We start from the raw sequence: 136,429 nt of genomic DNA, 5'->3' as shown, positions 1-136,429 counted from the left end.
TGACTTGCTCATCTCTAAGTTTTGTATCTCTGCACCTGTAAATGACACATCTCATGGCTTTTCTCAAAATGATTGGTTTTTCTCAAAGAGATTAGGAGTGATGTTGAACTGGGCACCAGTGGCTCCTGCTTGTAATCCTAGTGATGCAGGAGGCTATCTGAGGATCATGATTCGGTGTCAGTCTGAACAGAAAAGTCTCTAAGATTCTTACTTCTAATCAGTGAAAAACCAGGCCAGAGGTTTGGCTTATGTGGTAGAGCATCAGCTATAGGCAGAAAAAGCTGAGCAAGTGAGGCCCTGAGTTTAAGTTCCCAAACTATTCCAACCCCCCACTACACACACACACAAAAAGATGCTGAGCTACACATGGCTAGAGTGGAACCCCTTTAGAATGCAGGGGAAAGTTCCCTCTGTTGCTTGTTATCTGATAACCTCATCTTCAGGCGTACACAGAGTTCAGCTGCTTAACAGATCACCTTACCTACTCTAGTGCTCTCCATCTTGTTCATGCAGATTCCTCAGAATCACATTGCTGACTTCCCTTACAGACATGTTAGAGCACTGGGTTTCCCGAGACTGCCCTGCTTCCGCTATGCGATAGGAAGTTAGCTGGATATCACTCCTTGCAGAAGTGCTCGTCATAGAGAGCCCTCTTCCTAAAGTCAGCATTCATAGACAAGCTCTTTCATAGTAATATGTGTGTACTATCTTTATGTGCTGAACCCTCCTCCACACTAGCTCCTTACCACCATCCTGTGAGTTCATTCTTCCAGAGTTTTGGCTAGAGTCCACTGCAAGCTAACAATAAGTGGTTTTTCTTTTTTCTTTTTTTTCAAGTGGTTTTTCTTTACCCTGCTGTTTATCCTCTCCTCTTGTGTGTGATTACTACGAGGCCACTTCTCAGAGAAGTTGACTTTGTTCACGCAGGTGGATGGGGTTGGTGAGGTTCTAGGTAGCAGAAGAAACATTACATACAGATGTGAGTTCCATGAGACTTTTATCTCCACTTAACTACCAAAAAATCTTGAAATACAGGGGGTAGGAAGGTGGCTTGCCTTGCATGCATGAGGCTCTAGGTTTGATTCCTCAGCACCACATAAGCAGAAAAAGCCAGAAGAGGTGCTGTGGCTCAAGTGGTAGAGTGCTAGCCTTGAGGAGAAGAGCTGAGGGACAGTGCCCAGGCCCAGACTTCAAGCCCCACGACTGACAAAAAATAAACAAAAGTACATTTGGCTTGAAGTACATTTGTGTCTGGGCAGGAAAGTCCATGAGACTCTTATCTCCAATAAACCACCAGAAAACCAGAAGTGGCACAGTGGCTCAAGTGGTAGAGCACTAGCCTTGAGCTGAAGAGCTGAGGGACAGTGCCCAAGCCCAGAGTTCAAGTCCCATGATTGACAGAAAAAAAAAAAAAAGCTTAGGAACTATGCCCAAGCCCTGAGTTTAAGCCCTAGGACTGGCACAAAAAAAGTTTGCTACATTTTCTGGTCATAATTAAAAACTGTAGCACAAAGGACAGAATAAACAAAAGCGAGAAACAGAGGAAGACTAACATATTAAAACAACATTTTAGAATCTAGAACGTATGTATTTTCTACAAATGAATAAGGGAAAAGACAACACAAATGGGGCAAAAGATCTCATGAACTGATTTATGGGGATGAAAATTGAATGGCACGTTACCTAGACATGACCTTACTAGTAAAAGTATTATTGGAAGAATGACAGTTCCAGACACATGATTCCAAGCATCTATGAGAGCCAAGAATAAGAATAGAGGAATCAAGAAAGAGGAGTTCAACTTGTTATCTAACTCCTAGTCTTTAAATTAAAAAACAACAAAGCAGCTATTTGCCGGTGGCTCACACCTGAAATCCTAGCTGATCAGGAGGCTGAGATATAAGGATTGTGGTTCAAAGCTAGCCTAGGCAGGAAAGTCTGTGAGACTCTTATCTCCAATTAACCACCAGAAAACTAGAAGTGGTGTGTGGTTCAAGTGGTAGAGCGCTAGCCTTGAGCTTAAGAGCTGAGGACAGTGCCCAGGCCCAGAGTTCAAGCCCCATGATCGACAAAACAACAACAACAACAACAGCAAAATAACGAAGGAACAAATCCAAACACAAAAATTTCTTAGGATCTGGATGTCAGTAGTTCACGCCTGTAATCCTAGCAACTGCGGAGCTTGAGATCTGAGGATTGAGGTTGGAAGCCAGCCTGGGTAGGAAAGTCTGTGAGACTTTTATCTCCAATTAACCAGTAAAAAGAGCCAAAGTGGAGCTGTGGCTCATGTGGTAGAGTGCCTTCTTTGATCAAGAAAGCTAAGGGACAGCACCCAAACTGTTCAAGCCTCAGTCCTGGCACACAAAAACACAAAGCCACTCATAAGACTTTCCTCAATGCTGCTCACATTGTTTTAGATGCAGCGCACTGATATCACCATCCCAGAGCCAGAGAGAGGAAGGGACCAGCTGAAGTAATGGAGAACTTCCTTCCCTGATGGCTTTACCCAGATCACTGCTGAGGAAAGCAGGACCCCTGCATATGCAGAAGCGCCCTGGGAGTTCTTCTAGGCCGTTTCCCAAGTTGACAGGCAAGGGACCTTGTGTTTACCTTTCAGCAGGATTTCTGCTTATTCCCTGATCTCATCCAGAACTTCTGCTACTCTGGCTACTATAGGCATACTGGCTACAGGACTCAATTCCTCCTTTCTTGGCAAGATGGGATAGGAATTTGGATCAAAGGGCCTGGTGGTGCCCATGTATCTATAGGTTGGCACATACAATAACAATTGCTTCAGTAAGTGAAAGAAACATCTGAACAATGTCCTTGTAATTCCTATCCTTCCCTCCCTCCCTCCCTCCCTCCCTCCCTCCCTCCTCCTTCCCTCCCTCCCTTCCCTCCCTCCCTTCCTCCCTCCCTCCCTTCCTCCCTCTTCCTCTTTCTCCTTTTTTCTCTTTCTCTCCTTCCCCTCTACCCTCTCTCAATACTGGAGCTGGAACTGAGGCCTGGGTGCACTCCATTAGCTTTTTCACTCAAGGTTGATGCTCTACCACTTGGGCCACAGCTCCACCTTTGTTTGGGCAGTCCTAGAGCTTGAACCTCAGGGCTTGGGCACTCTCCCTGAACTTCTTTTGCTCAAGGCTAGCACTATCATAACCTACTAGGGAGCCATAACTCTACTTCTGGCTTTTTCTGTATATGTGGTACTGAGGTATCAAACCCAGGGCTTCATGCATGCTAGGCAGCCACTCTACCACTGAGCCACCTTCCCAGCCTTGGCTTTTTGCTGGTTAATTGGAGATAAGAGTCTCATGGACTTTTCTACCTGAGCTCACTTTGAACCGCAATCCTCAGAGGTCAGCCTCCTGAGTAGCTACAATTACAGGCATGAGCCACCAGCCCTGCTCTAACAGTGTTAAAAAATGGGTTTTCAAGATTTCTCTACAAAAGAGCATGTCATTTGCAGAGCAAATGTAACTCCCTTTTCAATTTCAATGCCTTTAATTTCTTTTTCTTGACTAATTGCACTGGCTAGTACTATCAGTATTATATGGAACTAAAGTGGTAAAACTGCACCTGTTTGACTTGTTTCTTAGAGGAAGAATTTTCAATTTTTCATCATTGAGCATAATGTTAGTTGTGGAGTTATTCATTTATTTATTTTTGGTCTGGTCGTGGGGCCTGAACTCTGGGCCTGGGCGCTGTCCCTCAGCTCTTCAGCTCAAGGCTAGCATGCTACCACTTGGGCCACAGCACCACTTCCGGCTTTTTTCTTTTGTTTATGTGGTGCTGAGGAATCGAACCCAGGGCCTCTGGCATGCAAGGCAAGTACTCTACCACTGAGCCACCTTCCCAGCCCCAAGTTGTGGAGTTATTTATGTATAATCTTTATTATAATGTGGAATATTCCTTCTGTACTTTTGTCAAGAATTTTTTTTTGTCATGGTAAGATGTTGAAATTAAAAAAAAATATTGCTGGGTACTGGTGGCTCAAGTCTGTAATCCTAGCTACTCAGGAGGCTGAGATCTGAGGATCCAATGAGGTTCAAAGGCAGCTGGTGTAGAAAAGTCCTATGAGATTCTTTTTTTTTTTTTAATCAATAATTATTTTATTCTTTTTTTTTAATTTAATTTAATTTTATTTGTGAACATACTGTACAGAGGAGTTACAGTTACATTGGGCAGGATAATGCGTACATTTCTTACCAAGCATTGCAGCCTCCTCCTTTGTTTACCCTTCACATCCCTTCCCAGCCTCCCCCCTCCCCCCAATCCCAATCCTTCTCCTCCCCCCCCCCCCCCCCCCCCCCCCCCCGCACCAACGTTGTAAAGCTCGTTTTGGACATGACAACTTGTACTTCTCATTGTTGCAACAGGTCCACCTGTATCCTTAAACAACTGGTTTTTCCCCATCTCCTCCACAAGTTATACTGACATCAAATATAGTGAAAGCAGGGGTTATACTGTGGGGGAGGGACATACAAAGCAACAAAGAGATAATCTTATAAATGTGTTAGAAAACACATGCATAAAAGAAAAAAACATTAAAATACACATCTAAGGGTTCATTTTCCTGATATCACATTATCTGACCTTTTCCGCTTGACTCATACATATACTAGATATTGCAAATAAGGGAAACCCATGGGACCTACGTTTCTTTGGGCCTGGCTTACTTCACTTAATATAATTTTTTTCCAAGTTTTTTTATGAGATTCTTATAGCCAATTAAGTATCCAAAAAAAAAAAAAAAAAAGTGGGAAGTGACGCAAGTGGTAGAGTTCAAGCCCCAGGTACGGCCAATATATATTTATTTATTTGTGTCAGTACTGGGGCTTGAACTCAGGGCCCAGCTGTGCTTTCTCTCAGTTCTTTTGCTAAAGGCTGGGGCTCTACCTCCTGAGCCACAACTCTACTTCTGGATTTACTGATTTGCTTATGTTGATCCATTCTTGCATTTCAATATTAAATTCTATCCTCCTCCTCCTCCTCCTCCTCCTCCTCCTCCTCCTTCAGTTGGTTGTGGGTCTTGAACTTTGGGACCTGGGTGCTGTCCCTCAGCTCTTCAGCTCAAGGCTAGCGCTCTACCACTTGAGCCACAGCACCACTTCCAGTTTTCTGAGTGGTTTATTGCAGATAAGAGTTTCACGGTCTTATTCCTGCACAGGCTGGCTTTGAACCATGATCCTCAGATCTCAGCCTCCTGAGTGGCTAAGATTACAGGCGTGAGCCACCAGCACATGGCATGGCACAAGATTTTTATTAAGGTGTAATTGAATTTAGTTAGCTAGATATTTTTAAAAATTTGGGTCCATTCTGGGGATTGAACTGATGGTCTTGGCACTGTCCTTGATTTTTTTTTTTCTGAAGGTTGGCGCTCTACCACTTGAGCCACAACTTGTTACTGGTTAATTGGTGATGAAAGTTTCACAGCCTTTCTTGCCTGGGCTGTCTTTGAAGCACAAGCCTCAAATCTCAGCCTCCTGAGTAGCTAGGGTGATAAGCATGGGCCACGGATGGCCAGCCTATTCTTGAAATTCTTTTTTTTTTTTGGTCAGTCGTGGGCTTGAACTCAGGGCCTGGGTGCCGTCCCTCAGCTCTTCAGCTCAAGGCAAGCACTCTACCACTTGAGCTACAGTACCACTTCCCAGCCTATACCTTTATCCTTTATTTTTTATTTTTATTTTTTGCTGGTCCTGGGGCTTGAACTCAGGATTTGGGTGCTGTCCCTGCACCTGTTTGAGCTCAAGGCTAGTGCTCCACAACTTGAGCCACAGTGCCACTTCCAGCTTTTTCTGAGGAGCTTATTAGAGATGAGCGTCTCAACGGACTTTCCTGCCCAGGCTGCTTCAAACTTCAATCTTCATATCTAAGCTCCTGAGTAGCTAGGATTACAGGCTTATATAATTATTATTGTTTTCTGAATGAAGGGTGCCCTGAAACCTGGTCCTCTTGGGAAGCCCTGCATTTGGGTTCACAGGGCTGGGCCTTGACTTGAAGTCTGGTGCCAGGCTCATCTTGAGGTTTATGGATGGATCTGTTGGGGTAAGGCTGGTTTGTACTGTGGGTGTGTAGACAGGGCAAGTGTGGAGCCATAGAAATGGCCCAGACTGGGGTTTACTGGCATGGGTGTGATGCTGAGCGCTGTGGCAAAGATGGTTCTCACTTCCTTCTCCTCCCTCCACCTAGCCACCTGTCTATCCTGGGCTGAGGTTTTGGGGATGGATATTTGAGTAGTATGAGTTTGTACTTTCCTTTTCCTTCAATATGCCTTTTTTTTCTCTCATGTTTTAGCGTGTGCCAGTACTAGGGCTTGAAACTGAGGGTCTTGCACTTTTTTATTATTATTATTTTTTTTTAGTTGTTGGTTGTGGGGCTGAACTCTGGGCCTGGGCACTGTCCCTCAGCTTTTCAGCTCAGGCTAGTACCACTTGAGCCACAGCGCCACTTCTGTTTTTCCTAGTTGCCACGCCACCTCCTGCGGAGTCTGTGTGAGAGATCGCGTTAGACAAAGAGCTTCAAGGAAGCATGCCTGCAGGAAGGGGGTGTTGGTTCAAGGCTTCCCATACACTTGGCTGCACCTTTATAGCCTCTACCTTTATTCTTACTATATTCTTCTTGGCTGTATATTCGTTGCCTTTATTCTCGTTTTGGCTATTTTTCTATTGATCCTCGAACAGAGCATGTTGTATTTTTCCAGTCCAATAGAGATGGCTTCTCTAAGTAATAAAGACTAAGACCAAAGATTAAATGTGGGCAATGCCCCAATCAATCTATCATCTGATGTGAAGCTGCCTCCAGAAACTCCTACAACTTCACAAGCGGTTTTGCGGCTCACGCATAGTAAATATAGAGACTTAAAATTTCCAGATATGTCCCAACAGACAAAATCAATGAATCAAACTAAGTTAGAAAGAGTTATCCCAGGGGCTGGGAAGGTGGCTCAATGGTAGAGCGCTTGCCTTGCATGCCTGAGACCCTGGGTTCGATTCCTCAGCACCACATAAGCAGAAAAAAAAAAGCCAGAAGTGGTGCTATGGCTCAAGTGGTAGAGCGCTAGCCTTGAGCTGAAGAGCTGAGGGACAGTGCCTAGGCCCAGACTTTAGGCCCACGGCTGGCCCCCTCCCCCCCAAAAAAGAAAGAGTTATCCCAGTAGTTCAGAGAATTCTAAAAAAAAAAAAAAGGGAACTCTGATTATAAAAGAAAAAGAAAGATTCTCCCAACAGTTATGATTAAGTTTAGTCCAACTTACGTTATAGGGAATAGATGGTGGTTTCACACAAAATATAAAGTTAGTAGCATCATATTTCCTGAACCAACCGATGAACCATTTCCTTATACAGGAGCTTATAAAGATGAAAATAGATGAATTAATGTAAAAGGAAAAAGAGTATTTTGAAACTCATTAGATTTTGTACAAAGATTAGGTAAATCTAGATTATTATGGTGTTTATTATTTAAACAACAATAAGATAGTTTAAAACAACAATTAAAAATTTATGTGTATGAATATTGGGATTAAAATCATAGGAAATAAAAAATGCATGACTTAACCTGAAAGTGATTTTTAGGATGGTTTCAAAGGGACTTGAAAATATATGAAAAAATAAAAAGAGTACAATATAAGTACAGCCCTGTTAGGTTTAATTATTAAACATAAAAAGGCTGAATAGATGACGCATTCTATTAAACAATATGCTAGACTTGTTTCGCACCACTTAACTCAAACAGTTGGTGGGATAGTCATCAATTTTTATGTAATTCATCAATGCTTTGCCTTTAAAAAAATTGATTACGTGCTTAAATAAACAAAGAATCTATGTCACAATCACACACTGTATAAAAATGTTAATTCTCCTCAATAAAGATACACTCAGCTGCAACTCTTTTGAGTCTGTGTCTGTTTGTCACTTTGCCGACTCCTTGCCCATCTATCCCGAGATCCCTGTCCTGTCCGTCTCAGTGCTCCGGCTGAGCTGGTCCGTCGCACCTAGTGGTTAGTTGGAGATGAGTCTCATGGACTTTCCTGCAAGGGCTGGCTTTGAACCATGATCCTTAGATCTCAGCCTCCTGAGTAGCTAGGATTACAGGCATGAGCCACTGGTGCCTGGGGAGCTTGCACTCTTGCCTAGCTTTTCCCCTCAAAGTTGGTGCTGTACCATACATACCTCTAATGTCTATGGTGTTATAATCTTTCATCTGAATTCATTGGCTCTTGGTGAAAATACTCTCAGGAGCAGATGGTGATTTAAATAGATATTTCTGAAAAATAATGAGCACTTTAAACTCCTATCCTATCTTGCTAATATTCTTTGTTTCTCCTTTTCTCCCCTCCCTCCCTCCCCTGCTTCCCTCCATCTCTTTGTGCCAGTCCTATGGCTTGAAGTTAGGGCCTAGGCTCTGTCCCTGAGCTTTTTTGCTCAAGGCTATGGCTTTACCACTTGAACCATAGCTATATTTTCAGGTTTTTTTTGGTGCTTAATTGAAAAGTCTCATGTATGTCATCTGTATATCACCTTTATAATAACAATAAAAAAACCAAATAAATGGGCTGGGAAGATGGCTCAGTGGTAGAATGTTTGCCTTGCATGCATGAGGCCCTGGGTTTGATTCCTCAGTACCACATAAGCAGAAAAAGCTGGAAGTGGTGCTGTGGCTCAAGTGGTAGAGCACTAGCCTTGAACTGAAGAGCTGAGGGACAGTGCCCAGCCTGAGTTCAGGCCCACAACCAACCAAAAAAAAAAAATAATAACAAAAAAAATCAAATAAAAAAAGCGTCTCATGGACTTTCCTGCCTGGGCTGGCTTCAAACCTTGATCCTCAGATCTCAACCTCCCGAGTAGCTAGGACTACAGGTGTGCACCACTGGTATTGGGGTTGATTTTTAAGCCTAAGCATTCATAGCTACAAACTCCCTTCTTAGAACTGGCTTTGCCATATCTCAAAGGTTCTTTATTATTTTGGGAATTAAAAAATTCCTTCCTTGGTATCTTTAATGACCCATTGATGATTCCAAAGTGCACTTTTTTTTTTTTTTTTCGGTTGTGGGGCCTGAACTCTGGGCCTGGGCACTGTTCCTGAGCTCTTCAGCTCAAGGCCAGCACTCTATCACTTGAGCCACAGTGCCACTTCCAGCTTTTTCGTCTTATGTGGTGCTGAGGAATCGAACCAAGGGCCTCATGCATGCAAGGCAAGCATTCTACCACTGAGCCACCTTCCCAGCCCCAGAAGTGCACTTTTAAAATCTCCATTTATATACATTCTGTAGTCTCTCATTTATTGATTTCTAATTTTATTCCATAATGAGCTGATTAGATATAAGAAACTATTTCAATTTTTTTTGTTAAGACTTTTTTTTTCTTCCAGTCCTGGGGCTTGAACTCAGGGCCTGGGCACTGTCCCTGAGCTTCTTTTGCTCAAGGCTAGCAGTCTACATTTGAGCCAGAGCATTACTTCCAGATTTTTCGGTGTACGTGGTAATGAAGAATCGAACCTGGGGCTTCATGCATGCTAGGCAATTACTCTACCACTAAGCCACATTCCCAGCCCATTAAGACTTTCTTTATGGCCTAAAATGTGATGTATTTTGGATAAAGTTTCATGAGCCAATGAGAAAAATTACTATTTTTTGGTGGTTGAATAAAATATTTTGAAGATACCTGAGTCTTGTTTTTTTTTTTTTTTTTTTTTTTTTTGTGGTCGTGGGGCTTGGACTCTGGGCCTGAATGCTGTCCCTGCGCTCTTCAGCTCAAGGCTAGCACTCCAACACTTGAGCCACAGTGTCACTTCTGGTTTTCTGGTGGTTTATTGGAGATAAGAGTTTCACAGACTTTCCTTCCTGGGCTGGCTTTGAACTGTGATCCTCAGATCTCAGCCTCCTGAGTAGCTAGGATTACAAGTATGAGTGCCTGACTTGTTGAGTCCTTTTGATCTATGGTACTTTAAAAAATGATCATCTTATCTCTGAAGTTTCTTTATTGATAAATTTATTTTTTTGTCTGATGACCTATTGATAAGAGTAGGATCTAGACCTAGACCTATGTGTCCAATAAGATTCTCTCTTTCTTTCTCTCTCTTTCCTTCTCTCTTTCTTTCTTTCTTTCTCTCTCTTTCTTTCTCTCTCTCTCTCTCTTTCTTTCTTTCTTTCCCCCACCAGTCCTAGGGTTTGAACTCAGGGCCTTAATGCTGTCCCTGAGCTTCTTTTGCTCAAGTCTAGCACTCTACTACTTGAGCCACAGTGCCACTTCCAGCTTTATCTGTGTATGTGGTACTGAGGAATTGAAACCAGGGCTTCATGCACGATAGGCAAGCACTCTACCATTAAGCCACATTCCCAGCCCAGTTCAGGGTGCTTTCTTTCTTTCTTTCTTTCTTCCTTCTTTCCTTTCCCTCCCTCTCTCCCCCTACCTCCCTCCCCCTCCCCCCTCCTCCTCCTCCTTCTCCTTCTTCTTCTTCTTCTTCTTCTCCTCCCCCCCCCCCCCTTTCTGATGATTACTTGGAGATTAGAGACTCTGGACTTATCTGCCTGGGCTGGCTTCAAACCACAGTCCTCAGATCTCAGTCTCCCGAGTATTGGGCATGATAGGTGTGAGCCATCAGCATATTTATTTGTTCTTCTTTGCTGTCTGAAGGAAATATTTGCATGTTCTCAATATTCTTTCTCCTGATTGATCTAGTCTATTGATGATGTTTTCTGTTCTGTTAATTAATTTTTTATTGGATTTTTAATTTCTAATATTTCTTGTGTTGATCCTTTCAATTTTCTTATCCATGTTGCTGCTTTTTTTTTTTTGTCTAGGTTATGAATTGACTTCCTTAATTTATCCATCTATCAGTGAATGTTTTTTGAGGCCACTGATAACTTTTAGAACTAGATTGAAACTGGACACTGGTGGCTCATGCCTATAATCCTAGCTACTCAGGAGGCTGAGATCTGAGGATTGTGGTTCAAAGCCAGCCCTGGCAAGAAAGTCCAGGAGACTCTAATAAACTAACCCCCAAATTTCTGGAAGTGGAGCTGTGGCTCAAGTGGTAGAGTGCTAGCTTTGAATAAAAGAAGCTCAGAGACAGTGCCAAGTCCTGAGTTCAAGCCCAGGACTGAGGTGTGTGTGTGTGTGTACGTGTATATGCACACACATGTGCATACAACTATGTGCACCTCCTTCCCCCCCCAAAAAAAAACTAGATTAAAAATTTTTCTCTCTGGCATTCTGTATTTTTTTAAAAAATTTGATTACTGAGTTTTGTAAGCTTTTGGATGAGACAACATTGTTTTGTTTTTTATGTTCCTTGTGTTTCTATATTGCAGTCTGTTGGTATGAATATCTCCTTCAGATGCTTAAAAAAATAAACTCAGTGCTGGGTGCCAGTGGCTTACACCTGTAATCCTGACTACTCAGGTGGCTGAGATATGAGGATCATGGTTCAAAGTCAGCCTGGGCAGGAAAGTCTGTGAAACACTTATCTCCTGTAAACTACCAGGAAACTGGAAGTGGCTTTGTGGCTCAAGTGGAAGAGCGCTTGCCTTAAGCTAGAGAGCTGAGGGACAGTGCTCAGTCCCAGAGTTCAAGCCCCATGGCCAACACACACACACACACACACACAAAAGAAAGGAAAAGAAAAAGAAATGTACTCTCCCCCACCCTCTCTTTTGCTAGTCGTGGGGCTTGAACTCAGAGGGACACTGTCCCTGTGCTTCTCTTGCTCAAGGTTAGCACTCTACCACTTGAGACACAGAACCACAGTGCCACTTCTGGCTTTTTCTGTGTATGTGGTACTGAAGGAAGCAAACCCCAGGCTTCAGGCAAGCACTCTACCACTAAGTCACATTCTCAGCCCAAGAAATGTACTCTCGACTTGACTGTTGCCCTCTGTATAACAGAAAAAAAGGCCTTATTTTTTCCCCAGAGTTATCTTTTTTGACATTTCCTTCTTCATTGCCCTCTGGGATTATATATAACTTTTCCTTTTCTTTGCTTTATTTCTGTGGTTCGCTTAATAGATACTTCTAAAGTAATAACTTCAACCACTTCTTTTCCTTCTTTGGCAGTACTAGTGTTTGAACTCAAGGCCCCATGTTTGCTACATACGTGTTCTACCACCAGAGCCATGCCTCCAGTGCCCTGAAGTAAATTCTTAGGAAGAATTTGTGGAAGGCAAAGTTTCTGACCCATTCCATTTCTAAAGGAAAAAAAACTATCTCCTCTCTCTGTCTCTGTCTCTGTCTCTGTCTCTCTGTCTCTCTCTCTCTGTGTGACATATCCTATCTTTACATGGTGGGGGGAGGGATTGAACTCAGTGCCTGGGATCCATCCCTCAGCTTTTTGTTTTCTCTTTTCTTTTTGCAGATTGTGGGGCTTGAACTCAGGATCTAGTCCCTGAGCTTTTCTGCTCAAGGCTAGAACTATCACTTTAAGCCACAGAGCCACTTCTGGTTTTCTGGTGGTTAATTTGAGAGAAAAGTCTCACAGACTTTCCTGCCTGGGCTGGCTTTGAACCACCATCTTCAGATCTCAGCCTCGTGAGTAGCTAAGATTACAGATGTGAGCCACCTGTGCCCAGCTTAGCTTTTTGCTTGTGGTTAGGGCTTTTTAGTGATTAACTGGAGATGGGTCTCCTGGACTTTCCTACCCAGGCTGGCTTCAAACCTTGATTCTCAATTCTCAGCCTCCTGTGTAGCTTGGATTACAGGTATGGGCCACTTTTTTGCTTACAGCTGGCCTCCTACCACTTGAAACATGCCTTCACTTCTGGTGTTTTGCTATTTAACTGAAGATAAGAGTCTTTCAGGCTTATCTTCCTAGGATGGCTTCAAACCCAAGATCCTCAGATCTCCCTCTCCTGAGGAGCTAGGACTGAGGAGTCAGTCACCAGTGCCTGGCGATTATACCATCTTGACTGCCAAGGGGTTGCCACTACTCAATGGAGATAGGAGTATTTCTGGAACATAGAGGTGACACTGGGGCATTTCTTGGCACTCTTAGGTCCTTTGATTAAAACCAGTGGAAAACAACAATAGAAAGAGAATTGCAAACGGCCCAGACTCTCAGGAATATGGATATGGACCATCGACAGGGCAAAAACCATGAACAGCCTTGGTCCTTACTGAGGGCCAAGAAATGGGGAGTGGAAGAAGTCATGTGATCACAGAGGTGATCAGCTGACTAACAATTTCAGAAAGCAGAACTACATGATAATCTGCATTTTCTTATTTTAATAAAAAATAAATTGGTGTATGCATTAAGTATTTTTTCCTTTTCTCTTTCATTCCCTTTTCATTTACTAGGAATTGCTAGTACTTAACTTTAGCATTTGAGGAGTCCCAGAATATGATTTAGCTAGAAGAAGAGTGCCCATATCCATGGATGTTGTGAGCTCCTTTGGCAAGGATTATGGTGTCTTTGTTTATAGAATAGTTGTATCATGTTAGGTGAAAGCACCCATGCAAAACCAAATGCCTGACTTTAACTTTTTCAACAACAGCCCTGCCCCAGTGGCTCATGCCTGGAATCCTAACTACTTGGGAGGCTGAGATCTGAGGATTGAGGTGTTGAAGGTAGCCCTGGCAGACAAATCAGTGAATGTCATAAGAGATTCATAACTCCAGTTAATCACCAAAAAGCTGGAAGTGGAGGTTTGGCTCAAATGGTGCTGTACCAGCTTGGAGCACAAAAGCCAAGAGGGAGTTTGAGGTCCCCAGTTCAAGCCCCTATTCTGACAAACACCAAAATATCAACAAATGTATATTATGAGAAAGAAAGCTTCTTAAACAGGAGGTTTTATCAACTTAAAATCTGCACAGAACTAATCTTTAAAAAAAAGTGGCTCTAAGTCTTTTTGGAATGCAACATTATCAATTAATCTCTCTTTATTTTTCTCTCTCTTTGATTTGAACTCAGAGCCTGGGTACTATGCTAGCACTCTACCACAGGAGCCACTGCTCTTCTTGTAGTTTTTTTTTTTTTGGGGGGGGGGTGGATAATTGGAGATAAGAGTCTCACCAATGCGGCGCGCGCCGGTGCCTCACGCCTGTAATCCTAGCTACTCAGGAGGCTGAGATCTGAGGATCGCGATTCAAAACCAGCCCCGGGAGGAAAACCCGTGAGACTCATATCTCCAATAAAAACCACTAGAAAACCGGAAGTGGCGCTGTGGCTCAAGCGGTAAAGTGTTTTCCTTGAGCTGAAATGCTGAGTGACAGTGCCCAAGCCTAGAGTTCAAGCCCCACGACCGACCAAAAAAAAAAAAGTCTCACAAACTTTCCTGTCCCATCTGGCTTCAAACTGTGATCCTCAGATCTCTGCCTCCCTTATAAGTATGAGCCACGGGGAGCTGGCCATTAGTTTCTTTTTAATTTACTTGTCTGAATGATCCCTTTTAATTTACTTGTTTGAAAGTGTCCACTGCTATGAAATGAAAGAGATCGTTAAGTTTTTTTTTCACCTTCTTATCTCAATGCTTTCCTCTCCACTTCCCTTCCTTGTAGACCTTCTGTGGTCCACTGTCGGCTGAAAATCAATCTTCCCCCCCACCCCCGCCCTCCGCCCCCTCCACTGCTGACTGAGCACCAGCGTGTTGATGGGATTCTCATACCCATTACTGTATGAGAAGTATCTGCTTTGGATCTTGCTTGGCCCTTTGCAGGTTCTTGAACTCATCCTCCTCTCTGAACAGCAGTGGTGAGGAAGAGCAGCCCTTTAGTAACAGCTGTGCCAGGAACTGCCTCCGCCCAGGCACTTCTCACCAAACCCAAGTCCTGGATGCCACAGGAAGAGGGTCACTAAACATAGGCTGCGCCTAAGAAAAGACACGAGAGCTGTCTGCAGGCTTTTTCGGCGGGTGCAGGAGGGTGGAACAGGAAAGGGAGGAAAGCAAGTTCCTGGATTCCAGAAACCACAGCTCATCTAGGTGCTACTTTCTCCCCAATTTAGCACCACGCTGGGCATCTCCTTACCGACCTCCCTACCCCTCTCCTTCTGCCTTCTATAAAAATGTCACCATCTCCAAACATCTCCAGGAATTAACTATTCCGAGCCGGCAGGCATTGCATGCGCCTGTTTTCCAACCGGGTGTGTTTTCTGATGTAGTCATGGTGAAACCTGACTCATCTGAAATGCGGGTGGTGCCGGGGAGGGCGGTGGGGGAAGGATCGGGCCGGGCGGGCGGTGGCCCGGAGCGGAGCCGGGGACGGCTGGGCGCTAACCGCTGCCCACCGACCCACGGCCCATGGCGTCCGCGGGCGCCCCTGGGTAGGGCTCCCCAGACTCTCCCTGTGTCCAGGGCAGTGGTTCGAAGCGGTGCAATTCTACAGATCACTTTCTGCAAGTGACTGTGTTTACAAAAGCATCTTCCCGGTGGTTCTTCCGAGCTCGAACCTGCCGGGATCTTTGCTCTCCTCCTCCTCCGTCCTCGCTCCCGCCCGGTGTCCCCTGCCCTCCGCCCGCCACATCTGCCCCGAGAGCGAGCGCTGTATTGAATATACTTTATATGAAGGGGGTTTGCTTCCCCTCCTTCCCTCTCTTACTCTCTGCTCCCGTCCACACACAGCACATGGTAACCCCAACGCACTCCCTGGTGCGGGGTGTGCTTGTCGTTTCTGTACGTTCTGACTCCCCTTCCCATCCCAGATCGGAACGTCTCCGCACTGGGGTGGGCCTGTCTCTTCCCCGGGCGGGGCGCGTGTGTGCAGGGCCCTGGGGCGCCGTGGTCGGGGGGTGGGGTGGGGTGGATGGAGGGGCGGGGAAGGCGGGGCCGGGGCGGGGGGCCGAGCCGGTTCGGGGCCCGTGCGCTCTCTCACTCCCCCTGGGTTGGAGAAGGTGGCCAGAGGAGCGCAGAGCGCCATTGTGCGGCGCGAGGGAGAGGGCGGAGCCGCGGGGCCCGGGCTCAATTTAGATCTCCCCTCGCGTCGGGGCGCGCCCAGTACCCATCGCCAAACCCCAGTTCCCGGGCGAGAAAACCCGGGCGGAGGCGCGCGCGCGCGGCCACACCCGTAGCACCCGCGGACGTGCCCCGCAGCGGAGCGGTCGGAGCCCCGCAGCTGATCCGCCGACATGGGGGGTCCGTGGCTTCTGCCCGCCGCCCACTTTCTCTGCGTGTGCGCGATCGCGGGGGCCGCCGCCACCAGGTAGGAGCGCAGGGCGCGCGGGGCGGGCGGGGCGGGCGCGCGGGGCGGGCGGGGCGGGCGCGCGGGACCCCGCCTCGGCCCCGGCAGCGTGGAGGCGCGGCGGCCAGGGGGACCCCCGTCCCGGGCGCATCGGTGGCTTCAGCGTGGCTGTCCACAGGGCAATGACTGTGTCCACCCGAAAAGTTGTTTTAAGTTATTATTATTGTTGTTGTTGTTGTTTACTGGCCATAACTTTCTAAAGCAAGTCATTTTATTTTGCTTTTTAGTTCCACACTGCCTCCGCCTTTCCTTTCTTGACTTTATTTTTCTTCTTCTCCTTAAATAAAGGCCTTCAGCCTTCTCCTCCCAAAGGCACGCTGCATACTTTCTTCCGAACAGGATGTGTCATCTGGGCACGGCCGAAGTGAGACTGGGAAGTGTGGGTTCCAGCGCCAATGCCATAGGGAGAGAACCAAACAAGAACATCTAGATAATAGAAGGTGCTCAGCAGGGAAAGTGGGCCCAGATCCTGTCCCTTTGCTTTTTCACTCAAGACTAGTGCTCTACCACTTGAACCACAGCTTCACTTCTGGCTTTTTTGCTGGTTAACTGGAGCTAAGAGTCTCATGGACTTTCCTGCCTGTGCTGGCTTTGAACCTCAGCTCTCAGCCTCTTGAATAGCTAGGATTACAGGCATGAGCCACCAGTACCTGGTCAATGTGCTTTTTAAAAATTTAAGTAATTTCTTTTATGGTCTGTTATATCTGAAAATTTCACCACTGGTAGCTTATTTTAAGATGATATCATGATATTTTTCAATTAATGGAATCAGGTGATCCATCTCCCCTCCCTTGTCAGTGCTCAAATATAGAGACTCTAATAGGAAACAGGCCAAATCCTAGTGTGTCTCTATCTCTGTCTCTGTTTCTGTCTGTCTCTCTGTCTCTGTCTCTATGTCTCTTGCTTGCTTGTTCTCGCTCTCTTTTCATGGATGCTGTTCTTGAGCTTTTGTCTACCACTTTGAGCCATAGCTCCACTTCTGGTTTTCTAGTGGTTAATTGGAGGTAGGAGTCTTGTGGACTTTTCTGCCCAGGATGACCTTGAACCCCCATCCTCAGATCTCAGCATTCTGAGTAGCTAGGATTACAAGCATGAAACACCAGAACCCAGCTGAAACTACTTTAAAAAATTGTGTGTGTGTGTGTGTGGGGCTGGGAAGGTGGCTCAGTGGTAGAGCACTTGCCTTGCATGCCTGAGGCCCTGGGTTCAATTCCTCAGCACCACATAAGCAAAAAGAAAAAAGCCGGAAGTGGTGCTGTGGCTCAAGTGGTAGAGCGCTAGCCTTGAGCTAAAGAGCTGAGGGACAGCGCCCAGGCCCAGAGTTCAGGCTCCACGACTGGACCCCCCCCAAAAAAAATTGTGTGTGTGTGTGTGTGTGTGTGTGTGTGTGTGTGTGTGTGTGTGTGTATGTGTGCTGGAACTGGGGCTTAAACTCAGAGCTCCATGCTCTTGCTTTTTTTTTTTCCTTACAAGACTGGTGCTCTACCACTTGAACCACACCTTCACTTTTGGCTTTTTGCTGGTTAGCTGGAGAACAGAGCCTCTTGGTTTGTCTGCCTGGGCTGACTTTGAACTGTAGTCATCAGATTTCATTCTCCTGAGTAGTTATGATTACAGATGTAAAGCCACTGGATCCCAACTAGAAAGTCTCTTTTCTTCTGGTTGTGAACTATTTAGGCCCCGCTTTCTGGTGACTGCCCCTGGAATCATCAGGCCTGGAGGAAGAGTCACCGTTGGGGTAGAGCTCCTGGAACACAGCCCTGCAGTGGTCACTGTGAAGGCCGAGGTGCTTAAGACATCATCGAATCTGACAGTGTCTGTCCTGGAAGCAGAAGGAGTCTTTGAAAAAGGTAAGATAATCTGCCTAGCTTTACCCTTCCCTACTATGACTGGAACATGTTAGAGTCATGCATTAGGTGTGTAACAGAGGAACCCTTATTCTCAATGACTTAGAATACTTGTGTAATTTACACTTGTGTGAAATCTGACACAGGGTTTCCAGGGGTTTTTCAAGTGAAGATTCTGGAGAGCCAGTGGCTTCATCATCACCCACCACAAGCATGGCTGTCCAGACTGTAGGGCAGGAGCAGGGAAGTTTCATGGTGGAGGCTAGAAATGGTCCCAACACAACAGCTCCCATGCAAGAGGCTAGGGAATAAGCTGCCCAGAGGAGGAACTGAGTGGACCTAGAAGTCTCTGATGCATGTTTATTAGATGAAAGGAAGTTTATTGAGTAAATAAGATTGTAAGAAGAGCTCCACAATAGTCCAAGGCCAAGTTTTATAATATTTAGAGTATTTGTGAAAGTTTAAAACAATAGAAAAAAACATGAAAGTGAAAGCCATTTGTAAAAAGAGCCAACATTTCTTTAAAAAAACTTATTTTGTTATTTTATTATAAAGGTGAGGCATAGAGGGGTTACAGGAATGTAAGTCATATAACGAGTACATTTCTTTTTGGACAGTGTCACCCTTCCCTTCCTCTCTCTCAGTTTTACCCTAACATCACCTCCCATAAGTTGTATAGTTCTCCTCTCTCCCCCCCCCCCCCTCTTTCGTCAGTTGTGGGGCCTGAACTCTGGATCTGCTGTCCCTCAGCTCTTCAGCTTAAGGCTAGTGCTCTACCACATGAGCCACCTTCCTAGCCCTGTATAGTTCATTTTCAACAGGGTCTAGTGAATTCTGATGCTTCATTGGATCATCCTTTGTCCCTTCTAAAGGCAGATAACTGAACAAACAAGGCAAACAGAAAAGAAAAGAACCACAAAGAGAAAAAAAAAAAAACAACTTTTTTCCGTTTCCTGGAGTTCATTTTGAAGATTTCATTTTATATGATCAGATACACATAGGTATTGCATGTTTGTGTTCCTCCCCTAAGATTATCCTCCTTTGGTCTCACTATGTGTGAATGAACCAACATTTCTTGTTTCTGGTTCAGGTTTGAGTTCTAATATGCTTTAGGATTATATTGGGTCAGTAAAGGATATGTGTGTGTGTGTGTGTGTGTGTGTGTGTGTGTGTGTATGTGTGTGTGTGTGTGTGCGCACGAGCGCTCATGTGTGCCTCAGTCCTGGGGCTTAATTCAGGGCCTGGGCTCTGTCCCTTGGCCTTTTCACTTTAGGCTGACACTCTACCACTTGAACCACAGCTCTATGTCCAGTTTTTTGATATTAAGTTGGAGATAAGAATCTCATAGACATTTCTGCCTTGGCTGACTTCAAACCACAATCCTCAGATTTCAGCTTCCTGAATACTAGGATCACAGGTGTGAGTTACTTGTGCCTTAAATATAAAGGGAAAAATAATTTTAGAGGTCAACACTTAAACACTCAATTTTTTCCAATAAAATGAACAATTATTGTATTTTCCTTTCTAGTTGACAGAGTAATATGCACTCAGGGCTTCCAATTTGATAAATTGGATAAACTCTGAAATAAAAGAAAAAATTCACTCCCCATACCCCCAAATCCTGGTAAACACTGTTAACTAGAAGAATGTTTAGGTATTTGTTAAAGGCCTGAAATGGGAGTCCAGTGAAATTACTCATTTCTGAAAATGAATGAGTCTTTGTCTTATGACTGTAGCTAAAGGAAATATTGATGCATTGCATCACAGGAGATAATATTTAAGGTGGTTCCAGATTTAGAGTTTATAATTTTGGCTGAGTGCTAATGGCTCATGCCTGAAATCCTAGCTATTCAGGAGGCTCAGATCTGAGGATCATGGTTCAAAGCCAGCCCTGGCAGACAAACCTGAAAGACTCTTAGCTCCAATTAATCAGCCATAAGCCTTGAGTGAAAAAGCTAACGGACAGTGCCTAGGTTCTAAGTTCAAGCCCCAGTATTGGCGCAAATTTCTTTTTAAATAATTTTTGCTTGAGGAGTAAGGCTGTTAAACTGCAATGCAAGAAGTTCAGAATGACAGGATGATTTTGGCTAATACTGGCGTTTTTTTTGGTTGTGGGGCTTGAACTGTGGGCTTGGGTGCGGTCCCTGTGCTCTTCAGCTCAAGGCGAGCACTGTACTGCTTGAGTCATAGCACCACTTCTGGTTTTCTGGTGGTTTATTGGAGAAAAGAGTCTCACGGACTGTGATCTTCAGATCTCAGCCTCCTGAGTAGCTAGGATTACATGCCTGAGCCACCTGTGTCTGGCTTGGTTTTTATTTTTATTTTATTTTATTTTTTCTGTTGGTCGTGAGGCTCAGGGCCTGGGTGCTAACTCTGAGCTCTTGAGCTCAAGGCTAATGCTCTACCACTTTGAGCCACAGCTCCTTTTCCAGTTTTCTGTTGGTTAATTGGAGAGAAGAATCTCATGGACTTTCCTGCCTAGCCTAATTTGGAACCATGATTCTCAGATCTCAGTAGCTAGGATTATAGGCATGAGCCACTGACACCTGGCTTGGTTTTAATTTTATCTTTAGGCTTTTGTTTTGGGAGGAGGATCCCTCAGTTGCTCAAGGTTGGATTAGAAAACCTTGACCAGGCTGCAAAATGAATCTCGGAAAAAGAAAGCGGGAAAATACTGCTTTTCCCATTGGGTGGTTTTATATTCTGGACATACAGGGCCCCTGGGAATCTGCCATTGTCTCTTTTAAAGGAGAATGTTACTGTATTATCAGAGGCTATATTGTTCTTAGAGCAGATGCTTCCTGTATTTTAACACTTAAGAATCAAGACATCTCTCCTCCTGGTCCTCACATTCTTTATCTGACTTCTCCAGTTGTAACAGACGTAGATAATTAAAGACTTCTGAATCTGGGAGGGCATGGATCTTCATAGAATTCCCCATTTTGTTTTGTATTTCTTTCCCGTCATGTAAAATACATTTTGGATCTGATTGTTTCATTAATTGCTCATGAGAACTCCCAAGAAAAGGCTAGATTTTAATAAACCTTGATCTTGTAGTAGAGTTGCACAGGGACTTGCTTAAAAACATTGTTTTTTTTTTTTTTAACCTCTTTCAACATAATTTATTGAAAAATATTTTCTTTTTTCTTACCTTGTGAAATATTACTTACATACATATACTGAATATACATATCTGTTTCAAACATTGTTTCTATGAATGTCACTGCTTTTTCATATGTAGTTTTATGATAGCACCATCATTTGTTATGAATTTAAATTTTACCACATTAAATTTTCCCAAGAAAATGTGGTATATATACACAATGGAATTTTATGCTTCCATCAGAAAGAATGACATTGTTCCATTCATAAGGAAATGGAAAGACTTGAAAAAAATTATATTAAGTGATATAAGCCAGACCCAAAGAAACATAAGCTTCATGGTTTTCCTCATTTGTAATAATTAGTATATGTCTAGGATACTTCTAGCAGAAGATCACCATAGCTATGTACATATGACCATATAAAATGATTCTAATTGAAATGAATTTCAAGAAATGGAAACAAGAGGTTTTTTTTATGCACTGTGTGAAGTTACTTTTTTTCTTTTTTTCCCCCTTTGGTTTATCCCTTGTTGTATACATTTATCTGAGTTGGGGAAGGGAAGGGGAATCACAAAATGGTGAGACAAAGGACAGAGGGTGAACCAGTGCAACAGCCAGACTCACAAGACACTCTGTTGGAAATGAACTGTACAACTTGAGTGGGAGGGGTAGGCGACGGTAAAGTGGGAGACATTGAGGGAGGGGGTAACAATGTGACAAGAAATATGCTCATTTCCTTACTTATTTAACTGTAATCCCTCTGTACATTACCTTTACAGTAAAATAAAAATTGTAAATATAATTGTATTGTTATTGACAAGGTGTTGTACAGAGAGCTTATCCTTTCGTAAATCATGAGTACATTCATGAGTACATTTATTTTTATTTTTATTTTAATTTTTTTGGGGGTTGGTTGTGGGGCTTAAACTCTGGGCCTGGATGCTGTCCCTGATCTTTTTTGCTCAAGACTGGCACTCGACCACTTGAGCTACAATGCCATTTCTGTTTTTCTAGTGGTTCATTGGAGATAAGATAAGGCTGGGAAGGTGGCTCAGTGGTAGAGCGCTTTCCTTGCATGCCTGAGGCTCTGGGTTCGATTCCCCAGCACCACATAAGAAAAAAAGCTGGAAGTGTCGCTATGGCTCAAGTGGTAGAGCGCTAGCCTTGAGCTGAAGAGTTCAGGCCCCACGACTGGACCCAAAAAAAAAAAAAAAAAAAAAGAGTTTCTTGGGCTTTTCTGCCTGGGCTGGTTTTGAACTGCGATCCTCAGTTCTCAGCCTCCTAAGTAGCTAGGATTACAGGCATGAACCACTAGTGCAAGTCCCTTTCTGGGACTTGCTTTTGAATTATTCTTTTCTTCAGAAGTTCTGGACTTGTTAGAAATATCTAGGATTGGGCTGGGAAGGTGGCTCAGTGGTAGAGCGCTTGCCTTGCATGCATGAGGCCCTGGGTTCGATTCCTCAGCACCACATAAGCAGAAAAAGCTGGAAGTGGCGCTGTGGCTCAAGAGGTAGAGTGCTAGCCTTGAGCTGAAGAGCTGAGGGACAGCGCCCAGGCCCAGAGTTCAGGCCCCACGACAGGCCAAAAAAAAAAAGAAATCTCTAGGGTGAGGTGAGAGTGTGACACCATAAGTAAAATGTATTTGGAACTTAAATTAAGAGCTAAAGGATTCAGCTTGCAGAAGGTACTGTAATATAGGTAGAAAAGCATGGCTTTCGATTAGGGAGCTGTTCATTCATTTGGTTGACAGATGGGGGAAATTTTATTAATAATTTCATGCTGGAGGCCTGGGCATTGGTTGTATTGCAGTTATTACAGTACATTTATATGGCCAGGCTTGATGCCGTGCTCAGGTGGCAGAGACAGAAGGATCATAGGTTCAAGACCAGCCTGAGGAACATTGGGTTTCAAGCTGGCCTGGGATATATACTGAGAGGCTATTTCAGAGCAAACAAAAATCAACCAATCAACCTGGTGCTGTACTCCTAACTGCTAACGAGGCTGAAATCTATGATTGCTATTAGAAGCCAGTCATGGCAGATGAATTCATGAGACTTTTTATTTTTGCCAATCCTGGGGCTTGCACTCAGGGTCTGGGTGCTGTTCTTGAGCCTCTCTGTGCTCAAGGCTAGCACTCTATCACTTGAGCCACAGGATCACGTCTAGCTTTTTCTGTTTATGTGGCACTGAGGAATCAAACCCCGGGCTTCATGTGTGCTAGGCAAAAGCACTCTACCACTAAGCCACATTCCCAGCCAATGAGACTCTTGTTTCCAGTTAATCAATAAAAAGCTGGAATTGGAGGTGTATAGTGCTTGCCTTGAGTGAAAATGCCAGGCAAGAGCACAAGGTCCTGAGTTCAGGCCTCAGTAGAGGCACAAAACAAAACTAAACAACAACAATAAACCCCAAACTAACTAACCAGTCAACTGCCAACAAACCACCGCCACTACCACCAAAAAACAAAACAAAGACAAACCCCCAAACGAGATGGAGGAGGGTTTCTGTGTGGTTTGTCCTCCCCAACCCCTGTTCTTTCCCTTCACCCCCAACTAGTACCCACACCCCAGACAGGACATGTTTTGTCTTCCTGTTATTCTTTTTTTTTTAATGTATGTTAATTGTCCAAAAGGACTTTAGCTCGTGTCAAGTGTCTCACACATGTATACACTGCACCTTAATCAGATCGAGTCCATGTCCCTTCTGTTTTCCCCAATCTCCACCTGCCCCCCCATACACACTTCTTCAGTGGGGAGGTTCCGGTTCTCAGGTGTATTTGTTATCACCTGCTATCACCTCTTCTCTATGGTCAATCCAATATTTCATAACTTGATCTTCCTGTATAGGAATATACAAGTTTAATGGACATAATTGAGCCAGTAACTGGTAGCTCAATGCCTAAAATCCCAGCTACTCAGGAGGCTGAGAACTGAGGATTAGAGTTCAAAGCCAGCCTGGGCAGGAAAGTCTGTGAGAGACTCTCATCTTTAGTTAAGCATCAAAAAGACAGAAGTGGAGCTGTGGCCCAAGTGATAGAAGCACTAGCCTTGAGAGAAAAAGCCAAGTAAGAGGGAGAGGCCTTCAGCCTCAGAACAGGTACAGACACGCCTGTGTGTGTGCACACACACATGCACATGCACATGCACACACATGATACAATTGGCAAACTACTGTGGAATAAATACCAAAGGAAGCTGGGCACCAATGGCTCATGCCTGTAATCCTAGCTACTCAGGAGGCTGAGATCTGTTCAAAGCCAGCTCAGGCAAGGAAAGTCTGTGAGACTCTTATCTCCAATTAACCACCAGAAAACCGGAAATGGTACTGTGGCTCAAGTGGTAGAGCACTAGCCTTGAGCTGAAGAGCTTGGGGACAGTGCCCAGGCCCAGAGTTCAAGCCCTGAGACTGGAAACACACACACACACACACACACACACACACACACACACACACACACACACAACACGCACAAACACACACACACACACACATACACACACACAGAGGAAGGAAGATGGAATAGCCATTAGCTTGTAATCCAGCTACAAAGAGGGAGACTGACTCCTCTCTCCTCTTGCCTCAGTAACCATCTCTTTCTTACTTCTGTTTTGTCTTGGAGTCTAAGCCAAATCAAGAATGGAAGTGAAAGAATAAAACACCTATGTTTTAAATGAGAGCCATCTTCTCCTCGGTGAAGGCACAGGAAAGATTTGAAATATTTTGTGTCTTGATATCATCATCTCCATTTTATTTTCCTGCTTGTCTCTCGTCATGTGAAACTTGCACTATTTTTCCTGCATGAGATTAACGTTGGGCTGGGCTGGTGGCTCACACCTGCACTCCTAGCTACTCAGGAAGCTGAGATCTGAGGATCACAATTTGAAGTCAGTCCAGGCAGTAAAGTCTGTGAAACTCTTATCTCCAATAAACTACTCAGAAAAAGCCAGAAGTGGTGCTGTGGTTCAAGTGGTAGAGTGCTAGCCTTGAATGCTAGCCTTGAACACAAAGAGGCTCAAGGACAGCACGGGGGCCCCTGAGTTCAAGCCTAAGGGACTGGCAAAAAAAAAGTCTCATAGCCTTTTCTGCCCTGGCTTGCTTCAAACTGCAATACTCAGATCTCAGCCTTCTGAGTAACTTGGATTACAGGCATGAACACCAGGCTAACGGTTTCTTTCTTTCCTTTAATCCCAAAGTTCTGGGGAGTTAATAGAGTGTATTCATATACTTTTTTTAAATTTTAATGTGGTGCTGGGATTTGAACTCTGAGCCTCCAGCTAGCTAGGCAGGCACTCTTACCACTGAGCGAGGCCTTTCAGCCTTTTGCTAGAAACAATGCTCTTCAACCTGCCTTTTGTGCTGCCTAGATCAAAATCAGTGCTGTGGTTTTCATGAAGGTCCATTAATTAGTGTAATGTGGGCAGGTCTCCTGGGGCAGGTTCTACAAGCAGGTTCTGCCCATGGATCTCTGTCTGAACTTGTAGTTAGGTGAGAATTATTCTTAAAGTCTGTGGGCTCTTCATTCACAGCGTTGTGCTACTGGGTGGGATATATGTTAATAAGTGGGTGGCGCCTGAGGATAAAGAAACAGTGTTGTAGATGTGATTGGCTTATGAGCAGTTTACCTAGATGCAGGAACTAAGGGAAGTTATGATCTCACCAAGCTTCCACATTTCTTTTTTTTTTTTTTTTTGGGGGTCCAGTCGTGGGGCCTGAACTCTGGGCTTGAGCGCTGTCCCTCAGCTCTTCAGCTCAAGGCTAACACTCTACCACTTGAGCCACAGCGCCACTTCCGGCTTTTTTCTTTTTGCTTATGTGGTGCTGAGGAATCGAACCCAGGGCCTCAGGCATGCAAGGCAAGCGCTCTACCACTGAGCCACCTTCCCAGCCCTCCACATTTCTTTTCTTGTTGTTTGTGCTGGTCCTGGGCTTGAACTCAGGACCAAGGCACTGACCCTTAGGTTTTTGCTCAAAGACTGCTGTTCTACCACTTGAGCCAAAGCCCTACTTCTGGCTTTTTGTTGGTTAATTGGAGATTAATTAGAGTCTCATGAGCTTTGAACTATGATCCTCAGATCTCAGCCTCCCGAGTAGCTATGATTACAGGCATGAGTCACTGGCTCCTGGCTCACCGATTATTTTTTAAGGTATGGTTGCACTTTTTGCCCAGGTGATTACCTGAGCTTTGATTCACCTACTTTGGGCTTCCTGTTTGTTATGGCTGAGATCACAGGCACAGACCACCACATCAGCATCCTTTCTCAGTGGATGAAGTATCCAGGACTGGTCTGATACCATGATCCTCTGGATCTCAGTTTCCCATGTGACCTGGAATGACGTGTGCACTGCTGTCCCCAATCATGAATAGAGAAGGGAATATTTCACACTTTTATGCCTGGTCTGGCCCCAAACTGTGATCTTCTGATCTTAGCCTTCCAAGTAGCTAGGATTGTGGATTGAGCCACTAGCATCCAGCTCAGGCTTTGGTTTAATCATCTGAGAAATAGTGATTTCTGCCTTATTCAATTATTTGTTTATTGTGCAGATTAAATAGGGCAACATGCTTAAAACACTCAAAGTATAGGACTTGTTTGAGAAAATGGTAACTACGGTTATTGGAATAGAATAGCAATAATTCCTATCAAAGGCAGTTATTGCCAAGCACTGGGATTCACATCTCTGATCCCAGCTACTTAGGAGACTGAGATATGAGGATTGCAATTCAAAGCCAACCCAGGCAAGAAAGCCTGTGAGACTCTTATTTCCAATTAACCACTAGAAAACTGAAAGTGGCACTGTAGCTCAAAGCCTTGAACAAAAGAGTTCAGGGACAGTGCCCAGGCCCTGAGTTCAAACCCCATGACTGACAAAAAGAAAAAAAAAACCAGCTTGGGCAGAAAAGTTGGTGAGACTTTTTATCTTCAGTTAACCTGTAAGAAACTGGAAGTGGGGCTGGGAATATGGCTTAGTGGTAGAGTGCTTGCCTAGCATGCATGAAGCCCTGGGTTTGATTCCTTAGTACCACATAAGCAAAAGCTGGAAGTGGCACTGTGGTTCAAGTGGTGGAGCGCTAACCTTGAGTACAGAGAGGCTCAGGGACAGCGCTCAGGCCCTGAGTTCAAGCCCCAGGACTGGAAAAAAAGAAACTGGAAGTGGAGGTGTAGCTCAAGGGGTAGAGTGCCAGTCTTAAACAGAAAAAGCCATGCATGAGCACAAGGCACTGAGTTCAAGTTCTAGTACTAGCATGAGTGTGTGTGTGTACGCACACACACACACAAAGCAATTATAAATCATCTATTGGGATGATTATGAACTGGGAATGCTGCTCTGTGACTAAGAGGAAATGGGATTTAAAACATTAAACACTTAATTTCCTAATAGCACTGGGAACATTAATGTGCAATATTTAATTAATAGGATCCTATGAAGTTAGCACTATTATCTCCATTTTGGCAATGAGGAAAGTGAAGCTAAGAAAGAACAATTAATTTTCCCTAGCTAAACAAGTTAGTAAAGGTTGAAGCCTGAAATTGAAGTAAGTTGCCTGAGGTCCAGAGACCTTGAAAGGTCTGCCTGGAAGAGTGGACCATTTTTGGGATATTGGTGCAATGCTATTTAGGCATCTTCCTTTCATGTTTGCTTGCAGTAGTTGAGATTCGGATCTGAGGAGATCTAATTTGTATATGAAAAACAACTGCAAAGGGAGCTGGGCAGGGTGCTGCATGTTGTGGAATCCCAGCAGTCGGGAGAGTGAGATGGGAGGAACAGGAGTTCAAGTCCAGCCAGGCATCTGTGGCTCATGCCTGTACTCCTAGCTATTCTGGTGCCTGAAATCTCAGGATCATGGGCTGAAGTCAGAGTGGGCAGGCAAGTTCAAGTCCCAGGACCTGTACAAAAACAACAACAAAAACTAACAACAAAAAGTTTAAGGCCAGCTTGGGCTTTGTTAAAAAAGAAAAAGAAAAGAATTGCAAAATGAGCTGGGCACTAGTGGCTCATGCCTATAATTCTAGCTTTTGAGGAGGCTGAGATCTGAGGATTGAAGTTCAAAGCCAGCTCAAGCAGAAAGCTCCATGAGACTCTTATCTCCAGTCAAACTGCAAAAAAGCCAGAAGTAGAGCTATGGCTGAAGTGGTAGAGCACTGGTCTTGAGCACAAAAGCTTAGGGACAGTGTCCAGGCCTTGAGTTCAAGCCCCAGAATGAGTGTGCATGCACACATACATACACACACACAATGCAAAATGAAATGCTAGTTATTCTCATAATTTATTATGAGCTTCATAGAGTTTTCACAGATCCTGCCAGGGACCTCAAAGATAAGCCAACTAAATTGCCTAATTTATATCTGGAGAGATGAAGGCAAAGGCTGGCATTTGGAGACTTGCCCAAGGTCAAGTTGCTTTCTGGTAACAGTACTGTGAATGGATTGTAGTTCTCTATATTTGCAGCTCACAATCATTTCCATTGACCAGTGGGTATAAGATCTAGGATATATTTGCAAATGGTCATTTTTCTGATATCAAAGAAAATGAGATTAGGAAGCTTAACAATACTTACATATGTGTCTTATTTCAGCTTAAGGTAGAGTTTTTTTTTTTTTTTTGGTACCATATCTGAGGCTTGAACTCAGAGCCTACACACTGTCCTTTAGCTTTTTTTGTTTTTTGTTTGGTCATAGGGCTTGAACTCAGGGCCTGGGCACTGTCCCTGAGCTTTTTTTTTGTTTGTTTGTTTGGGTTTTTTTAACTGTATTTTTTTTTTGTCTTTTCTTTTTTGGTACTGGGGATCGAACCCAGGACATTGCACTTGCTAGGCAAGCGCTTTGCCACTGAGCTACATCCCAGCCCCCTGAACTTTTTTGCTCAAGACTACTGCCACTTCCAGCTTTCTGGTGGTTCATTGGAGATAAGAGGCTCACAACTTTCCTCACTGGGCTAGCTTCAAACCACAATCTTCAGATCTCAGCTAGAATAACAGGTGTGAGCCACCAGCACCTGGCCTTATCTGTTTTGCTCCAGGCTGGGACTCTACTTACTTGAGCCACCATTCTACTTCTGGATTTTGTTTTGTTTTCTGGTGGTTAATTGGAGTCTCAAAGACTTTTGTGTTGGGGCTGGTTTTAAGTCACAACTTTCAAACCTCCGTTTCTCTTTTTTTTAAAAAAATTTAAATTTAAATTTTTTGTGAACATACTGTACAGAGGAGTTACAATTACATGAGCAAGATAATGAGTACATTTCTTATCAAGCATCCTCCTTTGTTTACCCTTCACATCCCTTCCCAGCCTCCTCCCCCCCACCCCCCCACCCAATCCTCCTCCCCCTACCCGCACCAAAGTTGTAAAGTTCATTTTCGACATGACAACTTGTACTTCTCATTGTTGCAATGGGTCCACCTGTATCCTTAAACGACTTGTTTTTCCCCATCTCCTCCACAAATTATACGGACATCAAATATAGTGAAAGCAGGGGTTATACTGTGGGGGAGGGACATACAAAGCAACAAAGAAGTAATCTTATAAATGCTTTAGAAACAAATGCATGAAAGAAAAACATTAAAATACATATCTTAGGGTTCATTTTCCTAACATCACATTATCTGACCTTTTCTGCTTGACTCATACATATACTAGATATTGCAAATAAGGGGAACCATGGGACCTATGTTTCTTTGGGCCTGGCTTACTTCACTTAATATAATTTTTTTCCAAGCCTTTCCATTTCCTAACAAATGGAGCATTTACCCAAATGTTCACAAACAAGACCACACTAAAGCTACCAGCACAACTATGTTTATTGCAGCATTACTTACCATAGCTAAGATATGGAACCAACCCAGATGCCCCTCAGTAGATGAATGGATCAAGAAAATGTGGTATATATACACAATGGAATTCTATGCCTCCATCAGAAAGAATGACATTGCCTCCGTTTCTCGTGAGTAGCTGGGATTGCAGGTGTGAGCCACCAGTGTCTGACTGAAAAGGAGAGCAACTATCTGCTAGGACCTCACACATTGAATGTTGCCCCAGTATTGGAGCCTGTGAGTGAAATTTGGGCAAGTCTGTGGTGACTGACGGGAGGTGCTGGGAAGGCCCTGCCTCAGCCCCTGCTTGCCTTTCCAGTACCCCTCAAGCCTAAGCATTGGAGTTAATTGTCAGCAGTGGAAAAACTTGTCTTGGGGTTTGCTTGTGAATTAGCGATTGAGTGAAGTTGAAAGTAAACATGCTAATTCTTCAAACTCCAAGTTAAATGTATGCTGCGCTTCTTCTAAGGCTCAATGAGTCACTGGCCTCATGACTCATGGAAGGGCTGCGGTGGAAACAGAAATCCTGGAAGAATTTGGGCTGGGTTACTGGTGATCCTTTAGGTCCTGTGAAGACAACTTTCTAATGCTGAAAATAGTTGCTTCCCTTCTTTCATTGATTACCCCTTAATTGATTTTTTTTTGTATGTGAAAACACAAATAAATAGGTGTTGGGAATAAGAGGAGGATAGATTAGAGGTTCCAGAAGAATAATGTTAATCTATTATTAACATTTATAGATTATCATTAATAGTATATTGTTAGTAATATGTAATAATATTAATAATATTAAAGGTACAGAGAGAGCAAGTCCCCAGTGGCTCATGCCTGTAGTCCTAGCTACTCAGGAAGCTGAGATCTGAGGGTTATAGCTCAAAGCCAGCCCAGGTAAAAATGTTAGTGAGAATCTTATCTCTAGTTAACCAGCAAAAAGCCAGAAGTGGAGCTGTGATACAAGTGGTAGAGCACCAGCAATGAATGGAAAAAGCTAAGCTAAATGGGAAGGTCCTGAGTTCAAACCCCTGTATCAGCACACAAACATGCACACATACTCACACAAATGTGCATTTGTTACTTGTTGTTTAGTGTGTTATGATTTAGATAACATAATATATAAAAATATATTGGAAAATACATGAAGTATTAGATAACGTAATATATAAAAAGTCTTGAAAGGACTTTGAAAGATTGTGTGTGTGTGTGTGTGTGTGTGTGTGTGTGTGAGTGACAGTACCGAAGCTTAAACTCAGAACCTGGGTACTGTCTCTTAGCTTTTTCATTTAAGGATGACTACCACTTGAGCCACACGTCCACTTCTGGCTTTTTACTGGTTAACTGGAGATAAGAATCTCACAGACTTCCAAGTCCAGGCTTGCTTTGAATTTCAATCCTCAGATTTCAGCCTCCTGAGTGGCTAGGATTATGGGTGTGAGCCATCAGCTCCTGGCTCAATTAGGTTTATCAAACGTGCACATTCCTTCACAGGAAGATTGTTATGAACTATTGAGACCATAGAGACGAGGTGACATGCTGTTAGGATTATAGGCATGAGCCATAACGCGCAGCTGGATTTTGAAAGTTTTATCATAAAGAAAAGGTACTGTTTGAGTAGATAGATATGTTGAGCCAAATTCCAACATTATCCAATGTAGAGTGATCATAGTGTTCTCCACAAATATATATTATTTCATGTTTCAGGTTAAAATACTAAAATAAAATAAAAATAATTTCAGGCTTGAAAGACTGGGTGAACACACACACACAAGTGGAAGGATAGAAGAGTTTTTACTTCATGTTTGTATATGTATAAAAACTTCAATGTGGTTTGCAAAGAGTGCTTCTTGTGTTTGATTTTGTGTCTGCTACTGTTACCTTTTCTTCCAGAGAGACATAGATGCCCATTCATAAACAGACCGCCTCTGTTGACATATTTGGCACTTGTTGGGACGCTGTTATTTCACACTGTGGAGAAGGGAGGGTGTGCTGGAGGAAGGAGCTGATGGTGGGCCGTGGCAGTCATGAGAAGACATTGAATTTTTTTCTTTTCCTGGAACCCGGGCTTGAATTCAGGACCTGACTCTATTCCTGAGCATTTGTGCTCAAAGTTAGCCCTCTATCAATTGAACCATAGCTCTGTTTCCAGTTATTTTTTGCGGTTAAATGGAGATAAGAGTCTCATGGTCTTTTCTGCCTAGGCTGGTTTTGAACCGTGATCCTCAAATCTCAGCCTCCTGAGCAACTAGGATTACAGGTGTGAGCCACCAGTGCCTGGAAAACATTATGCTTATTACTCTACATTGCTGAGTAGCACAGGGCTGCTATACTTGTTAGGTATACACACACACACACACACACACACACACATTCTTGCATTGGAAAATCCGCTTTTTTTTCCAAGAGTGTTTCTGGATCTAGTTGCATTTTCAATTACACACCACTTTTCCTCTTCAGAGAGTATCCAGAGCTATTGGTGGGAACAGATGTCAGAAGAGGCTGCATATGGTTTTTACAGAGTATGTTTAAAAGTTAACAAAAGGTTAGTTTTTGTGTATGCTCATTACACAACTTAAAAATAGCGCAGACTCTATTTGTAAATCAAATGACTGGTTGTCAGGCCATGCCAAGTGTGAAGCCTTAAAACAAAGTTCCTTTGAGTTCCTTGGACGGCCCCTGGAAGGACACAGCCTCTGAAGACTTGGTGGCAGGCTTGTTCTGGTTGCACGTGAAAATGACCATCACAGTTTAGCAGAATTATCTGGAACAGCCTGAAGAGGAACTTTCTATAACAAGGCACATCCTTGGTTAGTGATTTAAAAGAAATAGTGGCCTTATGCCATATCCAAGAGGGGGGCTTGCAGAAAGAGAGAAGTATGTTCACAAGGGTTTGCTGTCCATTTAATTTTCTGCCTGGTAACAGTAGAGAAAGAGGTTATTCTTCCTCTTCTTCCCTGACTCCTCCATCCCTAGTTTTATATTTCAGTGGCATAAACTATTGCTTTAATATTAAGACTTTCAAATAAGTCCTGTGCTAGGAGTTAGTAAGTGTCTGGGAAATTTCCAAACTTTATTCATAAATTTAGAGAGAAGACAATACATTAAAAAAAAGTTAAAGCTGGGCACTGGTGGCTCACATCTGTAATCCTAGCTTCTCAGGAAGCTGAGATGTGAGGACTGTGATTTAAAGCCAGCCTAGCCAGGAAAGTCCATGAGACTCTAATATCCAATGAACTCCCAGAAAACTGGAAGTAGAGCTGCAGCTCAAATGGTAGTGCCCAGGCCTTGAGTTCAAGCCCTACAACGGACAAAAAAGTTAAGTATTTAAACATGTCTTGTTTTTGTGGTACTGGGACTTGAATTCAGGACTTTATGCTTATGTAGGCTGGCTTTATTATTAGTATTAATTTATTTTTCTTTTGTGCTGGCATTGGGGATTAAACTCAATGTCTCTCATTCTCTCTTAGCTTTTTTACTCACAGCTGATACTCTACCACTTGAGCTACATTTCCACTTCTGCTTTTTTGGCTCCATTTGCTGTTTTGCCTGGCTTTGTGTCACAATCTTCACATCTCAGCCTCCTGAGTAGCTAGGATAAAAAGTGTGAGCCACTGGCATCCTGCAAAAGGTGGTTTTTGATTCATGTGACTAGTGAGTAGAGCTTACACTGGATCTCTTTACACATCTTGAAAGAATTAGAATTGCATGAGATGTCTATCTCTGCCTTTACACTCTCACTTCTGGGTGGAGTGTTTAATTTTGGCTTGGTACCTTTCTTGGCTCAGTGATTCGATATCATGTCTGCAGTTGGACCCAGACATGTAATCATCCAACTCTTCTAACTTCTCTCTAGTGAGAAAACCCATCAAAGGTTTAATCTAACTAACAGTCACATTAAAAAAAAAGTTCTATGAAATGAGATTTCCTGTACTTCAGGTCTGGTGAGCTTGCTTTGAATTGCTAAAATATTTGTTCTCCAATTAATCAACCTAGGAGATTTATTTGGGTTGTAGATTCCCATCTGTTTGCTCATTTCTTGCTTGAAGTTACTTGGATAAAAATAAATCTACATTCCCTGAGCGCTCCTCGGTCTTTATAAAGGTGGTCTGTGGCAGATCAGGCTGGAAAGGAAGCACATTGTTTCCTCCATTAACTGAGCTGACAGATTAGTCAACCCCATGATTTATCTTTGTGTGTGTGTGTGTGTGTACATGCACGCGTGCCAGTCCTGGAGCTTGAGTTCAGGACCTGGATGCTGTTCCTTAGCGTTTGTACTCAAGACTAGCTCTCTATCACTTGAGCCACAGCTCCACGTCTGGCTTTTTGGTAGTTAACTGGAGAAGAGTCCCATAGATTTTCTTGCCCAGGTCGGCTTTGAACTATGATCCCAGATCTCAGCCTCCTGATAAAGCTAGAATTCCAGTTGTAAGCCATTGGTGCCCAGCTCTGATGTCTTCTTAAATGAGAGAAAAAGTAATCACTCTCGATGATGGGGGTGCCAGCTCACTGTAGTTTAATATTTTCTATTTTCTTCAAGCCTGGGACTCTGTTGGGTTTCCTGAAGGCTAAAAGACATTTTCTCTAGGCCACTGCCCCAGCCAGCTCCTACTATGACTAGATCTGCTGGAAGTCGCCTGGCCCCAGGCTGCCCCACCTGGGATGGCACAGGTAACATAGCTCTGATGACCATTAGCATAAAGTGAAGAGACAAAGGAGGCTTTCAACTTCTGGGATTGCCATTATAGGGAGAGCAACAAGCTGATCCAGGCTGTGGAACTTGGACAAATAATCAAACATGAGAACAAATTGCTTATTTTACTAAGTCAGTGCACAATACTGGTTTAATGCTGCTAACTAAGAGCCAGGCTGCCTGGTGAGAACCCAGTTCCACCGTGTGTGTGTGTGTGTGTGTGTGTGTGTGTGTGTGTGTGTGTGTGTGTGTATGTGTGTGCGCGCGCGCTGGTACTGGAACTTGAACTCAGGACCTCATGTTCTTGCTTAGTTTTTTATTCAGGGCTGGCCCTCTACTACTTCAGACACAGATCCACTGCAGCTATTTTGATGGTTAAGTGGAGATAAGAGTTTCACAGAGTTTTCTGCCTGGGCTGGCTTTGAACTGTGATCCTCAGATCTCAGCCTCCTGAGTAGCTAGGATACAGGCATGAGACCACGACTTCTGGTTTTCTTGCTGGTTAATTGGAAGTAAGAATCTTATATGTGTGCCTAGGCTGCATTTCCTATGGTTTATTCTCATGTCTGTCTTGGTTCTTACATTGTAGGCATTTCTTTCATGTTCACTGTAGCACAGTAATGCATACTAAAAATCAAAATAAGCCAGTGGCTTATAGTCAAAATCCTAGCTACTCAGGAGGTTGAGATTTGAGAGTTAAGGTTCGAAGCCAGCCAGGGCAGAAAGTCTGTGAGACTCTTACCTCTTAATTAGCCACCTCTTAATTAGATGTGGAGATATGGCTCAAGTAGTAGAGTAGCAACTTTGGGCAGAAATCCCCCCTGAGTTCAAACCCCAGTACTGGCCAAACAAAGCAAAATTAGAACTCCCAATAGAACAAAACACCATTTTTTCTTTTTCTTTTTTTAAATGACTGTTTTTAAGCACCTGCACAAAGGAGTTTCAACATTATCATTTTATTATATATATATAATATTATATTTGTGCTAGTCCTGGGGTTTGAACTCAGGCTCTGGGTCCTGTCTGAGCTCTTTTGCTCAAGGCCATCACTCTACCACTTGAGCCACAGCTCCACTTCTGGCTTTTTTTTGGTAGTTAATTAGAAATGAGTCTCCCAGACTTTCCTGCCCGTGCTGGCTTCAAACCACCTCAATCCTCCGATCTCAGCTAGGATTACAGGCCAGAGCCCAGATGTCCAGCTTAGTACAATGCATATTGAATCATGTCACCTCTTCCATCATTCTCCCCCATTTCGCCCATCCCTTCCCATCCCCTCAAGTTGTCTGGTTTTATTTTCACAGATACATGTTTACTATTATGATTAAAACACCTGTTCTGAAATGGAAAAATCTTAACTTTGAAACCATTTTTCCCCTTGAACGAAATGGCTATCATATGATAAAAATCGGTATTAAAAAGTCGGCCCCAAGCTGGGTGCCAGTGGCTCAGGCCCGGATTCCTCACGACTCAGGCAGCTGGAATCTGAGATTTGTGGTTTGAAGCCAGCCCAGACAGAAAAGTCCATGAGACTCTTATCCCAGCAAAAGGCTGGAAGTGAAGCTGTGATTCAAGAGGAAGAGTGCTTGCCTTGAATGAAAAAAATCTAAGGGACAACAGCCAGTTTTATGAGTCCATCTCACTCCTGGGATGATTAATCCCTTCCTTTTCTTCCCTAATCATGAGGACATGAGAACATAACAAATGAACTCTTGCTGGTGATGTAGCTCAGTGGCAGAGCACATGCGTGGCAGTACAAGGCCCTGGCTTTAGTCTCCTGCCCCACATTCCCCCAATAAAACAACACAAAGACTGCCAGCCTTCCCTCCCAAGCCCTAGGTTTCCTCTGTGTCCCTCAAGTTGTGTGCCACCTTAGAATAGTAACCAGAGCTGGTGGTGCATGCATGTAGTCCTAGCAACTCAAGAGGCTGAGATCCAAGGATTGTGGTGGTTTAGAGCTGACCCAGGCAGGAAAGGCTGTGAGATTCTTTATTTCCAATTAACCACACACACACACACACACACACACACACACACACAAACTGGGAGTGGAGCTGTAGCTCTAGTAATACGAGTGCTAGTCTTGAGCAAAAAAGCTCAGGACAGCGCTTACGCCCTGAATTCAAGGCCCAGGATCTGCATGAAACAAACAAACGAAAAACAGCAACAAGAATAACAACAAAAACAATAGTGACAAAAAGAAGCAGAACTTGCTGGGCCTTCACTCACTCACTGCTATCTTTCTGACCTCAAGTTGCTGTCTTGGTACAGTGGATAGCAAGTCAGTCTCATAATCTTTCTGACCTCAATCCTTACTTACTCTTATTCTCATTCTTCTTCATATTATTGCTAGTCTTGGGGCTTGAACTCAGGGCCTGAGCACTGTCGCTGGGCTGCTTCTGTTCAAGGCTAGCACTGCTACTTGAGCCATAGCTCCACTTCTGGCCTCTTCTGAGTATTTTATTGGAAATGAGAATCTCAAGGGCTTTCCTGCCTGGTCTGGCTTCAAATCGAGATCCTCAGATCTCAACCTCCTTAGTAGTTAGGATGACAGGCATGAGCCACTGGTTGCCTGGTCTTGGTATTAGGGTTTGAAATCAGACTGTTATGTTTGCCAGGCCAGTGCTCTACCACTTGGGCTATGCCCCTAACCCTTGTTGCCCTGATTATTTTTGGAGTAAGGTCTTGCATTTATGCCTGGGCTGGCCTGACCCATGTAATCATCTTATTCATGCTTCCTGTATAGCTAGGATTGCAGGTGAATACCATTACACCTAGCTTTGTTTTTTGAGAGGAGGGGAAGGGGTCTTAGAAGTTTTTGCCAAGACTAGTCTTAAACCATGATCCTCCCAATCTCAAACTCCTGAGTAGTTAAGATGATGGACACGAACCATACGCTGTTCAGTATTAATTTCTTTTTAAAGTACTCTACCTGTAAAGTAGTAGAGTACTCTAGTACTCTAGTAGTAAAGTACTCTACCTGGTAGAGTTCAATTCTTCATGCTTTGGTACAAGAATGAATACACATTTCTAGCATGTTCTGGGCATTCATCAATTTGTTTGTGTTTGACCAAGTAAGTTTAAGATTCCATCTACACCTTAAAGAGTATTTTGTTACTTTTGTGTTGTGATAGTCTATTCAAATTATGAAAAATGTTTTCTTCTGTTTGTCTTTTAGGTTCCTTTAAGACATTGACTCTTCCGTCAGTAAGTATTCATTTAAAGAATTTGGTTTCGGCTGGCAATGTGGCTTAGTGGTAGAGTGCTTGCCTAGCATGCATGAGGTCCTGGGTTCAATATCTCAGTACCACATAAACAGAAAAAGCCAGAAGTGGAACTATAGCTGAAGTGGTAGAGCGCTTGCCTTGCATGCATGAGGTCCTGGGTTTGATTCCTCAGCACCACATAAGCATAAAAATCCAGAAGTGGCACTGTGGCTCAAGTGGTAGAGCTCTAGCTTCCTGAGCTGAAGGGTTGAGGGACAGTGCCCAGACCCAGAGTTCAGGCCCCACGACTGCCAAAAAAAAAATTCATTGGTGAATGAAATAGATTATTTTGTCTTGGCTTTTCAAAAAATATATTTCTTGTAAGTCTGGATGAGTTCAAACTTCATATTATTTAAGTCTTGAGAACACTAAGAATTATTTAAGAATGTTACTTCCAGGAGAATAGCTATTAGCTTCTTGAAACTTGTAGCTGAGATTTTTCCTCTTGTAAAATAGAGCACATCACTATGCTTGGTCTCATTTCTGACTTAATGAGGCTGGAAGTCTTGAATGTGTAATTAGCTCTGTTCATAATGTCCTTGGCTTTGAAAAGAGCAGTGCCACATGCAGCCATGCTGGAACTTAAGCAGAAGGACCATAAAGTTCTGTGTTGAATGAAAGTTTTGCCTTTTGGAGTCTATAACATTTTTAGTCTTAATTTTGGTATTTAAAAATACTGTGTTACGGGGCTAGAGGTATGTCCCAGATGGTAGAGCATCAGCCAATAAGCAAAACCATCAGATACTGAGTTCTGGTCTCAGAACAAAAAATCTTACTGTGTTAAAATACAATTTTCTTCATCATTGAGTTTGCTATCTTTAGAATTTTACTCCTGAGCCTAGCTCAATCATTCTACCTAGCTACTTGTCTCTCTCTCCCTTTCCCTCCCTCCCTCCCTCCCTCCCTCCCTCCCTCCCTCCCTCCCTTCCTCCCTTCCTCCCTTCCTTCCTTCCTTCCTCCCTTCCTCCCTTCCTCCCTTCCTTCCTTCTTTCTGTCTTTGTGTCTTTCTTTCTTTGTCTTTCTTTCTTTGTGTCTTTCTTTCTTTCTTTGTGTCTGTCCTTCTGTCTGTCTCTGTTGGTCTCTGTCCATCTATGTCTGTGTCTGTCGCTTTGCTTTTCTATGTCTCTCTCTCTGTCACTATTTGTCTGTCTGTTTCTCTCTATCATTGTTTGTCTCTGTCTATCTCTGCCTGCCTGTCTGTCTATCCCTTTCTTGAATGTCCTGGAGTGAAATAAGATGTCAGAGGATTGTATGATTTACTAGAGAAATGGAAAGGGGCTTTTATTTTACTGAGAGTCATTAAACCTGATTATTGAAAGTTGCTTGTGCGCGAATCTTACTTTCCATGGCTTTGACTTGAAAGTTTGTACTTTTATTACTGGGCTTTATTTCAGAGTTTCTCACACTTAATGTATAACAGAGTAATGTCCATTAAGAAGTACCTGTGGGATGCTTCTGAGGCCAGGTGGCCAATGACCTTGCCCTGTCATATTAAAGACTTAAGTAGGATCATATTTTATCCCCTGAGTCAGGCCTGTGTATCACTTCTTGAAGATTCCAGGTTAAGCACATTCAGAATCTGGGCATCTTTGGGTGGGTGAGGAATAATATATTAATGCTAAAAATGGAAAGAGAGGGTGGAAAAAGTCAAAGTCATAGGCAGGCAGATGTGGTAAAAATCTTTACAACTGTTCTGACTATAAAATACTTCATTGTTCCAAGCACTGTGACTCGTGCCTATAATCCTAGCTACTTAAGAGGCTGAGATTTGAGGATCATGGTTTGAAACCAGCCTGGGCACAAAAGTCTGTGGCATTCTTATCTCCAATTAACCAGAAAAGGCCCAGAAATGGAGTGGTGACTTAAGGGATGGAATGCCAAACTTAGGCCAAAAGCTAAGGGACACTGCCCAGGCCCTGCATTCAGGTCCAGTACTGGCACTACTCAGGAGGCTGAGATCTGAGCATCAAGATTTGAAGTCCTAGTAAACAAATTGGTGAGATCCTTAATCTGCAAAAATCAAGGAATAGAGGTGTGGGTGAAGTGGTAGAGTGCCAGCTTTGAGCAAAAAAGCTATGGGACAATACCCAGCCCCTGAGTTCAAGGGTCAGTACTGGAACACACACTCATTAAAAACATTTTTGAGGTAAATCAGTGAGACTTTGATATGTCTGATCTCTCTCTTTCTCTTTTTCTCCAGCTCCCTCTGAACAGTGCAGATGAGATGTATGAGCTCCGTGTAACGGGACGGTCTCAGGATGAGATTTTATTCTCTAATAGCACACGCTTATCATTTGAGACCAAGAGAGTGTCTGTCTTCATTCAGACAGACAAGGCGCTATATAAGCCCAAGCAAGAAGTGAAATTCCGGGTTGTCACACTCTTATCAGACTTCAAGCCTTATCAAACGTCATTGAATATTCTAATTAAGGTAAGTGTGCCTGTGTTCACTAGCCAAACACACACGCACTCGCGCACACACACACACACACACACACACACACACACAAAACCTCAAGCTGAGATTTGCTTACATTTGTAGCCAATATCACATTGATTGGTTTCAAGTTCCCCTTCTCTCCCCTCCCCTTTTCTTCCTCCCCTCCCCTTTTCTCTTCTCCCCTCCCCTCTTCTCCCTTCCCTCCCATTCCCTCCCCTCCTCTCCCCTCCTCTCCCCTCCTCTCCCCTCCTCTCCCCTCCTTTCTCCTTCCCTTCCCTCCCCTCCCCTCCTCTCCCCTCTTCTCCCCTCCTTTCCCCTTCCCTTCCCTCCCTTCCCCTCCTCTCTCTCTCTCTCTCTTTTTTTGTTTCTTGGGATAGGATCTTCCTTTGTAGCTCTGTCTGGCTTTCATCTAGAGACTTGCCTCAACCTTCTAAGTGCTGGGATTCGGATGTGTGCCACCTCCCTGGTTCTCAAGGAATATTTATTTATTTGTGTCTGTATTGGGGCTTGGACTCAGGGCCTCACACTTTATCTTGACCATTTTTACTCAAGGATGGTGCTTTACCACTTGAGCCACACCTCTACTTTTAGCTTTTTGCTAGTTAGTAAGAGTCCACAGTCTTTTCTGTCTGGACTGGTTTTGAGCTTAGATCCTCAGGTCTCAGCCTCCCGAGTAGCTAGGATTATAGGTGTGAGCCACCAGCAACTGGCTTTTGGGCAAAATTGCCCTCGCCTTCCCTCTCCTCCCCTCCCCCCTCTTCTTCTTTTGTGTCAGTGCTTGGACTAAAACTCAGGGCCTGGGCCCTGTCCTTTGTTCTTTATTTGAACCTCAACAAAAGGGGATTTAGCAAAACTGATTCCAGGTGCTTAAACTCTGAGTCCAGCACCACCTGCAGGCTAATGTGGGGAAGTGCGTCTGGGAGCCAGCAGGCCAACCTTTTGGAACTCAATTCGTCCCTCCCATAATGGCTGTAGACTATAGCTAAGACACTGATCCGTCACAGAACCTTCAGGGATATTCAGTGTTTTTAGTGGGGATTACTGCCTGTCCCAATCATTGGTCTTCTCAGGAAGGAAAGAGGCCTTAATAGTGGAAAAGCATGCCCAATCTCCACCCTGATTCTGGCTTCCTTCAGGAAGTTTGGCCAGCATTATGGAAGGAAGTGCCTCAGCTCTGAGACAGCTGCTGGCTCTGGCTTCTTCGCTGGGCTTTCTTCTTTAAGAAGTTTTGCCTTCTAGAGGGAGATTCTAGTTTGGAAAAAAGAGAATGAGAACTGCTTTGTACAAATGCATTGGTAAGGCTTTTGTATCATTTGTTAAGTGAATGACACTGAATACTATATTACGTGGATTTTTGGATAAATGACAAAGCATAAGATATAATTTTTTTTTTTTTGGGTCTGGTCATGGGGCCTGAACTCTGGGCCTGGGCGCTGTCCCTCAGCTCTTCAACTCAAGGCTAGCGCTCTACCACTTGAGCCACAGCACCACTTCCTGCTTTTTTCTTTTTGCTAATGTGGTGCTGAGGAATCGAATCTAGGGCCTCAGGCATGCAAGGCAAGCGCTCTACCACTGAGCCACCTTCCCAGCCTCGAGATATACATGTATGTAATTTATGTATGTATATATATGTATATATACATATACAGATAAAATTGTTAATAGCTATCCCTGATGAGAAGTCAAGGAAAAAGGTGATTTTCACCACTGATTCTGTTAAGTCTGTTAAGTTTTTATCATAAGGATATACTCATATATTATTTATATGGTATAAAAAGTATATAGAAAATGTACTCCTTACCTTACTTATGTAACTGTAACCCTTCTGCACATCACCTTTTCAAAATAAAAAGTGTATAGAATCCAGGTGCTGATGTCTCATGCTTATAATGCTAGTTAGGTGGCTGAGATCTGAGGATCCTAGTTTGAAGCCTACCTGGGAAGAAAAATCCATGCTACCTGTCGCATATAATTGTATCCCTCTGTACATCACCTATATAATAACAATAAAGTAAATTAATGAAAAAAATCCATGAGACTCTTATCTTACCTCCAGTTAATCAGCAAAAGGCTGGAAATGGACATGTGGCTCAAGTGGGAGAGTGTCAGCTTTGAGGGAAAAAGCTTCAGAGTCGCACCCAGGCCTTAATTTCACACCCCAATATGGTGTGCATGTGTGTGTGCACACACACACAACCAAATGAAACCAGAAATAGATTTGCAGTTCTATTCTCCAGCCAAGATGTACTGGCACAGTAGCAGGGCCTGTGAGGTGCTTTTGCCAGATGCAGAGCGGGGTGTGTGTGTGTGTGTGTGTGTGTGTAGGGGGGAGGGGGGCCCTCACTCCCGAGTCTGGTGCACAGCTGCTCTGACTGTGCCTGTTCAGCGGATGACCACGCGCCAGTTCTGAGCTCTGTTTTGGCCCTGCCCTTTGTGGTTCAACCTTGATGTGCTGTCGCTGTTTCTCCATTCTCTGTGTGCTTCGGAGGGGCCTGGGGAGTCAGAGCGACCCTCTCACCACACCCACATCTCCCAGTGCAGCCACATCCAAGACAGCGCCTCAGAATTGTTGCACGGGTCTAGGCATGTTGTGGAGAAAAGTGTGCCTTCACTGCCAGTTCATCTGCAGAAAGTGGCCGTGCCCCTTCCATGTTGTCCTCCTCCCCCTCCCCATCCCCTCTCTCCCCTCTTCCTTTCCCTCCTCCCCCTCCCCCTCCCCCTCCTCCCCCTCTCTCTCCTCTCCCTCCTCCCTCTCTTCTTCCTCCTCTCCCTCATTCCTCTCCTCTTCCTCCCCCTCCCCCTTCCTCTCCTCTCCCTCATCCCCTTCCCCCTCCTCACCTCCCTCCCTTTCCTCTCCCTCCTCCTCTCCTCCCCCTCCACTTCCCTCTCCTCTCTCCTCCTCCCTCTCCTCTGCCTCCTCCCCCTCTTCTTCCCTTTTCTCTCCCTCCTCCCCCCCTCCTCCTGTTTCCTCTCCCCTTTCCCCTCCCCCTCTTCTTTCTCCTCCCCTTTCCCTTCCCCTCCCCTTCCCTTCTCCCTTCTTTCTCCTCCTCCTCAGTCATCCTTGGATGTGAACTGAGGACCTTGCTCTTGCTAGGTGTGGCAGGTGCTCTACCACTTGAGCCACTCCCCCAGCCCTATTTTAAAAAAAGGCCTCTGTCAGTCCAACAGAAGAAAAAAAAACCAGGACTGCATTGTTTTCATTTTCATCTCCTTAGTTCCCAGACGGTGTGTGTGAATGAGCTCTGTAGAGGTCTCTTTCTGCTTTTGGCGCCATCGTCTCTGCTCCGTCCCGCGGTGGCAGGCCTGGCGCTGCCAGCTGCCGGTGGCAATGCCTGACCCAAAGCTGGCTCGGGGACGGTGACTCCGTTTGCTCACTCATTGGTTTAAGGGTTCGTTTCTGGCCTTTGCTGGCCACGACTCCCTCCTCAGCATGAGCTCATCTGGGCCTTCCCCTGCTTGCAGGCCTGGCTTGGGCTGCTGTGAGGACTCAGTTAATTCGCTGCTTCCAGACCCAGGGGTGAGAATCAGAAGAGCAAGTATTGCACTTACAGTGCAGTTGAGAACAATGCTCCCGTCTCTATATCTGTGTCATCTACCTGTATATGTATATCCACTTTACCTATGAGCTGTCTACATTCATGTAAAATAAAATATGCCAAACATCCTTTGCCTGTATTTGATTGTGACTGCCAGTCCTGGGACTTGAACTCAGGGCCTGCATGCTGTCCCTGAGCTTTGGTGCTTAAGGCTAGCACTCTGCCACTTGACCTACAGCTCCACTTCTGGGTTCTTTAGATAGTTAATTGGAAATAGAGTCTCATGGGCTTTCTGGTCTGGGTGGGATTCGAACCGCAATCCTCAGATCTCAGCCTCTCGAGTGGCTAGGATTACAGGCGAGAGCCAGCAGCTCTTATTTCTAATGAAAGCAGTTTCTCTCCTCCATATTGTGAGGGAAAGTTCTGGAAGTGCTTGGGGAGCTCCAGGGCACCATTGCTCTCAGCTGGGGTGCAGCATACCTGTACTGCTTTTATGTAGCTAACCTGTGTGGTTTGTGTTCTAGGACCCCAAGTCCAACTTGATCCAGCAGTGGCTGTCGCAGCAAAATGAACTTGGAGTTGTTTCCAAAACTCTTCAGCTGTCTTCCCACCCAGTGCTGGGCGACTGGTCCATCCAGGTTCAAGTGAATGTGAGTAGAGATGTATTTGGGGGAGGATAGTAGAACAACGGAAGTAATGCATGTGGGAAAATATGCTGCAAAGTCATTTATACGATGAACAGAAAATTAGTTTGGATCATGGAAATAGGTTTTATAATAATAATAATTATTCAGGGGCTGGGAAGGTGGCTCAGTGGTAGAGCGCTTGCCTTGCATGCATGAGGCCCTGGGTTCGAATCCTCAGCACCACATAAGCAAAAAGAAAAAAAGCCAGAAGTGGTGCTGTGGCTCAAGTGGTAGAGCGCTAGCCTTGAGCTGAAGAGCTGAGGGACAGCGCCCAGGCCCAGAGTTCAGGCCCCCCGACCGGAACCAAAAAAAAAAAAAAATTATTCATTAAGTAGTTGTACCGCGGGGCTTCAATTCCACAAGTTAGAATCTTGATCAACATCACCTCTTCTATCATTCTCCTCTGTCTTTCCCCATGCAACCCTGCCTACAAGTTATGTAGTTTCAGTCCTCCTCTTCCTTTTTCTTCTTCTCCCGCCCCCCTCCCCCCCAATCTTTCCTGGGGCTTGGACTTAGAACCTGGGTGCTCTTCCTGAGCCTTTCTTGCTCAAGGCTAGTGCTCTACTACTTGAGCCACAGCTTCACTTCTGACTTTTTTGATAGTTAATTGGAGATGAGTCTCAGGGTATTTCCTGCCTGGCCTAGCATTGAACTGCAATCCTCAGATATCAGCCTCCCCAGTAGCTAGGATTATAGGTGTGAGCCACCAGTGCCCTGCAGGATGTTATTTTTTAAAATCCACTCAAGGCTGGGAAGGTGGTTCAGTGGTAGAGTGCTTGCCTAGCATGCATGAAGCCCTGGGTTCAATTCCTCAGCACCACATTAACAGAAAAGTGGCACTGCAGCCCAAAGGTAGAGTGCTAACCTTGAGCAAACAAGCTCAGGGACAGTGCCCAAGCCCAGAATTCAAGTCCCAGGACTGACAAAGAAAAAAATCCACTTAAGTTTTCCAGTAATCAGTTGTTTATTTGGCCTTCCTTCCTTCCTCCCTCCCTCCCCCTCCCTCTCTTCCCCCTTCCTCCCTTCCTTCTTCCTCTCCCTCCCCCCCCCCCCCATAGTTTATTGCTTTTAGCGATATTAGTCTCAAATTCATGATCTTCCTTCCTCAACCTCTCACTCCTGGCTTCTCTCCTTTTCCAAAAACTCACTTGGCACTTTCCCCCATGCTGCTCCCTCTGCCTGGAATGCTGGGTTTTTCTCCTGTGAGTCTACTACTTGCTTCTGCCCCTCAGGCATTGTGTGAAATGGCCAAGCGCTTCGACTTATCCCCACAGCACTCTGCTTCTTTTTTTTTTTTGGGTCCAGTGGTGGGCCCTGAACTCTGGGCCTGGGCACTGTCCCTCAGCTCTTCAGCTCAAGGCTAGTGCTCTACCACTTGAGCCACAGCACCACTTCCAGCTTTTTTCTTTTTGCTTATGTGGTGCTGAGGAATCGAACCCGGGGCCTCAGGCATGCAAGGCAAGCGCTCTACCACTGAGCCACATTCCCAGCCCGAGCACTCTGCTTCTTGTGAGGTACTCATGTCTGTTTTTTCCTCCCTGGTTGCGAGGCTTTAACACAGGGTCTAGGCATTGTCCCTGAGCTTTTTTTTTTTTTGCTTAAGGCTAGTGCTCTACCACGTTGAGCCACAGCTCCACCTCCAGTTTTCTGGTGGTCGATTGGAGATAAGAGTCTCCTGGGCTTTCCAGCCTAGGCTGGCTTTGAACCACGATCTTCAGCTCTCAGCCTCCAGAGTAGCTAGGATTGCCGGTGTGAGCCATCAGCACCCATCCCCATGTAACTTTTAATTGGTAGTCCCTAATATGGTATAATTTTTATAAGGATAATATCTTTCACCGAGTTCATGCCTTCATCCTAGGACTTCCTGAGCAAGTAGAAGTCTGTAGTTACTGTCTTGAATTAAATATAGTTTTTTTCTACATTTGTAACTTATCTTTATCATTTTGAGAAAAGACTATTGATCAGGTATTTTTTTTTTTCATTTTTGTGTGCCTGTATTGGGACTTGAACTCAGGGCCTCATGCTTTCATTTGGCATTTTGTTCAAGGCTAGTGCTCTCCCATTTGGGCCTTAGCTCCACTTCCAGCTTTTGGCTGGTTAATTGGGGATAAAAGTCAATGGACTTTCCTGCCCTGGATGGCTTTGAGTGGTGAGCCTTAGATCTCAGCCTCCTTCGTTGTGAGGATTACAGGTGTGTGCCACCGATGCCTTGAACAATCAGGTAGTTATTGTCAAGCAGTGGTCAAGTTGAGGCACACAACTAAGAAAAAAATAAATCCTTCTAAAAAGAATGCTTCTCAGAGCCGAAATAGAGCTGCAACTGGACTCTGCCTCAACCTGTTTTTAATTTTTTTCTCTTGACTCCTGCCCAGAAGCAGTAAAGGGCTATGTATTGCTATCTATTGTCTTAGCAGCCAATAATGACTATGGAGGAAATGTATTTACTATAAATATATTTGTTATTTAAACAATCCACCATTTAAACACACACACACACATATTTATGTGTCGGCTCTGGGGCTTAAACTTGCTTTGTTTCACTCAAGACCAGAGCTCTACCATTTTGAGTCACAGCTCCATTTCTAGCTTTTTGCCGGTGAATTGGAGACAAGAATCTCTCAAATATATCTTCCTGGCTGTCTTTGAACCACAGTCTTTATATCTCAACCTTTTGCATAGGCCAGGATTACAGGCATGAGCCACCGAGGCTGGCTATAAAGTATATTTTGATTTTTTTCTGAGGCAGTGATCAATCTTGGCATAAAACTGAAGGAGGGAAAAACTATATTTAGGCAAGGATTCTGAAGTCCCATTTGTCAATGGGACACATATGGAATGATACTTGTATCCTCACAGAAAGACAAAGTATTAGAAATGCAGGACTTGTCAGAGCTTTCACTTCTACTGAGTTTGCAGAGAATCATGAGAATCAGAGAAGGAGGATGCTTTAGTCAAACTTAAGTTTCTTGATGGGGCCTCCTTTGTCATTTCTCTATTTGAAGCATGTTTGTTTGTGGGGTCAGGGATCTTTTATTGAAACCATTAACTTTTCTGGAATGAGGAAAATTAAAATTTAAGTCACCTCTGTCCCCTGCCAGCATCCCCTGCCCCCCTTCATACATGGGCTTGAACTCAGGGCCTGTAGCTCAGGCCATATTTCCACTTCTAGAGATTGGACTTGAAATCAGACCTCTGGGGAATATTTTTTTTCACGTTTCAAGCCCTAAATAATCTTTTATTTTTATTTTTGAATTTTCCTGGATAGAAAATTCTTCAAAAGGGCACAGTACAGATGAGTTGGAGGCATACACACAGACACTTAGTTCATCCAAAGAAAACAAAAATTTTTAAATACTTTTTTTAAATTGTAAAACTAGTGTATAGAGGCATTACAGTTACATGAGTAAGGTAATGAGTACATTTCCTATCAAGCATTGTTACCTCCTCCTTTGTTTTTCCCTTACCATCCCTTCCCTCCCCACCTCCCCAACTCCTCCCTCCCTCCCCCTCACAAGTTGTAAAGTTCCTAAGAAAACAAATTCTTAAAATCAAATAAAATCAAGTCTAGTATAGGAAGTACAGATGAGTTACCAGAAATACAAAGTGTTTTATAAATCTGAACTTGTTTCAGAAGACAGAGAGGGCAGATGGGACAGAGTCTATTTCCCTTCTGTGACTCTTAGGATAGTCAGAAACGGGGTTCTGGGTGCCATAGCCTAGAGGCATGCTTGCCCCTACAACACACACCAGAACCCCACCCTGTTTGCTCAAAATAATCTTTAGAAAGACTGATCTAGTCAAAAGTGGTTAATTTTTGAATTCTTTGAAGCTTGCATTAGCACACACATGCACACATATCATCTGGGAAGCAATTCTTAGACAAAGATGTTTGCTTCAACATGTAAAGAATTGAGTTCAAAAGATGCAAAGATGATCAGTGTTTCATCATGGGAAGAATTAGGACTCGATTTTACTTTATTTTTTTTTGAGTCCGGTCATGGGCCTGAACTCTGGGCCTGGGCGCTGTCCCTCAGCTCTTCAGCTCAAGGCTAGCTCTCTACCACTTGAACCACAGCACCACTTCTGGCTTTTTTCTTTTTGCTTATGTGGTGCTGAGGAATCGAACCCAGGGCCTCATGCATGCAAGGCAAGCACTCTACCACTGAGCCACCTTCCCAGCCCCTAGGACCCGATTTTAAAATGATCCTTGTAGTCTTGAGGCTGGTCCTCTAGCACCCACCCCTCCCCCCTACTAGTCTCACCATCCTATTCCATGTCAGAGCTCAGCCCTTCTCCAGGAGACCAAGGGAGGAAGAGTAGCAAAACCACCTGAATGTGCCCTTGTTTCTGGAATCCCTTGGTTTTTTTTTTTTTTTCCATCTGCATGTTTGTGGGTGACAACTCATTACCAAATGAAACACAGGACAGGCTCTTTATTATCTCTACCATGAAAACAATTTCTCTGTCAGTGAGTGCTGGCAGCTGCTTGTCCACCACTGTTGCTGACAGTAGCAAAAAGAACACACAGTCAGTAACAAAGTGCCATGACACCCCCCCCCCCCCCCTCTATCCGCCAGGACAAAGCAAAACTAAGACCACACAGGCTTTGACCTGACACCACCAGTGCAGGGTACAGGGAACACGGCTGGAACTTCACAGGCAATTGAGACCTGAGAAGCCTCCCTGAGAGCTTCAGTCTGCCGGCAGACAAGGGTTACTGATCTCTCTCATCTGCTCAGGCCACCTCATTGGAACCCTTTGCTAGAAGAGTTAGTAGGTCCAACACGCACGCATGGATTTGTGGGAGGAGTTCTCAAGCTTAGATTTCTTCATAGAGCAGGGGAGAACCCCAGAAAGCAGTTAGAATATCCACTACATCATAGAATTCACTCCATCATCCACGCCATCATACAGACACAAGTGGGTCCCAGGCCTACCACTTGGGCTCAAACCCTGCATTGCTTCCATTGTTCCCCCAGTGTCAGGTGGATGCCTAGTAATCTCCATCTTTAGAACAACAGAAAGAATTTCTGAGCCTTTGTGCTCAGGGATATTTGCAATTAAGAGTGTAAATCTGCAACCAGAGCCCCACAGCGCAAGAACTGATGTGCCCTAACCTCCCCTGTGTGGGGCTGGAGAGACCCCTCATCCCACGCACGATGCCATCTCATGACGTGGCCTTAGCCACACATTCTAGTGAAAATCGCTGGGCTCCGATTTGGATGAAGAGCTGCAGTGTGTGAGGCCTCTGGAGGCAGGCCTCAGGCCTCCTCTGTAGTCTCCAGCGGGCTCCTGCAGTGCTTTACCTCAGGAGTGCGAGGTCTTCAAGCACCAACATCCTCTCACAAAAGAGGCGGCGCTGGGGACGCAGTCTGGCTTTCATTTGTGATCTCTGAGTCACATGTACTGGTGCAAAATGTCCCTAAGAAGCTGCAGCACAGTGTGACCAACATCCGAACAAAAACTCAAAAGCACATGCAGACTCACAAAACTGCCCTGGGTGGGTGAGACAGACAGACAGACAGACCCCGCCTCACACACCCCCCCCCCCCCCCCCCCCCAGTTAATGGTTCTAGGCAAGGAGAGCTGTAAAGGGCAACTTAAATGTATTTGAAGCCATCGATTAGAGTTGCAGAGATGTCAGAGAAAAGCATACCTTCTCCTAGCTTGTTACCAAATACTTAAAATAAACTCAGCATGGGTATGACCTGCTTCACAGCCTGCCACACAGACAGCACAGTACTCTTTTGGAGGGGATGAACTTGTATGGGTGACAAGACGTGGGATTTTTGTTTCCTTAAGAGTATTATGGTTGGGCTGGGAAGGTGGCTCAGTGGTAGAGCGCTTGCTTTACATGCCTGAGGCCCTGAGTTCCATTCCTCAGCACCACATAAGCAAAAAGAAAAAAGCTGGAAGTGGCGCTGTGGCTCAAGTGGTAGAGCGCTAGCCTTGAGCTGAAGAGCTGAGAGATAGTGCCCAGGCCCAGAGTTCAGGCCCCACGACCGGACCCCCCCCCCCCAAAAAAAAAGAGTATTATGGTTGGGCTGGGAAAGTGGCTCAGTGGTAGAGTGCACTTGCCTTGCATGCATGAGGCCCTGGGTTCAATTCCTCAGCACCACATAAGCAGAAAAAGCTGGAAGTGGCGCTGTGGCTCAAGTGGTAGAGGGCTATCCTTGAGCTGAAGAGCTGAGGGACAGCACCCAGGCCCTGAGTTCAGGCCCCATGACCAGCAAAAAAAAAAAAAGAGTATTATGGTCTATGGGCAAAAAATTACCTAGCAACATGCAGCCGGGCCAATCTAGAAATTATTTTTATTTTTCCTTTCTTTGCAAAGGTTAGAGCCTAAGCCAACATTGGTTGGTGTGTAGGAAAGCATTCAGTACACTATCTACCTCAGAAAACAAGTTCAGGAGGGCTGCTTTCCTCTCTTTTCCTTACTTTTCTCTTAAAAAAAAAAATCCTAGCAATTTGCTAATCAGGTCCCTCAACAGAGAACCTTTGGAAAGAAATCCATTCAGAGGTTCAACCAGAGCTGCCTGGTTCCATGACTGACTTCTGTCCCGGCCAGAACCAGACAGAGGAGCACAAAGTAGGCAAGGAAAGGTGTGTGCCAAGTCACTGCTACCATGTGGGTAAGGTCCTTTGACTCCCCTGGCCCCCCTTAGTCACAGTGCTACAGAACGAACATGTCCATACTTTGGAATCAGCATAAAGAATCAGCATAAACTATCCGCACAGCATCCTAAGGGCACTTGCTGGCTCTTATGGATAGAGCACTAAGGGGGACACAGTTAAAGGAAAACAAAGAGAGAGAGAGTAAGGGAACGAGGGAGGGGAGGGAGGGAAGGAAGGAAGAAAGCAGGCAGGCCGGCCAGTCCTGTGTGGTCGCCGTGTCACCTGTGAACATTACTGCTGTGTTTGGGGACATAGAGATTTCTACCCATTGCTGCCTGGCACGTGTCGTTACTGTTGGCTGTACCGTTTGGCCCGACTTTTCCCTTGGTGCACTGGAAATCCTCCAACCTTGATACAACATGGTCGCCACCGTCGCCACCACCAGCCCTTTTCTAATTGCTGCTTATGTATAGGACTGAGAAAGAGTTTCGCCTTTTTCTTCATGTCATTTACCTGTCCAACGCCTGGATGGACGTTCCAAAGATGTCCATTCTGGGGCTACATCCACGCCCCTCAGGGTTTCGTTGCGCCCTCTGCCGGTCACCATGAGCATTTCACATGGAAACATCTTTGGTTCCAACACATTGGGCATGGACACTAAGTGGGTCCCTCCTCCCCACTGGCATGTGTCCATCTGGAAGGGTCGGGAAGTCTCGCACTCCCCCTTGCTGTTGCACTGAGCAAAGTCCGTGGACACTGGCCAGTGAAGCCCGTTTTTTCTCAATACCCAGGGAGAGAGGAGGTTTTAGATGATGGAGCATGTGGAGAATCATAGCAATGGGCAGCAGGGACGACCTTTCCCAGCCCTCCGCCACCTCTTTCTTCAGGATCAGCTGCCCCAGGCCCAACTTAAGCTTCATCAACTGCTCTTCTTGAAGCTGCCGGCGCCTCTGAAGTTCCTCTTCATCTTCCTCTCTAGATCTGTGTCTCATGTCAGTTCCTGGGGGTGGGGGGCGGTGGTGATTGGGGGCTGGCCTTGGGCTGCTGGGAACTGGGAAAACTTGATGTCTTCTGACGACTTGCTCTGGGCTGCCAAGGCAGCATGCTGTTCATAGATGGGTGGTTTCCGATAGATGTTGATCCCTTGGTCAGGTCTGTGGAAATGCGGGGGAGAGCGTGAGGTGGGAGTGTATCTGTGTTGGCTGAACACAGAGGAGTTAATGGAGCCTTGGCTGATGGACGGGGGCATCTCCCAATCGGTATGTCCTGATAGCCCTCTGCTGATGGAGTAGGAGACCAAGTCCTCTGAGACTCTCCAAGGCTCTGTCTTTCCTGCTTGTCATCAAGGCCATGGTGTAGAAAGGCACATAGGTAAATAAGATCTAGACATTCAATATTGTAAATCACCTTGACCTGGGGAATGGCTGCTAAATCCTTGTAATCCAGGATTTCATTGTCTACTTTTGCATAGATAGTGTGCACCAGTGAGCCAGGAATGCTGGAACCTGCTCTAAAATAAAGACTCTCAGAGGAGGTACTTGTTGGCTGCAGCTTTTCCTCTGTCTTGGTAGACTGTTTACAGTTGGGATGCCAAACAGTGGAACCTTGAAAATAGATTTCCTCTACTTCTGTGAACATCTGGTTTACATCTGGTGTATCATGCACAGCTGGGATGATAATGCTTGTCACCTGCCTTATGCCAGGGCTCTTTGCTTCCAATTCTGTTCCTTAGCTATGCTGAGCAGAATTCTGGGCTTCAGATCTCAGCCAGGTAGACTGAGGCTCCTGCTTCTTCTGGATTACATACCAGACTTCTTTTCCTAGCCAGGCTGAGACAAACTGCCTGGGAAATTCTCTTTATTTTTATTTTTAGTTTTTGGTTGGTCTGGGGCTTGAACTCTGGGCCTGGGCACTGTCCCTCAGCTCTTCAGCTCAAGGCAAGAGCTCTACCACTTGAGCCACAATGCTACTTCCGGTTTTCTGGTGGTTTACTGGAGATAAGAGTTTCACAGACTTTTCTGCCTGGGCTGGCTTTGAACCATAATCCTCAGATCTCAGCCTCCTGAGTAGCTAGGATTATAGGCATGAGCCACAGGTGCCCGGCTCTTTATTGTTTTTGAATCATGCTTTGAAGAACACAATACAGGCCCAGAGCTAGGCACTTGTGGTCTTTATCTCTTCCACAGAGGGGCGCTGTTGGGTAAGGGGGAACAGGCTGTTTTATTTCTTGAATTTTTTAATGATGCCATTATCCGCTATTGGACCTCTGTGACATCTTGGACTTAGCCAAACAGAATCTTCTGGACAATTGATATTTGTGTAACGTTCAGCTTGGAAACATGGATCTCAACAATCTTACAGTGTTTTCTAGCTGTCAGTGACTACTGTCCCTCAGCTTATGTGTGTGTGTATGTGTGTGTGTGTGTGTGTGTGTGTGTGTGTGTGTGTTGGTTCTCGGGCTTGAACTCAGGGCCTGGGTGCTGTCTCTTAGCTTTTTTTTTGTTCAGGGTAGAATGCCTGCTACTTGAGGCAAAGCTAGTTCCATCCTTTTGGTGGTTAGTTGGAGTTAAGAGTCTCTCGTAGATTTTTCTGCCTGAGCTGGCTTCAAACTGCAACCTTTAGATCTCAGCCTCCTAAGTAGCTAGGATTAAAGGTGTGAGCTACCAGCTGCTAGCTAATAAAGGGCTGAGACACTTCAGTCTTTTCTTTTTCTTTGCCAGTCCTGGGACTTGAACTCAGGACTTGACGTTCCTGCTGGCCATTTTTTGCTGGAGGCTGGTTCTCTACCACTTGAGCCATACTTCTATTTCCCTTTCGCCTTTGTCTTAATCTTCAGCCAATATGGAGAACAAGAAATAGTATCCTGAAAACTTATCAGGCTGAAATCATTTTCTGGGAGGACTCTTAGTATAATAAATTGTAGCTATCAGATTATTATGTGTCTCAGAAACAACAAGCATTCATTTGCTTAGAAGGCTAATGGCCTCCTTTCTCTTGAAGTAGTTTTGGAGAGACTAGGGCACTGTTGCTTTGCATAGCTTTTGCAAATGCTGCTCTATCTTTCCCTGCCTGCCTGCCCAGCTGTTACTTCTTTCCTCAGCTTTTTTTGGAGGCCTTTCTTGAGCCCATTTTTGATTGGACCGCCCTGGTCTCTGCTGCACTCCAGGAGTAGCATCTGGCAGGATGACAACTTCACAGAAAGCATAAAGCAAGCTGGGATAGGTCAGAAAAGAACGCATCTCCTCTGGGATGTGGAATGACTTCCAAAATACGTTTGCAGCCTTCTGCCTCTAGGAAGAATAGTTTTCTATTTTTTTTTTTGTAATTTATTTATTTATTTATTTTTGTCTGGTCATGGGGCCTGAACTCTGGGCCTGGGCGCTGTCCCTCAGCTCTTCAGCTCAAGGCTAGCTTGAGCCACAATGCCACTTCTGGCTTTTTCTGCTTATGTGGTGCTGAGGAATCGAACCCAGGGCCTCATGCATGGAAGGCAAGCGCTCTACCACTGAGCCACCTTCCCAGCCCTGTCACTGAGCTTTTTTTTTTTTTTTTTCTCAAGGCTAATGCTCTACCATTTGAACTACAGCTCCATTTCTGGATTTTTTTTCCCAGTCCTGGGACTTGAACTCAGGGCCTGGGCACTGTCCCTGAGCTGTTTTTTGCTCAAGGCTAGCACTCTACTAGTTAGCCACAGCACCACTTCTGGCTTTTTCTGTGTATGTGGTACTGAGGAATCAAACCCAGGACTTCATACATACTAGGCAAGCATTCTACCACTAAGCCACATTCCCAGCCCATTTCTGGATTTTTTTTGTGTAGTTAATTGGAGTCTCATAGCCTTTCCTGACCAAGCCGGGCGTCGGTTGCTCATGCCTGTAATCCTAGCTATTCAGGAGACTGAAATCTGAGGATCACAGTTCAAAGCCAGCCTGGGCAGAAAAGTAAGTGAGACTCTCATCTCCAATTAACCACTAAAAAACCAGAAGTGGCGCTGTGGCTCAAGCAGTAGAGCGCTTGCCTTGAGCTGAACAGCTCAAGGATAGCACCCAAGCCCAGAGTTCAAGCCCCACGACTGACAAAGAAACAACCACCAAAAAACCAGAAATGTTCTCACGACCTTATTTAACTGTAACTCCTCTATACACCACCTTGACAATAAAATTAAAATAAAAAAATAAATTTAAAGTGTACTCACAACTTGTGCCATCTTATTACTTTGCAATTCCTAATTCTCTGATAATATAATAATTCTGGAGTCTATGAAAAAACATTATTTATTTATTTTTGAGATAGAGTCTGTCTGGGTAATTCAGGCTCATCTAGACTTTACCGTGTAGCCTAGGCTGGTATGGAACCTGTGATGAATGATACAGATGTTTTAGATGAAAGGTGCCCTTTAAGAAAAAAATGGTTTGTTGTTGCGTCCGTGTTTGATAAATTTAGAAGATCAGATGTAGAATACAAATTTCACTGGTGAAATTACTTAGCTGTTTTGTGTGTGTTATGTATGATTTAGAATGGATGGTTAAGACAGGAGGATCCTGGTTTGACATCAACTTGAGCAAAAATGTAACCAATAAGCTAAGTATGATGGTATATGCTTGCTGTCCCAGCTATGTGGGAGGCTGTGGGTAGGAGGTCTGATCAGCCCTAGGTCCAAAAGATGAGACCCGATCTGGAAAATAACTAAAGCCAAAAGGGCAGAGTGTCTGGTTCAAGCGGTGGAGTTCCTGTTTAGTAAGATTGAGGCCCTGAGTTCATATCCAGTATCACCAATGTCCTGCTGTGATTTATTTATTTATTTATCTATCTATTTATTTATTTGTTTATTTATTTGTGGTGCTGGTACTGAGGCTTGAACTCTGTTTCATTTATATTCTTGCTCACTGCTGGCATTCTACCACTTGATCCATACCTCTACCTCTGGCTTTTTGCTGGTTAATTAGAGATAGGAGTCTCCAGGATTTGTCTGCTTGGGTTGATTTTGAACATTTATTCTAATTTTTGAAACTTTTTTATGCAGGCAAGAAGGCAAAATAACTAAATAAGAACTCATACATTTTCTTGTCCTTTGTTTTCTCCTTCTTCCCCACAGGACCAGACATATTATCAATCATTTCAGGTCTCAGAATATGGTAAGAGTTCTTCAATTCATTTTTTAAAAATTTATTAAGTGATTACATAAATTTCACAGTATTGTGGGATAGTAATACTTAGCTAAAGTCACAAGCACATTTTAACCTTCACAATGCGAATTGTCATTATCATGGTCTATAAAACTTATGAACTCTACAAACTTTGACACTACAACTATTTCTTCCAAATCAGATGATAGGTAGATTTCTTTCCTTTTGCTTAGTGTCAGCTGTAGAAAGAAATTAACTAGGATTACTCTCTACAGAGACAAGAGTTGTAACATTTAATGCAAGAATCTCTTGGACACTGATGGTTCTTGTCTGTCTTAGCTACTCAAGAGGCTGAGACTTGAGGATCCTGGTTCAAAGCCACCTTGGCCAGGAAAATCTGGAGACAGCTCCAGTTAATCGCCAGAAAACTGAAGTGGTAGAGCATTAGCGTTGAGCTGAAGAACTCAGGGATAGCGTCCACAGTTTAAGCCCCATGACTATAACACACACACACACACACACACACACACACACACACACACACACACACACACACACACACACAAAATCCCAGAGATGAAATTCTGGTGTCACTGGTATCCTTAAACACATATTTTCTTTTGGAAAAGTTCTAAAATTTCATTATTAAGACAAAAATAGGAAAAATATTCCTTTTATTTTGTCTGAGACCAGGACTGGAATGGGTACCTGACACTTATGGTAATTGGGAGGCCCCCTACCACCTGTGCCACACCTCCAACCATTAGGAAAGTATTCCTTAAGTTCCATGATGCCAGATGTTTTCTTCTGCACAGTTTTTTTCTCTTTGTTGTGATCATAAAATATTAAAAATATTTAAAAAATGGGACTGGGAAGGTGGCTCAGTGGTAGAGTGCTTGCCTCGCATGCCTGAGGCCCTGGGTTCGATTCCTCAGCACCACATAAGCAGAAAAACCTGGAAGTGGCACTGTGGCTCAAGTGGTAGAGCACTTGCCTTGAGCTGAAGAGCTGAGGGACAGTGCCCAGGCCCAGAGTTCAGGCCCCATGACTGACAAAAAAAAAGAAAAAAAGAAAACAAATTAAAAAAATTGACTTTTAAAATACATACCTTGGGGGGGGACAGGAGGTGGAGGGGACAGAGTTGGGGGAGGATGGGAAGGGATGGGAAGGGGAAACAAAAGAGGAGGCAACAATGCTTGATAAGAAATGTATTCATTACCTTGCCCATGTAATTGTAACCCTCTGATGGTATTTTCACAATAAAAAAAATACATACCTTTAGGCCTGGAGATATGTGCAAAGCCTTGGGTTTTGATTCTAGCACTACACAAAAACAAAACAGCAAAAAATAAGGTAATATAGTTTTCCATGTGTTTATTTGGCTAACGTGAAAAGACATTAAAGATGGTGTGCTTAACATGTTGCATTACGAACATGCAGATAAAACAGTAGCTCCAAAGCTGGATGAGGATGCTCAAACCTATAAACCCTAGCTACTTAGGAGGCTGAGGTCAGGAGGATTGGAGTTGGAGGCCAGCCTGTACAAAAGTTCCCAAGAATCTACTTCAACCAATGAAAAACTAAGTGTGGTGGTTCGCCTGTCATCCCAGCTACATAGGAAGCATAAATAGGAGGATTGTGGTCCAGATGGCCTGGGCATAGATGGAGAATGTACTTAAAAAATAAGTAAAGGTCTGGGAAGGTGGCTCAGTGATAGAGCACTTGCCTTGCATGCATGAGGCCCTGGGTTCGATTCCTCAGCACCACATAAGCAAAAAGAAAAAAGCCGGAAGTGGCGCTGTGGCTCAAGTGGTAGAGCGCTAGCCTTGAGCTGAAGAGCTGAGGGACAGCACCCAGGCCCAGAGTTCAGGCCCACGACCAGACCTAAAAAAAAAAAAAAAAAAAAAAGAGAAGAAGAAGGGAAAGTAGCTCATTAACAATTTTTCATCCTGATTGCATGTTGAAGTGATAATATTTTTGATATACAGGGGAGAGGTTAAATAAAATATTGAAAAATATTAAAGCATTGAAAAATGTGATTCATATTTTATTTCTTTTGGTCAGTGCTGGTTTAGACAAATGGTAAAGGAACAACATTTTTTTTTCCCTGTTGGTCCTGGGGCTTGAACTCAGGGCCTAGGCGCTGTTCCTGGGCTCTTTTGCTCAAGGCTAGCACTCTAACACTTTGAGTCACAGTTCTACTTCACTTTTCATGAGATTAATTGGAGATCAGAGTCTCATGGACTTTCCTGCTAGGGCTGGCTTTGAATTGCAGTCCTCAGATCTCAACTTCCTGAGTAGCTAGGATTATAGGCATGAGCCACTGGTTCTCAGCAAGAAAAACATTTTGATAGGCAACTTCCATGTCATATTGTGGTGGTACTAGGTGGACGTGTACTGAGTGGGTACCATGTTAGGAAGAGATTGGCTGCTAACTTGTAATGTTTGGGGAGCAGATACTTGGATTTTCGTGTGTGTGTGTATGTGTGTGTGTGTGTGTGTGTGTGTGTGTGTGTGTGTGTGTGTGTGTGCGCGCGCTGACACATGTGGCTTTTATTGCCATTCTGTTCTAGACTCATCAAGAGTCCGGGGTGTCTTGGCACATCAACTAGATCTTGATCCTTATTCAAAGCTGAATGTCTATCCTATATTATGTATCCTTGGGCTTCTTTTTCTTTTTTCTTTCTTTTTTTGGTGGTAATGGGAAATTTGAACTCAGGGCTTTCCACTTGCTGGGCTGGTGTGCTCTTGTAGAGCAGCATCTGAAGTCCTGCTTTTCACTAGTTACTTTTAGGACAGGGTCTCTCTTTTCCTTGGGTGCACGGCTGAGCTGGGATCTGCCTCTTATAGTCTTCCCAGGGATGGAATCGCAGGTGAGCCTTACTGGGTCCAGCTTCCATTCCATGGAGATCTTGTCTCAGGGACTTTTCTGCCCAGTCTGGCCTTGCTCAGTGATCCTCCCAATCCAGCTTTCCACATAACTTTGGGTGACAGGTGCACACCACTGCAGTCAGGTAGGGGTTGAGAAGAGGTCTCACTAATGTTTCTATCTAGATTGGCCTCAAATCAGGATACTCGCATTCTTAGCTTCTCAAGTAGCTCGGATTATAGGTGTGAGCCACTGGTACATGGAATCTGCGGGTCTTTTTGATATTTGTCTTAGGCTATTTGAATTTTGAGAGGTCTTATAATAAGACTTTGATCTATTTCCTTGGCCAGTCTACAGAAATGTTTTCTGTAACTTCACTGGCCAAAGAAATAGAATTGTTCTTCTAGAACAATTCAATTTTTTTTTCTTGGTTGGTCATGGGGCTTGAACTCAGGGCCTGGGCGCTGTCCTTGAGTTTTTTTGCTCAAGCCTAGTACTCTATCACTTTGAGCCACAGCACCACTCCAGGTTTTTGAGTGTTTAATTGGAAATAAGAGTCTCACGGGGACTTTTCTGCCCTGGCTGGCTTTGAACTGGGATCCTCAGATCTCAGCCTCCTGAGGAGCTAAGAGTACAGATGTGAGCCACCAGCACCTGGCTATAATACATTCTTTAAGAGGTTGTTTTTCTTTTCCAGTGTTACCAAAATTTGAAGTTACTCTGCACACACCATTATATTGTTCTTTGAATTCTAAGAATTTAAGCGGCATTGTCACAGCAAAGTAAGTATTGTTTCTTTCTTTTTTTTTTTCTGCTATGACGCCAAAGCAATATAAAAGGGGATTATCAGGGCTGAGAAAGTGGCTCAGTGGTAGAGTGCTTGCCTCATGTGGATGAGGCCCCTGGGTTCGATTCCTCAGCACCACATAAGCAGAAAAAGCCAGAAGTGGTGCTGTGGCTCAAATGGTAGAGCACTGGCCTAGAGCTGAAGAGCTCAGAGGGAAAATGCCCAGATCTGGGACTATCAAAGTCTTCTTGTATGGAGCAGGTACAGGCTCCCAGGAGCTGTGGCAGAATGTGGTATTTCCTCTCTAGGCCCCTGCAGATCTTTCCTGTGTCTTCAGAAGCGTGAACACCAGTATGTCCCAGAAATCTGTGAATGAACCACAGGCCTCTCTCCACCCAGCTCTTGTGCCTTTTGGGAGTGTCTGCTTTTGTTTTTAGGGTAGAGAAAGACTGAGGATATAACTTACAGCATTTCAGTAGCCTAGGGAGATTTTCTTTTTAAACAGGTTATAAAGATTGGCATAAGGTGGGGGTGCTGGTGGCTCCCGGTGCTGGTGGCTCATGCCTGAAATGCTGAGATCTGAGGATTGTGGTTCCAAGCTAGCCTGGGCAGGAAAGGTCTTGAAATTCCAATAAATTACGAAAAAAGCCATAAGTAGAACTGTGATTCAAGTGGTAGAGTGCTAGCCTTGAGCAAAATAGCTCAGGGAGCGTGCTCAGATCCTGAGTTTAAGCCTTAGGACTGGCTGACACAAATACACAAGAAGTCGGTATAGACTTACTCTATAAATACTATGTCTCAGCACAGGTAGAAGTGGTGCTAATGGCCATTGTCCCCTCTTCCCTCCCCTTCCTCTTCCTCTTCCCCATCACCATAGCTATAGCTGGCAACTGTGTTTCTCCTCCCATCCAAGGCTGATCCCCTCTTAGTCTCCACACACTAGAGGTCTCCTGTCATCAGTCTGACTGGAGTTTTCCATTTGGTATCTTTAACCCTTTGCTCTCCAGTGACATCTCCACTGCTTTTCATTCTCTGGTTTAAAAAAGCCCCTTCCCTGGGGCTGGGAAGGTGGCTCAGTGGTAGAGCGCTTGCCTTGCATGCCTGAGGCCCTGGGTTCGATTCCTCAGCACCACATAAGCAGAAAAAGCCAGACGTGGCATTGTGGCTCAAGTGGTAGAGTGCTAGCCTTGAGCTGAAGAGCTGAGGGACAGCGCCCAGGCCCAGAGCTCAGGCCCCATGATTGGACCCAATAAAAATAAATAAAAATAAAAAAGCCACTTCCTTAATCCAAGCTGTTCTCTGATGACTTTGTCACACCCAGAGTTACAGCTGCATCTGTCACCTTCTCACGTTTGGTCTCTTCTTCAGCCACCTGCAGTTTGTCTGTCCCTCTCACCATGATGGAAATGCTTTGACCAAGATGGCAGAGACCACCTTACTGTTCAATTTTTATTTTTATTTTTTGGTTGGTCATGGGGCTTGAACTCGGGGCCTGGGCACTGTCCCTCAGCTCTTCAGCTCAAGGCTAGCACTCTACCACTTAAGCCACAGTGCCACTTCTGGCTTTTTCTGCTTATGTAGCGCTGAAGAATAGAACCCAGGGCCTCATGCATGGAAGGCAAGCACTCTACCACTGAGCCACCTTCCCAGCCCCTCAATTTATTTTGGTACTAGTATTTGGGCTTGAACTCAGGGCCCAGGAGGCTGTCCCTTAGCTTTTTCAGCAGGAGCTTTACTACTTGAACCACAGATCTACCACTGACTTTTGCTGGTTAATTGGAGATAAGAGTCTTATGGTCTTTCCTGCCTAAGCTAGCTTTGAACCTGATCCTCAGATCTCAGCCTCCTGGGAAGCTTGGATTATGGATGTGAGCTACCTATCAGGCATTTTCTGGACTTGTATCTCTGGTGTGCTATGGGTTTGCTCACTTGCTTGACTTCTGCTGTGTTCTGGGCAACAGGGAAGCGGTTATAAAGCTGAAGAAACACACAGAGAAATTTCTGAAAAGTCCATGAGACTATCTCCAGTTAACCACCAAAAAGCTGGAAGCGGAGATGTGGCTCAGGTATAGAATGCCAATGTTGAGGAAAAAAGCCAAGCAAGAGCACCAGGCCCTGAGTTCAAACCTTAGTACCTATACAAAAAACCCCCAGCAGGGCTGGAAAGGTGGCTCAGTGGTAGAGCGCTTGCCTTGCATGCCTGAGACCCTGGGTTCGATTCCTCAGCACCACATAAACAAAAAGAAAAAAGCCGGAAGTGGCGCTGTGGCTCAAGTGGTAGAGCGCTAGCCTTGAGCTGAAGAGCTGAGGGATAGCGCCCAGGGCCAGAGTTCAGGCCCCATGACCGGCCCCCCCCCCCCCCGCAAAAAAAACCAAAAAACCCCCCAAAAAACCCCCAGCAGACAAACATGCAGTAACAATAACAAATAGATCAATTTCTGGAAATTGTATTGGAAAATCAGCAGAACTTTGTGTGCTAAAGGTGTGGATAAATGGCCCTATGAAACATGGTTCTCAATAAGTCAGTAATTCTCATGAGGTTAATCATAACATCCTAACATTCCAAATAACAAAGCTAGAAAAAGTATGCTTTTATGATGTTAGTGTACATGATGATTATTATATTGATGTATTTTATGATATTTATGTATGATCACATTAGTATATTGTCATATTAACATATTATGACATTAATGTATTATATAATATATCATAATGCATTATATAATACAATATTCACAGTATACAATGTATAACATATATTATTAAATTATTCTAATATATGACACAATTCTTATTAATTTAACATTATTTTTTGTGTTGTATGCTATGAATGTCATTTTTTTCTTTGTATTTCTCTGATGTAAATATGTGTATAGATTTCTATCCTATCTATCTATCTATCTATCTATCTATCTATCTATCTATCTACCTACCTTCCTTTAACCAATTCTGTTCATTGTTTTTTAGGTATACATATGGGAAGCCAGTGAAAGGAGAAGTATTGCTTACATTTTTACCTTTGTCCTTTTGGGGAGAGAAGAAAAATATTACAAAACAATTTAAGGTAACTTGCAGGTGTGTGTGTGTGTGTGTGTGTGTGTGTGTGTGTGTGTGTGTGTGTGTGTGTGTAATGTGTGCACATCAGTACTGGGGCTTGAACTCAGGGCCTGGGTGCTATCCTTTATCTTTTTTGCCTAAGACTGGCTGGCATTCTACCAATAGAGCTACAGTTCAACTTCCTGTCTCCCAGACTTTTTGGCCTGAGCTGGCTTTGAATTGTGATCCTCAGATCTCAGTCTCCTGAGTAGCTAGGGTTACAGGAGTGAGCCACTGGTACATGACACCACTGGTACGTGACAACTTTTGAAGGTATTTTATAACTGATCATGGGGAAAATTTAAACATAGTTTTTTTTTTCCTTTCTGAAAGTAAGATCTTGTACCAAATTAACAAACGTGGACTATAAAAAAAAAATCAAGAGCTTTTCAGCATTGATAAGTGTGACTTTATCCACTTAAATGATTCAATTGGAGCCAAGTGCCATCTTGTGACTTAGTGTATTTCTGGAGTTCAAATGAATCCCTAACATGAACAAGTAAAAATCAAACTTTTATACAAAACAGATACACGGATCTGCCAACTTCTCTTTTAATGATGAAGAGATGCAAAAGGTCATGGATTTTTCCAACGAGCACCTGGAGCACGTGGATTTACCCACCCCCGGGCCAGTAGAAATTCTTGCCACAGTGACAGAGTCTCTGACAGGTTTGTGGGCTTGGAACTCGAGGGGTCACTGTTTCCTGTGCTGTTGCTCTGTCCTCTCTTGCTGTAGCTACACTTTCACTAGCTTTTCTCACCAGCTTATGGAGTAGCAATTCATTGTCTTACATTATCTTGAGGTAGTTGTACAGAGAGGTTCAATTCAGCATGCCAGTCTGTGAGTCCAGTGCATTTCCAGATCTGTGTCACCTCGTCCATTGTTCTCGGCCATCTGCCCCAGCTCTCCAGCCCTTCCACCGAATGTTGTCAAACTGAACGTCAGTTTGCCTGGAGGGATGATTTCATAATAAAAGCAAAGTCTGTGCTTCAGTCATGTGACAACGACTTGGAATAGTTTTCAGGTTTTCTTTTCTTCTGCAAGAAAACCATACAGAAAAACTTTTTTTCTAAAAACAACAAAAAAATCACGTAATCTGAGTGCTAGTGGTCAGCCTATGTTCCTAGCTACTCTCCAGACTGAGATCTGAGGATTATAATTCAAAGCCAGCCCAGCAGATATAGCCAAGAGATTCTTATCCACTTAACCAGCAAAAAGCCAGAAGTGAAGATGTGGCTCAAGTGTAGAGCTCCAGTCTTTTTTTTTTTTTTTTTGGGTCCAGTCCTGGGGTCTGAACTGTGGGCCTGGGCGCTGTCCCTCAGCTCTTCAGCTCAAGACTAGCGCTCTACCACTTGAGCCACAGTGCCACTTCTGGCTTTTTTCTTTTTGCTTGTGTGGTGCTGAGGAATCGAACCTAGGGCCTCAGGCATGCAAGGCAAGCGCTCTACCACGAGCCACCTTCCCAGCCCACAGAGCTCCAGTCTTGAATGAGAAATAGTACAGCAACAGTGAAAGGCCCTGAGTTCAAGCAGTAGTAATAGTGTGCACGTGCACACACACACACACAAACACAAAGAAACGGTTCGAAACAGTTTCTTTCTAGATGGTTCCTTTTTAAAAAGGAATCTCACACCTCTAATCCTAGCTACTCAGGAGGCTGAGATCTGAGGATTGCAGTATGAAGCCAGCCAGGGCAGGAAAGCTGTGAGACTCTTATCTCCACTAAACTACCCCAAAAGCTGGAAATGGCTCTATGGCTCAAGTGGTTGAGTGCTAGCTTTGAGCAGAAGAAGCTCAGAGACAGTGCCCAGGCCCTGAGTTCAAGCCCCAGGACCAGCAAACTCCTCCCTCTGCCAAACAAAAAACAAAGGAAAAATGAACAATGACAACAAACACAACAACAACAGCAAAAGGTTAGGGGTGTGCTGAAGTGATCGTCTGCCGAGGAGGCTCAAGTTCCTGAGTTCAAACCCTCGTACTAAAAAAAAAAAAAAAAAAAAAAAAATTCTTGGACCTGTTACTATTTCAGTATAGAGAGCAAAGCCTCACTTGTGGCTATGTTCTGTTGGGTCTCCTATACTGAGGGTGTGTGTGGAGAGGGTGGTAGCCATGCTCAGGAGTGGGTGGAGAATGTGATGGGCTGGGCTGATGTTGGTTTTCGTAGTATCAAAGCCAGTGTGGACACACAGCTTTTGTGCTCTGGAGGCTTGATCTCCTTACGTACTTCTGGTGAGTAGCTTGGGCTCAGGTGGGAGGAAAATGAAATACTGCTTTTGAATTCTACATGGTGTAATTCCCCAAATAGGTATATCAAGAAATGCAAGCGCCAATGTGTTTTTCAAGCAGCATGATTACATCCTAGAATTTTTTGACTATGCCACTGTCTTGAAGCCAGCTCTCAATTTCACGGCCACTGTAAGTTGTTGTATTTATTACTGGTCCATAGCAGTAAATTTGACAAGGGAAGGGACATTGTATATTTAGGGTTTCTTCCAAAATTTATGCTCAGTTATCTGTCATCAGACAGATAAAGTGATCATATGGGTTCTTAATGAACTAGTGGTCAATGTAAATTGAATTATAGAATTGAATTAGTAAAAGGATGATGGTCTGACATAGGCAGTTACTTTTCTTCTTTACATATGTGATGCAAGTAGAATTGTTTCCAAATGAACTTTGTCTAATTTTTCTAAAAAAAAAGTATTACCTAGTAACAACTATCTGTATATGTGTATATGTGTATATGGGGTTGGGGGTGGGCCTGGGAGACCTTAAACTCAAGGCCTGGACTCTGTCACCGAACTTTTTGTGCTCAAGAATAGCACTGTAGGGCTGGGAATGTGGCTTGGTGGTAGAGTGCTTGCTAGCATGCATGAGGCCCTGGGTTTGATTCCTCGGTACCATGTACACCGAAAAAGTCAGAAGTGATGCTGTGGCTCAAGTGGTAGAGTGCTATCCTTGAGCACAGAAAAGCTCAGGGACAGTGCCCAGGCCCTGAGTTCAAGCCCCAAGACCTACAAAAAAAAAATAGCTCTCTACTACTTAAGCCACAACTCCACTTCTGGCTCTTTCTGAGTACTTTATTTGAAATGAGTCTTACCAACTTTCCTGCCCAAGCTGGTTTCGAGCTGCAATCCTCAGATCTCAGCCTCTTGAGTAGCTAAGATTACAGGCATGAGCCACCGGTACCAGCTACCAACAAAATATTTTCCTGGAAGTTTGTTTAACTGGTCATTTTGAGTTTTATTCTTTCTTTCTTTCTTTCTTTCTTTCTTTATTTTTGGTCTGGTCGTGGGGCTTGAACTCTGGGCCTGGGCTCTGTCCCTCAGCTCTTCAGCTCAAGGCTAGTGCTCTACCACTTGAGCCACAGCGCCACTTCCGGCTTTTTTCTTTTTGCTTATGTGGTGCTGAGGAATCGAACCCAGGGCCTCAGGCATGCAAGGCAAGCACTCTACCACTGAGCCACCTTCCCAGCCCCCATTTTGGGTTTTATGTGGATTGTTATCTTGAAGCTTTTACTAGTAGAAGGGTCTTGAAGAGGGTACGGCCAATACTGGTCAGGAGTTTCACAGGGCATTCCTGTGATCCTAGCTACTCAGGAGGCTGAGATCTGACTATCACAGTTCGAAGCCAGTTTGGGCAAGAAAGCACATGAGGCTCTTATCGCCAATTAACTAGCAAAAAAGCTGGAAGTGGAGTTGTGTCTCAAGTAGTAGAGCTCCGGCCTTGAGCAGAAAAGGCCAAGCAGGAGCAGAAGCCATGAGTTCAAACTCAATTACCAGCACCATAAAGAAAAAAGAGCGTTACTGCTGGGCCAATGAACTAATAGGTTTTGCTTTTCTTGATACCTATTTTGAGAAGTCTCTGGTTTTGACGACTAGGTGAAGGTCACGCGCTCTGATGGCCATCAGCTGACCCTTGAGGAAAGGAGGAATCCGGTGCTGATCACAGTGACGCAGAAGAGCAGTAGCAATCCCTGGAGTGGTGGGGCCAGGGAGTCAGACACAGTCCAGCATAGGAACTACACTCTCCCCCCAAACGGAATCTTCAAGATCGAATTCCCCATCCTGGATGACTCCAGCGAGCTCCGATTAAAGGTGCCACGTGTGTCCTTCACAAAGTGAAAAAAAATGCTAGATGTAACTCAGTGAATGAGGATGTCTTCCTGAAACTTGAATTTGAGGAACAGAGAAAAATACAGAAATATGACAAAGGATACAATGGAGGAGGTCCTGAAAAACTCGTCCAAGTTGATTTTTTCAGACATTTGAAATTGCATTTTGGCAGGGTCTGAAATAAAAGAAGGCTATATATATATATATATATATATATATATATATATACACACACACACACACATATATACATATATAGTATGTACTATATATATGTACTAGATATACTATGTATACCTATGCTATATATACTATATACAGCATGCATGTAGTATATATACAATATATAGCCTATGTATATAGTATACAGGCATGTATATATATAGGTGTATATACACCTATATATATATATATATATATATATATACCTGTATATAATATATACCTATATATGTATATTATACCTTTGCTTGATGCTTTTTCCTACAATGGTTCATCTGAGAAACCCTCACCATTCCCATTACTTTCTTTTATTCTTTTTCTATGGGAGAGCTTGTTTAGCCTCCAGCTTCTCCTCCGCCATCTTCCCAGAACTCTCTTTTATTCTTTTTCTCTTTTATTCTTTTTTTTTCTGTTTGTCATGGGACTTTAACTCTGGGCCTGGGCACTGTCCCTCAGCTCTTCAGCTCAAGGTGAGCACTCTATCACTTGAACCACAGTGTCAATTTTTTGGTGGTTTACTGGAGATAAGAATCTCATGGACTTTCTTGCACAGGCTGGTTTTGAACCGCAATCCTCAGAACTCAGCCTCCTGAGTAGCTAGGATTACAGGCGTGAGCCACCAGCACCTGGCCCTATTTGATTTTTTTTTTTTTAAATTGCTACTGGAGTTTGAACTCAGAGGTTTGTGTTTGCTAGGCAGGTGCTTTACCACTTGATCCACTCCTCCGCCCCTTTTTGCTCTGGTTATCTGTTTATTTTTGCATGTATCTGTTTGTGTTGGTATTGGGGTTTGAACTGAGAGCTTGTGTTTGCACTTGGCTTTCTTACTGTTGGTGGTGCTCTGATGTGAGCCACACTTCCATGCTGGCATTTTGCCTGTTAATTGGAGATGAAGCCTTGCAGACTTTTCTGACCCAGCTAGAGGATTTGATCCTCCGGGTCTCAGACTTCTGAGTAGCTCAGGATTCCAGATGTATTTGGCTTGCTCTCGTTAATATTGAGGAAGGCTTTCCTTCTTTTGCTCAGACTGGGTGGTACTGTCATCTTCCTATTTATGTTTTCCCCTGTAGTGAGGCTACCAGATGCATGCCGCCAATGGATACATATTGCTTGAGATGGACTCTTGTGCAGGTTTTACTTGGGCTAGTGTGCAGCTGTGATCCTCTGTATCTCAGTCTCCTGAGTAACTAGGGTTACAGATAGGAGCCAGCAACATCCAACAGCGCCACTTCTGGTTTTCTGGCGATAAGAGTTTCCACAGACTTTCCTACTTGGGCTGAGTTTGAACTGTGATCCCCAGATCTCAGCCTCCTGAGTAGCTAGGATTACCCACAGTACCCGGCTGTCTCTGATTTTTATTTTTATTTCTTTAATTTTTGAGATAGGATCTTAATATGCAGCCCAGTTCAAGGTTGGCTTTGGCCTTGAACTTGAAGCTTTAGCTGTTGAAGTGTTCTGGTTACAGGCTTGGTCCACACATGCTCAGATGATTTTTACTTACTTATTTATTTTTTTTCTGTTGGTTGTGGGGCTTGAACTTGAGCCTGGATGCTGTCCCAGAGCTCTTCAGATCAAGGTGAGCACTCTACCATTTGAGCCACAGGGCCACTTCCAAATTTTCTAGTGGTTCATGTGGGGGGATAAAGGTCTTGCGGACATTTCTGCACAGGCTGACTTTGAACCATGATCCTCAGATCTCAGCCTCTGGAAAAGATAGGACTACAGGCGTGAGCCACTGGCACTCACCTGTGAATTTTACTCTTAACATTGGCGAATTGAGTGGGGCTGGCAAGGTTTTTTGCTTGAACATGTGTTGTAAAGAGAAAGAAAGGATCTTTTATTTTACTCTATTCTCTCTTACAGTGAACTCTCATAAAATATTTTTGTTTCTGAAATAAGTTAGGGCTGTACTTTTCCCCTCCAGAGTATGGAATAAGAGCCTTTCCCCCATATTAAAAAACTATCAGATTCTTTATTTCTGCAGGACTGAAATTTGGACTCAAAGCATCTGGCTTGTTGGCAGGCTCTTTACCTCTTAAGTCATACCCCAGCCCTCTTTTGCCTTAATTATTTTGAGTTTTAGCTTGGGGCTAATCTCAGACCACTATCCTGCTACTTAGTGGGCATGACAACCATGCACTACCACGCCTGTCTTATTGGTTGAAATGAGATCTTATGAACTTTTTTTTTAAACTGAGGCTGGCATTACAATCTTCCCTTTCTCTGCTTCCTGAGGAGTGGGGATTATAGGTGTGTGCCACTACCCTTGACCTAAAAATGATCAGATTCTTTATAGCAGAAGCTATAAAATGATGAAGAGCCAATGTCTGGTGAATTAAAAGAAAAGGTGAAGGTGACCTGGGTTTCAGAAATTACTCAGCAGGTAACATCTTTTCTCGAGATGGAAGTTTAAAGCTTTCTTTGTTTGGTTATAGGCTTATTTTCTGGACAGTGTTGGTCACATGGCGGTTCATGATATGTTTATGTCTCCTAGTAAGACATACATTCAGCTAAAAACGAGAGATGAAAACATAAAGGTAATGCTTATGACTCACTTGCAAGCTATAATAGAATGAGACTCCCTTGCCATTGATATGTACATACTAATCAAAATTTACTTTCTTAGGTGGGATCACCTTTTGAGTTGGTGGTGAGCGGCAATAAACAACTGAAGGAATTTAGCTATCTGGTAATTTCTCCCAGACTCCAACCCCAGAGCTGATAGAGAATCACCTTAGTCTCAAGGCATTTCATGTCTACACTAAATTTCTAATTTTTTAAAAAGTGCTAACTCAGATTCTTATTTATTTATTTATTTTTGGTGCTGATCCTGGGCCTTGAACTTAAGGCTCCAATGCTGTCCTAAGACTTTTTTTTTGGTCGGTCCTGGGGCTTGAACTCTGGGCTCTTCAGCTCAAGGAAGAGCACTCTACCACTTGAGCCACAGTGCCACTTCTGGTTTTCTGGTGGTTTACTGGAGATAAGAGTCTCATGGAGGCTGGGAAAGTGGCTCAGTGGTAGAGTGCTTGCCTTGTATGCCTGAGGCCCTGGGTTCGATTCCTCAGCACCACATAAGCAAAAAGAAAAAAGCCAGAAGTGGCGCTGTGGCTCAAGTGGTAGAGTGCTAGCCTTGAGCTGAAGAGCTGAGGGACAGTGCCCAGGCCCAGAGTTCAAGCCCCACGACCGGACCCTTCCCCCCCGCCCCCCCCCCCAAAAAAAAAAAAAAAAAAAGAGAAAGAGTCTCATGGAGTTTCCTGCCCAGGCTGGCTTTGAACCATGATCCTCAGATCTCAGCCTCCTTGAGTAGCTAGGATTACAGGTGTGAGCCACCAGCGCCTGGCTTGTCCTGAGATTTTTGGCTCAAGTTAGTCTGTTCTTTTTACATCATAAACCAAATCTATTTTTTTAAAAAAGTACCTAAATTTTCAATTTAAGATAGTTAAATACTACATTATGTGTAAAATTTGAATTGCTATGAAATAAGCAATATACATGCATTGTAGAAAGTTCTAACATACAAGAAGGAGAAGTTATCTAATCTGCCTAGAGGAGTCATGTATTCCTCGTTATCAAAACCTGATTCTTAGAACCAATTGTTGGTGACTCTGCCTGTAATCCTAGCTACTCAGGAGGCTAAGTTCTGAGTATTGTGGTTTGAAACCATCCCTGGCAGGAAAGGCTGTGAGATTCTTATCTCCAATTAAGCACCCAAAGCCAGGAAGTAGAACTATGGATATGCTATGGAAGTAGTGTACCAGTCTTGAGTGAAAAAACTAAGAAGTGTGCAAGGTCCCGTGTTCAAGCCCCAGTATTGTCTCCCTAAAACAAACTAAACCAAAACAAAAACCCCTTATTTTTGCCCAACACAAAGAAATGTTGAATGCGTTGGGGATGAGTATGCCCTTATCTGGTCATTGCACATTGCATTCATGTCTTGAAGTGCACATTGTATTCCATATATGTGTACAAATAGCACCTATCAGTTGAAAATTGAGGATTAAAAAATATTGATTTGGGGCTGGGAAGGTGGCTCAGTGGTACAGTGCTTGTCTTGTATGCATGAGGTCCTGGGTTCGACTCCTCACCACTACATAAGCAGAAAAAAGCCGGAAGTGGTGCTGTGGCTCAAGTGGTAGGGCACTAGCCTTGAGCTGAAGAGCTGAGGGACAGTGGCCAGGCCCAGAGTTCAGGCCCCACAACTGACCCCCAAAAAAACAAAACCCAAAACAAAAAAAAAAAACCTGATTTTTTTTTTGGTGCCAGTTCTGGAGTTTGGACTCAGGGCCTAGGTGCTGTCCTTGAGCATTTTTGCTCAAGGCTAGTGCTCTATCATTTGAACCACAGCTCCACTTTGGCTCTTTTTTTTGCTGGTTAATTGGAGAGAAGAGTCAAGGACTTTCCTACCTGGGCTGGCTTTGACCTGCTATCCTCAGATCTTAGCCTCCTGAGTAGCTAGGATTATAGGCATGATCCAATGGCTCATAGCAAAGATACTGATTTTTCTACCACTTTGAGCCACAGTACCTCTAAAGATACTGATTTTTAAACTATGAAGTCACTATTATTTCCATCAGAATTGCATGGTTTTTAATCTATTTTTAAAATATTTTTTATTGTAAAGATACTGTACAGAGGTTGCACTGATTTTATTTATTTATTTTATTATTATTTTTTTATTTATTTATTTTATTATTATTATTATTTTTTGTTGGTTGAGGGGCTTGAACTCTGGCCTGGGTGCTGTCCCTCAGCTCTTCAGCTCAAGGTTAGTGCTCTACCACTTGAGGCACAGCCCCACTTCTGGCTTTTTCTGCTTATGTAGTGCTGAGGAATCGAACCCAGGACCTCATGCATGTGAGGCAAGCACTCTATCACTCAGCCACCTTCCCAGCCTCAGGTTGTACTGATTTTATAATGGACTTTTTAGTTTATACACTGTCTGATCTCTAGCATTGGAAAAGGCTTTGAAGCTAGTTTAAGAATTTGTGTTTATGTTTAAAATGCATGCAAAACAGTTGTGACTTCAATTTAGATCCAAGTGACTTTACTGTGAAATTAAATTCAGCTACTGTTTTTCCAGGTTGTATCCAAGGGACAGTTGGTGGCGGTAGGCAAACAAAACTCAACCACCTTCTCTCTGACACCAGAACTTTCTTGGGCTCCAAAGGCCTGTATCATAGTATATTATGTTGAAGATGATGGAGAAATTATAAATGATGTTTTGAAAATTCCTGTCCAACTTGTTTTTAAAAATAAGGTAAGATTTAAGGGCAATGAAGGCTTAAAAGAAAACTTTATATTAGTGAGATCTGAGCAATACATTTCTTCACAAAACTACCATAAACCCTATTACTGAGAAATTTCTGTCAACCCCCTGTAGAATTATGGTTAAATCACTTCATATTTAGTTATTACTTATTCATTTTCATATGTATGATTATGGGGACTTATGAGACTTTTATTTAAAAACTTTTTTTTTATTGTGAAAATACTGTACAGAGGAGTTACAATTACATGGGCAAGATAATGAGTACATTTCTTATCAAGCATTGTAGCCTCCTCCTTTGTTTCCCCTTCCCATCCCTTCTCATCCTCCCTCCCCCCCCCCCCCCACACCCTCAATTAAAAACTTTTTTGTCCCAATACTGGGACTCTAACTCAGTTCCTAACACTTTGCTCATTGGCTAGTGCTCTACCAATTGAGCCACACCTCCAACCCCATTAAATTATATTTTTGTTGGTCATGGGGCTTGAACTCAGGCCTGGGTGCTGTCTCTGAGCTATTTTGCTCAAGACTAGCACTCTGCCACTTTGAGCCACAACTCCACTTCCAGTTTTCTGGGGTTAATTGGAGTCATACAGACTTTCCTGCCCAGGCTGGGTTTGAACTGTGATCCTCTGATCTCAGCCTCCCAAGTAGCTAGGATTATAGGTGTGAGCCAGCACTTAGCTTAAATTATTTTTGTTAGCCTTAAAGTGCTTGTACAAAAGGGTTTTAATTCAACATATCAGTCTATGAGTACAATTCATATTGGTTGATGCTATGAATCTTTTGGTTTTGTATCTTAATGATAGTATAACTTTTGTGCTGGTCCTGGTGCTCCAACTCAGGGCTATCATGAGCTCACTTGGCTTTTTTGGCTCAAGGCTGCTGCTCTACTATTTGAGCTATACCTCCACTTCTGCTCTTCGTTAATTGGAGATAAGAATCATGGGCTCTTCAGCCTAGATTGGCTTTAAACCTCAATCCTCAGAGCTCAACCCCCTGAATGGCTAGGATTACAGGTGTGAGCCGCTGACACCTGCTTGGTTTTACCTCAAATCCATGAAACCATTTCAGGGTTTTTCACATAGTTGAGTCACTGTTTCTCTGGCCTGGAATTTGCAGTGGCCACACGTAGTGGTGTGAGCAGGTGGGCGGGATGTTTGTGGGAGAGAGTTGGCCTTTGGTGTGTCTATTTCGTCAGCTAAAAAATACCACAGGCTAATTTTTCACTAAATTGGACGCTTTGTGTGTGATATTCAGGGTGGAGTTTGTTGTAAAGCTGGGAACAATGTGTATGTTACACAGAAGAAGCAGAGAATATTAGCATACCTTTCAAGTAATTTTTATTTACTTATTGCTCTTATAAAGGTGATGCACAAAGGCGTTACAGTCATATAAGTCAGATAAAGAGTACATTTCTTTTTGGACAGTGTCACCCCTTCCCTTGCTCTTTCATAAATTTTTTTAAAAATAAATGAGATAAGGAATTAATTTTGGTGGGTACTGGTTTGAGACCTGTAATCCTAGCTATTCAGGAAGCCGAGATTGAGGACCAGGGTTCAAAGCCAGCCTAGGCAGAAAAGTCCTTGAGTCTTATTTCTGATTAACCACTAAAAAGCTGGAAGTTCATCTGTGGCTCAAGAGGTAGAGAATCAGCCTTGACTGAAAAAGCAAAGTGAGAGTGGGTAGCCTTGGGTTCAAGTCCCAGTACCAGCACACACACACACACAAAGATGGAAATAAGCCTTGTTTTTTGTCTTCTTAGATAAAATTATTTTGGAGTAAGGTGAATGCTGAGCCATCTGAGAAAGTGTCTCTTAGAATCTCTGTGACACAGCCGGACTCTATAGTGGGGATTGTCGCTGTTGACAAAAGCGTGAATCTGATGAATGCCTCAAATGATATTACAATGGAAAATGTGAGTTGACGTTTTTATTGTTATGAAAATACATATTAAAGGAGAAAAAATAATACCCTGGTACTTCCACTTTCAACAGTGCATTTATTTATATTCATGAATTCTTTGCATGTAGAAGAAAATTCACAGCGAAGCTTCCGTTGGTTCAGCTAGGAGAAGCTTATTAGTCTTCTCTGTCTTACATGAGAAATGCCACTTAAAATTAGGGAGAAAGAATATGCTCTGGAGGTCTAAATTTAACATGGAGAGTGCAGTTAGAAATAATGTATTGTATATTCAAAAAATTGCTTAAAAACAGCTGCGCACCAGTGGCTCATGCCTGTAATCCTAGCTACTCAGAAGGTTGAGATCTGATGATTGTGGTTCAAAGTTCATGAGACTCTTTTTTTTTTTTTTGGTCCGGTCGTGGGGCCTGAACTCTGGGCCTGGGCACTGTCCCTCAGGTCTTCAGCTCAAGGCTAGCGCTCTACCACTTGAGCCACAGCGCCACTTCCGGCTTTTTTCTTTTTTGCTTATGTGGTGCTGAGGAATGGAACCCAGGGCCTCAGGCATGCAAGGCAAGCGCTCTACCACTGAGCCACCTTCCCAGCCCCTCATGAGACTCTTATCTCCAATTAAGCAATGGAAAAGCTGGAAGTGGAGCTGTGGCTCAAGTGGTAGAGAATTAGCCTTAAATAAAAAAAGCTCAGGGACAGTGTATAGGTTCTGAGTTCAAGATCCAAGACTGGTACATATGTGTGTGTGTGTGTGTGTGTGTGTGTGTGTGTGTGTGTGTGTGTGTGTGTGTGTGTGTGTGTAAAAGAGTAGATTTTAAATAGTCTTAACAAAATGGTAAAAATGTGAGATGATGGATATGTTAATTACTTAAATTTAATAATTCCATAATATATGCAAGTTTCAAAACATTACATTCTACCCCCAAAATATATACATTAAAAAAAAAAAGATATGCTAGCCAGGATCTGGTGGCTTACACTGTAATCCTGCCTACTCAGGAGGCTGAGATCTGAGGACTGAGGTTTGAAACCAGCCTGAGCAGGGAAGTCCATGAGGCTCTTATCTCCAATTAAGCCAGAAGTGGAGTTCAAACCACAGGACCAGACCCACCCACAAAAAAGATATGCTGCCCAGAGTTTTCACCCATTTTTTTTTTTTTTTGGTCAGTCATGGGGCTTGAACTCTGGGCTTGGGCGCTGTCCCTCAGCTCTTCAGCTCAAGGTGAGTGCTCTACTGCTTGAGCCACAGTGTCACTTCTGGTTTTCTAGTGGTTTATTTGAGATAAGAGTCTCACAGACTTTCCTGCCCGGGCTGGCTTTGAACTGTGATCTTCAGATCTCAGCCTCCTGAGTGGCTAGGATTACAGGCGTGAGCCACTGGCGCCCGGCTTTTCACCCATTTTTATACTGTATTTTGATCTTTGATACTCAAGGAAGTAATAAGAAATTACTCTAAGACTGGCTGTAGTTCAACCAGTTGAAGATAGCTAGTCCTGTCAAGGTTGTGGAGAAACGAAAACCCTTTTGGTAGGAATGTATGAATGTAGCTGTCATGGAAATAGCATGGAAACTGTGGAGAATTAAGAAAACGACTCTGTGCTCCAGTTCTGTATCTGTATCCAAAGCAAATCAAATCAATGTGTCAGATATCTGCTCTCATGTTCATGCCTCTAATCACAATAGCCAAGAGATGGAAACAACCAGATTGTCCAACTGATGCCTGTACACACAAGGAGATACTAGCCAGCCACAAATGAATGAAATCCATCCTTTGTAGCAGCATGGATGGAAATAGAGACCGCCATGTTCAGTGAGAGAAGTCAGGCATGGAAAGCTGAGTACTGGGCATGGAACCTATAGAGTTGGTATCATGGAACTTGAGAGTGGAGTGGCAGTTCCCCTGGGTGGGGGAAGGGCTGAGGTTGAGTACAGTGCAAGCTGAGCTTTGGTTCCATGAGAATAACTCGATTATCTTTTTTTTTTTTTTTTTTTTTGCCAGTGCTCGGGCTTGAACTCAGGGCCTGGCACTGTCCCTGAGCTTCTTTTGCTCAAGACTAGCACTCTACCACTTGAGCCACAGTGCCACTTCTGGCTCTTTCTGTGTATGTGGTACTGAGGAATCTTAATGCATGGTAGGCAAGAATTCTACCAGTAAGCCACATCCCCAGCCCCTTGATTATCTATTATTAGATAACTATAATAATGGTTACCTATAAACTCAGTAGGGTGACTATAGATTATAATATACTGCCTAGGTCAAATGTTCAAGGAGATAATTGCTTAACCTGATTTAAGCTTTGTATAATGCATTTATGGAAACACTACATTGATACCTAAATAATAGGTAATTTTTGTTTAAGACCAGGCCTTGAACTTGGTCCCTGATGCTTTCACTCATTGGCTGGTGCTAAACCAACCTGAGCCATGCCTCCAACCCCAACAATTTTGTATTTAATATGTCAAGTAAAAATAACATTTAGCCAGGCACTGGTGGCTCATATCTGTAAACCTAGCTACTAAGATGACAGAGGAGGCTCATGGTTTGAAGCCAGCCAGGGCAGGAAAGTCCTTGAGACTGTTCTCTCCAGTTAACTACCAGAAAACTGGAAGTAGAGCTGTGGCTCAAAGTGGTAGAGTGCCAGTCTTGAGCAGAAAAGCTTGGGGACAGTGCGCAGGACCTTAGTTCAAGCCCCAGGACTGATAAAAAAAAATATGCCCTCCCCCCAACAACAACAACAGCAACAAAACAAGTTCTTAAAGTACTGGAGATTGAAGCTGTAAAATGATTTTCATAGGGGACACATAGAAACAGAAATGTATTGTCTCAGTTCTGGAGTCCTGGAGTCTACAGTGAAGATGCGAGCCGGGCGCCCTCCCTTGGAGGCCCCGCGTTGTCTTCCCAGCCCTCCTTGCTTCTGTGGGCTTCCAGCCAGCTGCCATTACGGCCACATTGCTGTCCCATTGTCACCTGGCCTTCTCCCCTGCGTGTTTGTGTCTTTCTGTTTTCACATAACCATCTTCTGATAAGGTTACTAGTCATCAGATTTAAGGCATACCTTCATCTAGCATTATTATTATTTTTTCTTATGCTGGTCTAGGTACTGTCCCTGAACTATTGTGCTCAAGACTAGTGCTCTGTCTTTTGAACCACAGCACCAGTTATGGAGTTCAAGCCCCAGGACCGGTATGCGCGCGCGCGCGCGCGCGCACACACACACACACACACACACACACACACACACACACACACACAGAGCTGGGTGCTTTGGCTCACACTTGTAATCCTAGCTACTCAGGAGGTTGAGATCTGAGGATCTTGGTTTGAAGCCAGCCTTGGCAGGAAACTCTGTGAGACTCTTTATTTCTAGTAAACTACTCCAAACCCAGACGTGGAGTTGTAGCTCAAATGGTAGGTAGAGTGTTAGCCGTGGGGAGAGGGAGGTGAAGAAAAGAAAAGAAAAAAAATTAGGAACAGTGGCCAAGCCCTGAGTTTAGGACCTAGGTCTGACACACATACCCCCCCCCCCCCATCCCCCACACCATAAACAAAACTAAAACAAACCCATGCTCAGTCTACTGACTGTCCCTCTTGAGCTGTCTTCTGCCTCAGACTGACATCATCCACTTACAGCTTTAATTCAAGATGTCCTCCACATTTCCTGCCATCTTGCCTTTCCATGCATCTGGCTTTCCAGTGGGCTTTCTTGTTTCTCCAGAGTTGCCTTTGGAGAAGAGTCAGGAACCCATGATAATAGACACTATTGACTTCCTTCTTTCTTCTTTAGTTTCTGTGGGGGTGCCGGGAGCCTGGTGGATGATCAAGGATAATTCAGGTTCACCAGGCCTTCCAGAAATGCCTTGCAGACAAGAGTCTTCCCATCCGCAGCCCGAAGCAGCCTTGGTCAGGACCTTTTATTGAGGGAGGGAGAAGAAGAGGACCTCTTATGGAATAGCTACTGTTGCTTCCCAACTTGTGCCTGATTTGAGCGGACGCTGACCTTCATGCATCCAAAATTGCTGTTAAGGCATGGAAACTGGAAACTTCTCTCCCTTATATGGGCTGACTTACTTTGCCAGCTTACAGGCATTAAGATTTTTCTGTTGGCTCCTTCTATTATTTTTCCCTCTCCCTCTCTCTTTTGGTGCTGGTCCTGGGGATTGAACTCTAGCCTGGGCACTGTCCCTGAGCTTTTGTGCTCAAAGCTAGTACTCTACCACTTAAGCCATGGCTCTACTTCTGGCTTTTTGTAGTTAATTGGAGATTAGAGCTTTAAGGACTTTCCTGCCCAGGCTAGCTTTGAACTGTGATCCTCAGATCTCAGCTTCCTGAGTAGCAAGGATTAGAGGTGTGGGCCACCAGCCTGCAGCCCATCTATTATTTTCTTCTAGTATCTCTTCTAGTATCATGTTTATGTACTTTGGATATTGTTAGTGTAGCAGTAACAGTGGTGGGAAGTATCTAATTTTATGCTAGAAAGGCCCTGTTCAGTTTGTACAAAGTTCCTTTCATTATTTTATTTTATTTTTATTTTTTTGTGCCAGCACCAGAGCTTGAACTCAGGGCCTTACACTTGCTGAATTAGATCTGGAGCTCTACCACTTGAATGATGCCTCTGGTTTGACTTTTTGCTGGTTAATTGGACTAAGAGTTTCAAGGATTTGTCTGCCTGGGATGGCTTCCAGCCTTGATCCTCAGCTCTCAGCCTCTTGAGTAGCACGTACTATAGGTGTAAGCCAACAGCACCTGGCTTCTTCCATGGATTTGAATCCTGCCTTTGTCTCAGTTTATCCGGCTAATGATAAAGTAAATGGGGAGAAGTATCAGTGATTGCCTATGACATTGTAATAGCTTAGTTTATCTAATCCAGTAATAAACATAAACCATAAAGTTTACTACCTCATCATTTTCTATATGTAATTCAGTCACATTAATTACCTTACAGTGTTGTATGATCACAGCCACTATTTCCAAAACTCTTTCATTACCCCAAATAGAGACTTTGTAACCATCAAACAATAGTTACCATTCCCCTGACCCAATCTTTGTAATCTCTAAACTATTTCTAATATTTTGTCTATTCTAGATATGTGATGTAAGTGGCATTTTTTATCTGGTTGATTTTACTGAACACAGTAAGTTTTCCAGGCTTGTCCAGGTTGTATTGGAACATCAATTTTTTTTTTTGTGGCTGAATAGTATTCCACTGTATATGTATACTCCACATTTTGCTTATCTGATCACCTGGTGATGGACAGGCACTTTTATGAGTTTTTGCCTTTTGAGTATTGGGAGAAATGGGAGTATTGGGAGTAATGAACATCACATAGAGTTATCTGTGAGTCTTTTGTCGTGTTTCAGGAAACATGAGGAAAAGCAGAATAGGCTGACATGTATCTTCTCATTCTGTGTGTTTTACCTTCTTTGTAGGTCATCCACGAATTGGAGTTTTATAACACCGGATATTATTTAGGCATGTACGTGAATTCTTTTGCTGTCTTTCAGGTATGTTTGCTTTGCTAGACAATTGGAAAGGCATTAGCTGTCTTTCACGATAACAAATGCTTTCAGCGTTAATTGTCATTGGGGAACTGAAATGGGAGTAAATCAGTTTTGAAATCAAGTGGAACAATTCATCATTGCAGAGATGAAAGGAATTGTCACTAAGTATTTTATTTCCTTTATGTTCCTTTCTTTGACCTTGAAATGGCTGTTGTAAACAATGCATAGGAATGGGAAAGAGAAAGAGAAGAAGAGAAGGAAGGAAGGAGGGGAGAGAGACACACAGAGGAACACAGAAAGGAGAGAGACAGAATGAGCAAGAGCTAGTCTAGACTTAGAGATTTGTGTGATTATAGAACACTTTTGATTCTTGCTTTCAAACCAAATTTTATTGTCTTTAAACTTTGATTTAAAAAATTGTGTTTTTTCCTCTAGGAATGTGGTCTCTGGGTATTGACAGATGCAAATCTTGTGAAAGATTATATTGACGGTGTTTGTAAGTAAAATTGGCAGATATGCTTGTAGAATATTTGTGGTTTACACTGTACTGTTAATATTACATATAAGTATGCATAAATTTCCCTCTCTTTCTCTCCCCTTCCTCCTTCTGTTTCCTTTTTCCTTTTTTCCCCCTCAGTCATGGGGCTTGAACTTGGGGCCTGGGCACTGTCCCTGAGCTCTTTTGCTCAAGGCTAGTGTTATACCACGTCAAGCCACAATTCCACTTATGGTTTTCTGGAGATAAAAGTCTTTAGGGGATTTTTGTGCCCAGGCTATCTTTAAAACTGTGGTCCTCAGATCTCTGCCTCCTGAGTTGCTCGGATTGCAGATGTGAACCACCAGTGCCTGGCATTTTTCTTTTTTAAGATGTGGTCTCACTATGTATCCCAGGCTGTCCTTGAACTCACAGGCTACATAGTAATTCTTCCACAGCACAGCTGTGTGCCCCAGCTTTATTTTATTTTGAGTTTGTTTGTATTTCTGGGATTGAACTTAGGATCCAGTGCATGCTAGGCAAGCACTGTACCACCACTGATACTTTCTTGTAGCATGTGGATATTATGTTCTAAAACGTTTGGAATTGGCTGCAGATGGAATCATATCCGGGCCACCTATTGACATCTTTGAAATCAACGCTTTTCATTTGTTTCCTGTTAACTCTTCAAGGTGCTTATATTTTTGGACATATGGAAAGATCTTGTGGCTCCAACTTGTATGGAAAACCATACTATTTATTTGGAATTAGTTGAAAGCAGTAACAATAGTTATATTCATTAGCTTTTCGATGTTCACTTAGAAAACAGTCCTCATGCCACAAAGTAGTCTCTCTCTGTCTTTCTCTCTCTCTCCCTCTCTCCCTCTCTCTCTGTCTGTCTCTCTTTTGGTTGGTCATGGGTCCTGAACTCTAGGCCTGGGCACGGTCCCTCAGCTCTTCAACTCAAGGATAATGCTCTACCACTTAAGCCACAGTGCCACTTCCAGTTTTTTCTGCTTATGTGGTGCTGAGAAATCGAACCTAGGACCTCATGCATCTCTCTCTTTGTCTCCCTCTCTGTCTCTCTGTCTCTCTCTCTCTCCCCTCACCTCTCTCTCTCTCTCTCCCTCCCCCCTCTCTCTCCCTTCCTTCCTTCCTCTCACTCTCTTGACCAATTAATACAGTTTCCTGAATCCCTATGATTTCATCTGTGGTAGTAAAATCTACCCAGATTTCCCTCCAGAACTTAACCTTAATTCTTTCTTTTCTTTTTCTGATAGGTGACAAAGCATAGTGGCTAAGAAAGGAATTTGCTATCATATACTCCTGGCTTTCAGTTCTGGTGTTATGGCCTTAGGAAAATTAATTAAACTCTCCTAACCTCTAGTTTCCACCTGTAATATTGAGTTAATAATATTACATGTCATATAAGATTTTTAGGGATTTGTATCTTAAAGCCATTGAATTACTCAGCATGAGGAAGCTACAAATGCAATCTCTCTCTCTCTCTCTCTTTCTCTCTCTCTCTCTCTCACACACACACTGTTTCAGCAACTCAAAATGCATATCATATGTTTGGCACTTATGATTTTGCAAGTTTCCTTTCAATGTATTCCTTCGATTTGGATCATGAATTGTTCAGTATGATAATGAACAGTGTTTAGCTGATGCTATACATTCTGGCATGTGATCACAATTGATTTTTTTTTTTTTTTGGTTGGTCATGGAGCTCGAACTCTGGGCCTGGGCACTGTCCCTGAGCTCTTCAGCTCAAGGTGAGCACTCTATCACTTGAGCCACAGTGCCACTTCTGGCTTTTTCTGTGTATGTGGTGCTGAGGAATCGAACCCAGGCCTCATGCATGCAAGGCGAGCACTCTACCACTGAGCCACCTTCCCAGCCCCAGTCATTGAATTTTCATTGTGTAAAGCAATGGGGACTTCAACTTGACCTAATAGGGCTAACCCAGAGGCCTGTGGTAAGGGTAGCAATGTGAGCTCCAGCATGCTACAAGTATAGAGGGCATTTAATGCAGAGATAGCAGAATTGTTCTGAGTCAGTTCCCTCCTCATCTCTGCCTGCTATTTGGCTCTCAGTAGGGTCTTGTTGGACCTTGTCTTACCCTCCCAACTCTCTGCTTCACAGCTTCCCCTGTAGCCCAGCTCCAAGCCATTGTTTCTATTTAGTCAGAGTTATCTTATAAAAAGTTAGTTAAGCCTGGTGCCAGTGGCTCATGTCTGTAATCCTAGCTATTCAGGAGGCTGAGATCTGAGGATGGAGAGTCAAAGCCAGCCCGGGCAGAAAAATATGTGAGACTCTATCTCACACCAGAAAGCCAGAAGTGGCTCTGTGGCTCAAAGTGTAGCATGCTAGCCTTGAACAAAAAAGAGCTCAAGGACAGCCCCCAGGCCGTGAGTCCAATTCTCACCACTGACAAAAACAAAATGAAACAAAAAAATCATGATTGTGACTTTGAGAATAGCCTGAGCTACATAGCCGCATTCTGTTTCAAAACCAACCAACCAAAAAATGAAAACATGGACCAAGTTATGTTTGTAATTTATTTTAATACTATCACTGGATCATCATTTCAAAGATGAAGTCTAAATCCTAAATAGCACACTTAATATTTCAAAATCCAAACCCAACCATTTCTTTTTCTTCTCTTTTATGCTACTTTTACATAAACTCATTATCACAATCTGGACATGTCTGTGCTTTGCTTATTTATTTTCTGTATGAGATGGTCTTTTTTGGTGTGTGTGTGTATGTGTGTGTGTGTGTGTGTGTGTGTGTGTGTGTGTGTATGTGTGTACTGGGGCTTGAACTCAGGGCCTATTGCTCTTGCTGGAGGCTCTACCACATGAACCACACTTCCAGTTCCATATTAGTTATTTTATGCATTATGATTTTCTATCTGTCCCTCTCCATAGACTATAAATAGAGCTCTTTATATTCACTTTTGTATCCTTGGCTCTTATTACAGTGCCATCTTCATTACAATTTATTTTGAGTTAATTTTAGATCTACAGAAATGTTGGAAAAATGACAATGGATGATCTAAAGTCTGTATGGCTATAATATATATATATATATATTTTTGGTTGGCCATGGGGCCTGAACTCTGGGCCTGGGCGCTGTCCCTCAGCTCTTTAGCTCAAGGCTAACACTCTACCACTTGAGTCACAGAGCCACTTCCAGCTTTTTTTTTTTTTTCTGTTTATGTGGTGCTGAGGAATCGAACCCAGGACCTTCTGCATGCAAGGCAAGTGCTCTACCACTGAGCCACCTTCCCAGTACCTATTTTTTTTTTAAATTAAAAACTAAAGTAAACTGGTAGCACCCATGCCTGGCGTAGCTGGTGGTAATCAGTGTGAAGGAACTAAAAAGAAGAGTTGAAAAATTATAGGTGATGTGTAATACTAGTTATTTGGGATATGGAGGCTGGGGGATTGTGGTTCGAGACTAGCCCAGGGATAAAAGTTGTTGTTGTTGTTGTTGTTCTTTTTCTTCCTCCTCCTCCTCCTCCTCCTCCTCTTTTTTCCCTTCCCCTTCCTCTTCCTCTTCTTTTTTTGTTCATCATGGGGCTTGAATTCTGGGCTTAGGCACTGTCCTTGGGCTCTTCAGCTCAAGGCGGGCACTCTACCACTTGAGCCACAGCACCACTTTTGGTTTTCTAGTGGTTAATTGGAGATAAGAGTCTCATGGACTTTCCTGGGCTGGCTTTGAACTGTGATCCTCAGATCCCAGCCTCCTGAGTAGTTAGGATTACAGGTGTGAGCCACCAGCGCAGTGCCTGGCTTAAAAGTTCTTTGAGACAGACAGCGGGGTGTGTGTGTGTGTGTGGGGGGAAGTGGGGCACACCTGCCATCCCAATGACTGGGAGACACCAATAGGAGGACTGGGTGCAGTGAGAGTGGCCAGCCCAGGCACAGAGCAAGATTTTACCTCAAAAATAACCAATGCAAAAAAGGGCTGGAGACATGGCTCAAGTTGTAGAGCACTCACTTCGCAAGCATGAAGCTCTGTGTTCAATCCCCATGGGAGAGAAAAAAAAATTATAGGAGGATTTTAGAATGTGACTTAACATCATCATCATCATCATCATCATCATCATTGTTATTATTATTATGCCAGTACTGGGGTTTGAATTCAGAACCTCATGCTCTCATTTGACTTTTTCCTCTAACACTGAGCCATGGGTCCACTGCTGCCTTTTTGCTAGTTAATTGGAGATAAGAGAGTCTCACAGACTTTCTTGCCCAAGCTGGCTTTGAACTGTGATACTCAGATCTCAGCCTCCTGAGTAGCTAGGATGATAGATGAGAGTCACCGATGCCTGATTGTGATTTATCTTTAAAAGTTGAAGTTAGAAACACCTTTTAAAGCTACTGGACTACAAGCAGGTTTTCAGTTATTGGTCATAGAGACAGGAAACATTAAAGATCATTTGTGACTTGAAGGTCACTGTCCACATGGTTCTGGAAAATCACTTGGGTTCTCTGCCTTTCAGGCCTCTCCTGTGTCAACTGAGAGGGTTGGACAAGACAAATTCTCCAATCCTGTTGGGCCAAAAGGTGATTGGGTTCATTTGCTCTAAGGTCTGTTTTCCTAACTGTTGCCTGTGTTGTTTTCCAGATGACATGGCAGAGTATCCAGAGTGGCAGGTGGACAAAAGTGATGCCGAGCTGGTGGATTTCGACCTGGCAGATATACGTCACTTCTCTTCTGTGAGCACTCCTCATGTCAGAAAGCATTTTCCAGAGACTTGGATTTGGCTGGACACCAAGATGGGGTAAAAGTTTATAAAGTTCTTAAGTCCTGTGCATTTTTTCCTAGTGTGTGTGTGTGTGTGTGTGTGTGTGTGTGTGTGTGTGTGTGTGTGTATGTGTGTATGTGTGTGTGTGTGTGTGTTTATGCTAGTCCTAGGGCCTGAGCACTGTCCCTGACAATTTTGCTCGAGAGTGGTGCTCTACCACTTGAACCGCAGCTCCACTTTTGGCTGTTTGGTATAATTGGAGATATGAGTCTCATGGGCTTTCCTGCGTGGGCTAGCTAGATGTCACTCAGCCTCTTGAGTATCTAGGATTACTGGTACTCAGCTAAGACAGGGCTTTTGTTTTTTGCTTTTGAAAAGAAGGTGGTTTTAATTTCTTTGCAGTCTCAATTGTTTCCTCCCTAGTCCTAAGGCTTGAACCGAGGGCCTGGGCACGATTCCTTGGCCACACCACTACTTCCTGCTTTTTTGCTAGTTCATAAGAGTTTTTTGGATTTTTTTCTGCCCAGGGGAGATTTGAACAGTGATCCTCATATCTCAGCCTCCCAAGTAGCTAAGATTACAAAGTGAGCTACTGGCTCCCAGCTCATGGCTTTTGCTGGAAGAAAATTGCTGCTGTGGAGTGGGTACCTGGGGTCCTCTGGACTGGGTTTCCAGGTGCACCCGCTTCTCACACATCCCCATGAGCCAGAGCGGGAGGGGCACATGGGATGAAGGAGCTCAATGACTCATGTTTCTGGCTAGTTGAGCAGATACATCATGAAATCCTCACTGGGTCTTACAGTCACTACTTAGCAATGCATGAAATAAGATAAATTACAAAAGATCCCTCAAACCTAGCATAGGCAGGAATGCAGAAAAAACACTTTTCTACAAATAGAATAAAATTAGAGTTTGAAAATGTGTTTGTTCTTTATACAAAATTTATGAAAATGTGGTGGTCATTTATATTCTATAAAATTTATGAGATTATGGCGGCCAAGCTGAAGAAGTAAATGCTAGAGAAAAATTTTACTAAATGTGGTCAGTGGTCAGTATTATGACTTGATTATGAATTATTTCTTGAGAGTATGAGATCTATTTTTCTACTTTTTAGTGCTAGTTTTATTTTATCTTATTTTATTATTGTTATTATTTTTTAATTTTAATTTTAATTTTTGTCGGTCATGGGGCTTGAATACTGGGCTTGGGCACTGTCCCTCAGCTCTTCAGTTCAAGGCAAGTGCTCTACCACTTGAGCCACAGCACCACTTCCGGTTTTCTGGTGGCTTAGTGGAGATAAAAGTCTCACAGACTTTCCTGCCGGAGCTGGCTTTGAACCATAATCCTCAGATCTCAGCCTCCTGAGTAGCTAGGATTGATTACAGGGTCAGTCGCCCGAGCCCAGCTTGTTATTGTTATTTTTAATTAGTTAATTTATTTTTGTGTGTGTCCCTTTCCTGAGGCTTGAACTCAGGGCCTGGGTGCTATCTCTGAGCTTTTTTTGCTCTAGGCTAGGATTCTACTACTTGAGCCACAGCTTCATTTCTGGCTCTTTTAAAAAATGATTACTATTTTGGGAGCTATTTGGAAATAGGACTTTTATGAACTTTCCTGTCTGAGCTGGCTTCAAACTGCAATCCTCAGATCTCAGCTTCCTGAGTAGCTAGGATTACACATGAGAGCCATTGGTGCTCACTTTATTTTTTCCTTTTGTGCCAGTTACCAGGCCTTAGTTTGCTTGCTTGTTGGTATTCTTCCACTTGATCTATACTTCCAGCTCTGTTTTTTTTTTTTTCTGGTTATTTTGGAGCTAGAGTCTCTCAGACCTTTCAGCCTAGGCTGGCTTTAACCTCTGTTCTCCATATCACAGCTTCCTGAATCACTAGGCTTATAGATATAAGCCATTAGCGTCTGGCTGATAAATGGTTTTAAATTTAGATATATGATATAAAAAAATTAAAAAAATTTCCCAAATAGTTTTTGAATCTGTTGATTTACTTTGGAATATATATGAGTTCTTGGCTTTGTAATTGTGATGTTTATCTTGACTTCAGATCCAAGATTTTCCAGGAATTTGAAGTTACTGTGCCAGATTCTATCACTTCGTGGGTTGCCACTGCCTTCGTGATCTCTGAGGACTTAGGTCTTGGACTCACAACCGCTCCAGTGGAGGTATCAGAGCGCTATGAAACTACAAATGGTTTTAGCTACTCAACAGATACTTTTTCTTTATCAGTCCTGGACACTGAACTCAGGGGCTAGGCCTGTCCCTTAGGTTTTTCACTCAAGGCTAGTACTCTACACACTTAGAGCCACAGCTCCACTCCTGGTTTTCTGGTGGTTAGTTGGAGATAAGTTTCATGTACTTTCCTGCCTGGGCTGGCTTCGAACCACAATCTTCAGATCTTAAGCTCTTGAGTAGCTAGGATTATAGGCATGAGCCACTAGCACTTGGCATTGAACAGATTAAAAAAAATTGCTATGCTGTTTATCATAGTTCAGAGAATCTTTGCCTTTTAAATTTTAGAATGAGATTTGCATTAAATTGCTAAATGGATTAGGTCCATATTAATATTTGGATAGGAAGCAGAGTACTGGTAGCTCAGCCCCAGAACCAGCATGCAGTCCACACACACACACACACACACACACACACACACACACACACACACACACACACACACACACACACACACAGAGCTTTGGATAGGAGAATTTGTCCCATTGTTTCTGTGATTCCCCTCCCTTTCCCAAATCAGATAAACTTATCTATGAGACAAAGGGTATAGGAATCAAAAACTGTGACAATAGGGAATAACAGGATCAATAACAACAAGAACAAAAAAAACCCCTCCAAACAGTGCACACACACACACACACACACACCCCCCCCATGAAAAAAACACCTCTTGTTCCCATTTCTTGGAGTTCATTTCACTAAACATCATTTCATATAGTCATATGCATAGCTACTGAGCTATTGTGCTCTTTTACTAAGACTATCCTAGATTAGTGCTCTACCACTTTGAACCATAGTTCCACTTCTGGTTTTCTGATGGTTAATGGGAGATCCTGCCTGGGTTGGCTTTGAATGGTGGTCCTCAGATCTCAGCCTCCTGAGTAGCTAGGATTACAGGCATGAGCCAATAGTGCCTGGCTGAGATAATTCTTTGTTATTTGTGCCCATCCTGAGTATTGCAGGCTTTCCCTGCTAACTCCAGTGGTATCCTCTAGTCAGTCCCTGTGATAGAGATGTCCAGTCTGCAAATCTTCAAATAAACCTCTAGAGGGCAGTATTGCTACCAGATAGATCATTGACCTACAGTAATCCAGGCTCAGCTTCAGAGATGGAGGAAGGGTTCTGTCTTTCTTACAGGTCTTGGTCAGTTTCAGAGTTTCAGAGTTGGATCACCCATGAGGAGGCACATGCATATGTGTACATATAAAAGACTCAAGACTGGTGCCTGCGCCTGATTCCTGGCTAACACTTATTATTATAGTGTGTTGATTCTTATGTTAGCAACAAATCAAGTCATATAGAGTTGATTATTATGTTAAACAACAAATCAAGTCATATAGAGTTGATTATTATGTTAAACAACAAATCAAGTCATATAGTGTTGATTATTAAGCTAAACAACACATCAAGTCAATTTGGGGTTATTCATTTGGAGTAAAATGTTATTTTAGTGAGTAGATCTCCCTAAATGGAATTATAAGCTTCACAGGCTTTTAACTGTAGTTAATGTGTAACATTTTTATTTGAATAAACATGTACTTACTGTGTTTCTTCCAGCTGCGAGCCTTCCAACCATTTTTCATTTCTTTGAATCTTCCCTACTCTGTCATCAGAGGTGAAGAATTTGCTTTGGAAGTAACCATATTCAATTATTTGAAAGAGGCCACTCAGGTATGTATTCAATGTTTTGTTGTTTCTTTCCTTTTTGCCTGCCTGCCTAACTGCTCGCTGGCTCCCTCCCTCCCTCCCTCCTTCCCTTTTCTCTCTTTCTCGCTTTCCTTCTTTCCTTCTTTCTTTCTTTCTTTCTTTCTTTCTTTCTTTCTTTCTTTCTTTCTTTCTTTCTTTCTTTCTTTCTTTCTTTCTTTCTTTCTCTTTCTCTCTCTCTCCTTCCTTCCTTCCTTCCTTCCTTCCTTCCTTCCTTCCTTCCTTCCTTTCTTTCTTTCTTTCTCCTTCCTTCCTTCCTTTCCTTCCTTCCTTCCATCTTATTATGTAGGGAATTGCTTTTAGTACCTTATTCTTTCTAGACAAGCATTCCACTGCTGGAGCCAGTTTGTTTTTCAGATAGGGTTTGTGCTTTTGCCCAGGCAAATGATCCTGGTAACTCCACCTCCTGAGTAGCTGGGATTACCGGTGTCTACCACCATGGCTGGTATTTTAGTTTTTAATTTTCTTTTTGAGGAGGGAGAGGTATTAATAGAGCTCTTGCCTAGCCTTTATTTATTTATTTATTTTTGGTCGGCCGTGGGGCTTGAACTCTGGGCCTGGGCACTGTCCCTCAGCTCTTCAGCTCAAGGCGAGCGCTCTACCACTTGAGCTACAGCGCCACTTCCGGTTTTCTGGTGGTTTATTGGAGATAGGAGTCTCACGGTCTCTCCTTCCCGGGCTGGCTTTGAACCGCGATCCTCAGATCTCAGCCTCCTGAGTAGCTAGGATTACAGGCGTGAGCCACCAGCGCCTGGCTCTAGCCTTTTTTTTAAAGCATAGCTAGCACTTTACTAATTGAGCCATAGATCCACTTCTGGCTTTTTTAGTGGTTAATCAGAGATAAAAGTCTCATAGACATAACGTCTTGTACATCTCATTGTTGCAATGGGTCCACCTGTATCCCTATTTAAACATTTTGTTTTTTCCTTTCCACTCCACAAATTATACCAACATCAAATACAGTGAAAACAGAGGTTATGCTGTGAGGGAAGGACATACAAAACAACAAAGAAATCATCTTATAAATATGTTAGAAACAAGCCACAAGAAGGGAAAAATATTTAGCCCTCTGTATAGTATTTTCACAAAAAAAGAAAAAGTCTCATGGACTTTCCTGTCTGGGCTGGTTTCAAATCATGATACTCAGATCCACCTGAGTAGCTAGTATAGGCATGAGCTCCCAGGCCCAGCTTTAATTTTATTTTTTAAAATCTAGTTAATATGGTTGGGCACAGCTGGTTCATGCCTGTAACCCTAGATACACTGGAAACTGAGCTCTGAAGATCGCAGTTTGAAGCCTACCCAGTCAGGAAAGTTTGTGAGAGTCTTATGTTCAATTAACCAGAAAAAAGCCAAAAATGGAGCTGTGGTTCAAGTGGTAGAGCACTGGCCTTGAGTGAAAAAGTTCAGGGACAGCACCCAGGCCCTGAGTTCAAGTCCTCAGAACCAACACACACACACACACACACACACACACACACACACACACACACACACACACACACACACATTTTGTGAGTCAAGTAATTGGAAATACTATATTAGATGAGACTATCAACTTTGGCATAAGTTACAATAGTTTAAAAACATGATATGCATGGGCTGGGAAGGTGGCTCAGTGGTAGAGTGCTTGCCTTGAATGCATGAGGCCCTGAGTTCATTCCTCAGCACCACATAAACAGAAAAAGCTGGAAGTGGTGCTGTGGCTCAAGTGGTAGAGTGCTAGCCTTGAGCTGAAGAGCTGAGAGACATCACCCAAGCATAAAATTCAAGCCCTATGACCAACAAAAAACAAAACAAAACAAAAACAAAAAAAACCCCATATGATTTAGGACTAATGTTAATATTTGAGTCCCATTTTTCTTGGAATAATTTTTGCAGGGACTCTCAGTGGATATAATATTTCATACCTTTTCTAATATGACCAGAGTCTTGTAGAATGACCCAGTTAAAGATTTGGAGTGGGGACTGGGAAGGTGGCTCAGTGGTAGAGCGCTTACCTTGCATGCATGAGGCCCTGGGTTCGATTCCTCAGCACCACATAAGCAAAAAGATAAAAGCTGGAAGTGGCGCTCTGGCTCAAGTGGTAGAGCGCTAGCCTTGAGCTGAAGAGCTGAGGGACAGCACCCAGGCCCAGAGTTCAGGCCCCATGACTGGACCCCCCCCCCAAAAAAAAAAAAGATTTGGAGTGATGAAATATAAAATAGCTTTTGTACACAACCTTACCTTTTAATGAGTACATAATGAGAGTCTTTGATGTTAGTGAAAAAATGAGAAATGAAGCCAAAGAGTGAGTTCTGTAGCAGGGCATGGTGGCACACGCCTGTAATACCAGTGCTTGGGAGGCCGAGGCAGGTTGGTCACCAATTCCAGGCTAGCCTGGGTTTCAGAAAAACCTTGTTAAAATACATTTCCCCTTGGAGCTAGGAGAGAGTATTTGAAGTAAATGTTTTTCCTTGATACCCTGTCTTCTTTTTGTTTCCCCTTTGCCTGGTCTTGAAGTGTACAGATTCAACAGACAATACTTTACTGAAGAGCATTTATTATATAAAAATCTTTGATTTTTTTTTTCTTCAGGTTAAGGTAGTCATTGAAGAAAGTGATCAATTCGACATTCTGATGACATCCAATGAAATCAATGGCACAGGGCATCAGCAGACGGCTCTGGTCCCCGGTGAGGATGGGGTATCTCTGCTTTTCCCTGTCAGGCCCATGCAGCTGGGGGAAATTCCCATCACAGTCAAAGCCATGTCACCCACGGCTTCTGATGCTGTCACCCAGAAGATTTTAGTAAAGGTAAATATTTGGAGTCTTAAATAAACAAAAGGGAAATACATGCAAAGCACACAGAAAACTGTGTGTGTGTGTGTGTGTGTGTTTGATGGTACTAGGGGTGGAACTCAGGGCCAAGGTGCTGTCCCGAGTTTTTCTCCTTAAGGCTGGTGCTCTACCATTTGAGCAAGGCCTCCAGAGAGTTTTTTCCATCATATTTTCATCTTCTCCTTTGTGATGTCCCTTGCTGTTCCATGAAATGTGTTCTCTAAGTAGAAAGTAGACATTCAACAGATTTGTAGTCAGAATCAAGAAATGGTAGGTACTTATGTAGCTGTACCCAAACTATAGTCTCATAGGCCAGAGAGCTGTTGTCGTATCTTCATATAGTTCTTGTAAATAGACCAGCCTTGTTAAATGTGCTCCTGTTTCTCCACAGGCTGAAGGAATAGAAAAATCATATTCACAAGCCGTCTTGTTAGACTTGACTGACAGCAAACAACAAACTACCCTGAAAACGTTGAGCTTCTCATTTCCTCCTGATACAGTCAGTGGCAGTGAGAGAGTTCAGATCACCGCAGTGGGTAAGGACAAAGTGTGGCAGGTCTATTTGTATGTGATAATATCTATCTTTCATCTTTTTTCTTTTTTTTGTCGGTTGTGGGGCTTGAACTCTGGGCTTGGGTGCTGTCCCTCAGCTCTTCACCTCAAAGTGAGCACTCTGCCGATTGAGCCACAGCGCCACTTCCGGTTTTCTAAGTGGCTTATTGGCGATAAGAGTCTCATAGACTTTTCTGCCCGGGCTGGCTTTGAACTGTGTTTCTCAAGATCTCAGCCACCTGAGTAGCTAGGATTACAGGCGTGAGCCACCGGTGCCTGGCTCATTCATTTATTATAGATATAGTTTCTGATTCAGACCCAATGAGATCATCACATAATCTCTAATTCAAGTACTACTGCCTTCTCCTCCTTTCTCTCCTTCTCCTTTTCCTCCTTCCCCTTTCCCTTCCCCTCTTCTTCCTTCTCCTCCTCCTCTTCTTTCTCCTTCTCCACCACAGCCTCCTCCTCCTTCTTCCTTTTCTTTTGGTTGTACTTTGGTCAGAACTGAGGGCTTCATATTTGTTCAGATTGCTTCGTTGGTTGGCTCTCTACAACATGAGCCATGCTTACAGCCCTGCTTTTTGCAGGGCTTTTGGTTATTTTGGAGACAAGATTCTATGGGCTTGTTTGCTTGGGCTGGCCTCATATCACCATTCTCCAGATTTCAGCCTCCTAAGCAGCTAGGATTGTGGGTGTGACCCACAGGTGTACATTTTGTCTCTTGTTTTGATTATTCTTCTGTCCGTGTAACTTGATGGAAATTTCTACCATTTTCCAGTTGCTTCAGGGATAGACGCATCTTGATTAGAAGAAGATTCTGCCACCAGCAGAAAATAGCCATTTGTTGCCTATGCATATTTACTGAATAAATGGAATACTTTTGTGTTTTCAGGAGATATTCTTGGTCCTTCCATCAATGGGCTAGCTTCTTTGATTCAGATGCCGTATGGTTGTGGTGAACAGAACATGATAAATTTTGCTCCAAATATTTACATTTTGGATTATCTGACTAAGAAGAGACTCCTGACAGATAACATAAAAGAGAAAGCCCTTTCATTTATGAGGCAAGGTAAGCATTTTCAAAGTATGTTTTTTTTTTTAAGTTTGTTTTTGTTTTCAGCAGAGTTTTCTTGAATTACTTTTTTTTTTTTTGTTGCTCGTGGGTCTTGAACTCAGGTCCTGAGCACTGTTCCTGAGGCTTTTTGCTCAAGGCTAATGCACTACCACTTGAGCCACAGCTCCAATTATGTTTTTCTGGTGGTTAAATGAAGATAAGACGCTCACGGAGTTTTCTTCCCTGGCTGGCTTTGAACTACGATCCTCAGATCTCGGCCTCTGGAGTAGCTAGGATTAAAGGTGTGAGCCACCAGCGCCTGGCTCTTGGGATCATATTTCAAAATGGATGGATTTTTGTCTTGGTATGTGGTGGTTGTACTGGATGTTGTAGAGGAGCTATTAAGACACTATTGGTTTCTGAAGATGTCTGCAGTCATGTGGAGGAATGGGTGCTGGTGTGTTCACTGCACATTGATGGCGTATCTCCTGTGCCAGGTTGCTTTGGTGCTCTGGGTTCACATGACCAGCAGGTGGGGCTGTGACAGAAAAGTAATGCTTGTAATTCTAGCTAGTCAGGCAGCTGAGAGCTGAGGATCTTTGGTTCGAAGTCAGCCTGGGTAGCAAAGTCTGTAGAACTCCTGTCTCCAATTTACCATAAAAAAGTGGAGCTATGGCTCAAGTGGTACAGTGCTAGCTTAGCAAAAAAAAAAGCTAAGGGACAGGGACAGTGTTCAGGCTCTGAGTTTAATCCCTAGAACTGGCATGACAAAGAAGAAGGAGAAGAGGAAGGGGAAAGGGAAGAGGAACAAGAGGAAGAGGAGAAGGAGGAAGGAGGGAGGAGGAAGAAGGAGGAGGAGGAAGAGATGGAGGAGGAGGAGGATGAAGGAGAAGGAGGAAATGAAGGAGAAGGAGGAGGTGAAAGAGGAGGAGGAGGAGGAAGAGGGGAAAGCTGCAGAGTTTAAGATTATTCTGACTCTGATTGGTGAAGCCATGCCTCAGCCTCTCTCTAAGAGCTGACGTAAGTTGAGCAATCACTCTGAGACAGGCAGTGTTCTAAGTTTTTTACATCTAAAATCGATTTAAATGCCCACAACAAGTACTTGCATCATACTGGTATTACAGATGGTGAAGCTGAGGCGTACAGCTGAATTAAATCATATTTCCTAATAGTAAACAGCAGTTTCCTGGTCCAGTCATCTTTTCACGATGAAATCAGTGTCTCATTTCATAGATTCCTTTTTCTTCTGCCAATATAGTTGCCCAAACCCTGTAAATACAGTGTAATATTTTTTTTTAGAAATTAAAGTAGCTTTGGTGTGAGTCATGATGATATTATTTAAATGCTATTTGCAAACAGCACATTGTTTCACTTAAATCATGCTTGGCCCAGGAGTCTGTAAGCTAACCCGTTTTTGGGGGAGGGTCAGAACAATAGCTATCTCGTTAAATAAAGTATGTTTCGCTGTCATAAAGGGAAATTAGAACTATGAATGAAATCATTTCTGATAAGAACTAGAAATCCCCAAACCACTGGTAGAAGAATGAAGCCACCTACTTTCCTCAGATATTGAAACAATAAAACAATTTGAGCCTGCTGCTCAAAGTTTTGGAAGAGAGATTCAGATCCCGTCTGGTTGAGCACTTGAGAGGTTTTCTCTACGAAAGTGAAAACCCAGCAGGCTTTAGAACCCCCAATGCTGAGCCACAGCTCCACTTCCGGATTTTTGGTCCCAAGTTTGAGTGTGAAGGGCTTCAGCAAAGAAGCTAAAGACAAGAAAAGCTGCCAGGCCTCGCTTCCCATGGTTGTCATAGGTGTATGGAAGTTCATCATGACTCTGTGTGTGTGTGTGTGTGTGTGTGTGTGTGTGTGTGTTGGTACTGGGTCTTGAATTCAGAGCCTCATACTCTTGTTTGGTTTTTTTCCACCCAAGGCTGGTACTCTACCACGTGAGCTACACCTCTGCTTCCAGCTTCTTGATTGGTTATTTGGAGTCTCATGGATTTTGCTGCCTGGGATGGCATTGAACAATGATCTGTAGATCTCAGCTCCCTGAGTAGCTGAGATTACAAGTGAGAGCTACCAGCACTCGGCCAATGACAACTTTTCTTTTAGTATAGATAAGAATTAAAAACAAATAAGATTTGTTTTATATAGTCACAGAGAGCTGATTTTACTACTCTTATTTTCTTAGGATTTTAATACAAGTCAAATTGTTTACATTTTTGGGAAGTTCTGGAATTGAACCTAGGGTCTCACACATGCTAGGCAAATGCTCAACCACTGAGCCACATTCCATCCCAGAATGTTTATGCAGATAATACTTTTAATTTTTAATAGAAGAAATAGATAGATTCTGAGATTTAAAAAAAATTTTTTTTATTGTGAAAATACTGTACAAAGGGGTTACAATTACATGGGCAAGATAATGAGTACATTTCTTATCAAGCATTGTAGCCTCCTCCTTTGTTTCCCCAGATTCTGAGATTTTTTTATATTCCTAGTTAGACTAAAGGAAATTTACTAACCCAGAAAAGTATGTATAACCTTTTACAAATATAGCTTATTATTCTCACAATCTCTTAACTTCATCTTAATTTCAGTTTTTGAAGGTATCTGATAATTGCAATTAGACTATTACTTTCTAAACTCAAGAGCTAGTCATAACACTATTAAACTTACAATTCCTACTTTTACTACTTGGTGACCTCTTGTAGAAAACCACGTTTTGACTTACTTACCTATTTGGAGAAAAAGGCTCCAACTTAGGTGACCAAACTGGATTGTTGAGTTGTTTTCTTTAAATTAAAAAATTATTATTAAAAAAGGTGATGTACATAGGGGTTACAGTTACATAAATCAGATAATAAGTACATTTCTTTTTGGACACTGTCACCTCTTCCTTTTTTTTCTCCCATTTTCCTCTGCTGTCCCTGCCCACAAGTTGTATAGTTCATTTTCAACTTTGTGTCTAGTGAGTACCACTGCTGCATTTGTTCACTCAGGGTTGTTTTCTTTTCTTTTCTTTTTTTTTTTTGCTAGTCATGGGGCGTGAACTCTGGACCTGGGCGCTGTCCCTCAGCTCTTCAGCTCAAGGCTAGCACTCTACCACTTGAGCCACAGCGCCACTTCTGGCTTTTTTCTTTTCTGCTTATGTGGTGCTGAGGAATCGAACCCAGGGTCTCAGGCATGCAAGGCAAGCACTCTACCACTGAGCCACCTTCCAGCCCCCAGGGTTGTTTTCTTAACAACAAGTTCTATGGCTTTGTCCACAGTGGCCCTTTCTGTTTCTGGAGTGGATATTAGTCCTGATGTACTGGTGTGGTTTGGAGAATCCCTTTCCATGCGTGGCTGCTGTGGCTTGAGGGTTACCACAAAGAGATCATACAAGTTCTCTTCTCTCAATTTTGTTTCCTCCATCTGTATGCATGTATGTATGTATGTATGTATATATGCATGTATCTATCTGTCTGTCTGTCTGTCTGTCTATCTTTTGCCAGTGCTAGGACTTCAACTCAAGGCCTCGTATGCCTGTTTAGCTATTTTCCTCAGTGCTCACACTCTACCACTTGAGCTCCACGTCGAGCTTTTTGGTGGTTAATTGGTGATGAGAATCTCACAGACCTTCTTGCTCAGGCTGGCTTCTTACCATGACCCTCAGATCTCAGCTTCCTGCATAGCTAAGATTATAGACATGAGCCACGTAGCTTCTTTTCCCTAATTTTCTATGGGAGCAGAGCTGGAAGTATGGGTTTTGAATTTTATCTAAACTGGGTCAAGAAATGCACCCCACAGCTAGAGATTCTTAGTGGCCCTTCTTCTTTGGGCTGACTGCTCCTTGCGGAAGGATGGTACCAGTTGTGGATACGAATGGGGGATGTTGGAGGCATTTCCATAAGCACTGATGTCATCTCCATGATCTCAGCTTTCTGTGTGCGTTTACAATGTCTTATACTTGGAACTGCAGCTGTTGCTGGGATGTGGGGGCCTGGAGGCCATGGTTTCCTTGAGGTTAGTCCTTCTCACTGAAGCACCCTCTGTAGCAATGGAAGACCCTAAGTTGTCCTTCTTTCCTTACCTTCCCTCTCTTCCACAGATCCTCACTTTCCTGTTTTGATTTCCCAGTTGAACTCTGGCTATCTGGTGGGTTTCATCCTCAAGTGCAGGTTGAGGGAGAATATCTTAGACTCTTCTGCCATTTTGTTTGTGAATCTTAACACATTAGTCTGCTTCGCTGCAGTCTCTTGATTGCATCTGAGAAATGAGGAAGAGGAGCTATTTTCTGTAAGTTTATCTTTATATCTTTGTTTTTATTAGAGCAATTTTCTGTAAGTCTATCTTTTTTTTTTTTTTTTTTTTTTGGTCTGGTCGTGGGCCTGAACTGTGGGCCTGGGCGCTGTCCCTCAGCTCTTCAGCTCAAGGCTAGCGCTCTACCACTTGAGCCACAGTACCACTTCCGGCTTTTTTTTCCTGTTTATATGGTGCTGAGGAATCGAACCCAGGGCCTCAGGCATGCAAGGCAAGCGCTCTACCACTGAGCCACCTTCCCAGCCCCTGTAAGTCTATCTTTATGCCTTTGCTTTATTTAACTTCTCTTCTTGTCTTTATTTTTTAAATACAGATTGTCTTAGCACGTGTTGAATCAGATTCTTGGATGTTGGACTTCTATTGGAAGTCTTAAGGAGAATAGCTTGGAATTAAGGGCAAAAGTAGATTGTGTTTGGGCTATGATTTCTGACGTTGAGAATTGTATGCATTGCTTTCCAGATATGAAACTGCCTTTTGTTTGAAATAATTCTGCTTTTTCTAAAGCAGATACATGAGCCTTAACCCTCTCCTCAACTTACTTTTCTAGTAATAATTACCATTGCTGAATACTTTTTAATTTGGAAAAGTGAAATTGGTATGGTAGGCACACAATTTGGAGTTTTGGTTTGCCTATGTTAATTATGACCAGAAAATTTAAGAGACATTGTCTCAGATTATTTGGTATTTCCCTCTTCTTTATTGATGGCCTAGGAATAAAAGTTCTTTTCTTTTCTCTGTATATATGTGTGCGTGTGCACACACACACACATGCCAGTACTGGGGTTTAAATGCAGGGCTTCAACCTTTTCTGCTCAACATTGTCACTTTGCCACTTGAGCCACAACTCTACTTCCAGCATTTTGCTAGTTAATTTGACTCAAGAGCCACCTAGATTTGTCTGCCAAGGCTGACTTTAAACCAGGCTAAGGTGTGTGTGTGTGTGTGTGTGTGTGTGTGTCTTCTGGGGTTTGAACTCGGGGCTTTGGCACTCTAAGCTTTTTCCGCTCAGGGTTGGCACTCTACTACTTGAGTCACACTTCCACTTTTAGCTTTTTGCTGGCTCATTCGAGCTAAGAATCTATGGACTTTTCTGCCTGGGTTTTGATCTGGGATCCACAGCTCTCAGCCTCTTGAGTAGCTAGGATTATAGGTGTGAGCCCCCAGCTAAAAGTACTTTCTGATTTGGCCTTAACCTTCATTTACAATACTATATGTTCTTCCTTCCTTCCTTCCTTGCTTCCTGCCTTTTTCGGTCAGTGTGGGGCCTGAACTCTGGGCCTGGGCGCTGTCCTTCAGCTCTTCAGCTCAAGGCTAGCACTCTACCACTTGAGCCACAGTGCCACTTCCAACTTTTTCTGCTTATGGAGTGCTGAGGAATCGAACCCAGGGCCTCATGCATGCAAGGCAAGTACTCTACCACTGAGCCACCTTCCCAGCCCTTGTAGTATCTTTATTAAAAAGCAGATGACTTTAGATATGAAACACTGAGGCTGTTGTGAATAGCAGAGAGTGAAATTGAATGCCATCTTTTTTTTTTTTTTTTTGTGCCAGTCTTGGAGCTTGGTTGGACTCAGGGCTTTTGTACTCAATGCTAGTTCTCTACAGCTTTTCTTCCAGCTTTTTGGTGGTTAATTAGAGATAAAGAGTTTAACAGACTTTCCTGTCAGAGCTGGCTTTCAACTGTGATTCTCAGACCTCAGTCTCCTGAGTAGCTAGGATTACAGGCAGGAGTCACTGGCATCTGGCTTTTGCTTGTTTTTAGGTGGTTGGAAATGTCGTTTAGATAATCATAACCTACTGAATTTACTTTAATTTTTGGATAGTAACAGTTCTTATTCCCTGCATTTTTCTTGAAATTCTTAGGTACTTAAAATTTCCTACAGTCTTTAACATAGAAAGTACTAAATGTACAAACACACATTTCAAACAACCAATGAACCAGGAGCCAGTGGCTCATGCTTGTAATCCTAGCTATCAGGAGGCTGAGATCTGAGGATCATGGTTTGAAACCAACCCTGGCAGGAAAATCTGTGAGAATCTTATCTCCAATTAGCCATTAAAAAACAAAACAAAACTGGGGCCAGCTGGGTGCTGGTGGCTCACACCTGTAATCCTAGCTATTCAGGAGGCTGAGATCTGAGGATCTAGGTTTGAAGCTAGCCCAGGCAGTAAAGTCCATGAGACTCCTATCTCTAATTAATCACCAAGAACTGGAAGGGGAGCTGTGGCTCAAAGTGGCAGAGCACTATCCTTGAGCAAAAAAGCTCAGGTTCAGTACCCAGGCCCTAAGTTCAAGCCCCATGACTGACAAAAAACTGAAACACCCTGAAGCCGTGACTTAAGTGATAGAGTATGATCTTTGAGTGAGAAGCTATGGGACAGTGCCCAGGCCCTAAATTCAAGCCCCAGTGCTGGCACAAAAGTAAAAAAAAGAAATGAAACAACATTAAATAGGAATATAAAACAGGTCCTGTCCTGGGTACTAGTGAGAGGAGGGGGCAAGCAGAAAGGGTGAAGGAGGGCAAATATGGTTCAGATACTTGATGTACATTTGTGAAAATGGACCCATGAAGACCATGAGATTGGTTTGGGAAGGAGAGGTGATGGAACGTGTATGGTGGGTACATTGTACACACACATGGACAGGGCAGAATGAAACCTTGTTCAAAAGAAGAAAAACCTGGGAAAGTATAAAATGACAGGAAATACAATATACCTCTCTATAATAACCATAAATATGAATGGACTCAATTCACCAATCAAAAGAAAAAGCACTGCAGATTGGATCAGGAAATGAGATTCATCAATTTGTTGTCTTCAAGAGACCCACCTCACGGCCAAAGATAAAAGCAAACTCTGAGTGAAGGGATGGAGAAAGATCTACAATGCAGATGGCCTCAGCAGGAAGGCAGGAGTTGCCATTATGATATCTGATAACATAAGCTTTACACTAAAATCACTATGAAACCTTGTACAAGTAATTGGACAGAAAATTCAGTATTAGAGGTGGAGGAGGTGTTTTCTTCCTTAGTTGCATGTCATTATTAGCCACTTTCCTTCATGGCAAGTTGACTCTGTTGATGTTTGTTATCTTCAGGTTACCAAAGAGAACTTCTCTACCAGAGGGACGACGGCTCTTTCAGTGCTTTTGGGAACGACGACCCTTCCGGGAGCACATGGTAACTGCTTCTGCCATTTAAACAAATCTGGGTCATAGAATGGACTTGCACTAAGTCACAGTGACCGTGAACTTGACAGACATGTCTCTCTGTGTAGATCTGGCAGCTGCTTTTTCCAGTCTGCTTGTTGAAGGCATTATCTTTTTAAAATATGATTTTTAAAACATTAACAAATCAAATGCCTTTTATTTTGAAAGGCTAAATCAATATTCCTCTTTCCGAAGGGAAAAGCAGCATTAAGTAATACTTTATCTTGATGGGTACAGCTGAGAAGGTAAATTTGTTATTATGATATTATTCTTTCCACAATCTGATATTTGACTGCAAGTATTTTGTTAATATGGTTAGCGTCTGGGCATCGTCCTTGAGCTGTTTTGCTCAAGGCTCATGCTCTATCACTTGAGCCATAGCTCCACTCCCAGCTTTTTGGTGGTTAATTGGAGATAGGAGCCTCATGGTCTTGCCTGCTCAGGCTGACTTCAAACCAGAATCTGTAGATCACAGCCTCCTGTGTAGCAAGATTCCAAGCATGAGCCACCTCTGGTTGTTTTTGAGGTAGAGTTTCATTTCATGCCTGAGTTCAAATCCACTGGAGACACCAGGTGAGGGCCACAGCTTCCCCTGGAGCTGGGATGGGCTGCAGGTACCACCACAGCCCGCTGTTGAGTGACATGGAGTCTCACTAACTTCTTTTTGCCCAGGCTGGACTTAAACTGTGCTCTCTGATCTCTGTGATCCCTGTCCCTACAAGAAGCTAAGATTATAGGCTAGAGTCCGGGCACCACGGTTATTTTCTAAATCTGAACAATGGTGGAATTAACTAACAAATACTTAAGTTTCCTCCTGAATGGAATCTCCATATGGCTGATTTTGAACACTGAATCTCTCCCCTTGCTTGATGTGCACTTTCATATTTCAGAATCAGTTTGAGGGTTAGAGGTATGGCTCAGTTGATATGGAGTTCGAATGTGGTCTTGGACCAAAAAGAAAAAAAAAAGATCAGAATCAATTTGAACAATGGTGTTATTCGGCTTCCAGTCATTATCCCTAAATAGGGTAATAAACTCATAGAGGAAAACAATATGACTCACCATTTTGGAGGTTCCACCCATGCTTGTTTGGCCCTGTTGCTTTGGGTCTGTGGTGAGTCCACACATCATGGAGGGAGCCAGGTTAGAGGGTCAATGACTTCCTACAAGACTCCACTTCTCAACTGTTCCAAGATGGAACAATTGTTCCATCCTGGCAACTAAGCCATTAGCACACAGGCCTTTGGAGAAGTCAAGAGCCAGTGAATTGTAGCACTGAAGGCATCAGTCAGTTTAGACAAGGTGTGTTCTGGTAACAAGCAATCTCCACAACTCCGGTCACTTTTGCATTGTGCTACATTCTCATTGGGTCAGCAGGAGATCTGAAGTCTGTGTACCTGTGGACCCCACTGCATGATCTTATCCTAGCTACAACTTGAAAGAGAAGGCCAGAGTACAGATCACACTGTTCCGAGCTGGTCATGGGGCCCTGCCTAACTTCAGGGTTGCAGGGAAGTGAATTCCTCCAAGGAGTTTCAGTCTTGGGTATGAGCAAGGGTTGCCACCTTAATCTCCTAGAAGATGAGACAGATATGCTTCAGATTTTCTCCTCAGGAGTCAGAATAGAGATCCATGAACAGAAATGTTTGTTTTGTTGCTTGACATTCTTTTCACTTTGATATAATGTTCTAGAGCTGGACATGATAGGGCATTGCCTGAAACCGTGCAGAATGCTGAAGTGGGAAAGATTGCCATTTGAGGCCAGCCTGGGTTCCAAAGCCGTCTTCACAATTCCCCTCCCCTCTGTCCAAAAGGGAGTGTTCCATATTAATTGGAAGACACTTCCTGCGGAGGGCCCCGCAGTCATAGCTTAGATGTTTTAGACCACAGAAGCTCTATTGCATAATGCTTCCCCTCCTTCCCTTTCCTTTTCTCTTTCTCGTCCCTCTCTTCCTTCTTCCCATTCTCCCTCCCTCCTTCCCTCCTCCTGTTCTCCCTCCCTTCTTCCTATCCTCCTTTCCTTCCTCCCTCTCTTCTCCCTTCTTCCTTTCATCCCTCTTCTTCCTTTCCTTCTCTTCTGTGCTCCTATCTTTTTACTTTCCTTGGCTTTCTGCCTTTAAGAGTCATGCAGACATGTTGGTGGCAGGGTGGCGCGCATGCGCACGCGTGTCACGGCCGGCTAGGCCTACGGCCAGTCACACAGAGGCAGCAGCTGCACCCCGTCCTCGTGGCCGCATGCTCCCCGTGGGCCGCACCCCGTCCTCGTGGCCGCACGCTTCCCGTGGGCCGTGGGCCGCACCCCGTCCTTGTGGCCGCACGCTTCCCGTGGGCCGTGGGCCGCACCCTGTCCTCGTGGCCGCACGCTCCTGTGCGCCGTGGGCCGCACCCCGTCCTCGTTGCCGCACGCTCCCCGTGCGCCGTGGGCCGCACCCCGTCCTCGTGGCCGCACGCTCCTGTGCGCCGTGGGCCGCACCCCGTCCTCGTGGCCGCACGCTCCCCGTGCGCCGTGGGCCGCACCCCGTCCTCGTGGCCGCACGCTCCTGTGCGCCGTGGGCCGCACCCCGTCCTCGTGGCCGCACGCTCCTGTGCGCCGTGGGCCGCACCCCGTCCTCGTGGCCGCACGCTCCTGTGCACCGTGGGCCGCAGCCCGTCCTCGTGGCCGCACGCTCCCCGTGCGCCGTGGGCTGTGCCAAGCCCACGCGAGACTGGGGGAAGAGGAGCGGCATCGGGCGCCCCAGCAGCCTCGGGGGGCGTGGGTTCTGGGCGGCGCGTGGTCCCGCAGCCCGCGCCTTGTGCTCCCCGCGTCCCCGCCCGCCCGGGGGGCCGCGCGAGGCTGAGGCGCGCTCTGTGTCCCCGCCAGGCTGTCGGCCTTCGTCCTGAGGAGCTTCCTGGAGGCCGATGCCTACATCGACGTGGACGAGAACGTGCTGCACAGGGCCTTCGTCTGGCTGCACGGCCACCAGAGAGCCAGCGGGGCGTTCTGGGAGCCGGGCCGGGTGATCCACCCCGAGCTGCAGGGCGGCCGCGGCCCCGCCGCGCTCACCGCCTACATCCTCACCGCCCTGCTGGCCTACAAGAAGTACCAGGTACTGCAGCCCTGCCCAGCCTGCCCTCCCTGCCCTCCCCTGCCCTCCCCTGCCCTCCCCTGCCCTGCCCTCCCCTGCCCTCCCCTGCCCTCCCCTGCCCTGCCCTCCCCTGCCCTCCCCTGCCCTGCCCTCCCCTGCTCTCCCCTGCCCTCCCTGCCCTCCCCTGCTCTCCCCTGCCCTCCCATGCCCCGCTCTCTCCTCCCCTGCCCTCCCTTTTCCCCTCCCCTCCCTTCTCTGCCTTCTGCCCTCCCCTCCTCTCCTCTTCCCTGCACTGGAGATAACTCTATCCTCAAATTTCAGCCTCCTGAGTAGCTAGGATTATAGGCATGAGCCACTGGTGCTAGACAGGAAAGAATTTTTTGATTTTTTTTTTTTTTTGGGTCCGGTCGTGGGGCCTGAACTCTGGGCCTGGGCGCTGTCCCTCAGCTCTTCAGCTCAAGGCTAGCACTCTACCGCTTGAGCCACAGCGCCACTTCCGGCTTTTTTTCTTTTTGCTTACGTGGTGCTGAGGAATCGAACCCAGGGCCTCATGCATGCAAGGCAAGGGCTCTACCACTGAGCCACCTTCCCAGCCCAGGAAAGAATTTTTTTTAGAATTTGTGAATGTGTTCTGGTAGGTTGAGGTTGTGAAGCACTTTTTTACTCCTAAAATCTCATGAAACAATGCAGGATCTGTTTAGTGCAAGTATACTCACTCAGAAAGTCTTAAATGAGTGCATGGACGAGGAGTGCATATGGAAACTATACAGTGAGCTTAGTTTTGCTCCAGAGCTCTCCTCATGATTGATATTCCATGCATATCTCACAGGATCAGCAGCTGTGTTCTTTTATTAAATTCTCTCTGTTTTCCTAGCCTGCTTCTGGATGTACAGACCAATCATTTCTCTCAATTTAAAGATCCAGTTTTTTCAGAAAAAATGAGAAATAAAAAAGTAGAGCTGGTGCTAGTGGCTCATGCCTGTAATCCTGTCTATTCAGGAAGCGGATCTTTAGGATTCTAGTTCCAAGTCAGTTTGGGAAGCAAAGTCTACAAGAGACTTATGTACAATTAACCAGCAAAAAGACATAAGTGGAAGTGTGGCTCAAATGGCAGAGCATAAGCTTGGAGTAAAAAAGCCAATGGAGAGCAGGAGGCTCTGACTTCAAGCCAGTACCACATGCATGTGGGCATGTTCACATACGCACACACAACACACACACAACACATAACACACAACATACATGCACGCAACATACACCACACACAACAAGCATAACATACACCATACACACAACACAACACATACAACATGCACACACACCACACACACACCACATAGCACACAAGCACACACAACACAATATACAACATGCACACACAACACATATGTGATAACAGAATATTGTGAATAGTAAAAGAATATCTTTTTTTTTTCTTTCAAGCCTAATATTGATGTACAAGACTCCGTCAAGTTTTTAGAGTCAGAGTTCAATAGAGGAATTTCCGACAATTACACTCTGGCTCTTATAACTCATGCACTGTCATTGGTGGGAAGCCCTATGGCCAAGGAAGCGCTGTCCACGCTGACTCGTCGTGCAGAGAGAGAAGGTAATGCGTGCGGCCTGACGCAGGCTGTTTGATTGCTTGACATTGTCACACGTAAGAAAAGTTTGTAGGCCTGATATGGATGAGATGGAAAATGAAATGAGGAAGTCGGGATGGACCTGGTTATAATGCCTGTAAGTCTCCCTGGGATAGGATTTTAGGGCTTAGGTGTCTTGTTTTATGTATGGCCTATTGGGAAGTGGTAGCACTTTGAGCTTCTGGTATCGTTTCTGATTCGACAGCTTGGTGTATTCCTTAAGACCTTGGATTCCAAACTTGAGGGGAGGGGTGGGGTTGAGAGAGATGGGGGAGAAGGATGGAAGGGGTGACAGCAATCAAGATGCAGTGTACTCACAGACTGATGTATCAAACTGAAACTCCTTTGAGCAAGTACTTAAAGATCAGTTAAAAGTTGATCAAATAAATTGCAAAAGAGATAATGGGTTCTGTAGAACCACCTGTTGATTCTACAACCTATCCTTATCACTTTCAGTTTCTCTCCTTGTAAGGTGGGAAGAATCCCAGTCAGGATAATTAGATGAGGGTAGGGTATAGAGCTCACCTCAAAAAACGGGATCGGAATGCAAATATCAAAATGTCCTGCTAGTAAGTGGGGTGCGTATGTCCATGTATTCCTCTTCCTCCTCTGTCTCCTCTCCCTCCCTCCTCCTCTTCTCCCTTCCCCTCTTCTTCTTCCTCCTCTTCTTGTTCTTCTCTTCCTCCTTCTTCTTCTCAGTCTCCTCTTCCTCCTGTTCTTCTTCCTCCTCCTCTTCTTCCTCCTTGTCCTCCTCCTCCTTCTCCTCTCCCTTCTTCCTCTTCTACCTTCTCCCCTTCCCCTTCTTGTTCTTCTCTTCTTCTTCCTCTTCCTCCAGTTTCTCCTTTTTCTGTCTCCTCCTCCTTCTATTCTTCTTCCTCTTCTTCCTCCTCCTCATTCTCCTTCTCAGTCTCCTCCTCCTCTTCTTCCTCCTCTTCCTCTTCTTCTTCCTCCTCCTCCCTTCCTCCTCCTTTCTTCTTCTTCTTCCTCTGATACAAGAGGACCTAGGCATTGTCCCTTAGATTTTTCACTCAAGTCTAAGCTCTGCCACTGGAGCCATAACTCTACTTCTGGATTTGGTGGCTAATGGGAGATAAGAGTCCTGTGGTCTTTGGTGCCCGTGCTGGTTTTGAACCGTGATCCTCAGATCTCAACCTCATTAGTAGCAGGATTACAGGTATGAGCCACTAACACCCAGCTAGGGCTTTATATAGTTTATTTTTTATTTTTGTATAATTCTATTGACAATTTATTTTTATGTATTTTTTATTATAGAGGTAATATACAGAGGGGTTACAGTTATATGAGTCAGGTAAAAGAATACATTTTGGGGCTGGGAAGGTGGCTCAGTGGTAGAGCGCTTGCCTTGCATGCCTGAGGCCCTGGGTTCGATTCCTCAGCACCACATAAGCAAAAAGCAAAAAGCCGGAAGTGGTGCTGTGGCTCAAGTGGTAGAGAGCTAGCCTTGAGCTGAAGAGCTGAGGGACAGCGCCCAGGCCCAGAGTTCAGGCCCCACGACCGGACCCCCAAAAAAAAAAATACATTTCTTTTTGAGCCATGTCTCCCCTTTCCTTGTTCTCTCCCAGTTTTTCCTTCCCTTCCCTATCCACAAGATGTACACTTACTTTTCCACAGTGTCTCGTGAGTACCATTGCTGTATTTATTCACACTTTGTTCCACCTTTTCTGTGCCCCCTTAGCTCTCCAAGATAAACTAACAAGACAAAAGGAAAAGAAAACAAAATTTAAATGGGGACTAATTTAGGGCTACAAAGAGATAGAAAACATAGGCATGTGACAGAAATGGTCACTGTAAGATTGTCAGGAATCTCAAGTGTGCACGTGTGTGTATGTGTGTGTGTGTGTTTGTGTGTATATGCATGTGTGGTGAGGAGTGAGGTTGGTGGACACAAATAACTTTGGATAATGTCCACTGATTCAAACCTTCTTTTTTTTTGGGGGGGGGGGGGGTTCGGTCATGAGGCCTGAACTCTGGGCCTGGGCGCTGCCCCTCAGCTCATCAGCTCAAGGCTAGCACTCTATCACTTGAGCCACAGTGCCACTTCCGGCTTTTTTCTTTTTGCTTATGTGGTGCTGAGGAATTGAACCCAGGGCCTCATGCATGCAAGGCAAGCGCTCTACCACTGAGCCACCTTCCCAGCCCTCAAACCGTCTATCCCTTCAAGAGGAAATAGCTACAGAATGCAACTAGAGATCAGAGATCATGGTAAAAGGTATTATGGTAATATTAATAATTAGGTTGGCCCTTAGTGCCTAGTTCAGTGTTGAAACCTGGATACTGGTCATGCAGGGGCTGAAGTGGTCCATGGTGTTTCTTCTCCTCTGCTTGGCTGTGTGGTAATGAGCATAGTTCCTTGGTAGAATCAGTCTTAGGAAGTGATTGTGGAGAGAAGGGGAGAGACAACAGGAAGAATGGTCTTCTGGGGACTAGGGCAGGATTATTTCTAGGAAGGTTGTTGAGTTGGCTGCAGTCCTTCTTTTTTTTTTTTTTTTTTTTGTGGAGGGACCTGAATTTTGAACTTTAAACATTTTCAGATGGGGCTGGGAAGTTGGCTCAGTGGTAAAGCGCTTGCCTTGAATGCATGAAGCCCTGGGTTTGATTTCTCAGCACCACATAAGCAGAAAAAGCCAGAAGTGGTGCTGTAGCTCAAGTGGTAGAGCACTAACCTTGAGCTGAAGAGCTGAGGGACAGCGCCCAGGGCCAGAGTTCAAGCCCATGACCGACCAAAAAAAAATAAAATAAAAAAACAAAATCATTTTCAGAAATGAAAAGGAGAGAGAGAGGGTGAGGGAGAGGGTGGCAGGGAGAGAGGGGGGGAGAGAGAGAGAGAGAGAGAGAGAGAGAGAGAGAGAGAGAGAGAGAGAGAGTGCACTTTCCCAGAATGTGAGAGCTGGTTAATGGTAGATTCTCAGAACCAGATTTGCTCCCACGCATCCTAAAGGGATCAGTAATGTATATTATTTTTTTGGAATATATTATGTTCTTTCTTTGATTCATAGCTATTTAGTTTTGAGCCAAACATACGGAATTTCTCTTGGGAAGTCTATTTCAGCGAAAACATTCTCAGATACAGGCAATAGGAAAAGGGTGAAAATCTGTTAAGTTGTGATAGATTAAAAGTAACAACCGCACCGTGTATGTATGTGTGTGTGTGTGGGCACGCGCACGCATGTGCACATATATCCATATATACTAGTGTAGTATATATGTATAATTTTTTATATGCTAGTCAAGCAGGACTTGGACCCTCCTTGGTAGAAAATGTCATTTTTTTTTGGTTGTTGACCACAGCTGCTTTTCTCTGTCAGGAGACATGCAGTTCTGGACATCATCTGCATCTGCACTTTCTGAGTCCTGGCAGCCTCGCTCTCGGGATATTGAAGTTTCGGCCTATACGCTACTTTCACATTTCCTGCAGTCCCAGGTCTCCGATGGAATCCCAGTCATGAAGTGGCTGAGCCAGCAAAGAAACAGCCTGGGGGGATTTGTGTCTACACAGGTGAGAGATGGTAGCTTTTCCCTACAGAAGATAGAATTCATAATATACATTATATATTAAATATAAATGCATATACAATATTATATATTACATTGTATAGAAAATATTTTTATATTATATAATAGATAAATATTTATAATATAATTATATATAAGTGCAGAATATTTGTATAAGATATATAAAATACAAAATATAAAAAATTATAACACGTATTTATATATTTGAAGATACTATATACATACCTATGTACTTGTGAAGTATACGGTTGCCTTTTGTGACTTCATAAGAATATTTCATTTAAAAGTTTCATAACTTTTTGTGTGTTTGTGTGTCAGTACCGGGTCTTGAACTCTGGCCTTGCACTCTTACTTGAGGCTGATGCTCTACCTCTTGAGCCATACCTCTACTTCCTAAAAGTTTACGAACTTGAGTCAAAGGTTTCAGCTACTTAGGTTTTTCTCATATGAATTTAATACCTGATAGTTAAAGGGAATAAATTAGTTTTAGCTGTCTTGCATTTGTGGTAACTGATTTAAGATTTTCACATGGCAAATGTGCTCTAAGCCTCATCTGTGCTCTGAACCAAGACATTCTGAGATGAGTTGGGAAGTCTCCTTTTCTCAGAGAGGGATGGACGGATGGGTGGATGCACAGTAGGGCTCTTAGACATTACTAACTGTATTCTTCAGAGACTTTGAGTTGTACTTTTATGCACCATTGTTTTTCTACTCTCAACAGGATACTATTGTGGCCTTAAAAGCTCTATCTGAATTTGCAGCCCTAACCAATGTAGAGATGACAAATATCCAAATGTCAGTGACTGGGCCTAGCTTGCCAAGCCCAGTGAATTTCCGGATCACAGGACACAACCGCTTCCTCCTGCAGACAGCAGAGGTGGGAACCAGAGTGGTTATGTTAGATCCCCTGTAGATGCTTCTGTATCCCTGAATTCTGCTTTGTTTCTGCTGTTTGAATGTCAGTAAAGACTTGTTCCCAGATCCCTGAGAGATGGCGGTGGGTGGTGGGGGGTCGGGGGGGGGAGAGGGGACAGCCTCCTTTGGTTAAGCTTGCTCATCTCAGGAATGACAGAGGGGGTGGGAATGCTGGAGACTGGTGGCAGAGGAGCAAATGGGGAAAGTTCCTCCCGTGGCCTTGTTAGGGGGCTTTACATATGAGACTGCATTTACTTCTCAACCAGCTCTAGATAAGCACTTACCTCCATTGTTCACATGAGAGCACAGGCCAAGAGACCATTACTATTAATGTCCACAGTAATTAATACTAACACTGTTACTATCAACAGTGGAGCCAGGTTCTCTTGGATGAATTGAGAGTCCCTCCCTCCCTCCCTCCCTCCCTCCTTTCTTTCTTTCCTCCTTCCTTCCTTCTTCTCTCCCTCCCTTCTTTCTCCTCCCTCCCTCTCTTTTTCCTTCCTTTCTTCTCATTCTCTTTCTTTCTTTCTTTCTTCTCTCTCCTTCCCTTTCTCCCTTTTTCCTCCCTCCCTCCTTCCTTCCTCCCTTCCTTCCTTCCTTCCTTCCTTCCTTCCTTCCTTCCTTCCTTCCTTCTCCCTCCCTTTTTCCTCCTTTCTTCTCTCTCTTTTGTTCTTTCTTCCTTCCTTTCTTTCTTTCTTTCTTTCTTTCTTTCTTTCTTTCTTTCTTTCTTTCTTTCTTTCTTTCTTTCTTTCTTTCTTTCTTTCTTTCTTTCTTTCTTTCTTTCTTTCTTCTCTCTCCATGCCTTTCTCCCTTTTTCCTTCCTCCCTCCTCCCTCCCTCTTCCCTCCCTCCTTCCTCCCTCCATCCCCTTCCTTCCTTCCCTCCCTCTCCTTCCTTCCTTCCTTCCTTCCTTCCTTCCTTTCTTTCTTCCTTCCTTCCTTTCTCCCTCCCTCCCTCCTTCCCTCCCTTCTTTTCTCTTTCCCTCTTTCTCTCCCTGTCTTCCTCCCTCCCTTCTTCCCTTCTTACTCCCTCCCCTTTTCCTCTCTCCCTTCTCTCCATCCCTCCCTCTTTCTTTTCTCCTAGCATGTTCCACAGGTGGCTTCCATTTTCCTTGCAGAGTATTGCTTTTTTTGGGGCGACCTGGAATACTCTAGATATGGGGAATGGGCCTCACTGACTTTCTTTTTCTTCCACCTGTGTGCAGCTTGATGTGGTACAACCAACTATGGTCAATATTTCTGCAAATGGTTTTGGATTTGCTGTTTGTCAGGTATGTAATAATGTTTATTTTTTCAGTTAAATATAACTTAATAATTCTTTGTTTTAGGGCACTGCTGAATCTTCAACTTAGATAATATGTATAAAGTATAATGATTTATGTATGGAAATAGGCAACATGTACTTTCATACTTTTTATGAAAGTATGAAAGATGTTATCAGTTGGTGAGTAGGCAGCAAATATATGTGTTCAAAGAGGTTTAATTGTAGTTTTTCTGTACAAGCATATAATATACTTTGATCAAATTTATTCTCTTTATGAATCTTTTTTCTTCTTTCCTCTTTCTTTTTTGTGTATCAGTACCTGAGCTTGAACTCAAGACCTTGTGCTCTTACTTAGCTTTTTTGCTCAAGACTGATGCTCTTCCACTTAAGCCACACCTCAGCTTCTGCCTTCTTGCTGGTTAATTGGAGATAAGAAAAAAATCACTTGAATTTGTCTGGCCAGGCTGGTTTTGACCCTCAATCCTCAGATCTCAGTCTCCTGTAGCTAGAATTACAGGGACTAGCACTCCATTCCCTTATCTGTTGCTGAATAACTTTTTTTTTTTTGTCAGTCATGGGGCTTGAACTCTGGGCCTGGGCACTGCCCCTCAGCTCTTCAGCTCAAGGCTAGCGCTCTACCACTTGAGCCACAGCGCCACTTCTGGCCTTTTCTGCTTATGTGGTGCTGAGGAGTCAAATCCAGGGCCTCATGCATGCAAGGCAAGCACTCTACCACTGAGCTGTCTTCCCAGCCCACTAAACAACTTTTAATGGGTTTCATTATCTTGTTATTTGTACATGTGTATGAGGAACAGTTAAAATCTTCCAGTATGATTCAAGTGAATAGTTGAAAATTCCCACCTTCTTTTTTTTTTGGTCCGGACGTGGGGCCTGAACTCTGGGCCTGGGCGCTGTCCCTCAGCTCTTCAGCTCAAGGCTAGCGCTCTACCACTTGAGCCACAGTGCCACTCCGGCTTTTTTCTTTTTGCTTATGTGGTGCTGAGGAATCGAACCCAGGGCCTCAGGCATGCAAGGCAAGCGCTCTACCACTGAGCCATCTTTCCAGCCCCCACCTTCTTTTTGTGTGTGACGTAGCTCTAAAATTATAATGTTGGTAGAGTTTGTACTATGACCTGGTGAAAACCGTCTGGCACAGGAAGGAAATACAAAGAAATATACCTTTTAAGCTTTTCTGCTCATCTGATAAAATTATCCTATACGCTTACTGATTATTGCAAATGAGGGAAACCATGGGACCTATATTTCTTTGGGTCTGGCTTACTTCACTTGATATGATTTTTTTCCAAGTCTTTCCATTTCTTAACAAATGGGGCAGTGTCATTCTTTCTGATGGCAGCATAGAACTCACACACACACACACACACACACACACACCACATTTTCTTGATCAGAAGCTCAAAAGCTATGTCCATATGACAATATAAGATGATGCTAAGTGAAAGGAACCCCAAGATATAGACACAAGATTTGTTGTGTTCTTAATGTACTATGTGATTTTTTTGTTTCCTTTGTATGTTCTTCCCCTTATGGTATATCCCCTGTTGTCACTGTACTTGATTTTGGTACCCTGTATCTTGTGTATGCATTTATCTAATTTGTGGAGGGGAAGGGGAATAACAAAATACTGAAACAAGAACACCGATGACCCATTGCAACAAGGTTACCCACAAGACACTATGTTAGGAATGAACTTTACAGCTTCAAGACGTGGGGGAGTAAGGGAGCTGGGGGGGAAGGGATAGTGGGAGAACAACAAAGGGGGGGTAACAATGCTCGATAAGAAACGTACTCATCACCTTACTCATGTAACTGTAACCCCTCTGTACAGCATCTTTACAGTAAAATAAAATAAGGAAACTTACCTTTTAAGGCACAGTAGGAACTACAGTAAAATGGAAATAGAAAAACACTAACTGGAATAATTACTATACAGATTGCCATGAGTATGGTGGAGACTTTAAAGCCATTACTGAAACATGATAAAGAATTCATGATAAGGAGAACATGAATACATGATAAAGCCAACAGTGATTATGTGCTTGGGTGGTAAACCCTGAAACATTTACTGAGAAAGTACTAGAGTGGCTACAATATAATATAGCTATTAAAAGATAATTTGTGTGTGTGTGTGTGTGTGTGTGTGTGTGTGTGTGTGTGCGCACGCACATGCCAGCCCTGTGGCTTCAACTTAGGGCTGGCTTGAACTCACTGTCCATGAAGTTTTTTTTCCTCAGGGCTAGTGCCACTTGTACCACAGCATCATTTCTGCTTTTTGGTAGTTAATTGGAAATAAAAGTTTCATGGATTTTCCTGCCCAGGCTGGCTTTGAACCATGATCCACAGATCTCAGCCTCCTGAGTAGTTAGGATTGCAGGTGTAAGCCACTGCACCTGGTTCCAAGCTCTTCAGCTCAAGGCTAGCACTCTACCACTTCAGCCAGAGTGGCACTTCTGGCTTTTTCTGCTTATGTGGTGCTGAGGAATTGAACCCAGGGCCTCATGCATGGAAGGCAAGCACTCTACCACTGAGCCACCTTCCCAGCCCAAGCTGAAATTTTTTTTTAAAGTATGCAAATCTAAGAAGGATTCTAGATGTGTACTTCCAAGGTGTGTGTGTAGACACAATGTTATAGAGCAGTGTCTAGCTTTATGAACCTTGTTTCCAATTACATGATGCGGTAAGACATTTAAATGGATTCAATTCCATCTTGGAATGAATGAAGCCAGCCTAGGACATTTTGAATCCATTTCTAAACTTCTGATTTAGGGTCCCTTTGAAAAACATCCTGGCCCTCATTCCACCCCAAATCCCTTTTACTTCTGCTACGAGGAGTATATGAGGAGGTTCTGATTATGAGCAGCTGCTGCAGTGGATGAAGAGCTTAGAGATGAGCAATTAGTCTGTGTTTCCTGGACTTGGCATTCTTTTCTCTCAATTCATTCAAGCAATTTTTTTCCCATCCCTTGAGGATGCAGTATCGGGTGGGTGTCATTCATAGCCTCTGTCATATTAAGGAACATTACCTAGTATTTTCTTCCAGCTAAAAATAATTTTAAATCAACTTTTAGAAGAGCATCATTTAGGCTGGGAAGGTGGCTCAGTGGTAGAGTGCTTGCCTTGTAGGCATGAGGCCCTTGGTTCGATTCCTCAGCACCACATAAACAGAAAAAGCTGGCAGTGACGCTGTGGCTCAAGTGGTAGAGTGCTATCCTTGAGTTGAAAAGCTGAAGGATAGCGCCCAGACCCAGAGTTCAGGCCCCACGACTGACAAAAAAAAGAAAAGAAAAGAAAAAGAGCATCAGTTAATAAAAGATTGTTTTAGTCAAGAAGACAATTTTTTTCCCCTTGTTTGATGAGTAGAATTTTTTTTTTTCTAGTCCTGGGCCTTGACTCCACTCAAGGCTTGGGCACTGTCTTTGAGCATTTTTATTCAAGGCTAGTAATGTAGCACTTTGAGCCACAATGCTATTTCACAGTGCTTTTTGGTGGTTAATTAGAGATAAGATTCTCACAGACTTTTCTGCCTGGGCTGGCTTTGAACCATGATCCTCATATTACAGCCTCTTGATCCTCATATTACAAGCCTTGACCCACTCAAGGCTTGGGCACTGTCTTTGAGCTTTTTTGTTCAAGGCTAGTAATGTAGCACTTTGAGCCACAATGCTATTTCACAGTGTTTTTTGGTGGTTAATTAGAGATAAGATTCTCACAGACTTTTCTGCCTGGGGTGGCTTTGAACTGTGATCCTCATATTACAGCCTCTTGAGTAGCTAGGATTACAGGCGTGAGCCACTGACACCTGGCCTGAGGTATACAAATTTAGTTGGGTTTGTCATAAAACAATTTACCTAACATGTAGCTCTTATTATTTATTTCAAAATATTTTATTGTTATTACAGTGTTGTAATATGGTTTACTATTTTATTTTTAAGTTAATTTTGTGCTGGAACTGCATCTTGAACTCAGGGCACTCTCCTTTAACTTTTTTTCTTGAGGCTGATGCTCTATAACTTGAGCCACACTTCCACTTTCAGCTTTTTACTGTCCATTGGAGATAAGAGTCTCAAGGATGGGGCTGGGAAGGTGGCTCAGTGGTAGAGCACTTGCCTTGCATGCTTGAGGCCCTGGGTTCAATTCCTCAGCACCACATAAGCAAAAAGAAAACAAGTGGCGCTGTGGCTCAAGTGGTAGAGCGCTAGCCTTGAGCTGAAGAGCTGAGGGACAGCACTCAGGCCCAGAGTTCAGGCCCCATGACCAGACCTCCCCCCCCCCCAAAAAAAAAAAAAGTCTCAAGGATTTTTCTGCCTGGGCTGGCTTCCAATGGTAATACATTTCAACCTCCTGAGTAACTGGCATTACAGATGTGAGCCCCTAGCATCGGGCTTTACCTAACATTTAGAATGCAAAATGATGACATGTTCTTGCTAATAACTTATTACTTAGACTAATTTTGTATTTTCTGCAGCTCAATGTTATGTACAATGTGAAAGATTCTGAGTCATTTAGAAGAAAGAGATCTATTCAAAACCAAGAAGCCTTTGATTTAGATGTGGATGTAAAAGATAATCAAGATGTCAATCATGTAGATTTGAAAGTATGCACAAGGTAAATATATGCTATGTCTTTCCTCTTTCTTTTTTTAATTTTTTATTGTAAAGATACTATACAGAGGGTTACAGTTACATGAGCAAGGTAATGAGTACACTTCCTATTGAGCATTGTTACCCCCTCCATTGTTTTCCCCCTACCATCCCTTCTCTCCCTACCTTCCCCGAGGTTCTTTTTTTTAAATTGTGATTAAGTGATTACATAATTTCCCAAATTTCACAGTATTGTGGAATAATGATGCTCATTTAAAGTCACAACTTCATTCTAACTTTCCTGGAGCAAATTGTCTATCACGGTCTATAACATATAACAGTGTACATATATACACCATACATGTGATCAGCAGCATGGGGTTATTTAGTAGTGGTTCGACCAGATGAGTGGGAGTTCTTTGTTTCTTAAGTCCTGTTAGTTTTGTCGTATCACCTAACATTTTGGATTTAGCATCCACTTATCAGGGAGACCATGTACCGTTTGTCTGTTTGCTCTTGGCTTACCTCGCTCAACATGATTCCTTTTAGCTCCATCCATTTCCCTGCAAATGCCATTATTTTGTCATTTCTAATGGCTGCATAATATTCCATTGTGTATAGATACCACAATTTTTGGATCCATTCATCTGTGGTGGGGCATCTGGGTTGTTTCCATATCCTAGCTATTGTGAACAGTGCTGCAATAAACATGGAGGTGCACGTGTCCTTGTATATTGGTTCCTGTTGTTCAGGGTAGATGCCTAGAAGTGGTATGACTGGGTCGTAGGGGAGGTCAATTTTTAGCTTTCTAAGGACCCTCCAGACTGCTTTCCAAAGTGGTTGTATAAGTGTACATTCCCACCAGCAGTGTAATAGGGTTCCTCTTTCTCCACATCCCCTCCAGCATTTGTTGTTGGCTGATATGTGGATGTGGGACATTCTGACTGGGGTAAGGTGGTATCTCAGGGTTGTCTTTATTTGCATTTCCTTCACCACCAGGGATGATGAACATTTCCTCATGTGTTTCTTTGCCATTTTTATTTCTTCATCTGAGAAGTCCGTCTTTAGTTCCCTTGCCCATTTAGTAATTGGTTTGTTAGGTTTGGGAGGGATTAGTTTCTTGAGTTCCCTGTATATACTGGATGTTAACCCCTTGTCTGATATATTGCTGGTAAATATTTTTCCCAATTAGTTGGTTGTCTTTCTAGCTTGGTTGTGATAGATTTAGCTGTGCAGAAGCTTTTTATTTTAAGGTAGTCCCATTTGTCGAGTCTCTCTCCAATTTGTTGTGACCCTGGGACTCTGTTCAGGAAGTTCCTTCCTGTGCCTATTAGTTCAAGTGTCTCTCCTACTCTGTCCTGCAGTAGTTTCAGAGATTCAGGTTTAATGTTAAGGTCTTTAATCCATTTTGAGTTGATGTTGGTGCATGGTGATAGGCTGGGGTCCACTTTTAGTTTTCTGCATGTGGCCGCCCAGTTTTCCCAGCACCAGTGGTTGAAGAGGCTGTGTTTCTTCCATTGTATGTCTTTGGCTCCTTTGTTGAATATCAGCTGGCTGTAGGCCTGTGGATTTATTTCTGGATCTTCTATTCTGTTCCATTGGTCTTCGGGTCTGTTTTTGTGCCAGTACCATGCTGTCTTTGTTATTATAGCTCTGTAGTAGAGTTTGAAGTTCGGCATGGATAGCCCTCCCATGTTGTCTTTATTCCCTAGAATTGTTTTGCCTATTCTATGTCTTTTGTTGTTCCATATGAATTTTTGGACTGTTTTCTGTATTTCAGAAATGTATGTCATTGGGATTTTAATAGGAATTGCATTGAATTTGTATATTAATTTTGGCAGTATCACCATCTTCACTATATTAGATCTGCCTATCCAAGAGCATGGGAGGTCTTTCCATTTCCTAGTGTCTTCTGCAGTTTCTTTCTTTAACTTTTTATAGTTTTCATTAAATAGTTCTTTTACATCTTTGGTTAGGTTAATTCCTAAATATTTTATTTTTGGGGAGGTTATTGTGAATGGGGTTGCTCCCTTTATTTCCCTCTCTTCCTGTACATTATCAGTGTATAGGAAGGCAACTGATTTTTGTGGGTTTATTTTGTATCCTACTACTTTGCCGAAGTGATTTATGATTTCTAAGAGTTGGGGATGGAGTTTTTGGGATCGTGAAGGTATAGTATCATGTCATCTGCAAAAAGGCATAGTTTAACTTCTTTTCCTATGCGGATCCCTTTAATGTCTTTTTCTTGCCTTAGTGCCCTGACTAAAGGTTCCAGGACTATATTGAAGAGGAGTGGAGACAGTGGGCATCCTTGCCTTGTTCCTGATTTTTGGAGAATTGGTTGTAGCTTTTCCCCATTAAGTATAATATTGGCTATTGGTCTGTCATAAATGGCTCTTATTGTTTTAAGAAATGTTCCTTCTATTCCTATTTTTTCCAACATTCATCCAGAATGAATGTTGAATTTTATCAAAGGCCTTTTCTGCATCTGTGGTGATAATGATGTGATTCTTGACCTTGGCTCTGTTGATGTGTTGGATTACATTCATCTTTCTTTTTACTACCTTTATAAATTATCTTTAAATAGTTGTACAAAGGGTTTCAGTTGAACAGCTTGTGTGTGTGTGTGTGTGTGTGTGTGTGTGTGTGTGTGTGTGTGTGTGTTTGATAAACTCAGGGCCTGCGCGCTTTCCCTGAGATTTTATTTTGCTCAAGCCTAGTCCCCTACCATTTGAGTTATAGCACCACTTCCAGCTCTTTGGTGATTAATTAGAGATATAAGCCTCATGGACTTTCATCCAAGTTGACATTGAACAATGAACCTCACATCTCAGGCTTCTGAGTTACCAGGATTATAAGCATGAGCCACTAGCATTTGGCTGTTTTTAATCTTAAAAAGTGAAAGTTTTAATTATGGCTACTTACCAATCTACCCATTTTTGATATAGTGTATATTTAAACAATTATATAGGAATTCCATTATTATTATACTGAAAATTACAGGCTAGAAATATTAATTATATTTTAGCATTTCTTAGACATGCTGAAAACTTGTAAGTTTTCTTAATACCAATATTTGGGTAGAGAAATAAATAAAATCAAGTTTAATTTGGGAAAACTTTATGCACACATGTTTAATATTCCAAAATAATATTTTCTTATTATAAGTTACTTTTCTTTGGTTTCAGTGTCAAATTTAACCTTAACCTTTATACTTTGCAAGAGTGCACAAGTCCAATAAAGAGAATAGTTGCTCTGGATACACTGGAAAGATTCCAATTCCAAAGTTGTAAAGTTCGTTTTTTGGCATAACGACTTGTACATCTCATTGTTGCAATGGGTCCACCTGTATCCCTATTTAAACGATTTGTTTTTTTCCTTCCCCTCCACAAATTCAGAACTCTAATAACAACAGATGTATGTAATTTTTATTCACATACAAAAACCTCTAGTTCCAGTCTAGCTTTGAATTTCCTTTCTTTTTCTTATGAATTTTCATTAATACATGTTAGCCATATGAGGGAAAGGGTTCGTTGTGACATTTCCAAGCATACACACAACACATGTATCTCCACATAGGTATATGAAGCGTTTGGACACTGTTCATCTTCATCCAACCTCTCAATCCACCTATGAATTTCCTTTTCATTTTATTTTATTTATTTTATTTTTGTCAATCTAGGATTTGAACTCTGGGCCTGGGCGCTGTCCCTGAGCTCTTCAGCTCAAGGCTAGTGCTCTGCCACTTGAGCCACAGCACCACTTTTGGTTTTCTGGTAGTTCATTGGAGATAAGAGTCGCACAGACTTTCCTGCCCAGGCTGGCTTTGAACTGCCATCCTCAGATCTCAGCCTCCTGAGTAGGTAGGATTACAGGCGTGAGCCACCAGTGCCTGGCCTACCCTATGGATTTTCAGTAGCATCTATTATGGTTCTGCCTGTCCTCAGCACACAGTTCAGTTGTTTCCGATTGTGGAGCTGTTGTGCCTGTGGCTCTTCACTCTGGCAGGTTTCTATTTTCTGCTCTTCAAAACCAAATCTCCTTTACAGTACTTCTTGCTTTTGCCATTTCACAGGATATCAGGAAGAAACTTAACAATACCATGATCCTTTTTTGCTGGTATTATATTTTGAACTCAAATCCCTGAGCAATATCCCTTAGACTTACAAGGCTGCCCCTTTACCCCTTCAGTCACAGCTCTGCTTTTTTTTGTGTGGTTAATTGGAGATAAGAGTCTCATGGACTTACCTGCTCAGGCTGGTTTCACACTGCAGTCCTCAGCTCTCAGCCTCCTGAATGGTTAGGAGTGCAGGTGTGAGCCACTGGTGTCTGGCCCCATGATCTTTGTCCATACCCACACTGGGCCCTTTCAGCTTCCAAATGAAAAGCTCTTAGCACCTATTCATTTCAGAAAGATATTTATTTTCAAGGAGATTAGATGTTGGCGTCCAGATCCCTTGTTTCTCTTGTGTGTGCAACAAGATGAAGGAAGGATGTAGGGAATGATTCTTTTCAACATGGACAAAGAAAATATGCTCTGTCTTCATAGGAGAACAAAGGGAAAGCCACTCATTGGTCATCTTTTCCTAAAAGTAGATGAAAAGAAGATGATTTGCAGAGGGCACAAAGGGCAGAAATGGATAATTTGTCTTACAGCATTTTATAGTGAATGTTATTGAACCCAAAGCAATGTTTGGAATACCATTTGGTAGTTCCTTGTTTTTTTTTTTTAATGTGACAATCACTTGTTCATAGCTTTGGTTTTTTTCTAAGGGGATTTCCCTCCTCCTTCACTTTGGTGCAGGTTTCTGGGTCCGGATAGAAGTGGCATGGCCCTTATGGCAGTTGACCTTCTCAGTGGCTTTACTGTGCCGTTAGAAGCCATTCCTCTGAGTGACACAGTGAAGAAAGTGGAACATGATCACGGGAGGCTCAACCTTTACTTGGATTCGGTAAGCAGGGATGTGATTGTCTCCTAAAGGGCATTGCTGATTACGCTGTCTCATTGTGTTAAAAGTCTGTTGCACTCTGCGAATTGAAGTCTTCTGCATTCTTGATGAGCCCGAAGAAGGTCTTAATAACTAAAGCTATTTCTCCATCCCTCCCTCCTTCCTTCCTTCCTTCCTTCCTTCCTTCCTTCCTTCCTTCCTTCCTTCCTTCCTTCCTTCCTCCCTCCCTCCCTCCCTTCTTCCCTCTTCACTCCATGCCTCTCCTCTCCTTCCTTCCCTCCCCTCCTCTCTTCGCCATTCTCCCCAACCTCACCTCAAAGCCCTGTAGGAGCTATGACTAGATGCAGCAAGTATGATTGGAGGACATGCTCAGAGAAAGCCTGATGCCAGCAGAAAAGTAGTGGTTTGTGTGTTAGCTTTATCATGTGTTTGAACAAAGACACAGGATTCTGAGTACTGGACATTACACAGTGATCCTGTCCAAAACAGGATCAGTGTCTTTCCTTTTGTGTGCCTAATTTCTACTTCATCCTAATATCCTGTGCCCTTTGACCTGTGAACCTACCATGTCCTCTTCCTCATAAAAGGTTGATGATAGAGGGAGCTGACTGAGATCTGCCTCAGGACTCTCCTTTTTCTCTTGTACCCTCCTCCTCCTCCTCCTCCTCCTCCTCCTCCTCCTCCTCCTCCTCCTCCTCCTCCTCCTCCTCCTCCTCCTCCTCCTCCTCCTCCTCCTCCTCCCCCCCCATCCTCCTCCTCCCCCCCCCATCCCCCTCCTCCTCCGTGGGGCTTGAACTGGGGACCTGGGCACTGTCCCTCAGCTCTTCAGCTCAAGGCGAGCACTCTACCACTTGAACTACAGCGCTACTTCTGGTTTTCTGGTGGTTTATTGGAGGTAAGAGTCTCATGGACTTTCCTTCCCCGGGCTGGCTTTGAATTGTGATTCTCAGATCTCAGCCTCCTGAGTAGCTAGGATTATAGGCGTGCGCCACCAGTGCCCGGCTTACACTTCAGGCTTTTTGTGTTTATGTGGTGCTGAGGAATTGAACCCAGGGCTTCTTGCATGCCAGCAAGCACTCTACCACTACTCCACATTCCCACGTTTGTGTGTCTAAGTATTCTTTTTTTCACTGTCATATCTTTTTCTCTCCCTCCCTCCCTCTCTCTTCCTCCCTCCCTTTCTTTCTTTCCTTCCTCATCTCTTTCTCTCCTTCCTTCCTTCCTTCCTTTTTTCCCTTTTCTCTCATTTCCCTCCCTCCATCCCTCTCTCCTTCCCTCTGTCCTTTCTTCCCTCCCTTTCTTCCTTTCTTTCTTCTTTCCTTCCTTCCTCCTCCTCCTTCCTATTCCACGTTCCTTCCCCTTCTGCCTCAATCTCTCTTCCTTAGCTTTCTCCCTCCTCCCTTTCTCGCTCTCTCCCTCCTTTCTTCTATACTGAACATTGTACCCAAAGCTTCATTCATGCTTGGCTAGTTCTCTACTCCTTTTAGTTTTATTTTGTTTTTGAGGTAGGGCCTTGTGTACTTTGCCTGAGATTGCCTTGAACTTGGGATTTTCATGCCTCTGCCTCACAATTCACTGGAATTACAGGCATATACCCCTCTCACCTAATTTTAAAGATGAAAATTTTAAATGTTTAAGAATGCTCCATAAAGTTCTTTGGCGAATCTCCAAATGGTTAAAATACTTGATTTGGAAAATAAGGTGTTTAAGTCATAGAGGAATATTATCAGAATATACCCATGCACCCTTCCTGTTGCTGTATGAATACTAATGATTCAAGAACAAAGTACATAAAATATGTCAGGGAAATGTAGGTGAAGAATTCCAGACTGTACTTGTTCTGTCTGAAAACTGCTGGCTTATAAACTTACTCTTTTCTAGTATCTACATTAAACTCACAGGTTGAATTGGAATTAAATTTTCTTGTAGTAAATATTGCTTGAGCCAGGCACATGCTAGTTCATGCCTATAATCCTAGCTACTCAGATAGCTGAGATCTGAGGATCCTGGTTCAAAGCCATCCCAGGCAGGAAAATCTCCAATTAACCACTAGAAAATTGGAAGTAGTGCTGTGGCTCAAAGTGATAGAATGTTAGCCTTGAATGAAAGAGGTCAGGGACAATGCCCAGGCCCTGAGTTCAGAACCCATGACTGATGAATAACAACAACAACAAAACTGCTTGAAAGCCATGGGCCTGATAGGAAACTTGAAAAACAGATTTAAAGGTTTTACTTAATAGTGTGATTGATTTTGGAGTTTGTCTTGTATCTGAAGTTAATGGTTCTCTGAATGTGAGTGCCCAATGATTTCTGGTTACCTTTCCATTACCTATTATTGGTGATAAATGAAAACTTTGATTTCTTCATTGGAAGTGTTTGTTAAATTGGTACCTGGAGGCCGGGGGCGGGCCTTGTGTACTCTATATCTGTCAGTCATTGGCTGTGATACATTACTCATCCCCCGTTCCCCAACCACAATCCCACTCAGTAAAATGGAGCTGAAAACAACTTCTATCTTGCACTATCTAGTTTCACTAGTGAGATAAGATCATTCATAGGAATTTCTTACTGCAGTACCAGTTGCGCATAATCCTACCTAAATGTTAATTTCTATTTATTTTCCCTGGGTTGGGGGGAGTCTCCTATTTTATTTTGCAACCCCTGAAGTTTTTTGTATTTTTCTCAAGGTGAATGAAACCCAGTTTTGTGTTGATATTCCTGCTGTGAGAAACTTTAAAGTTTCAAATACCCAAGATGCTTCTGTATCCATCATGGATTATTATGAACCAAGTAAGTGAGGCCTGTGTTCTTGGCATTTTAGAAATTAAGCTGGGTGTGCCTTCGTATGTGCAGTTAAAATAGCTGCTGATTCCAATAGGTTTATAGGGGATTTGGGGGAAAATCTAGGAGGTGGGATGCAGGTGGTGAGCTTTCCATGTAAAGGAAGACTTGATCGTTTATCAGGGCAACATAATAACATTAAGCATATGAATGCTAAAAAGTGACATTTCTGCCTATAAGGTTGTAGGTTTTTAAACTCATGTTTATAAACTCTACAAAAAAATGGGAACAAAGTGCAGTTCTGTTTATTCTCCAAGGGTTTACTTCTTTCCAAACATCCATCTGACTCCTGCTGTAAAGAAGAAGTTCTTCAGGAAGGAAATTCTTTTTTTTTTTTTGGGTCTGGTCGTGGGGCCTGAACTCTGGGCCTGGGTGCTGTCCCTCAGCTCTTCAGCTCAAGGCTAGCGCTCTACCACTTGAGCCACAGCGCCACTTTGGCTTTTTTTCTTTTTGCTTATGTGGTGCTGAGGAATCCAACCCAGGGCCTCATGCATGCTAGGCAAGCGCTTTACCACTGAGCCACCTTCCCAACCCCAGGAAATTCTTCAGGTATTATAAAAGCTTTGTTCTTAGCATGCTGGGGTCTCTCACCTATAATTCTGGCTACTCAGGAAGCTGAGATCTGAGGATTGTGGTTTGAAACCAGCTGGGGCAGGAAAGTCTGTGAGACCCTGATCTCCAGTTAACCACCCAAAAAGCCCAAAGTGGAGCTGTGGCTAAGTGGTTGTGTGTGTGGGGGTGGGGGGTGGGAGGTGGGGGGTGTTTATGTGCTGGTCCTGAGGCTTAGACTCAGGGCACTGTCCCTGAGCTTTATGTGAGATATCAATACCTAGCTTGTGTGTGTGTGTGTGTGTGTGTTTAGAATAAATCCCAGGAGCCAGGCACGAATGACTCATGCTACTTAGGAGGCTGACATCTTAGGATCACAGTTCAAAGCCAGCCTGGGCAGGGAACTTGTGAGACAGGGAAGTTATGAGACTCTTATTTCCAGTTAACTACCAAAAAGTCAGAAATGGGGCTGTGGCTCAAGTTGTAGAGCACTAGCCTTAAGCACAAGAGCTCAGGGACAGAGCCTGGACCCTAAGTTCAAGCCTCAGGATTCACACACACACACACACACACACACACACACACACACACACACACACACACACACACACGCACGCACACACACACGCATATACACACACAGAGTTATGATATATCTATTTTCTGTAATGTAATGATAAGAATTTGATTTGAATGCACAGAAAATGTCATCCTAAAATAAACCTTTGAGGAAGTTAAAAACAATTCTCAATTTAAAAATGATCTTATTCCAGTAAGAGAGTAGAGTTCACAGGCAGAGAGCCACTATAGTCTATTTGTTGGCCAGCCACTGGTGGAGATATGTTGGACTGAACGCACTGTTTTTTTTGTTCTTGGGTTTGGTTTGTAATTTGGGTCTCTCTTGGGCATGTCAGTTGTTTCTTGTAAGGCAAAAAAAAAAAAAATTAAAAATAAAATTGTCTAAAGAAAAAAGGAAAATTCACATGAATGTATGGAGTTGCTCTTGTATTTTGGTAAAACCAGTGTTTCTGAATGAAGGATGTAAACTGATGTGTGCCCTTTGAACAGGGAGGCACGCGGTGAGAAGTTACAACTCCAAAGTAAAGCTGGCTTACTGTGACATTTGTGGAGACTCGGAGGGCTGTGATGGCTGTGCGAAGACTTCCGGTTGCCCTGGTCATTCTCCGGTCCTCTTCCTTTTCTCCTCCATGCTTCTCTTCTCTTTATCTTATTGGCTGTGACTGATTGTCTAAGAACTCAGTGTAAAACTTAACATTTCCAGACATCACATGGGATTGTTTTGGCTTTCATAATTGATTCCTGCCTCTGATTATTGTGAGAAACACTTGCTTTTTCCATGGGATAGGGTTTCCACAACAAGTCCTCATTTGTCGTGTTGCATAGATTTTGCTTTTTGCCATCCAATCATTGTGTGGAAGAAAATCAGATGATTACAGTCATATATTTTTATTTCTCCCTCTTCAAATCTTTTAGGACTATTTTTTTTGAGGGGAGGGCTGGGAAATGTTGGTTGTCTTAAGAATAAAATTATTTTAGATTCTTTGCTTTTTGTAAAAGACATGATCTAGGTGTTTAAAGACTGTTGTACTTTGCTTTAGTATGAAAGCTGGGTTTCCCCAAGGAAACAGTGGGAGCAGCTTCAACCTTCAACCTAGCCTGCTGCCTACCATCTCCCTATGGATCAACTCAGTGGATCTTCCTTAATGGACATTGCTTCTTTCTTTTTAGAGACTATAGATGGTGAATTACAAAGTGAAATGGTCTTCTTCCCCACTCCACTGATCATATACCCAGCTTTTACCCTCCTTCTCTTTTTGTTCTGGAGCAACTTGTCCTAGCTAAGAAGGTGAGGACTCACTGAAAACTGTCCTCATGGGAACTGGACAGTCTCTCCTTTGCACATGCTCAGCTTCCCAACACCAGCTGTGTTTCAGGACTGAGATACAAGAGCAATGAAAGATGTATGTGCCTTATGTGACTGGGACCAGGAGAACCCAAGCCAGGATTCATTGTGGCCCAGGCCTACAAGAGATGCTTCACAAACCTCAGCAGCTCCACTTCGCTGTGATCTGGGAAGGAAGTGGAGGCTGACTGGGCAGGGAGAGTCTTGTCCATGACTGAACTGAAGACTTATGGTGTTGGCTAGGGTTCTACACATGTTCCAGACCTCAGGGTCTGGGCATCAGACACCCAGTTGTCTAGTGACATTTAGTGCTTGCTGTGAATCTTTTAAGAAGATTCCCTAAATCTAAACACCTGGATCATGGTTGTTCTTATTCTGAAGGGGAACAGTCACTTATCTGGGTGAGAATTTTAAAAACAAATCTTTTCTTGTTCTTTCCATTCTTCTCGTCTTTCTTTTCTTGTCTTTATCCCTTTCTTTTTACTCTTCAGATTATATTGAGAGTGTGTGTGTGTGTGTGTGTGTGCGCGCGCGAGTGTGCGTGCATGCACACGCATGCACGGGTGCCAGTATTAGGGCTTGAACTTAGGGCCAGGGAGCTCTCCCTTCTCTTTTCTACTCAAGGCTGGCACTCATTTGAGCCACACCTCCACTTCTGGCATTTTGCTGGTTAATTGGAGATGAGAATCTCACAGCTTTGGCTGCCTAGGCTGACTTTGAACTTTGATCCTCAGATCTCAGCCTCTTGAGTACCTAGGATTGTAAGTGTAAGCCAGGCTGATATATTTTTGATATATGAAAAAATTAAGGCTCTTTAAAAGCCAAGAAATGGGTTAATTTTCCCCCTTAACTCTATGGCTTTTTGTCTAAATAGACATGGAAAAATAATTGCCATAGGCGTCAAAGAAATGGCTTTATATTATTTTCAGCAATGTAAAACTAAATCTATCAAAGCAATATATACAAATATATCTTTTACAATCAATTAAGAAAGAATGCTGTTATTTTGTGAGTTTTTAAAAAATTATAGTGGAGTGGATATTTATGTACCACTTACAGATATTTTTGTTACCAAGGGAGGAGAGATCAAATCATTTTAATTTTTTTTTGTACTGATCCTGGGACTTGAACTCAGGGCCTGGGTGCTGTCCTTGAGCTTTTTTTTGCTCAAGGTTACTGCTCTTCTATTGAGCCACAGTTCCATGTCTGATTTTTTGGTGGTTAATTGTAGATAGGAATCTCACAACTTTCCTGCCAGGGCTGTCTTTGAACCATGAGTCTCAGATTTAAACCTCTTGAGTAGCTACGATTACAGGCATGAGCCACTAGCTCCCAGCTTCAAATAATTATTTTAATGTTTATATCCTGTTAAGGTAGTCAACAGACTCCCAGAGGTGATCTGTAAAGAGAGTGGCTAGATATTAAAGAAAAAATTTAAAATTTCTATTTTCAAGTGAAGAAATGTTGTCCACTCTTATACCTTAGAACCAGTCTGTCCTAGAAACAAAAGCAGTTATTACATTTGGGCCTTCCTGTGTTGATGTCTTGGCCTTTCTTTTTGGTCAGTTGTGGGGCTTGAAGTCAGGCCTGGGAACTGTCCCTGAGCTTTCTTTGCTCTAGGCTAGTGCTCTACTACTTTGAGCCACAGTGCTACTTCCAGTTTTCTGTTGGTTAATTGGGGATAGAAGTCTCATGGCCTTTCCTGCCCAGCTGCCTTTGATGTGTGTTATTCAGATCTTAACCTCCTGAGTAACTAGGATTACAGGTGTGAGCCACCAGCACCAGGCTCTTGGCCTTTTCTATTTTTCTTTCTTCCCTTCCCTCCCCCCTACCCCTCTCTCTCTCTCTCTCTCTCTCTCTTTCTCTCTTTCTCTCTCTCTCTCCCCCTCCCTCTCTCTCTCTCTCTTTTATACCTTCATTGACTTAGAAACTTGTTGAAATTATAGTAAAAGAAAAAAGGAACAGTGTAAAAATAGCATGCAAACACCATTCTCCAAAGGAATATATAATTAACCCTATGTATCTACTGTTCCTACATCTGTGGGTTTTATTAAAGAAACCTCTAGGATTTCTTCCAGAAGTGTACTCATAATGAAGTTAGGGCAGCATCTTGATATTACTGCCTAGAGAAACTTGTACTGACTCCGAGTAACTTATATTCTACACTAAATAAACTGGCTAGAAAGGAAAGACTACTAGAAGATAGACTGTCTCTATGTTAAATCATAACTTATTTAAAAAGTAGAATTCAGTTGGGTGCTGGTGGCTCACACCTGTAATCCTAGCTGCTCAGAAGGTTGAGATCTGAGGATCTCAAGCCAGCCTGGGCAGGAAAGTCCTTGAGACTCTTAACTGTCAATGAACCAGCAAAATGCCAAAAATGGAGGTGTGGTGCAAGTGCTAGACTTGAGCAAAACAGCTCAGGGACAGTTCAAGCCCCAGGACTGGGACTAAAATAAAAGTGAAGTATAAAGGTAGAGATTTGCCAGGCATGTTCAGGGAAGCGCTGGATTTGTTCTCTGATCCTCAAGACCACAAACAGCAAACAGATTTTTATGTACACACATACTTCTTCATAAAGTTCTTTAGATTTTCAGGTTAAATGGTAGTGACTCAATTCTGACTATAAATCTATTAGCAGTTGAGAAGAGGCAGTGGAGAAGGAAAGAAGCTTTGTGACCCTGCCTGGAAGTGGACAGGGCTGTGGAAGTTGTGCTGGTGTCTTCCTGTTTCATGTCTTAGCAGATTTATTCTGACATAAGCAGGGGGTTTGTAGTAGAAGTGATTAAAAGACTATGGGAGTGAGAACTTGGAGTAATAATCATAATGAATAGTGTAGATTATATTCATTCCATGCTATGAGAAATACTACTAAAAAACTCATTATGTTTCCTCATGCTGAAACCTGTCCATAGTTGTACATATTGCCATGAACTAATTTTATGCCCTTCCTTCTTCACTGCCTGGGAATTCTGTTAAGAACCCAGCCCTTAACAGTTCTGATTTTTGACTCTCTGGTGGTTTCATAGACTGAGTGTTGGGAATAATCAGTTCTTCAGAGTGGGGTGCTGGTAGCTCATGGGTGTAATCCTAGCTACTCAGGAAGCTGAGATCCGAGGACTGTAGTTGTCAGCCAGCCCAGGCAGAAAAGTCTGTGAGACATTTTTTTGGGGTCCGGTCGTGGGGCCTGAACTCTGGGCCTGGGCGCTGTTCCTCAGCTCTTCAGCTCAAGACTAGTGCTCTACCACTTGAGCCACAGTGCCACTTCTGGCTTTTTTTTTTTTTTTCTGCTTAGGTGGTGCTGAGGAATCCAACCCAGGGCCTCTTGCATGCAAGGCAAGCGCTCTACAACTGAGCCACCTTCCCAGCCCCTGTGAGACTTTTATCTCCAATAAAATACTCAGAAAAAGCTGGAAGTAGAACTGTGGTTCAGGTGGTAGACTGGAACAGCCCAGTCCCTGAGTTCAAATCCCAGGACTGGTGTGCACACACACACACACCAGGCATACTCCACAACTTTACAACAAAATGATACCTTTATATTTGGACTCATTATCTTATTATCATAGTTATGATTCCTATAATGAAATAAAGTTTATTAACATATTTCTTTTTATTATTTGTTGCATAGCATTGTGCTTTTCAAAATATCCTAAAAGTCTTATCTTTGGTTTAGTATTTTAATTATGCTATAATAGGAACATTGTATTTGAATAGACTATAGATGTATCATTATTACATAGGAATTTCTTACTTACATATGCAATGAATAATTTCCCATGCTCCTAGACTTTTGAGTGATTTTTGTTTTTCTTGTCAGTTCTGAGGCTTAAACTTTTGAATGATTTTTTTTTGTTTGTGTGCTCTGTCCCTGAGCTTTTTCTACTCAAGGCTGGTGTTTACCACTGGAGATACAGCTCCACTTCCAGCTCTTTGGTAGTTATCAGAAATAAGAGTTTTATGGACTTTTTTTTTTTTTTTTTGCCCAGGCTGGCTTTGAATCATGATCCTCAGATCTTAGCCTTCTGGATAGCTAGGATTACATGTGTGAGCCACCAGTGCCCTGCATGACTGTTTTCTTAAAAGTCTTATCTACTTCCTATTTATGCTTATGCTAAATATAGTTATGAACAGTCTGGCATATAATTATCTTTATTTTGAAACAGTTCAATTATTTCATTTGATGTTTTGGACTGATCCATGACATTTAAGAGATGGGCTTTTTCCCCATTTTTTAAAAAAGAGCCCTTTGATCAACTGTTGACACATAATCTGGAGTTCTTTGTAACTTTCCCTTTTCTAATTTTCTTTGTTGAGCTATTGAATACTGACTTCCATAAGAGTGTGTTATAAATACTTCCTTGGCAAGACTTCTCAACTTAAGGTGATAATGTTTAGCCTGCCAAGTGAACATGGTGGGTTAAGGTGGAATATGTGCCATTACATATTCCTGGATGTATCATTTCTTGCATATTGTAATATTTTTTTTGTGCTAGTACTTGAACTCAGAGCCTGGATGTTGCCCCTTAGCTTGTTTTTGCTCAAGACTGGTCCTCTAACACTTGAGCCACAGCTCTATTTATGGCTTTTTGCTGAATAATTGGAGATAAGAATCTCCTAGATTTTCCTCTCCAGCTTGGATTTGAACCTTGATCCTCAGATCTCTGCTTTTCAAGTAGAATGTACTACAGGTGTGAGTCACCAGTGTTCAGGCACACATTGTAAATTTAAGACACAGTAAGTGGACACACCATTGGGTACAGTTTAGAGCCTTTTACATTTTTAGTAGAAATTGTTAATGGACAGATTACTATGCTCATTTTCTTTTTTTTCAAATTCCAGTAAAGTAAGGCACTTTGAAGAACAGCTTATTTTTCCTGTCATCTAATCAAATGATATTTATGTTAATATTAAGTAGCTTATTGTACATATGTGGAACATGTTGAAGTATAGATTAAGATTATTTTTTAAAAATCACTACTTTGAATAGAGATCCATTACTGTTTTTCAATAAATTAAGCCAAAGCTTTTCAATGAAGTATATGTCAGTGAGAATAGACTTGTTTGAAAACTATTGTGGGCAGGGAGCTCTGTTTTGTTTTACCTTGGCAAAAGACAGTGCCATAATGTTATCAGTGTAAAAAATGCATGGCCATTTTCATTTCCATTGTAGTACAACAGAACAAATACTTGCTGGATGGTTTTGTGAGTTTTCCACTTCAGAGGATATTTACACATGCATATGCCTGGTTCTGACATAGGAGTAATATATGCATTTTTATATGCATTTATGAATCTTTCCATTTCTTGTTGAGAGGCTAAGATTTTCTGCCCAGTATACTGAATTATTGGTAGAGGGAAGTTCAGAGTTCTTTTTTTTAATTTTTAAGATTTACTTTTGATAGTTTTGAGATAGTACTTGATTTTGATGTTTAAAACCTCTGTGCTTGACTTGTGGTGGGTATGGTGAGGCAGATCTCTTAAACACAGGAAGTTGTTTTGTGTAGCATAGCAGGAGAATTCTGTCAAAATCAAACATTCAGGAACCAAAGCTTTAATATATTAATCAAAGTGATGAATGCTTTTATTTTAAATGTTGGAATCTTATATGATTATTTGTACTCTATTATGTAACTCAATAGGAAATCATGACTTATCAATAAAAATTAAAGGTCTATATTATCTGTGTACTTTTCATTTTGACTATAAAATATCTGTGTACCTTTTACAAAGTGTTCATAGCACATCGCCTTTATGTAAGCGTATTTAATTAGGAGAAATGTGATGTCTGAGGTTAGGTCAGAGCTGGCATTATTGTGGTACAGAGGTTGACAAACAAAGCTTAAGATATTTGACCACCAAAAACTTCCCGTCCCCTCCCCTTTTTGTTGGTTGTGAGGTTTGAATTCGAGGCCTGGGTGCTGGGTGTTGAGCTCCCTTGCTCAAGGCCAGTGCTCTACTATTTTGAGCCACAGCTCCGCTTTTGGTTTTCTAGTGGTTAATTGGAGATAAGAATCTCATGGACATTCCAGCCTGGGCTGGCTTTGAACCTCCATTCTCAGATCTCGGCCTTCTGAGTAGCTAGGATTACAGGTATGAGACACTGGCACCAGGCCCACGTCCTCTCTTAGGTTTTAAGTTTTCCTCTCACAGGAGTCAGAACATTCTCCCTGTTCCTGGTCTTCTAGGTCAGATCTCTAGGGTGGAGGAAGGATGAAGTAGTGTTGGATGATTCCTTACACTGATTGGTAGTTCACTTCTCTTCCCTTTTAGGTAATCCCAATGATCTAAAAGATCAGACAGCTGAGTGAACTAGGATGAGGGAGATGCTAGTGGGCAGCACAGTGCTGGACAGATGTGACAGCAAAGACAAGAGCACAGAGGCCTCCAGCTTCTAGACAAGACCTAGTAATGCCTTCATGCTTCAGGCCATATGCCTGGTGAGTAATGTCACAATGTAACGTTGTGACATGTGAAATGGGATGTCTGAGGGAGATCCAGAGACAGTGGCCATACCAGTGCTGGGTAGACAGGTGGAAGGATAGACAATGCTTAGCTGGTAAATACAATGTAGATTGTAACCGATAAGCAAGCTGAAGGCAGAATCTACCAGTGAGTAGATCCCAAGAGGAACCAGACAGCAGGAAGTAGTTATAGAAGGTGGCAATCCTCTGGCCCACGGAGGCTGACAATTGGTGACTGACTTTTAAAAACACGTATCAGCATGGAGTGCTGAAAAATGAAAACTGAATGTGTGGTACTCAGAGCACAGGAAAGAAAAACCTGGTTGGATTTCTAAAAAAATAAAAAAACTATCTACTTCATCTCATCCTAGATTAACAATCTTTCAAGTATTTCAGAAGGGGCTGGGAAAGTGGCTCAGTGGTAGAGCGCTTGCCTTGCATGCCTGAGGCCCTGGGTTCAATTCCTCAGCACCACATAAGCAAAAAGAAAAAAGCCAGAAGTGGCGCTGTGGCTCAAGTGGTAGAGCGCTAGCCTTGAGCTGAAGAGCTGAGGGACAGCACCATACCCAGAGTTCAGGCCCTACGACCGGACCTTCCCCCCCCACAAAAAAAAAAAAGTATTTCAGAAGGTCCAGTGGTGTCCTCAATAACAGTCCCGTTATTTTGCTAGAAAGCAAGTTTTAATTGAGGAAAAGGAACAGAGATGGGTTGGGAGCAATGTGTATATGGCAAAAGTGTTATATAAACCAATAAGGAATGGTAGCAAACATTTCTTGCTTCCTTAGGAACAAATCAAGTTTTTTATATAAATGTGAGCAACATTCATTATTATTATTATTAAAAATAAGTCTATTCTTATTATTAAGGTAATAAGCCAGGTAGTGAGTACATGAGTACATTTCTTTTTGTTGGACAATGTTACACTTTCCTTTAGTCATTATTATTTATGAATTATTTCTAAGAGGGCTTTGTTAAAAAAATGCTAAAGTTGAAGATCCCCTTTTATCAATGAAAAATTCTCCCTATCTCTGATAACCCACTATCACATTGAGCCAATGAAAAGACTTAGTTGTTTGGAAGTAACTTAAAAACTTTGAAGTAGTGATGGGCTTTTCCAAAATTACAACTCAGAAATTCTTCAATGCTTTGATTTTGCAGGCTAGCAGTCTTTTCATGGCTACAGATTGAAAATAAAAGTAAATTTCAAAATGTGAGAAATGTTCAGGAAATGGAAGCAGTTTTTTTTCTTTGTTGTTGTTTTTCTATTTTCTTCCTCCCCTTCCCTCCCTTCCTCTCCCCTCCCCTCCCCTCCCCTCCCATTCCTTCCCCTCCCATCCCTTCCCCTCTCCTTCCCTCTCCTCTCCTCTCCTCTCCTCTCCTCTCCTCTCCTTTCGTTTTTGGTTTGTTTGTTCATTTATCTGTCTTTCAGAGGGTCAGGAGGGATACAGAAATGGAGGGACAAAGGGTGAACAAATGCAGCAGTGATACTCACTAGACACTATGTTGAAAATGAACTATACAGCTTATGGGTGAGAATGGGAGGGGAAAACTGGGAGAGAATGAGGGAAGGGGTGACATTTTTGTCCAAAAAGAAATGAACTCTTTATCTGACTTTTGTACTGGTCACCCTTCTGTATATCACCTTTATAGCAGCAATTAAACAATTTAAAAATGTTGAAGTTTTTCAGTTTAGCTCTTAAAAAATTGTTTTGGGGGCTGGAAAGGTGGCTCAGTGGTAGAGTGCTTGCCTTGCATGCCTGAGGCCCTGGGTTCGATTCCTCAGCACCACATAAGCAAAAAGAAAAAAGCTGAAGTGGTGCTGTGGTTCAAGTGGTAGAGTGCTAGCCTTGAGCTGAAGAGCTGAGAGACAGCGCCCAGGCCCAAGAGTTCAGGCCCCATGACTGGCCCCCCCCCCCAAAAAAAAAATTGTTTTGGTCAGTTATGAGGCCTGGTGCTGTCTGAGCTTTGCTGCTCAAGGCTAGTGCTCTATCACTTTGAGCCATACCGCCACTTCGAGTTTTGTGGTGGCTAATTGGAGATTAGTCTTATAGACTTCCCTGCTCCTGCTGGCTTTAAACTGTGACCCTCAGATCTCAGCCTCCTGAGTAGCTAGGATGACATGTGTGAGCCACCAGTGCCTGGCTGAGATTAGCATTTATTAGGAGTTGAGTTGTGTCCACTCCAACAGGACCCTCTGAAGCCCTAACTCTTAGGACTTCAGAATGTGGCTTTATTTGGCAATAGGGACATTGTACCTGCCACTAGTTAAGATGAGGTCATACTGGTGTCCAGTTGCCTTCTATTTCAATATGTTGCCAGCAAATCACCAGCTATCTTTCCCCACAAGTTTCAGAGTGTGCATGCACTGCCAAATCTATCATTTGAGATCTAGTCTCCACAGCTGTGAGATAAGAAATTTCCATTGTTACAGCAGCAACAGGGAACTCATATCTATTATACTAATTATCCCAAGGCTACTAAGACCCAGGGAGATGTAGTGCATTGTACAGGAATCATGCCTTCCAAAGAGCAAAAATTGAACTTTTGTGTGATGTGTAGCAACCACTCAGTAACTTTTCTTTCTTTCTTTCTTTTCTTTCCTTCCTTCCTTCTTTCTTTCTTTCTTTCTCTTCCTTCCTTCCTTCCTTCCTTCCTTCCTTCCTTCCTTCCTTCCTTCTTCCTTCCTTCCTCTCTCTCTTTCTCTCTCTCTCTCTTTCTTTCTTTCATTTGTTCCTTCCTTCTTCCTCCTTTCTTTTCTTTCTTTCTGTGCCAGTTCTGAGGCTTGAACTCAGGGCCTGGGTGCTATCCTGTAGCTTTTTTGCTCAAGGCTAGTGCTCTACCACTTGAAACACAGCACAACTTCTGGCTTTTTTTATACTTTAGTGGAGATAAGAGTCTCATAGGCTTTCTGCCCAGGCTGGCTTTGAACTGGATCCTCAGATCTCAACCTCTCAATTTGCCGGGATTACAGGCATGAGCTACTGGTGCCTATTTTTCTGTTTTTTAAAGAAACACTTTGGAAATGATTTTTCTTTTTTTTTTTCTTAGGTGATGCAAAAAAGGTTTCTAGCCTTTCAGTAGATTCTCAGTATAGTGGGCATTATATTTTTTAGGTTTATTGTTGGATTTCCTCCACACCTTGGGTAATTTGTTCAGACACTAAGCTCAAGGTAGGGCACCATATCATACCCATGCTCCATCATTCACAGCTCCTTTAGCAGTATGCACCTTCACAAATGTTTGGCTGAATAATAGAATTAGAGATGCCAGCAAATAACACCTTGTCCACATGAATAAATTAAAGGCCCAGGAGTATCCACAGAGGAAGTGAAGGAGGATGTGGTGGAAAGAAAAAAACTGCAAATGACAGTGAAATAAGGCATAATTTTAAGCATGGCCAATAGATCATCTCTAAAATCATTAAATTTCAGGTATAGAGATCAGTGGGGCATTTCAGATAATTCCAAACACTATGTTTGAAGTGATAAAAAGTTAAAGAGTTAAAAAGGTTGCTTTGTGTGTTA

General features: G+C 43.3%; 1 protein-coding gene, 1 long non-coding RNA gene and 1 pseudogene across 2 annotated transcripts; 2 read left to right on the top strand and 1 right to left on the bottom strand.

Annotated features, from left to right (window-relative positions):
* Positions 1-16,049: 16,049 nt before the first annotated feature.
* Positions 16,050-125,978, top strand: Cd109 (CD109 molecule). Its single transcript, XM_042687127.1, has 33 exons — positions 16,050-16,123; positions 17,840-18,012; positions 37,776-37,804; positions 40,064-40,294; positions 44,364-44,489; positions 56,236-56,275; positions 59,833-59,917; positions 62,893-62,989; positions 63,549-63,690; positions 65,328-65,437; positions 66,904-67,119; positions 69,795-69,896; positions 69,986-70,048; positions 72,440-72,616; positions 74,391-74,543; positions 79,968-80,042; positions 80,475-80,535; positions 85,153-85,309; positions 87,328-87,445; positions 89,070-89,183; positions 91,794-92,012; positions 92,428-92,572; positions 93,481-93,657; positions 101,048-101,129; positions 104,019-104,244; positions 105,667-105,832; positions 109,193-109,383; positions 110,122-110,277; positions 111,519-111,584; positions 116,064-116,203; positions 120,983-121,130; positions 123,815-123,917; positions 125,586-125,978. Exons 1-33 carry the CDS (start codon positions 16,050-16,052, stop codon positions 125,756-125,758), a joined length of 4,335 nt encoding a protein of 1,444 aa, XP_042543061.1. The 3' UTR covers positions 125,759-125,978.
* LOC122113942 lies at positions 51,646-52,923 on the bottom strand (annotated as a pseudogene).
* Positions 125,979-129,939: 3,961 nt separating the features above from the next.
* Positions 129,940-132,124, top strand: LOC122113990. The gene is made up of 2 exons (XR_006148492.1): positions 129,940-130,167; positions 131,154-132,124. It is a non-coding gene; the product is annotated as an uncharacterized LOC122113990 (long non-coding RNA).
* Positions 132,125-136,429: the final 4,305 nt, after the last annotated feature.

This window comes from Dipodomys spectabilis, unplaced genomic scaffold, assembly GCF_019054845.1.
Source record: "Dipodomys spectabilis isolate Male_0828 unplaced genomic scaffold, ASM1905484v1 ptg000102l, whole genome shotgun sequence".
NCBI classification, from domain to species: Eukaryota; Metazoa; Chordata; class Mammalia; order Rodentia; family Heteromyidae; genus Dipodomys; species Dipodomys spectabilis.
The sequence above is the reverse complement of the archived record's forward strand: the minus strand, read 5'-3'. Positions and strand labels throughout refer to the sequence as shown.

Excerpts from the sequence above, each read along its gene's own strand:
- Cd109 (XM_042687127.1), top strand. The coding sequence starts at position 16,050 with ATGGGGGGTCCGTGGCTTCTGCCCGCCGCCCACTTTCTCTGCGTGTGC. Across the intron at positions 40,295-44,363 it reads CATTGAATATTCTAATTAAG|GACCCCAAGTCCAACTTGAT; the intron begins GTAAGTGTGCCT and ends TTTGTGTTCTAG. Across the intron at positions 121,131-123,814 it reads TCAACCTTTACTTGGATTCG|GTGAATGAAACCCAGTTTTG; the intron begins GTAAGCAGGGAT and ends ATTTTTCTCAAG.